This window comes from Vigna unguiculata, chromosome 8 (genome assembly GCF_037176805.1).
Source record: "Vigna unguiculata cultivar grain cowpea cultivar isolate G323 ecotype 2 chromosome 8, ASM3717680v1, whole genome shotgun sequence".
Lineage (NCBI taxonomy): Eukaryota > Viridiplantae > Streptophyta > Magnoliopsida > Fabales > Fabaceae > Vigna > Vigna unguiculata.
Genome location: NC_140799.1, coordinates 36,927,062 through 37,071,240, shown reverse-complemented (window position 1 = coordinate 37,071,240; position 144,179 = coordinate 36,927,062). Strand labels below are relative to the sequence as shown.

Sequence of the window (144,179 nt, the reverse complement as noted above, 5' to 3'; positions counted from 1 at the left end):
GGCCCAGTGTTTATTATTGAAGGCTTTCTTAAAAGCCCCATGGCAACCATGGCAAGAAGCCCGTTACAATTATGATTGTATTTCCGCAAAGCCCAAAATTGTGGCATTATCAATTGAACCCAAGAACCATATAGGTAAACAAAAGTCGAAACATGACAAAGAAAAAAAAGTACAAAAAGGACGTGCATTAACGGGATAAACTTGAAACACGAAGATAATGAAAAATAAATGAAAGAGGATGATGAAAACGATGTCGTGATAAAAAAAAAATCTGCATAGATAGATAAGAAAGTGATTTCAATGACGAATTAACATTTTTAAAAAAACAACTTTGAACTTCGTTTCACTTTATGCAAAAGATGTGCAATATTATAAAATATTTTTCTATTTTAAAAATATGAACAACCAAACAAAATATTGATTAATTAAGGTATAAATCTTGTAGAATCTTTTTACAGAAAGAAAAACTGAATTATTTTTGTGAAATGATATAGCACAATAAAATTCATACCAAATAAATTAGATCTTATATAATAAACCTTGTTATAAATTTACTTACAATGTTGCATAAATATTATTTTCATAAATATACACAAAATTGATTTTTTCATTCGGTTAAAAACTGAACTTTAAACTTGATTCAATCACACAAAATCAGAGTATAAAGTGATTTGTGTACTTGTTTCGGTACATCCAATAAGTTTCACATCGCTTAGGAGTCAAGGTCAAATAAAATTTAAATATTTTTATCTCCCTCTATCCTCTGAGATACCTTTTAAGGACAAAATCGTAATGGAGCTCAAACGTTCAGAAACGAACAATAACTCAAGTTATACATACGTAGCTAAGACGATTGACTTTGATTGAAATTTTGGCATGTTTGGAGATAGAAGAAAACAAAGTGAATATAACTTTGTGGTTTAAAATGTGATTGAAAAAGAAGTCTATGTTGAAAGAAGTTGGTGAAGGGTAGGGTGGGCGGTGTGCGGCTGTTTAATTGACTGAAGGGGTTGAGGTATGACCCATAAGAATGAATGGAAAATGGTGTGTGAAATGATGTTGACCTATGGTTGCAGATACGTTTGGGGTTTAAATTTTGGGTTGCAGAATTGAAAACTGCATATAAAAAGTAGTGAAAATGGATATGATTATTGAAGTTGCATGCATGCACCCAGTGGGTTCATTGTACAAGCAGTTAGCCTAGTCTATGAGATACCTCCAAAAACTTAATGGCTTCTCTATATAGCAACAGTATTTTGTGCTGACTAGTACTCTGGAAGAATATTGTAGTGTATGTCGGCATGCGCATGGGTGTTAGCTACTACGCATGTGGCGCTTCTAGAGTTTTGGTAAGTCTGGTGTGTTTCTTCATTACCATTTAATGCTATTTCACAATTATAGAATTTGATGTTAGCTTAGTTATCTTTGTTGGGTTTCTTTTCAACCAGGACTTCAACCTTTCAAAAAGCCCATTGTCCCTAAACAAATTCATCTAAATGGACCCATTTTAAAGCTAATTCCTTAACTACCACCTTTTAAAGTGTAAGGTAGGAATTTGATTTTTTTTTTTTTCGAAATTTATCGATAGATTTTGAGAATTTGATTTTTCTAGTTTTCGTAAAAGATTAATTAACACGTGATATGTCGTTTGTTACTTTTAATGTTGTCTAAAAATACAGACTAAAAATAATGATTTTGAAAGTACAGGAACTAAACAGTGACCAAATTTTGATGAAAGACTGTTTCTAAATTGTGGTCAAATTTGGGAACAAAAATATATTTTTCCCAAAAATATATTATATTTAATCGTATTATATATAAAAATTTGTTGGGACTAACAATAGTAATACTAGTTAGAAAGGTCAATGGAAAAGAAATCATGGCATATAGAAAGAGTTGTTCTCAGTAGTCATCCATCATGTGGGATATTCTTTATAAATAGTTAACTAACCGAAATGTCAAATATATTAATTAGAGAATTAAAAATATTAATTTGTGAGATTTCACATTGATATTTTTCTATTTTGAATTTCTTAATCACGGACATGTCATCTTTTATCTTTTAAAATTAAAAAATAACTAAATGAAATAAGTTATTTTGTCCCAGCAGCACATAAATATTTAAATTTAAATTATGATAATTTACGTTATATATTCTGTTCTACCATGACACTTTAAAATTGATAATTTCCTACAATTTAAATTAAAAGGTAGAAATACCAAACCTTAGGGTGCTACTACGCATGTGGAGGTTCTAGAATTTTGGGAAGTGAGGTGTGTTTGTTCATTACAATTTAATGGTATATCACAATTATAGAAATTGATGTTAGCTTTTATCTTTTGTTGGGTATCTTTTGAACCAAGAATTCCAACTTTGAAAAAAGTCATTGTCGCAAAACAAAATAATATAAATGGACCCATTTGAACAATAATTCCTTAACAAGCACTTTTTAATGTCTAAGGTAGAAATTTGATTTTTAATACATTAAAAAAAATTTGTATTTATTGATGAATTTTCACTAAAAAAACAAATTTATTAGTAAATTCAATAATTTATTGATTTTAGAATTTAAATTATGGACAATATTTTTGTCGGTAATAAATTTGTATCATCACATACATAATTTTTTTCAATAATTTATCTGATTTTGAATATTTTTGTTAATAAATTTGATGGTACAACGAGCGATAAAAATTTTGTTGATGAGATTTTTTATATACTAAAAAGAGACGGACGAGAAAAATAAAAGAAAAGAAAAAGAAAACAAATGTCCTTACCTCCCCTACACCTTTATACAAACTGTGATGTTTACTCTTACATTATTTCTTCTTCATATATACTATGCTAGATTGAGATAGTGTTTAGTCAAATTACGCTTATAAATTGTGAGAACAATTCATGTAACCCACAAAAAAATTATATTTAATCGTACTATATATAAAAATTTGTTGGACTAACAATAATAATATTAGTTAGAAAGGTCAATGGAAAAGAAATTATGGCATAAAAAAAGAGTTGTTCTCGGTACCCATCCATCGTGTTAGGATATTTTTTATAAATAGTTAATTAACCGAAATGTCAAAGATATCAATTAAAGAATTAAAAACATTAATTTATGGGATTTCACATTGAAATCCCAAACAATACTTTCAATATTAAAATACTTCTATTTTGAATTTCTTAATAACGGACATGCCATCTTTTATTTTGTAAAATTAAAAATAACTAAATGGAATAAGTTATTTTGTCCCAGGAGCACATAAATATTTAAATTTAAATTATGATAATCTACGCTATATATCTTCTTTTCTTTCGTGACACTTTAAAAAAATGATATTTTCCTTCGATTTAAATTAAAAGGTAGAAATACAATTACACCCAAAGGTTTTTTGTTTGATTTCTCCACTATCATATCATAGTTGGGACATTTGTTGCTGTTTCCGTTTATTTTGATCAGAATCAAAAAAACTCTGCAGTTATGTAACTGTCTTCATGCTGTTGTCCAAGGACAAGCCCATAGACAAAATACCCCTCTTGCTTCCTGATTTGACAAAATCACAATAATTATGTCACAGGATTAGCTTAAACTTATTTTAAGCTGAATTCATTTTCTCCAACTAACAACTTTGTTGTTATCCCAACTCCATACTATCCCATATTTTTTTCCAAGTTTGATGTCACTGCTTATTTAGCTGTATGTGTTGTGCTGAATCATTAAAAAGATAATATTTTTAATGAATTAATATAGAAAAAAAGAATTGAGTATTTTTGACAGTGTCGGGGGTATTGTCTCTCACTGTGTCTTATGTTGGGGGTGTGTGTTTTGGCCTTTTGCTGGTTAACTTAACTTCCCCGAAACGAGAGAGAGGCAAAGGTGACAGCAATACAAGTTTCATTTATGAGGGAAAGTGGAGCAAGTTGTTGTGTGTGTGTGTCCGAAAACTTTGTACATCTGAATTTGGTTGATATAAATCGTGTATGTAAGTGTGATATTGACATTGAGTGCATGTGAAGTGGCAAGGAGGATAGAATCCCAATAAAAGCGCTACACTCACCTGTCCCTAAAAATACTCACTTCAACAGTCAAGTCTCTCTAAAACGTACTCCTTTTATTCAACTCATATTATCCAGTACGGCAGTACTTTATCCCCTTTTTCTTTCAATCAAAAACCCTAAAATTTATATTAGTCTTCAACATTCACACTGTTAATTAATACCACTTTACCTCTTAACGTGCTTCATATGCTGCTACATAGAGAGAATCAAATGAATTGTGATGCTTTTTAAAACATTAAGATCCCAACTTAATTGGTGAAAATTATTTTATATTAAATTATGGTACTTTATTACAACTGTCTCTGAAAACTCTATAATGCTCGAAGAGAAAAGGGAAACCATTTTTTTGATAAGCTGAAAAACATGGACGACATCATACTCAATTAAAAACAGATAAAAAAAACGCTAAAAAAAATAACATTTTATGTCACAATGATACAGCCCCCAATCCCGAATTAAATCATCACCGCTCTCCAACCAGTCCTCCTCCCAACACGAGCATGACGTGACCATGCGAGCAAGTAGTTACGCCGGATGCACCACCTCTCGACACGTGTCACAACTGACACGTTGCATATTTCGTGAATTCTGGATCAGATTCCAGCGCCTCCATGGTTTCGGGCGCTAAAACCACTTCCAAATCGACGGTCCCGGTTCCGTCTCTTCCGGGAAACGCCGAGATCTTACCGTCGAATTTGTTCGCTCTTCCACTTCTCACCGCCAGGGGTCTCCCCCACCCGAAATTGTTATCGTACATTGGAAACCTCGGAGAACTACCCATAGTGATGGATGCACCGTCGGGGTTCCCGAGAGGGAAGCACCGGGGTTTCTGCTCCCAATCGTCTATGAAGCGCCGCACCATAGCGTCGTCGTGCGCCTTCACGTTTGCGTTCAGCTGCTCCGCGCACCACCGTAGATCCCTCGATAACACGTCGCCAGCAGAAGCATACGTTGGCACGCTCTGAATCGCGTTCCCGAAGTAGTACGGTTCCAATTTTGGTTCTATTCGATGACGACAGTTAACTGCCATTCTGAACGTCGTCGTTTTCGACGCAGGCAATTTCCTCGCGCGCGTAACCGCGCGCCACAGCAACGCGCACACCGATTGAAACGACGAAATCTCCACCGTTTCGGTAACCGTCTGCGGTTTCGAATTCGAGTTCACCTTGAACCAGTTCTCCAGAATTGTACCGGCCTTGCCGTTGCTCTCCTTCGCGTGATGAAACTGATCGTTGCTTTGCTTCCGCATCAACTCCACGGCGGTCCCGTTGTTCTCCGGCCATCGGCGGTTGTTCGTCATTGCCTTCAGCTTCTGAATCGCCTCGCGGCTGAAGCTGAAGATTCTCTCGCGCAGCGGCGCGTGAGAATCGAACGTGACCTGGGGGCCGCCCTCCGGTAGGCGGAGGACGGCGTCAGAGATCAGAGCGGATTCGCGGCTGAAGTCCGGTATATTGCGGAAGCTTTTATTAGATGCTCTGCAGAGGTGGGCGAAGGTGTTGAAGAAGTTCCAGAAGGAGGTGCCGTCGGTGACGGCGTGATTGACGGCGCAGCCGATGAAGAGGCCGTCAGCGAGTTCGGTGACCTGAACGGCGAGAATCGGGGAGTAATGGCCGGTGTAGCTGACTTTCCTGTCGAAGGTGAAGAACTCCTTGAAGCATTCGGGGACGTCGAGAGGGGACAGGAGGTCGCAGACGCGGAAGGCGGCGGCATTGGCGTGTATGAAATCGACGCCGGCGTCGTTGCAAGCGATGTAAACGTAACCGTTGGAATCGGTGGTTAAACGGCCAGCTAGAGGTGGAAAGAGAGAGAGTGTGCGAGAGAGTGCGGATTTAAGAAGAGGAATTAGAGTGTGGGATGGGATATTGGGTTGGGTAAAGAGACATCCCTTTTGGATGTAGTGGCAGGACAACATGGGAAGGTCCGAAACGGAGAGTTTGAGATTTGCCATAGTTGAGGTTTGGTCCGGGAAGACAGTGCATTTGGAGAGCAAGGTAGGTGCAGAAAGAGAAGCAGAAGAAGGCATTTTGTTATGCAAATTGCAATTGGATAAAAGAGATTTTTGTCTTTTCTCTCTTCTTCTTTTTTTCTCTCTATGGTGTGCGTAATTGGGGGTTAAGTGAGGAGTGGGGTGGGGATGGGAGAAGATGTTACAAGTGTCCCTATATATAGGCACCAACAAAGTGTCTTGATGCATGCATTTTATTTTCTCGAAGCTGGACCCTCGGTCCTGTTTGCGTTCCTTATTTTATTTATTCTTTATTATTTATTCATAATCACGATTCTGGTTGTTGTTAATCACTTATCCTTCGTCGCCTAGCCAAGCTTATTTTAACCTTTTCAACCTTTCAACCTACCTTTTCCTACTCATTGCTTAATCGCCGCGACCTCTATTCAAAACTCTCGACGCTACAATCTTATTTTGCCTAACTCAATTTCTTCAAACAAATCAATATTTTTTCCCTTTTCAATCTTAATTAGATACCGAAAGTGAGAACAGTTAAGTTAGATTTCTGACTTAATCATTCGTAACGGTTTTTCATATATGAACCGTGGATTTTGCTGACTTGCTTCCTCGCAGAAATTATCTTCCCTTGCACAGTCCAGTACTGGAAATTAGTAGCTACTAGAAGTTTGGAAAAATCAATGATAACTGGGCACTGTCGATGATCATGTTTGAAAAATCAATCATCAATTGAAACAACATTAATTATTGCAAGGGGATGATACTATTAGACACTAATAATACAATCTATTCAGTGATGAATTTGTTTTATACAAGATTCAGAACTTGTTTTTCATTCTGGAGAAACATATATAATTCAAAATGAATGATTGAGATACCATGGACAAAATTAAAATAAAGATCTTTTTTTTTTCTGAAACTCTTTCTCCATCTCTCATTCACCCTCCCCTTATCTTTCTCTCTCTGACTCTGAAACACAGAAAAGCACTTTCTTACTCCTTTTTTCCCATCTGTAAAACGTTTTATTATCTCTCCTGGATAGTAAATTTGACAGTTGGAGGGTAGTGGCAGAGACACGTGGGAGTGTGTGTGGTGGTGGATATTATATTATGGGAAGGTTGATTACGTTATTAGATTAGAGAAAAGAGAAAAAAGTTTTGGTGGATATGTTAAGTGAAAAGCAAAACAAGTATCCAAAATCCAAGAAATAAAAGATGTGATGGAAATTTGGAGATTACTATGGATCTCCCAGATTTTTCTTAAAATCCAGGAGTATCGCACACCCTATGGTGGCTGGTCTGCCCTCAAGGACACAACGCAAATATATGCCGTGCAGTACCTGATCTCATTTGTCTTCTTCTTCTTCTTCTTTCTTTCTTTCTCTTTCATCATTTCATTGTATCATCTCAAAACAATTTTTTTCTTTTTAATAAATGCACTTTCATCTTTTGTTATTAAGAAAACTAATTGACCCACGAAAAGATAATAAAAATGACAATTGTTAATTAATGAACTTGATTTGAGTCAACATAATCTGAATTTCATGTTTAGTAGTCGGAACCTTTATATAACATATATTTGGGCTTTCACTAATTTTTGGATCCAATACATACAATAATGAAATGAATTTGATAATTTAGATAGAAAGTTGGTTTCCAACTCGAATAATGGTCTTTTTATCGCTATAAGAAGGAAATTAATATAAAGTACCAAATAATGCTCATGTGCATAAAATAAAATAAAAAATCATTAAATTTCATGGTCGAAGCAACGTTATAAAATAAATTTTGTCATTATATTAAGGATGCAATACATTGAAAATTTTGAAGGTACAAGTTGCAAAATTATCTTTCAAAATAGTTAGAAATATCAAAATATTATTTAAGATTTTATATTAGGAGATTCCATTTAATTGGACAAGTAGTTGTTGTTTCCTTCACGTTTCTAGCATTTGTTAAAATTAATTTTATACGTCACAAGATATTCTTAGTAAAAGAGATTAGTGTAGGGAGAAAAAATCGTATAACAACAAATGTTTTTTTTTTTTTTAATTATGGTCCCAGTTAAGGCATTCTTTCAATAAAGTCCCTTGTTTACCATTGATTATTCCTTAAATAGAGTTAAGTTTCTTTAATCAGGGTGAATGATATTTTATTTCCCTTTAATACCATTGGTTATTACGTTAATTTAACTATGCTTAAAAGTAATAACTCAAACTTAATATTAAATTAAGATTTACTAGTATTTTTTTAACTTTTTTTAAAAGTAAAGACATAAATGAAAATGAACTTGATATTCTAGCAATATATTTTCTACTCTATTCTATTTTTATAATTTGTAAAGTAGAAAAATGGTAATTTTCTTTTTCAAAAAAAGGAGGGTCCCTTTTAATTATGCGATACAATCTGTATTCAAATATGATATACATCCTAAATAGATATGCTCTGGGTGTTTAAACCGTCCATATTGGTATTTCTCTCATTGTCCAAAATTTCTACTTTTCTTATTACAACTAATTTATTTATTATAGTTTATACTTATCTATACCTATATAAATAAATAGGGATATTTTTTATTGTTCACATTTAATATTTAATTTTATCCTTTATATTATTTGTTTTAAATTAAAATAATTATTTTAACAATTTTATAGATAATTTTTTAAAAATTTAATTTCTTTTCAATTTAACCATTTTTTTAACTTAAATACTTTTTTAATTACAAAATTGCCTACCAAATAAATAAAGGCTATTTATAATAAAATTATAAAGTTGTTTATATTTAATTTTTTAAATATCTATAACTATATATAAAAAAATACAATTTCTTTTTGGTATACACACTTTTTATTTTTAATGTTATCCTTGACGGTTACTGTTTTAATTTTATTTTTATATTTTAAATTTAAAAAATATCTAATATTAAAAGTGGAACCTAATTTAATATTTGAAACTTTCTTCATTCAAATTTTGGGAACTCATTCTTAACATTCTCGCATCACTATAATTGGTTTTAGAGAAAATCAACAAAGTTATATTCACATTTTTTCTTGATTGTCGTTCATCTTTATCTTCATCTTCATCCGCATCAAGTAATGAATTTATGCTTGTATCTATACATATATCTATTTTCTTACTATTTCAATATCAATTAATTAATTATAATAAAATAATAATAAATTATGGTAAAGGAAACATAATATTATTAAATATTTAATATTAAAATAACTTTTATTTCTTCAATATTAAATATTTAGAAAAAAACTACCTTATAATTATATATATTTCAAATTAGAATACCAAATAAAATCTTACGAGAACCAAAACATTAATTGAATTTGCAAACATCGATAAAACCTAAGTGATAAATTAAAAAATATTTTTAAAAAAATATCAAAAGAAAATAAATATTCAAATTAAGAAATATTTTAAATATTTAATTACTTAAACTTTTTAAATTCTAATGATTTTTTTTAAAATAATAGAAGAATTTTCTATCAAAACGGGCTTTTTTGTAGTTTAGGGTCTATTGAAATTCGAATTTGTATAAATGAATTCGTTACTCTTTTTTTTTTTTGTCAAAATAGGTCAAGTCGTCAGGGATGATAATAACATTAGAGGTAAAGTCGTTATCTCCCTAACCGGTTTCTTTTTTTTTTTTTTTAAATGTGATGTTGTCATGCGGATGAACGGTTTCTTTGAATGGAAAAAGTGAAGTAGTCCTCACACATGACTTCACTTTTTCAATTTTTTAACTTTTCAGTTTTTCAATTTTAATTATTTGTTATTTATTATGTAATTTTATATTATCTAATCTATTTTATTAAGTTAATTTATTTTAGGAATAAAAATAATTACAAATACAATCAATATAATTTTTATATCTAACAAAATTTGAAAAAAAATAATTATAAATTCAAAAAATATTGATAATTGATAAGTTAAAAAAAAGACAAATAACTAAAACTGAAAAATTATAAAAAAAAATTAATCAAAACTGAAAAATAAAAAAAATAAGCAAAACCATTAAATTAAAAAAAAAATCTGAAATATTTAAAAAATAAAATAATGAAAAAATACAAATAAAAAAAGAACAAATAATTAAAACTGAAAAGTTAAAAAAAATGAAAAGTGAAGTCGTCATGTTACAGGACGACTTCACTCTTCTATTTAATAGAAATCGTTCTCAGATGCAACGACATTACTTTTAAGAACAAAAAACGGAATTGGCCTGGAGGACTTGTCCTTCCCAATAACGATTTCATCTACTTTAAAAAAAAAAACCAACAAATGCTATTTTACAATTTTATGGTCAAAAGATCCTAAAATACAAAAAAACCATCAAAACATGAACGAATTTAGACAATATCCATAAGACAAATTTATTTATCATCTCTAATTACAAATACTCCTTCTATGACAATAGTTAAAATTGTCACCTGATGTTACAATACTTTTTATTTTAAGAATGGAATAAGAAAGAAACAATTCGTTAGAAAAAATATTAAAATACCATATTTTGAAATAAGCTTTTTAAAATTATTCTTTTATAAGAAACTGATTTTAAAACTAAATATCATATTTTGATTCCATTTAAGTATGTGGTCAAAACTTATATGTGATATATAACTGCGTATGACATAATAATTCCACACTATACTTCGTTATACATTTCTTATCACTTTTAATAATAGTAAATATATTTAATGTAAATTTAACTAGTTTTTAGTTCTTATAAATTTTACAAACTAGAGTCAAATTCAATAAGTAGGAAAGCACTAAAAAAATTATCTATCAGCATAGATTTAGCTTTTTGAAGTGTTTTCTTAAGTTTATCAAATTTACAATTGAAGTATATTTTTTAAATATTATATTAAATTATTTTACTTCTTTTTATTTTTTAATATTTTACATTTTTATAAAAATTAAATTTTGTTCTTATTTGATGTGATCATATAACATTAAATAAAAAACATAAATGAGAACATATAAGACATGATAAAACTGAAGTTGACCTCCAGTTGATGTTGTTATACTGATAAAAAGAAAAGATTAGAATCGTATTTGATACGTTTGGGAAATAATTAGTATAAGAGTAAAATGGAATCTAAAATGTTAATAATAGTATTGAAGCTGAGGAGGAGCGCCGACTATTTGCGTTGTGTAAGTGTGGTCTGATTCCTCAAATCCCAAAAGGTCGGCTCCTTAGAATCTCAACTGTTTAGCTAATCTTGAACTGTTAATCTCTGCAACCGCCATTTCTGATTTGTCGGTTTCCGCAATATCATACTATTAATCATTACGATTGTCATTACCATATTTTTTATATTTAAAACAAAAACATTTTGGACTGTGCTATTCTTAATTCTTTCACTGCAGATAGTGTCGGAATATATAAATAATTGTATGACTCTGGCGATGAAGAGGATTTCTGCCACTGTGTCCAAGTTCAACATTTTTTCATTACAATGTATTATGTATCTATGGATCCGCCACGTGGCTCACAGTTCAGGGCCAACCATGTAGCTTCTCTGGGTTCTATGTGTGACACTGAACTTGACAGTTGCCAGGTCTGTGACAGTGCAAACCACTCTTTCTGTCTTCTACTCACTCCGATCCTTCTCAATCTTTTCCCTTTTAACACTTTACCTTTATTTATTCTCCATATTTAAATCATCTGTCATCAAAATATCAATAAAAAAAGTTGTTTTTTTAATATATATATATATATATATATTACTTAGTTAAATATTAGTTAAATATAAAAGTAGAATATTATATAAAAATAAAAATCCATAAATTTATTGATTTAAGTTTTGGAATGAAAGTGATATCAATGTCTTATGTGATTGAGTTTAGGTTGGTGTCAGTTATTTTCTCTTATGTAAATCTAACTTGTGGTATCAGAATCAATGGTTAAAACTGACTCAGACAAGTCATCGAAAATCTTCCTAAAAAGAGTTTCAAGTAAGCGTATCTCGTTAAATCTGTAAACCTAACAATACCATCATAATTTGAAAAGAATAAATTCTCTTTTATACTTTATACTAAAGTAAAGTAATCAAACACAAATAATACAATCTTACGATATATTAAACTATAAAACTTAATATATATATATATATATATATATATATATATATATATATTTGCACTTCTGTGTATCGAAAATAAATTAAAATAGGTTGTAAATTGAAATTTACATTGATATATGTTTTCTACGTATATCTTTCATTCTACATTATAAATGTTTATCTCTCTAGTGTATTTTCTACATCTACCTTTCATTCTACCTTATAGATAAATTGTTTATCTCTCCAATATAGCTTGATATTTTATCAACTTTGAAGACCAACAATTAAAATTAATTTTGATTTTGCACCACTTATATTTAAAAAAAAAAGTATCAATGGTTATTGCTTCTAATTAATATTTATTATTGTTCTTCTGTACATAAAAAGTATACTATTAATATCAATGCATAAATTTCGTAAATAGACTCCTTGCGTATTTTAAAATCTTATTAGCTTAAACTATAAATTTATTTTACCTTAACTTTAACTAGTTTTATTTCCGATATTTATGACATAAGATATATGTGGAGTGAAAATTTGAGTGCTTGATGAAATATAATAGTGTTTTTTTATAATTGAAATCATTGAAAGATTTTTTAAAATAAGAAATATTAAAAATAGAAGGTAGCATTAAAAAAAAGGTTGTGAATTGATAACGTGGTTAAATAGAAATGGCCAGTTGGCGAATGACATGGAGTGTGGAATCTGTGACATAAAACAAAGCGTTGGCCGGTAAATAATTCACGCACCTTCTGCCTATGTCATCTTGACGACCATCAAATTGCTCTATTAATATTATTCATAATAATATTCTTATGAGTTAATAAACAAACCAACGACTCTTGCTGACGCCATACGTCAAAAAAAAAAAAAAATGGCCACCACAACCAACCACAATAATTTACCAATTACTATTAGCTTAACAATAATTTTCGGTTCATTCATGTAGGTGCTAACCATGTTTGAGTGCTCAGTTTCACCATTCATGTTTTTTTTTTTTTTTATCTAAACTAAGTCCTTTCTTTAATGCAGATAATCTTATTCTAATTTTATTATAGGCGACAAGTTCTACTCTTACACTAGATACAGAAAAAATGTATTACCTAATCCAAACTGTTGAAAAAATACGCATTAAGAAAAAATATTTTCAAGGGGAAGCTCAAATACAAATAATAGCAGAAAAATAAAATATAAATAAAAACAAATATAAAATTTAACGAGATTCGACATCTCGATATTTTTATTCAATAAAAAAGTATTATCATTCAAGATGCAATTCTTTGTGGACCAAAATTACAAACACTTTAAAATACAATTTTTTATGGACCAAAATTGCAAACACTTCATAGTGCAATTTTTTATGGACCAATATTACAAACTCTTTATAGTACAATTTTTCTGGCAAAAATTACAAAACTTCTAATGACACACAATTCTCAAAACCCCCAAAACACCCAAGAGACATATTGAATTGGAATGACAATTTCATAAACAACTCTTTATTTTCATAATACTTGTTTGGTGCTTTCTTTTTCATATTACCCGATTAGTGAGACTTTGGTGAATACTCACTTGAGAACCGACACAAACCTGGTGGAATGAATGAAAAAAAATTATGTATATTAAAATTTAAGTTTTAGATTAAATGGAAATGAGAGTGCCGAAAGAAAATAATTCATAATTCATTATTTTAAAATTTTGACTTAGAAATAATATAATTTTTTTCTATGAATTGGTCTTTTGTTATTAGTATTGTGTTTTTATTGAATTTCTTGGAAAATTCTTTCAAGTTGTTTTTTACATTTTTAACGTTGAACCATGATTTTGAACATACCATGCATAAAGTTGTTGTCACTTATTTTTTGCAATAGATAAACCCAATATTATAATTCATGTAAAAGGGTGCAACTCATTTCGAAACATTAAGGTAGCATTTGCACTTGTATTTAACGAAGCACAAACTCATGAGGCTAGTTGCCCGATGAAATTATTCACATTAGCATGTATATGATCATTTATAAACAAATAAGAAGGGATGACAAATAAATCTGTTTTTATGAATATTATTTGAATTTATTTCTATTTTAATAGAGAATCTTCATATTAATTGAGTACGAGTAATATTCAATTTTTAAAATTAGATACGAGAACGAAGATGTGAATGTACATATACCTATCCTGTTCTCCTTCCAATGTCTCGTTTGGTACTCATCTCGTTCTGTTAAAATTACTAAAGTCTCACAATTTGTTTGCTATTTTAGAATTTTTTGGTCACATATATTATGTAAATGTGTTAGAGTTATTGTCTGGTTAGTTAAAATTATAAACCGATACATTAATATTAAGTAGATACCCTAAAGTAATATTATGATATGATGAGAAGTCGAATTGAAATTATTAAAATATGGAATGTGACTTACCACCGGTATAAAATGAGTTATGTGTTGGGATTTTTAGGGCTTTTGGAAATATGAGAGATATGAGAGATATATGTGATATGTTATACGGAGGAACATGTTTTTGTATTTTATTGATATACTCTATATATAGACAAATATCAAATATAAAATATTTAGAATATCTCACTCCTAATCTAAAATAATAACAAATTTCTAAAACTGACACATATCTCTAAAACTGAAATATTTTCTAAAAACTAATTTAAATAAAAAAGATATTAAGTAATATTCTCAACATTATGATCCCCATTTGTAGGGTAAATAACATTACGTACTCTGTTATGGTTTTTGTTTTCTCTTCATCTCCATTAGGAGAGATAACAAAAGTTGTGTCTAAGACCCTCTACAGTTGGATTGTAATATCTCATACTCACGTCAAACTCAAGTACACTTCCACATTTTTTTATCACGAATTAGATTATGGATTCATTAAAGATTAATATATGATTAAGCTGTACAAATTTGTCCTCACATTAACACATAAATAGTGTACACTCCAAAACAAAAACGTATTTAGTCTTTAGTTTTATAACCATTCTTTTTATTTGCTACATATTTTTTCCTCTCTCTTCTATTTTTTTGACTTGTTTTATATCTATGAAATTCACCAAAATCTCAAAAGTATTTTTTCTCTTATTATAACTATTATGTTCATATGGTATATTATCAATTACAGTGAATCAAATAGTTTTTATGTCTTACATTTGAATAATTTTACTCCTTTTTAATACCTTTATCTATTGTCTTTTTTTCACAACAAAATTGTTGACTCTCAATTTCAAGTGTCCAATAGCATAAACTTATTCTTTTTATGCTCTTTGATCCTTAAGTGTTGTTTCATTTGAAAAAAAATTATTTTTGCTAAATAATTTTCATTGACCTTCAATAGTACGACAAATTTGATATTTGAAAAGTTTTTCTTAGATTTTCAAGGTACTTTCACTTATCATGTCCTCAATTATACATTAAATTTCCTTTGTGTGATCTCATTGAATGATGTATCAAATTGTTTCTATGACACATTTGATTATTTTTACTTCTTTTTAATTCTTTTTAATATTTTTATTTGTTGTTTATTTTCATCACGTAAAATATTGTTTTGATGTTTTTTATATAATTATTTTTATTTTCTAACTCATTATTATAAGTGTAATTTCATCACCACACTTGAATAAAGACATTTAATTTACTGTAATAAAATAAATAATGTTATTATTATGAATCTTATTTATCACCATCCAACATATATTAAAGTTCAAAAGATCAAATATTTATGTTACATTTTAATTATTATTAATTTAATACTTGTACTTTGTGCAATTTCATTCAATGGTGTACTATAAATTTTATTGGTGTATAAAAGAATAGGTTTCATTAGAATTTAGAGAAAGAAAGCAAACAAACATTTAAAATATTTTTAACCTTGGATTCTAGTTTTTTCTATAACTTTTTTCAAAATATAACTTAATTTTATTAATTTTGGTTAAACTTAATAAATACTTTGGATTTTGTTATGATATAAATAGTTAAATCTATTGAGAGGGAAAGAGGTATTTAAAGTACTTTTGACCTCGACTTTTAAACTAAGTGAAACCATTGACATTTATTCGAAAATCTTTCAAAATTATTGATTCAATTAGTAATAAATCTTAAAGAGAAATTGATATAAAAAATACAACACTAATATAACATAGTTCGATCTCACATAAAATATCTTTTGTATTGATCTATACTTTGGTTGAAACACTTAAGTCAAAGAATTCATTTTGCTTGCAACATACGTCATTGCCACATTCTTATTAGTATCTTGTTGATTTTAATGCCTAAGCCACAATATATTCTTTTTCCAAGCACGCAGTGCTCCATTTTATCCATAATATTTCATTAGTGTCCTCCTTTCCACCCATGAACCAACCACTATAATATGCCTTAAAACTATACAAGGGAAGAAGAATATGTGAATGCAATTACAAAAGTGGAGATGACACAAGGAATTAGTTTCAACAATAAAAAAATATGTATTTCCAATTATTATATGTATCCTCTATATTCAACAACTCTAGTTCCCAATTTTTCTTTCTCATATTCACAAGTGCACATTGGCCCTCCCAATAATTCAACTATTGTAAAATAATGAAGTGATGACACCATTAGCCGAAATCGTCACAAAGGAACAAACAAACACAATAAGTATTAAATAAATATTGCAATAATCGACAAAATCAAATTTTACTCTTTTATTAAAATTGGTTACTAAAAGTTTAGTGATGTCAATGTAATAAAGTAGCCTATGTATTCACACTGTTATCTAATTACCAATAACATAAATTTATTGTATTTTTATTATAATTATTTACAAAAGCATGCTAAACATAATATTTTAATAATTGATTAACAGTGCAAAACATCTCACGAAAAAGAATAAAGTAAGTATATGTCTTGCATGTCAATTCGCCTGCCTTTCTTTTAAATTTAAATAATATAAAAGATTAAATAGTTTTGTAAAGTCAACATTTAATGAGTTATTCGATTATTTTTAAGTTGAAAAAAATTACCCAGTTACTTTCTTAGTAAAGACATTCTACAAATATATTAGTTATTGAAATTTACATAGCTGCAGGTTAAACAAACACACATACACACACACACACACATATATATATATATATATATATATATATATATATATATATATATATATATATATATATATTATTACTTTTCAAATATATTTATTTTATTTGTTTTTTTAATATCTTTAATGATTATCCATAATTTGGCAATGGATTTCTTCTCATTCCAAAATTCTCTTCGTATCCAAACTCTATATGCAGTCAGTCTCAACATAGTGTGAAATCTTTTTTGTTGTAAAATTCTTACACGACTCAGAAGTATTACAGTTTAAATAACAATTTGAAATTCTGTTTCCAAGAGCAGCAAGAACTCAAGAACTACAAGTTATTAGGGTAAAATGGTTTCTTTTTCGTTTTTACTACCTTCTATATATACTGTTTCATAGCTTCGCCTGTTTTATTTACAAGAAGAACCGCAAGCAGTGACGTTTTGTTAGAAAGAAAAGCGTGTAGGCTTATCTGAGTGTGGTGGTTACGATAAACATCAGAAAGAACATCACCAATATATCAGAAGAAAAGAAAAGGTTGTTGGCTTCCTCTCCTTTTTTGTGGTAGTAGTTGTGAAGATCATGGTGTTGTTGAGTTCTTTTCTGCAGTCAACTGCAGTACATACATACATATATATATATAGAATAATATTCCTGCATGCGTCTATGTTTGGCGAGGATTCCCACCTACAATATGCTATGGCCATTTTCTATGGTTCGTAGTGATGATGAATACGTTAGTTGAACTTGGTCATTTAGTGTCACAATTGCAGCAACTGCAGGGAAGAGTTCAAAACCAAAGTCTCAAAAATGGCTGCATTTTTCTAAAACTATTATTTTTTGGTGCACATGATGTCTTCTCAGGAAGAAACATATTTGGTCGTATAATGACAAGAAGATAAAAAGATAAGATGAAGCACGCATGCACACCCTCCAAATGCATGCATTTATGTGATAAATTTGTTGCATGATGCAATTGTCTTGTATTAACAACAGTGAGCACAAAAGAGGTGTTAGTGAGTGTTGTTACGTATCAGCAGCATTTTTTTGTTTTTCTACGGGGAGATGAACGTAGCCTCTTATGTATATCATTAAATAATGGAATCATGGTCTCTGCACAAAATACTATAACAAAATTTTGTTCTTCTTGTTAACAGCTTAACGATTGTGACTTTAATTTTTAGTCTATTTTCGATTTGACACAAGCTAATAACTTCTCGACACAGCTCAACCAACATTTAATAGTGCTATATTTTTTCAACTCTCCTAAAAGATATGTTAAGCTCAATAATTTTGTCCCTTCAACATTTTAATCTGTCTTTTTATATAACGACAATAAATTATTACTGCAAATGTTTCTTTTTTAAATTGAATAATACTTTATAAACATATAACATAATTATATGTCTCGCACCTAAATTTAAAATTACTTAATATATATATACTTAAACAATTTTAAAAGGTGAAGTTAAGCATATATAGATAAAGACAATAAAGTGGTGTTTGGTGTTAATTTATTCATATACGTACTATTTCTTTTTTGAAAAATGATATCTCTATCTTTAGACTTTCATTCTTTATTTTCCAACATAATTTAGTGTGAGCTATTGATTCGTTAAAAAAAAATATGGTAGTACATTAATTAATGACCTACATTAAGTCATGTCAGAGAGTAAAAAAATTAAGAGTCATAATAACATTTTCCTTCTTTTTTGAAGACACTTAGCATCATTTAAATTGGTGTGTTTTGTATTAAAAAAAATGGATTTTATAAGTCGAAGTCAACCTCACAAAACTGGTTTATAAAATGATGATTGTACTCAATTATATCTTTTAAATTGACTTCATTTTTAGTCGATATATGAATTAAAAAAAAAAAAGGTATCCATAATCTAAATTGGTACTTGAGCAAATTATAATCATAATTATTATTTGGGTTGTTATACTTAACTCCTAAGTGAAAGTAATTATAATCGTGCAAATTTGATAACTATACTAATTTTGTGTGAGAAAAGAAGTCCCACATTGATGAGAACTTACTTTGGGGCTTACTTTTAATGTTATAAAAGGAGCTCAGTGTTTCCTTAGGAAATCATCCCAAAGTCTCTCTCATCTTATTCATTTTGTTTTATTTGGCTTGAGACTTAGGAAATCATCCCAAAGTCTCTACCATCTTATTCCTTTTGTTTTATTTGGCTTGAGAGAAGAATTAAAAGAGAATAGTATTGTGATAGTATTTTGCTGCTATTGTCATTAGAATAGTGTTGTGATAGTGGATAAAGTGTGGTAGTGTGAAAGTGCATGTTTAGGAAAGTTCTGGCTAAGAAAGACTTGGTACTTAAGCGTGTCCATTAGTGACCCACCTCTCTTTCCTGGGAATTACCTGGTGCATTGGTTCACGATCTGCCTCCATTGTTCCAATAGACAGTACTAGCATTGCGGAGAAGACTACATCGAAGGATATTTGGGATACTCTCACACGCCTGTACGAGCGGCAGATTTCAACATAATTGAAAATGAACGTGAAGAAGAATCCAGGCGAAAGAACAAAGAGGATATGGTGAAAAGTGTAAGGCAAATAGAAGCTTTGGTGATGACAAGAGGTAGATCAACAGAACGTGGATCTAGTGGGAGTCAGTCTCATGATAGATGTCAAAGTAAGAAGCATCTCAAATGCTACCATTGTGGCAAAATAGGGCATGTGAAGAAAGATTGTTGGCATTTGAAGAATGGAGGAAAGAACTTTGAGGCATCAACCTCACAAGGTTGTATGGCAAATACCTCGGAGGACGAAGATATTCTGTGAAGAAGAGGAGAGATCTGGTAAGTCATGAAAGCGCAAAAGATCATGGCAGATGTGTATGTGCTTTTGGGAGATACGTTGCAGGGAGCTAATGCAATGGTTCCATCGACAAGTCAAGAAGAAGCAATGTTGATGTGACATCGTAAACTTGGGTATAAGTCAGAGCGAAGTTTGCAAATCCATGAATGTAATCTCTTACTCGGACTCAAGAAGATTGTTTTATCTCTACGCGAGCACTGTGTGGTAAGCCAACAAACATAGTCATAGATCGCAGATTGCTAGCTTGACTACCAGGAAAAAGGAAAACACAAGAAGACTTTATTTATTCTGATGTAAAGGAATCACCAGAGTTACCACTAGGAGAATCAAAGTTTACTCCAGGATATTGTGGGTGTACTACATCAAGAGAAAGTCAAATGTGTTATTACCAGTTCAAGGAATCCAAAGCACGAGTAGAGCTTGAAACTGGGAAAAATTAAGTGCTTTGGCTATGCTAACAATGTGAAGGGGTACCACCTGTGGGTCCCACTACCCACAAGGTTATTGTTAAGCAGAAATGAAATGATACTCCAACCAGAAGGCGTTAAAGAACAAGTAAACTTGGTTTACATGGTTGAACAAATCTTAGTACGGTTTAAAGAGAGCTCAGGTGTTCGTACCAGAGATTTGATTCCTTCATAAGTATCGGTTACAACAGAATGGGTGTTTAGACCATTGATGGGAACTTACTTTTAATGTTATAAAAGGAGCCCAGTGTTTCCTTAGGAAATCATCCCAAAGTCTCTCTCATCTTCTTCCTTTTGTTTTATTTGGCTTGAGAGAAGAATTAAGAGAGAATAGTAGTTTCTCCCCTAAAAGAGAAGGTTAGTTTCTCCTTTAAGGTTCTTCTTGTATTAGTTTTTCCTAATTCCAAGAGAGAAGTTGTCATTATTTTCTCCTTGAGATTAGATAGAATGGTATGTAATTTTCTTTTTCTTAAGTAAATTATATTCATTGCCTATTATCTATTTTTGTTCCTTTATTTTCATCTTTTATTTTAGTTGTGAGTAGTTATACTATTACTCTCATACCCAACATTTTGTTGGGTCAAGAATCAGATGAAACTTGACCCTGTTTTAATTGATATTGACGTGAGACAATGTATCATGAATTAAAATTATAACGGGGAATTAGTAATAACAAGTAGGGGTGTATTTAAGGATGAAAATGGGACACATGGGTCAAGCGGGGATGGTTGGTAGTGAGAAAAAAAAATGTAAGTAATGGATATTTAATTTCGTCGTCACCTTGCACAAGTTGGTCTATAATCTTAATTAATTATTTTAATTTTTGCATAAATAAGACAATCCATATTATGAATAATAATTATATCTCATTTCATTTATGTTTTAGAATATGTTTGAAAGACCATTTTTGAAAGTTTCGATTAGTGAGTGGTTTTAATTATTTTTTGTCGTGATTTCTTAAATCAATGAGTAATTCCCGTAAGTTTTATAGAGAAAAATATTGCTGATGTTTATATTTTTGTAAGTATATATTGTTCAAAAAATTTCATATTTTTTATGATGAAAATCATTGTTATATAAATTGTTAAATTTCACTTTTATACATAGAAAAGAGTCTAAATGATTTAGTATTTTATCTTTATTTATTTATTTAGATTTGATTTCTTTTTCATAATAGGTATAGTTGTTTATATTTTGTTTATATTTGTGAAGTGTAATTTTTATCAAGAATTTAATTCAATCTTTCATAACTTGTATTCATTTATTTATTTTTATTAATGAAGACTTATTTAAAAAATATACACCCACTTAAAATAAACATACATTTTAAGTGTCGACTGGTCCCTCATTTTAACAAGGTGAGAGACGTTTTATAAGTGGAATATCTTTTTACATCTAACATGATGCCATTTAAACTAAAGCATATATTTTACATAAGTTTTCTCCGGACAAAATTACAATTATGAAACCATGTACTTCTATATAATTCTTTATCAGTTAAATATTACTTTAAAGTTGTGTTTTTTTCTTAAAATAAACTAATTACCTATTTCATTCTTGCACATAAAAGTCATACAAAATATTTTTGTCATCAAATATTATATTATAGTTTATTGTGAAACTCCATTTATTACATAAAAAGTAATATTACTTTCCTCCCATATCATCATAATTATAATCTAAATTTTCAATGGTTGAATTCATTTCAAATTTAAACTTTGTGGGGATAAGTGTGGGGCACAAGAAATTAAAGTTTCCCTCTTGTAAAAGAAATAGAGATTAATCAAATGATGACACCTAAACTCATGAAAGCTGCCAAAGATTGAATGTATGAGTTGTTGGTGTTGTGGAATTATAGTACTGCTCTATAGTCACATTTGATGAATGTTATTTTGACGCATTGAAAACGTGGAAGTAGAATTAGGCAAAATGTGAGAACATAAAAAGTCTTCCCAACATTGATTGGTGCAGAAGAAGAAAAGATAATTCTGGAAATGGAGAATTAATCTCTCTGTCTCATTCTCAACTCCAAGTGCCCAGTTATCTTCATCTCCACTCATGTCGGCATCGCATTAATGCAAGAAAGTGATGGATGATAAATATTTATTTTTATTTTTATTATTATCATTATTTAGTAATTTTCTATGTTGATGGAGCATTATTTATGACAATCAAAAACATGGAAAAAGGTTGAGTAAAAAACACGAGGACATATGGAACGTTAGAAGACCAGGGGGAGAGAATTCCACGTTGTTGATTTTATGATCTCAACATGGTTGTAACATCATTCACTTCACTTCGACACTGTTGTAGTAATTGCTGCATGCACCTTCCTAGCTTTCCAAATTCAACTCCCTTTCTCCCTAATTTCTCACCACCTTTTTCATTAGAACACATCGTTGTCTACTCCATATTAATTAATACATGCTAAAACTCATTTAACAATTACAGTTTTTTTTTTTCTAATACAAAAGTTTCATAATTAATAGATGCTAAAACTCATTTCACAATTACACTTTCAGCACTTTCATATTTGTGAAAATTTTATACGTTGGGTCTTTTATTTTAGGGTTAATTATATTTTTGGTCCCTTAATTTTTAATGAATTTTATAATTAATCCATTTTGAAACTTTGGATAATTTAGTCCTCCATATTTCGAAATACGTGGATTAGTCATTTTAATCAAATTTTATTAGGTTTATTTCATGTTTCGTATGCATTTGAGGATTGTATTTGAATTATTTATATTGTTTGACACATTTTTGCTTTAATGTTAAGTTAAATACTATTATGAAATGTCAAATAAACTTAACAAAATTTGATTAAAATGACTAAATCAACCTATTTCGAAATATGAAAGACTAAATTGGTCCAAAGTTTCAAAATGGACTAATTCCAAAATTTACTTAAAGTTAAGAGACCAAAAACATATTTAACCTTTATTTTATTTTATTTTAATTAATAGTGTAAAGTGTGGATTAAGTCATCACAAAATTTTTCTTTTTATATAAAATTTAAATAACAAGTGACATATTGTTTATTACCTAGAAAAAACTTTAATATTGTTGAAAAAATAGGAATCAAAATCATTGTTTTTAAAAAGTACAAATATCGATAAAAAAAACTATTTCTAATTTCAAATGCAATATTTCACGGACAAAAACATATTTTTTTCCTATATCTCTTGCATCTGTTACATCAATATAACACAATGTGAGGCATCATAACTAATGTTTTCATTTTTTTAACGTCTATTTTGAATATAACATGTTGAATAGTATATCAAGTGCAAGATCATAAACTTACGTTAGTGTGATTAAAAGTATTTTAGTCATGTTGTTCGCTTATATATTAATTAGTTGATTTATTATATTTATTTTAAGTTGAAATGTAGTAAATAAATATGAGGCTAGACTATGTACAATTGTTACCCAAACCGAAGTTGATAGTGGTTGGAATAAAGTAATACATTTTAATTGACTGATCGATACATCTAAACATTAATTGTTTCCAGTTTATAAACTTGTATTAACTTATGTAAATTGTTCTAGGGCTTTAATGGGTCACAACCATTAGACTCATAAACATTGAACTGTGTCTAAATCACATGGTTAAAATATCATGCAAATACTTATAAAACTTTAGTTATGCACTTTCTATAGTACTTAATGCTTACAAAATTTTCAACCGTGCTTAATTTTTTAATTATACTTTGTAACAATTTATATATTCATTTAAGCTAATTATGAACCTTAATTAAGTCATTACCTAAATTATATATCAATTCAAAATGGCATCAAATAATTTGTTTATAATTTTTTTGTGGTGTGGCTTGAAGTACAATAAATATGCAATAAACTGTGTTTGAAATTATTTGTTTGATATTTTGTTGAACACACCATAAAATGAAACTAACATTAAAATAAATTATACATACAACAATAATTCTCATCTCAAGATAGTCACCATATGTGACTTTCAATGGCATGTTGTAAAAATAACCCTTAAATGTAAGAAAAAAAGTTACAAAGTATACAATAATTGCAAATAAAGTTATTATTATGTATTACACATATGACGATGGTTATAATTTGGCTTGTCAACGTATATAGTGATACAACAACAATTATAAATTGTCATGGAAACCTCAATTTTGTTTAAGATGCCTATATTAGCAACAGTTCTGGAATTGTTGTTGAAAAAGTATTTTAATTGTTGTTAAAAGTTCGATATATAACGGTGTATCTCATTTATGATTTTTTTTTTTTTAAATTCATGTTAGGCATCCTAAAGACTCTGACATCTCGATTAACTTTTTGTATATTAAATTTAATGAAAACTTTAACTGGTATTCCTAAAAAGGTTCTAAAGGATAAACCAATGATTTTTTTCTCATAATATCATCCATGCAAGTTAATCAAGTTATTTTCGTATTAACTATTTATTAGTTTATTTTATACTTTAATAAGACGACACTACTCAGTAATCTATAAATAAAAACCTTTCTAACTACTAACTGCAAACATTTAAGAAAGTAAATACCCGCATACAAATATTTAAAGAAAATTAATCTTACACCACTTATTCTAGAATAGTTGGTGAAGGGAGCAAATTTCTAGTATATATATATATTAAAAAAGAGAAGAAAAAAAAACTTTAGTGAATAATGGAATATTATAAAGTAACGTGTATGGATAGAAATTGTATTTTGGGTATCCATGAACACAACTTTTTTTTGTCATCTAATGGAAATTGTGCTCTTGGTTTGCCACCTTTGTTTATATAATAATTAGGTCAAAAGCACAAAACAAAGATACTTACAGTCTTTGAAGGCTGGCTAACGAATGCAATGCACTGAAAGGATATGTTGGATTGTTAATTCATTTCAACACTCGATAATCTCATAACCCAACTTTATGTGTTTTTATGTGTTAGATTTGGTCTGCAACATGCACTTAGCTACTCAACAAAACATCCAACCATACCCTCAAATTCATAATGCAATTTGATTACGACAGAAAGATAAGACACTATATATGCGTTTATTACCAGAATTATTCATATATAATATACAAAACATACATGATATCGACAACAACTTTTGTTTTAGTTGTGTTGAATGAAGTAAGAGAAAGAGATTACTGAAAATTGAAGTGAATCTAAGGTTCTCTTTGTGTGAATAAGAAAGTTAAGTATTTTATAGAGATAAAAATTTATAAATTTATTATCTTAAGTTTTTTTTAGAGTGAAATATGTCTTTGGTTTCTTAATTTTGAAATTAGTTTTTCTTTGAAATTTTGATACAATTTAGTCTTTCAACTTTAGAAATATATGAATTTAGTATCTTTAACCAAATTTTATTAAATTTAATTGACATTTTAAACACGTTTCATGATATCATTTAAATTGTTTATACCGTTTTACATATTTCAGTTTTAATGTTAGTTGAAAAACGTATTTAATGTCAAACCTCAAGTTAAACCTCTTCTAAAAAACTTATAAAAGTGCAATCGATCACCTGTTAAATTAACCATGATAAAAGATAATCTTAAATTTTAAATATGTTGTGTTTGGAAAGGAAAATATTTATAAATTTTGAATCCTTGATTTGTTTTGTGACATGAAAAGCATGGTGAATAAGAAAAAGATGAGAAGGGTGACATATGCGTGATTGTGAGTGGGGTGGAAAAAAAATGGGTTGTGAGTGGGCAACCCAAAAAACATTGATGAAACCAGAATTGGTAGGGGAACAGAAGAGACAGAAGAAAAGATGAGGTAAGAATTTGGAAGATATGCGGTTTTGTTGGAACACAGGTTTTTCCCATTTTAAGCAGGTACATTGTAATCACTCAAATTTAGTCTTATGAATAAAGCTGCGATGTTAAGAAAAAGGATAAGGAGTTGTTGTGGTCCCTCTGTCGTGGTTGTGGAATATATACATAAAGACAAAATGATCTCAAAACTCGACGACTCAATAATAATAATAATATTATGCAATAATCAACATCATTTAAGTCTAATTTAACTTTAGAAAATTAATTTCAAAAATAAAGTTTTATTCACTTATATAATATGAATTTGACTTATTTTTAATTTATGTGTGACTTCCAAAAAAAACTTAAAATATTAAAATTTATAACAATTTCATTCAAACATATCTATTTAATATGAAATAGTATTAAAGCTAATTGTACATTAATGTTGTGTTTAGATCCGCATGAGTACTGTTCATGCGGATGGAGAGTAACTTGAAAATATGTTTGGATCTGCTTGTTTGCACTGATTTGAGAGTGCGGATTTGCAGGTGAATTACAAAATTTGACATTCTCTAAAATGAAGAGATGTACAGGAAAAGTCAGATCATCGTATTAAAATTACTTTATTATCCCTCTTTTTTAATAATTTAATTTACTTATATTTAATTATATAGATATTAATAACATTGTATATTATTATATATAATTTTAATTTTAATTATTATAATAATTAGTATTATATAATAATAATAATAATAATATTCAAATAAATATCTTTTGTAAATAAATTAATTCTATAAATTAAAATATATTTAAATAAATATGGAGTTAAAATTAAACCATATATATTATAAATCATTTCTTCTATTTACATTGAAGGATGAAATGGTAATCATATAATTTATTTTATTAAAGATTATAATTTATTACGTCAAACACAAACTTTCATAAACTTTTTACTCATATCCACTTAAATTATATCATCTTTTCTTTAATCCAAACAACTTCATCTTTACCTGCAAATCAGCGCAAATCCACTCCTCCAAATCCACACTCAATCTAAACATAGCATAAGTAAATTTTTAAAACATAAAAAATATTTTTATCACTTGTATTTTTACATTGAAGTGTAAATAAAAAATTATTGAAATGTATATTTTAGTAAACCTTTTTTTATAATAATATTTATAGGAAACTTTTAAACCTAATAAAGTGTAATAAAATTTAAAAAAGAAAAGAAAGAAATAAGATGTCACCATATATATTTTGTTGGAGCATAATGTGTTATGATTGAATAATTTTTTTTTCCATTTCCCTAAATCAGAACTGTTAAATAAGTCCTAATAACTGAAGATAAGAAATGTAAATAAGGATGATACGGACATTTAATTATTTATTTAGTTAATAATTATTAGTTAATTTTATTTGAGATCTTTTGAAATTTAAGTAATCAGAATAAAATTATTAATGAAAAAGGATATCAATCATAAAATAGTAGTTTAAAATTTGATTTTAAAATTTTTATTTTTATTTAGACTATAAAATTGAAATTATTATATTACTTTTTTTTATAATTTATATTTTGACATAATTTATTTAAATTTACATTTTAAAATGTCAAATTTATTCACATTAATATTATATTAAGTAATTTTATTTCAATTGTACTTAAGAATTAATTTTTTTATCTAAACTTATGTTTTAAAAATTTATGTTAGAATAATTTTATTTAATATAAAAATCTTTATGGATATGTATGAGTACATACGAATATAAAAATATAATAGGTATTTCTTCGTAGACACCTAAATAGTAATGGAACGGTAACAAAACTTATTTTTTCTGGAAGAGACAAATTACGGATAAACATTACTCATACTAATCTAATCTGACGCGTTATCATTTATAAATACGAATAGAATGATTAATCAAATATATTAATTTAAGCAGATAAGAAGAAAAGAAAAATTAATGAATCTCGTTGGATTTTATTATTTTTATTTCTCTGTACATATTTTGTCGTTTTTTTTTTTCAATTAAACAACTTATTTTTATTTTATTTATGGTATTTATTTTCATCTGCTATATTTCTCTATTCTATATCAAACAAATGGTCAAAATTAATGTTAGAAATATTTGATAAGAAATAAATAAAAGTATTTTGAAAAATTAATTAAAAATATTACTTAAATTGGTACACCTTTAATTCTTTCTCTTAAGTCAAACTAACCTAATTAAATTCATTCTTCCTATTTTAACTTCACCTCTTACGAACTATAAATAATAATATTTTAATTCATTTTTTTATCTACTTTTAATTTATTGTTTCAATTATCATTAAATCATCATATCACATCAATAATAAAAATTAAAATAAATTATCTAATAGTAATTTAATTCAAAAAATAAATTAAAAGTAAATTAAGAAAAATAAATTAAAATATCATTATCCAATACTATAATAATATTTTTCCTTCTGGTTTTAGAAAATGGAAGAGTTATCTTAACTTTCTATTTGTTTTTTTTTTTAAATTGTGATAATAGAATTTGAATTCATAACTTTATATAAATTATTTAATTCACCATTAGTCCAAAAAAGACTTTAGAACTTGCATGTAAAAAATTAATATAGTTTAAATATTTTAAAATATTCATTATTGATAGACTCTCGAGTAAAATTAGTGATTAGTTTATACATAAGTTTTCTTTCTTTTTTTTTACTTTTTCAAGCATTGTACAAAAGTATATATATATATATATATATATATATATATATATATATATATATATATATATATATATATATATATAAATTATGTATCCGACACCCTCATAAATAATTGAGATCATGGAGATCTAAGATAGACACCAATCACATCAATTCATTTGTAAAAATTCGTAGCATAAAATGATGGTATTACACAGGAAGTTTCTGAAGATACACTTGAGAGCAGCTTTAGAATTTTTATGAAAGATGCCACAAAATTAAAATTTATTGCATTTAAATTTTAATAGGATAAGAAATGTAACTTCCATCCAACATACACATACTTTTCAATTGAAGATACTATAACTAATATAACTTCACTTATAATACATTACCAAACATTTTGTTTGAGTCAATTCTGGACTTCCTATATATGGTGAAAAAACAATTTTTCATTATACTCAAATTTAGTTAAGAATTTTACCGCTTTTTTAAGTTTTTCCACTACCAAAGCAATAATCAAATGTGGTTTTCTAAGGTAAGAGTCCTAAGATAGATAAACCTGAAATAATACAAGCCATCCCATGATTTATGTTTCTTCTCCAGTTTTGATGAGTTTTTAGAGAGAGATAATTCATATAAGAAGAAAATGATATCATTTTTAATTCAAAATTTTACAATGTTTTATGGTTCTTTTATTTTATATATTGTTTAATATTTTTTTTATTAAATTTGAAATTTAGATTCACATTTAAATTTAAAAAAAAAAAATCTTTAAATTTTCACGAGCACAATTTTACAATACATTCATATTATGAATTTTATATTGCAAGTGGTTTAACACTTATACCATTAAGATAAGGATTGAAGGTAGATTCTCCGTTTGAGAGTTAAAACTAGAATAAAAATATAATTTTACTCTCAAATCTCGGTGTGAAACTTGTAAAATAAAACTACAATGGAACACACAAGAAGATAGTGCACCTACATAAGAAACTAGAAATTCAACAAAAATACATTACTAAATTGAAGAAAATATACATTTGTATTGCATCACTGTGTTAATTGATGGAATTGCAGTATAACCTAATCCACTCAAAGATTTTCATCTTATAAACGCAACCTTTGTGCTTGTGCTTGTCAATATCAACCTTGTTTATATAATGTTTATATATATATTAATGAGGAAAGAAGAAGGAATGTCCGTAGCTGTGGCCATTAATGGTGAAAATTGTGCGCAACAACACTTGTTGTATGTTTTTGTTCTCCACGAACTTTGGGCTACAACTCTGAACAAGCAAGATTATGGTATATTTTTGGTTTTGAAAAATACTACCAATTAAATATAAGAATTTATGATTTTAAAGTAATTTTAAACTAAATATAGCCAATTATATAACAATTTATGGTGATAATGTATGATTAGAAGTTTTTCACGTTGTGAATATATTTTAACAAAATTTGAACATATGTTTCTTACAGTGTTTTTAAATTTTGGTTTTCAAAATTTTGTATGATTTAAATTTTGATTATTCGTGGAGAGAGATTTTTATTTTACTACAATTTTTTAAAACATTGGTTAACCATCATTAAATCAATATTATGAATGCAAGCTCCTTCAAGGTGTAGGTTATATTTTAGGAAATAAAATTAAAGACATTATATATATATATATATATATATATATATATATATATATGTGTGTGTGTGTGTGTTTTTATGATTAAAATAATAATAAAATAATAATTATATAATTTTATTGTAGATAATTTTTAATTATTTTTGTACTATAAATTAAATTAAAAAAGTTTAATAAAAACAAGTTAAATAATTATTTTAATTAAAAAAAAATGTATAAAAAAATCTTCTTCATATAATAGTATTATATAATATTATATATGTATATATTAATAAATGGTTGACATGGGAAAATCTTGTTTAAAATTTTACTTAATTTTACATGTATTAATTATTATTATTATTATTATTATTATTATTATTATTACATTGTGAAAACAAAAATGATGAAAATAAGCAAAAAATATCACATTATAATTTTGTATTCCATTTCTAAATTAAAAAAATTAATAAATTATAAGTAGCTAGTATAAATATTATATTTAATTAAATAATTTGAAAATTCTTCAAAAATAATAATATGTAACTATTATTTGTAGTTACTTTTTCTATAAATAGTAAATTTAATTACATGAATTTTTTTTACCTTTTTCTCACTCATTAATATGGTAACAAGTAGTAAGTTTTGTAGAATTTATTTCAAGAGTACTCTAGGAATTAATTACAAGAGTAATTAATTAATACATTAATTGGATACTACTTTGAATACTAATTAATTGGATACATACCTCCATATTTCATATTTTTACACTTGAGGTACCTATCTCGCAAATTCATGTCTCCACGAGCTCACAAATGACTAAAACAAACAACCAATGTACTTATTCTTCCATCTGCCAAAATAGTAAATGAATGAAAACAAACACAGTGGTAATGATTCATTGTCATTTTATTCATAACTTTGTTTAAAATGAATTATCATTTATTCTTATTAAAAACCGAATAATGAATATTAAATGTTGATATATTTATAAAGCTTAATTATAGTATTTTCTTCAGTAATTATATTCACAAGTTAGGAATCATAATTATTTATTTCCCAAGTATTATAATCAAATATAATTAAATATTATAAAGATTATAAGAAAATCCAAACAACTTAATTTAAGTATTGATAAACAAAATATTACTTATAAAAACAACCAAATATAGGTTTAGAAAATAGGTTTACTTAATATTATATACATTTTTATTCAATTACAACATATTATATATATAATAAATTATCATAAAAAGAAAAAAAAATTAGGTTAAATCATTCTATTGGTTCCCATTTTCGTAGAAAAATCCTAAGTGAGTTCCTTTTTTTAATCTCAATTATGTTCTTATTTTGGAAAATATCCATTTTTGTTAGTAGTGCATTAACTACGTTAAATATGTACCACATGTTAACACATGCTTTTTTATATAATAATTTAAAGAAAATAAAATTGTCATGTGTCAAGCTGACATTGTGTCACGTGACAAAGGCAGTGTGATGTGACCATGACAGTGCCATGTATCACTATTGAATGTGAAAATTCTTAATTCAGTGTCTGTATTTATTTTTTTGTCTATATTCGGTCATAATTTTGTTAGAACTGAAGCAATTTCATCCCTATTTAAATTGAGATCGAATTTAAATTTTATATAAACGTCACAATGATATTTTTAACAAGATTAATTTTATATTTTACATTGAACTTTATTTAAATATTGTTTCAAATATTTATACACAAATAATTTATAGACAAATATTAGAGTTGATTTAAAAATAACAACTTTATAAATAGAATTGTAAAATTTAAAATAAATATGTTTATTTTAAATTGTTATGAAGTTGTTTTAAAAATTTATAATTGAATTTATAAATTTTTAATTTTTCAAAGCAACTCCAACATTTATTTATAAATTATAGATATATAAATATTTAAAATAAAATTTAAGTAAAGCTCAATGCAAAATATAAATTTAAATAAACTTAATTTTGTTAAAAATATCAATTATAATAAAAATGTTGTAAAATTTATATAAAAATTAAATTTGATATAGGAATGAAATTGATTCAGTTTTAAAAAAATTGGGACAAAATTAAGACAAAATAACAAATACAGAGACTATATTGATAGTTTTCATATCCAATAGTGACACGTGACACTGTCACATCACACCGTCTGTTATGTGACAAATTATCAGTTTGACACCTGACAATTCTTTTTATTATAAAAAAATTAAAAATTAAAAAAATAAAAAGAAAAATCATGTGCTAACACATGACACATAATTGAATGTGTTAACATAAATTTTCCAAAATAAAAAATTAATAAAAAAAAAAACTACTTAAAATTTCCCTACAAAAATAGAATCAATTAAATGACTTAACCTAACTTGTAAGTAGATAAAGTGCAGTTTTTTACACCACATCTGATAAATTAAAGCATACTCCTCTACAAGCCGAATGCGTATAACCCAATTAACTCAACTAGATCCATTTGAAAACTAAAGCCCATCACTAAACAGAGAGACTTCTTTTATATCATCCGTAAGGCCCAATAATGATGCTCTTATAGGCCTGTGAGAATTTTTTGCAACGAGGTTATGATAGTGATTAATATGCTAAATTTCCACCATTTATAAAAGGCAAAAATTGTGCATTTTAAATTAAAATTTATCTTTTGGACCAATCTAACCTTCCTTTGTTCACTGATACCAACAAATAGTAGTAAAAAAATATTCACAACATGATCTTAGGCTTTGACTCATCTAATGTGGATAAATATTGGAAAGAAACCCAAGATTTTTTGAAGGTTAGAACACTTTCCCCTTTTCAACCCATTTTTTACAAAAAAATTATTTTCTACATTTGTGTAAAATTAAGTTTTTATTTTTCTCCAGTTGTGTCAAAATAATTTTTCAATGTATAATGTGCTTCAGTTGTAAGGAATATCTGTATTGATCATTTCAAAATTAAATCAAATTAACCCACTCGACCTATCTAATACATAATTGATGTTAGAATAATATTTGTTAACTCGAGAAAGTAAACTTTTTCAAAAGATCTCAAAAAACTTAAAGTTGCTAAAAGTCAGAAAAAAATGAAAAATAATTATTCTTTCCCAAATCATAACCCAAAATATTTAAGATAATAAAAAAACATAGATAAATATTGTAATAAGCATAAATATTTAGCCGTTTTTTTATATTTGAAAATCACATATCTGTAAGAAAAATATATAAAAAGTTCTATCAGTTAAAATTATTTTTTGTACGAATTAATCTATAAATTTGTCTTAACGCTACTAATAAACGGTAAAGAACTATTTTTACCAATTTAGTTTTAAAATTTTGGTTTTCAGTATTTTTTTTTAATAAAAAAAAAAATTGGGTGCAGTGCACAGTACGCACAGCACAGTGTGTAACCGTAACGTAACCTAGTCAGTGAGGAGTGAATATTCAAGGGCTGAAAGGGAAGGTGGAGTTGTTGATAGTTTGGGTCAATTGAAGTCTAAGAGAAGAGAGAGCGAAGAAAGAGATCAGAAATGGCGTCCAAAGCTCCAAAGAAGGCCAATCTCTTGGATCACCACTCCATCAAACACATCCTTGACGAGTCTGTCTCTGAGGTCTGTAAAACCCTAATCCCCTTTTCGATCTCTTCCGTTTTCAAACTTTTTTTTTTTCTTTCTCATTTGATATTTTTGTGTTGGCCAATTGGACTTGGACCTTATCGAATTTTGGGTGGGTGTAGGTGGTAACGAGTCGTGGGTATGTGGAAGACGTGAGATTGAGCAATGTGAGGCTTGTCATTGGGGCCATCATCATCGTCATTGCTCTCTTCGCCCAGTTTTACAAGAAGAAATTCCCTGAAAATAGGGATTTTCTTATAGCCTGCATCGCCCTATATCCTTTCGCTACCATTTTATTTTATTGTTTTTCTTTGATTAAATTTGGTTTGCATGACGTAATTGGATGTGGAGACGTCTAAAATTGAGGTTATTTGGAACTGCTTTTTTTTGGGGGGGGGGGGGATGGGGGTTATGATCAGGGTAATGGAAAACTAACCATGTGGACAGATGCAGACGCAATTTTTGTTGCAGAGAGTTGAAAAAATGTTGATGTTGCCGATGAATCACTGTCTTGAATCATTTTTTATAACCTCGCGCCTGGGATTTTATATCTTATGATGTGGATTGGGACGCTAGAATTTTTTAATTGAGAGTTATTGAGTTCCTCGTTGAATGACTTTTTGGTGCCTTACGTGAAAGGGGAAATGTGATTGTTGATGTTTATAGTTTTACTCATTCTGCTTTTCATCCTTAACTCCTTTGTACATATGTGATCTTCAATGGACTATTGCAGCTGATCATATACACTAAGGAGAAAAATGCCATTCTGTTCACTTATCCACCCGCTGTAAGTTTCTGTTAGCTTAGCCGAGGCTCTTGACTTTGACGCTAGATCTGTTTATTTACGTATGGAGAATTGATGTGTTTCACTTGCATATATTCATTGTTTTGGTCCTTGCAGATGATTGATGATTGAAATTTCATCTTCCACCCTCCTTGGGTTGGTAAATAACTAAGTATCAGTCCCATGGTGATGGATTTGGAGATTGTATAATATTGAAACATTTGTGTATAATCTATATTGCTCACTAATGTCAGGTTGATTTCGATTAACAAATATTACACACACACACACACACAGTTATTGGATATACATAATTTGTTCTTCATCTTTTAATTGTATATTCAAATTGAAAAAGAAGAAACAATTTCTAGACGTCTATGACTCCTTGTTCTGTGTAATTAATTTTTTTTTCATCCAACCATTTCAAGTCACTTTCGGATATAGAGAAATAACATTTAAGATTTATATGATTCGATTTCTAGTTTGTGTGCGTGCGCAGGAGAGGGGAAGAGGGGGGAGGGGGAGATCTACCTTTTTATCATTGTTTAATTTGACAATCGTTTGGTCTATCCTAAGAGAGCAAAGGCACTGGGATTTTATTTGTTAGAATTGTGCCAATATGCACTTAAGATCCATCAATAATTTGAGCATGACTGTTTTGGCTTAATAATCATCAGACACCGAGCGATCTCGTGTGTTGAACGTGTCATACATCAACTCATCATGATCAATTATCAACAGTGCTGTAGAGCAGCCATGAACCACTACTAAGCTTGAATAGCTGTGTGTTTTTAATAGCTTGCAGTTGCAATTGCGGCCAAAATGGTGCTGTTGTAGTAGATACTAGCTAGAGCGAGGCTTTTCAAGATCCCGATTTTTCCTTAAAAAACGTTGTTATTTTGGGAGGGGAGCAAAGTTGAATCGAGGTTTCTTTCCTCTTTTTAGAATGTAACAAATCCCTAATTTGATGTAGATTCCCATGCTTCCATCTATAACTCTCAACCTTCATTTTTTTCTTTTCTCTAAACACCTATCCTCACTTTTCATTGAATGTGTAAAATGTCTTTTATCTGAAATATTAACATCTTTGAAATTTGTTTGTCTCCTTGAGTTTTATTTCATTTACTTGTTTGTTTTGATTAAACTCTATGAACTTTTACTTTAAATTAGGAATATGTCGTGAATTTCTTAGCACTTATATATACGTAGTATAAATTATTTAATCAGTATATAAAAACTGGTCATCCCACTATGTGCTATACAGCTATAGCATTTTGGGGTTGATTGATACATGCGACCATCCAAGATTGATAGACTAATACACTGAGTTGATGGATTGATGAAATTAGTATCAGTTTTGTTAGCAATTAGTATTTATTGGATACAGTAGTGTTATCTAATGGTTGCAGTGAATGAACTTTTAACTTGTTATGGTATAGTTATACTCCCTAACCTTCAGTTATTGAATTTCAACTGAGCTTGCTTGAAAGTTGCAACAGGATCATTTTTCACACCCATTGTTTAACAAAACTAAATTAATGCATAGTACTGTTATGTAATGGCTGCAGTGAATGAACTTTTAACTTGTACTGGTTTAGTTAAATTCTATTCTCTTTATCCTTCGGTTATTGAATTTCAATTTAAGTTGTAACAGGATAATTTTTCACACCCATTTGGTTAACAAGACTAAGTTAACGCATAAACATGACACATTTATTTCTGCTGGAAGTTTAATCCAGATAGAACTTATATCTTTGTAACTTTGATACATGTCATCTAGAATTTGAATTACCCTATAACTTATTTCCCAAATTTTTTAGACGTGTTAAGTCGTGATATTGATATCATTCTTGTTGGTTGCTTGGTGAATTTTATAGCTTTTTCATAAACTGAGGATGTTGATATTTTGTTTATTAATGGAATATGTTATATTTCATTCATCTATAAACTTTGGCTTGTCATGAACTCTCTCATCAAAACAAATAATGCAATTTCATGTTAGCTTTTCAGCAGAAGCCCAAAAATATTATAATTTTGGTAATCACATTCCAACTGAGATTCGCCTCTTTTCTCCTGCAGGGATCCTTTACTAGTACCGGTTTGGTGGTTTCCTCCAAATTACCTAGATTTTCTGACATGTACACACTCACTATAGCAAGCGCTGATCCAAAATCAATTTCTGCAAATGAACCAGTACAATTTACCAAAAGTGTTACTGAGTGGTATGTTTCTCTCTCTCCATCCCTTAACTTCACACAATAACAATGGACATTTCATCTCTTACGCTGCTTTTTGGAGTTCAAATTGCATCAATCTATTTTTTGTTTGGATTGCAGGTTCACCAAGGACGGACTCTTAGTTGAGGGCCTTTTCTGGAAGGATATAGAAGCTTTGATTGCTCAATACACCAAAGAACCAAAGAAGAGCAAGTAGGATGGAGATATGAACTTTGGTTATGTGGGTAACTTTTTGGATGAGAAACATATATCTGGATATGGTTTATAATTCAATACTTAGACATTTAAAATAGAACTGATGGAATCGAGCTTTCACCAGCTTTAGGGCACAATATATTCCCATATTTCGTCAGTTTATTCGCAGAAAAGGCTCAAAACCGTATTTTCATTAAACCTTCTAAATAACAATTATTGGTTATCGGACACTTTTATTTATCTACGGTCTCTAAGAGAAAGAAAAATAACTTTTCTTAAGGAATTGCGCAGAAAAAAAAAAGGTAAGACACTGCGAGAAGAATGTGTTTTTTTTTTTCTTGCCTTCTTTTGGTATTTTTTCATGAATAATTATATTTAGGATGTTATGTTACTTTATTTTTTGTAAAAATTTATAAAAAAATATTAATATAAATAAAATTGTTTACAATTCATTTCACGACTTAATTTTTCATAATATTTTCTTTATGTTTCAAAATATTTTTCAAATGGCAAAAAGTGCTGCCATTGGATTACTGGTGATACTGCCAACCAACATGTTTCAGGATTCTACAATGCATAAAATATAGAATTATAACAAATGTTTTTAAATATTTTCTCTCACGATAGTAAGTGCACAAATAAATAAATGATTCAGTTTTTTTCTAAATTATTTTACAATCAAATCTAAAATTTGTCAACCACACGATGACAGATTTACGTTGGCATCTCTCCTTTTATGAAAATGAAACTCATCTACCAAACTGGAAATGAAAGTAACTCAACTCTCGTGCACGTGTGTTGTTACATTTCAATAATTGAGTTAACACGTATTAGCACGTTTTTACGAATATTCTACAATAACCTAAATTCATGTATAAGAAATATAAATTATTCTTTTATTATATTTGTAACAATATGTAATTCAAAAATAAAATCGGACTAGTGATCATTAAGTAAATTATTGGAGTGAGATCTAAGCCTTTACTGTGAAAACAAACTTGTACATACCACCATGCCATAAACAACGCAAGAGAAAATTAACAGTTTTACAAAAGACGATGCTCCTCTAGAGCATGAAATTACTAAAAAGAAGAACACTTAGGGCCATAGGCTGCTCCTGAGAGTCACACAAACAGATCCCCTAAGCTGCACCACTGCTACCACCAAGCCTACTCCCAGAATTTCCTCCATCTGCTCCCACCAAGGGTGATCATCGCAAAAGAGGAAACATAACATGAACATAACAGAAATTCAAGGGTAAGCTAGTGCAATATAACTTTTTATCAGGGTATAGCAGTCAAGTATTTAAACAGTTCAATCATGCAACACAGTAGGCATAGAGAATCAAATTACAGCAAACACACAAAACACTATAACTCAATTATCCGGATAAATATACTAAGATCGGATTCACTAGACGCTTGCACTTGTGGTGACCTCTACTGTTCTGCAGAGCCATTGCCAATTGGTTTCACCCTACCACGCACGAGGTTAACCTTCAAGCATCTAAGGCCCTTATCCTGCCAAAGACTAAGGCCTCCCGCCACTCTCACCGCTTGGGTCAGTTTGCTCTACCTAAGACACACTGACCCTTTAGAGTTTCGGGATGCGATCCTTACTTGAATCCATATCCTAATATATACACTACACGCCACCATGAAGTCTCCCCACGAGACTCGTGGAATTACGCCTATCACATACAATTTTCATGTCTCTCATGCCACAACCACCACTTATCATTTCAACATTTAATTCTCATGCATATTCTCAACCAACCAACAGAATTCCTTATATTACTCATGCTAACATACAACTTTCAGTGTATACAACTCATACAACTCATGCAAACACACCGTAATCATGCACGTTCGAGATAAATAGCCACACTCAAGGTAAATAGGGATATAACATATAAATCTGCACTATTCTCGCCCAGGCTAGAAGTCCTCGCCTAAGCTACAGTAATTGTCTCGCTTAGGCTAGGCATTCTCGCCTAGGCGAGGCCTGTAACAGTGACACTCTGTGAGCTGTTGCCTGGGCGAGACTCCCTCGCCTGAGCGAGATCACTCTTCGCCCAAACTCAAAATCCCTCGTCTGAACGAGAACGCGAGCAGAGGACACCAAGTTTTCTTCAAGAACTCGCTTGGGCGAGTCACTCTCGCTTGAGCGAGACAACGTGTCACTCAAAACAAGAGCCCTCCGCCTGGGCGAGCTGCTCGAACAGAACCTGGGCGAGTCTCAGCTATTCTCGCCTAGGCGAGACGAGCTCGCTTGGACGAGAATAACAGTACTCGCCACGCCACTGTTACGCGCATGCAACAGGGATACAACTCAAAAGCAACATACCAGAACGCAAACAAGCCAGTTAATACCATCCAAAACATCAATCAAGCATAAATTCATGGTACATACCAAAGGCATGCAAAAATAGTTCTTAAGGACTCAAAACATAGCTTCCCTCACCTCTGTTTTGAGCACCAAAAGCAAACAGATATTAACTAAGGGGTACTACAGCTCCAGGAACTCGAGTAGTGAGCTGAAAAGTGAAAACCAGGACAAAACGAGGTAAATACTTGGAACCCTACCCTACCAACATGCTCAAACAGCGAAATGAGGAGGGAATAGACCAAAGAACTCTGAAGTTCAACTTACCAGAAGGTACTAGATGGGTTTCGTTAGCTCGAATGTGGATGGAGATCGTGTCCTAGCAGAAGACAAGAGAGGAGAGGAAACTGTTTTCTGAAAAAGGAGACAAGAGCATACTGAGTGAGCTGAAAGGGGTATTGGAGTCCTACAGTTGGGCTGGCCTTGGGCCTACGAAAATGCCAGGCTCAATCCTTTTTGGGACAGAAAAAAGACTTACATTTACACTGTTTGAATAAGAAAAAAAAATGAGAAGAAAAAAAGTATAAAAGAAACAAGGACTTTAATAACTATTTATTTATCTTTGTAAGATGCGACTTGTGTTTATGTTATATTTCTTTTTTCCATTTTAGTTTTCGATAAAAGCAAACTTACGCGTGTATTTTTTTTTTATTATAATTCTCAACGAATTTGTACATTTTGTTTTTGTCCTTAATATTTTTTTCTTGATATTCATAAAATTTTACTTTCTTTTTCTTTATTATTTATATGAATTGTTTGAGTGATGAGTTGTTCGTTAAATACCCATATTAATGAATAGGATAAACATGTATATTGGTATAAAAATATTTTTATTTAATAAAATATTTAATTAATGTGACGAAAATGGTTACATTTCATCTTAACTAAAATTTACATTATTATCTTCTTTGACTATTTTTTCTCCCTCATTAAAACACAAGAATGATGATAGAAAAATAAGTTTTTCGCTCTTAGTATCTTTTTTTATCTTCTTTATGTTTTATATTCAAATAGAAAATGTTGAACAGGAGAAGGCATGTAAAATCTAATTGAATAACGCATATCTTTTGTATCTCAAATTTTCTTTTTCTTTTATACTTTCAAAAAAATATACATACTTTAATTTTACTTATTAGTTTTACCTAGCCCTAACATGGTATTCTTTTTTATCAACCACTAAGATGGAAATTTAACAAATTATTAATCGCTTAAAATGTGTACATAACCAATACAGACAAAACAAACTAAAACTTTCATGTATGGCGAATAAAACGGATAGACATGAAAAAAACAATTGACAATGGCTATATTACATACAACTACTTGACAACATCATTATAATAGTAAAATAATAATATAAAATATTATTATATCATTATATTATTATAATATTATATCATTATAATATTATAATTAGTTAGGAAGTAATTGTATATAAAATAAAGATTGTCAAAATATTTTTATTTGAAAATAATATGGATTAGTTCTACTTAGTTATTAATGCATCACGCTAATCTATCACTTAATAAATGTCCATAGGTAGGAGAAATCAAAATAAAACTAAAGTTTATATCGAAATCTAAACTGAGAAAAGTTACAATAAAGGTTAATAAATAAAATGGAGAATGTGATTGAAAAGATAAAAATAATAAAAATATTTGAATTTAGAGTCCGTTTAATTTGCAAAAATGATTATACTACACCGGATGATTATAATATAATATGATACAATATGTTTAATTTCACATACATAACTATAGTCTATACTCAATTGAGATTTTTTTCTCATACCACTTACCCTTACAAGCGCATATGGTTTTGATTTCATTTTTCTCATTTCTAAAATAATATGTATTAAAATTTTCTGTTAAAAAAAAAATCCATTTCAATGGTCCACGATGCAGCATTTGGTGTTCCTGTTATAATTAATTGTTTTGAAATCAATAAAAAAAAAAAGAGATTTTTTTATAGGGTTTTCATTATTCATTTCACACACTGCACAAGGAAAATATAATACCTGTCACCACGATATTTACGATACTTGTTGATACTTGTTTTGTGTCTACGTGGATGGTATTCTTCACGCCACAAAAATAATTGTCAATCTGTGATTTCTAGAAACTAAAGGAACAATGAGGGTTACAGATTTTATATTTGAGAAAAAATTGGACTAAATTTTAATTTTCTTTTGTAATTTAAAGTTTATTTTAATGAAATTTATTATTTATTAAATCTAATGTCTAATCTTACTTAAATATGGATCGAGATGTATAATATTTTTTTTAATTAGAATTCTAAGATGCCCAATATCTTTTTTCGAGTGTCTCTTTTAAGTTTAGATTTGAACTCACTCATAAAAAAACTATCTACTCTTTTATTAGAAGCTAAAAATACGGAATTTATTTAATTTATTTTCAGCCCAAAAATAAGTAATGAATAATTTTATAATGAGAATATTAAAATTTAATTATTTTTATTCTAAATATGCAATTATTTTAATTATATATGCATAAATATTTTTTTATCTAAATAACGTAGTTTCGTATTTTTATTTTATTATATCTTTTCATCACATGTTTGGCTTCTAATCCACATAGAACATTGATGCTTATGCAATGCAAATTGGCAAGGGACCCACATTATTTTATATAGAACATTATTTTATACGCATGATATTCGTCAATATTTATAAATTGTTTACAAAATTTAAATTTATAATATTCAATTATAAATAATTCCTCATTTTTATTGGAGTTTTACTCATCAATATTAACGAAGTACGATTTTTTTTTTCATTGCTAATCATGGTTTTGTTTTTATGAGAAAAAAAAAAACTCAAGTGATAAAAATTTAAATAAACAAAACACTAAACCAACGTAATATTCTCCACCAACAGCCGTCCACAGAAAAAATAAGCAGACAATAAAGATGAGTCCGTTCACGTCCAACCATTTTTTCTTCAACTTGATGTGCATGCTTACGTCCTTTTCCTCAGAAAAATCAACTACTTTTTAATATTTTTAGAGCATGTGTGATGTGATTATTATCACTAATTAATTGTTATATAACTTTTTGAACTGTGCGATCTGTTTTCCCTTATTTGCACGCAGTGCTGGGAATTAGATTGCAAATTTAAATAATTTCTATTTTAAATTTGTTTTTAAAGTAATCATATAAGAACTGTTTTAACCTAGAGTTTGGGATTTTAAACCAGAGAACACAGGAGATAATCTGATTCAATGATATTTGTATTTTAAAGTGAGAAAATTCAAGTGCCTCGGCCTTGAATGTGTTTTTCTATTTATAAATACTTTAGTTATAAATCATACACCTAAAAGATACAAAAATAGTACATTATAAACCTTTTCATCAATATCTAGGTTGTTCTTTGGTCCAATAATCATCTTTCAAAATTACTCATTGATCTAATAATTATCTTCGAGATTGCTCTTTGAATCTATGGTCAATTCCACCATAATTTTTAACTAGGATTTTGGAATTAGACTTAAGATTTATCAATAGTTCTATGAACCTATTCATTTGATCGATATCTAACATAATTTTGAATGAAGAATCAAAATAAGATAAATTTTTTTCTTCTTTAATAATATAATATTCTTTTCAATAATTTAATAATATAGAGTTACTGTGATCATGGATGATATGACAACCTCGCTTATAAAATTTTTAAATTTATTTTCTACAAACTATGATAAAAAAACACTTACTATCATTTGCTAAAATATAGCCTAAAATCCATAATTTTTTTTAACAATATCAACTAAAAATTTTGGATTGCATAAATGTCAAATATATTGAATATCTATGTAAAATCCAATAATCAGTCATTAAGGTCAAATTTTGGTCCAATAACCAGGTTGCTCTTTGTTTCAATAATCATCTTTCAAAATCGCTCATAGGTCGAGTAATCATCTTCAAGACCGCTCTTTATATCTATAGTGGGGTTGAACTAAAATTTTGGAATTGGACTTATCAATAGTTCCATCAACCTATTTATTTGATCGATATTTTGAATGAAGAATCAAAACAAGATAATTTTGTTCTTCTTTAATAATGTAATAATATCATATGATAATATGCCTTATAAAATTTTTAAATTTATTTTCTACAAACTATGATAAAAAAGCACACAACTAATTATTTATTATTTTATTATGTTTAATCGTATAAAATAGCAAATTATTATGCAATTAAAGTATTATTATTTGGAATATTTTATAATGATAAATTAATCATAAAATCAAATTTAACTAATTGATAAATTTTCCACCATTTTGTATATTTTAGTTTTCATGTCTAGTATTTTTTATTAGTTTCTCTCTTAACTTTATCCGTAATTTTTTTTAATGAGCTTATGCCTTATGTACTTAACCTATTAACCTTTTGTGCACTAAGAAAATCAGAAAAGAAAAATTTTCATTACATGAATTGTGGTTCGTCAGGGTGGAAGCGCATGTGGAACCAAACAAAGTTCAAAAGCATATTAATACAACAAATTAATTAATAAATAGGATATAAAGTTAATAAGTTTGAGGTGTAATATTCTAAAATTGAAATTAAACCTTACAATCATTTAAACTTGAAAAATAAAATCACTACAGAAAAACTTTGAAACTGTAATGATATATAATCAAGGAAAATAAAGTATCATTAAAAAAACAAATAAAGAAAAAACCTCCGTTAACGTACTGGCCCTGGCCATCATTATTCCGTCCGCATCCGACGCTGTCGTTTTCAAAACCTAATCAGAGAGAGTCGGCGAAAGCTCCGATGTGGCACCGCCTCATGTTCATAAGTGGAACCCACAGAGAGGTTACATGGCGGAAGACCCCACCAACCAGTGTCACGGACCTGAAACCTGTGCTAAAAACCCATTCCATAAACAATTTTATGTCCGCCACGTCACCCTTCCGTGTCTACTATTTATAGAACAACTTGGCAATTACAGGCTCTCTATTTCGAGTGTTGCCACCACCTGTTGCAGATATTATTTCTCTCTCTAAAACCGTTCTCTCTCTCTCAGAAACCGTTCGCCTCTCTATCTCTCTATCTTTCTAAAATCTTCAAATCTGTTTTGCCTGATTGCTCGATTGGGATTCGAGGCATTTGATTGTAACTGAACCAAGGGTTTTGGATTTCTCCGCCTATAATCTAATTCGGTTTGAAAACGATTTTGCGATGGCAAACCGCAGAGAGGAAGATTTGTTTAGCGGTGGCGGCGTTGATCCGTCGAACGGCGATGATTTCGACGATTCGTCGTCTGTGGACAGTGCTACTTCTGCCGGAGAGGACGGCCGCGCAAGGACGCAGGTTGGACTTACGGAGCGGTTGACGGATATTTTCGTCGACGAACGCGACGGCGATCTGTTGATTCAGCAGACAAATAGAGAAGACCGGTTCTTGCAGTGGCTTCAGGCTCTTGATTTGCAAGTTATGGGAGCCTGTCGTGCAGACGAGAGATTGAAACCCTTGCTGAAGATGAGCACTTCTTGCGGCGTCGCGGAAGATCCTCTTCTGGCTCAATTGACTCAGGTGAGAATCGTTCTTGATTGTTCCGTTGACTATCTCTATTTTCTGTTATCATGCCGCCTTGTTTCTTTCACTCGCCGTATTATTATTATTCTATTTCTTATTTGCTGATTATTCTATTTCGATGTACAGCATTTCGAGCCATCGGAGGTTGGAATGTTAGCGAGATGCTTCTGTGTGCCGCTTGTTTCGATCCGTGTTGGGAAGATCAATAAGGAGGGGATTCGCTTCTGCCCTACTTCGAATAGGTAATTTCATTTTAGTTTTTGAATCTGTGCCGAAATTGATTTCCCCCCCACACCGGCAGATGCGATAAATCTTTGCAATTCTTTTAAGTTCCTCTATTACACTACTTATGTGTCTTGAGAGTTCTATTGGTTCCTTTTTGTTTGTTTTGTGTTCTTTTCCTCCACACCGTGGGTTCTTCGACCTCTAACTTTGATGACAACCTGTTATTGTGTCTGTTAAAGCGATTAATTGTGTGTCATGGCAGTCGCTTTATAGACTGCATAACTACTATTTCACTCTGCCATGACTCTCTAGTGGCAATTCATTGTGTGCTTTGAATTAGTTTTCGAATCTCATGTGGTCATAATCTGTTGATTTAAAATATTTCTCGGTGTTACTAAATTTCTGATGATTTTCAGTGTCAAAGATGCTAATATACGTGGAAGTTATTGTTTATGGGTGTTAGATTGTGTGTTTGTGAATTAAGATATGGACAGATTGTTACTACCCAATTCTGTATCCTTTCTGTGCTTCTGCATTCTTTCTAGACAATGGAAGTGTGGGATTATTCTTACAGTTTTTACTTTTAAAAAATTGAAGTTAAATGTGATCAAGTAAGGTCACTTTTATTATGTTGCCACCTTTTTCTTTAATGAGGTTGCATGCTCCCTTTTGTCGTTTTTAGATCTTGTGTGTACTGAGGAATGGAGATTTTAATTTATTCAAAGTTCCAACTTCCAATAGTTTTGCCACCAATTATCTAATTACATAAGCGTCCCCGTAATATGCCTCCACACTTGTGAGGGGAAGCATTTCTTGAATGGAAGCTTTCTGTTGTGTAACTTGATAAATGGGCCAAACCTGGTCCAATTCCTTTCAGGCTTGCCCACTCCAGCTTTGTGGGGTACTGTGGGTGCAGCTCATCATCACTGCATAAATGTGAAGCTAAGGTGTGATGCACTGCTTAAGGAAGAATAAGGAGTTTACAGCCACAGCTGCCTGGGGAAGGCTGAAGGGTCTAGGTTCAATTTTTTATCATCCTTCTTTCTGGTTGTGGAAGGAAAAAAGTGGGTCAGAATTAGGCCTTATTTTTGTTGGGTACGTAAATGGAATCGTCCAATTGTTTTGGCTAACAAATTTGACCTGTGAAGGGGAAGGCCGCACTTGATATGTCTGTTTTGTTTGTTTTTATTTTCCACTAATGGTTGGGTTCTTTGTTCATTTTATACTGGATAATTGTGGATTAGGAGCTGTTAATTAATTGCTTACCTTGACCTATAGCCAGATCTTGACCAAATACTTATTGGTTCCTTTTAAGTTTTTTGAAGTTTGGAGTTAAGGATTTTGAGTTTTCCTGTATTTTATGTGCAATTGTATTTGTAGTTGTTATTTTCCCTATTCATAACTCTGATTTATAGTGGCTATAGTCAATTGCTTATGCATTATGTTATGGTACATGCTGTTTTAAATATTGATGTATCTGTTGTGTATGAACTAACATCTATTATTTCAATTTTTCTTTCCATCACGTCTATTTATATGTATGAAGCATGTGAAAATTATTGGATGATCGTTAGTAATTACTGGAGTCTGTAGTTTAGTTTATTGATGGTAATATGTTCGTTCTTCCAAGTAAAAATGTCTTTTGACTTGTAGGTAACTGGACGTATTCTATTATGATCTCTGAATTAAGAGGAAGTAAAGGTAGTTTCATGATCCTATATTATATATATCATTGCTGCTCAGATTTTCAAATCACTATAGGTTTGAAGCATTTGTTTCGGGGGTGGGGGAGACAGCACATTGACTAGGTTTACACAATCTAGAAATATAGCATTTATTTATTTTCATATATGTATGCTGTGCTTTGATATGTATTTAACATTGCAAATTATATGTGTGTTTGCATTAATATGCTGGAGCATGTTATTCTTGTGACTACTACCAAAAAGAACAAGAAATGTATCACTATGATCACGTATTCAAAGGATGTATGTTCTAGTAGTCTGAAATTAATGACAAATTTATATTGTATTGTATTTGATTCTTTTTTTTGGTAAAGCATGAAACAACACCAACATGATGGGATAGCGGTTAGCTATAACGAATATTGTTTTTTTCTTAAAGTGGAGTATCTATCTTTATTTGTACTTATGTAAAGGGTTAATATTGTTTAGATGATTTAGATTACCTTTTTTCTATTGTATGGCTGTTATTGTGTGTTCAATATACCTCTTGGGTTAGCACATTGATTATTTTGTCTGTGGAAGCCAATGGCGTCATTCCCAGAAAACTAATACATATTATATTTCAATTTATTTACACTTTCCCTGTAAGACTAATGATTTTCAACTTTTAGGAATTGGGAAATACTGTTGACTAGAATAGCTTGATGGATTCATTGGATGCATTTTTCCTGATTTATGTTTATGTTTCTAGTAAGGAAATTATAGCTTGTAGTGTCTGTTTATGAGGACTGATTATTGGTGTGAATTTTCTTTTAATAATTATGACCAAAATATAAATTTAGTTGGAAGAGGTCTCTCGTGTTGTTGGGCTAAGGTTTTGAAGCTTATGGGTTATAACTTCATAAATTTTTTGATGGATTGTTTGTACTTTTTGCTTGTTTCCTTAACTATCACTTTCTAAGGTGTATCATCTCAATTTGTGCAGAGGTAACTTGACACTTGTACTGCTGCCAAGTTCTGATCTTCGTCTATCGTTCATTGGGGATGATGGTAAAACTGAGAGACTATTCACCCTTACTAGCAAATCCCAGTGCTCTGCTGTTGTGGTTGATGAAATTCCAACCGATACGTCCGGCCGATCCTTCTTTATAAGTGCTGCAGATAGCAGAGCTTTTTACTTCTGGTGCTGTGAGAAGTCCAAGCTTTTGGGAATTGAATTACTTGGGAAGGTACTTTTAGCTATTCTTTTTTAACTCATTTGCAGTGTCGTAGCATTAGATGTGCATTTATTTTGCATGTTCGTAGTTTCTCCTCTATTTGTACGGTGTTCTGAATATATTTAATGATTGATATTTTTGGTCATCAAAATAATTTTTGTATGAATCAGATGAAGGATTTGCTCAAGAGGAAACCATCCATTGTTGAGCTGAGTGGTATTAGCAAATCACGACTTGACTGCTTTGCCACTCAGCTTCGGGCTTTTCTTGTGGGGTCAACGGGAGACAGAAGTGGCAGTGATCATTCAGTTTGTACCTCAACATGTGCCAATTCCGACACATGTTGTAATGTGAGTTCCGAAAGTTCAAGCCCATCATCTTCAAAATTTCCCCGATCTCGAAACAATGGAGGTCAGACAGCAAAGGGAGATACAGCACTTTACCAGGGTATTCTTAGTCCAAGATCAAGTTCTTTTAAAGAGGTTCCTCCAAGAAATTTGTCTTCTCACAGGATTGCAGCCAGGGAGAAAATTAAACGACGTGGTGAGAATCATCAGCAAATGGTTGATAACTTGACAAATGATTCAGCAAACATTTCAGATATATCCTCAAGTTCTGATCATGACAAAGCATCTGAAGTTACCAAAACTCTTGCCTTTTCACCTAGTTTTCTGGGATCACTTGGAAAACTCGGTGTTCCATCAAGCCTTGGGCTGGGTGGGGAGGTCCCTCCCGTGGTATCTCCCCTTTTTTCTCCCTACTATTGTTTTTGTCCCCCGGGAATTTCTTCCTGTCCATCCATAGCAGCAGCTACGCAAACCCCCAAATCTTCTATTGAAGCATTGCCTTTCCCCTCAGGTGCCTCTTTCCTACCAAGCCCCCTGTCAACTACCCTGTTGGATCCAGTACAACCTCTTGGTGCTTCCATGGATTTTCCTCCTTTTTTGCCTGATCCATTGGTCAGAATGTCGTTGCCATCATCTCAACAGATTCCCACTTTCACACCATTAATGTGTGATCCGATTGTTCATGTCCCAGTGATTGATGTGTGTTCTTCAGGTCAGGGCTATCTTGTGAGTGCTGGCCCTGCCATGTCAACTAGCATCCCACCGTTGCATCCAAATCTTGTGAAACCACTTATTCCTGAATCTGATGCTGTAGTGAAGGGTGCAAGAGAGACTCTAAGATTGCTGATCAGTGGTTCAAGCCAGAACCAACAAATGATAAGGGACACTCTGCCTGCAATTTTAAATAATCCGGACGAAAAACAAAATAACATTCTTGTGGCTGGTAGCCGAGGTCTTTACACGGGAACCCGAGATATTAATGTTTTTGCGAACAGTATAGCAGCAATGGGATTAGTATCACTATCTGGGGTGTCCAAGGAAGACAGCGGAAGCTATTCCGAGGTATGTGATAACTATGGGATTATGGAAGAAGCAGGAAAAAATTCCAACGATTCAGGTGGAGGCTTTTTGGGTGATGATGGTGGTGCTTCTTTGGATTCAAAGTAGTAGTCATGGAAGCAATTATGTTTTTTTTTTTTCAAGTAGATCTCTTTTGTCCAGGAAATGTAGATATGTGCTTTAGCACTTCTGAATGGTTTTAAGGTTCATATTTCACCATTCAAGCGTTGATTTCATGTAGAATGCTTTTGATAATTCTTTGTTCATTAGAAATGTGGTGTGGCTCTACTATCAGATCCCTCGTTAGCTGTATATCATAAATTCGTCGAGCGAAAGACGTCTTTTGTTTTTCTGTGGATTTAGAGATGGCGTGCAATGAACGAGGTTTGGGTGGGATTATATACCTTCATTGAAATAACTACATAGGGTAAGTTCTCTCAACATGAATTAGCTACATAGTGTATAAGCTCTTAATTAACATAGGGCTGCATTTTTTATTATGTAAAAGCAATCATAGAGGAATGGGGGAAATGATTCTTATAATCTGTGCATGTATACTAGTCTAAAAACAATGAAACTGTTTTTCAGTGAATTTTAATTGATTAAGCGAATAACATAATTGATTATTTCAATGAAGGCCGGAAACATAATATTCTCTATTTTATTTGATTAGGTACTTATATAATCGATTATTTCATATATTCAAGTATGAACAATTTTAATTAATTAGACAACCTACATAATTAGACAATTTTAAACATATTAGAAAGCGAGAGTGGTGAGTTTTAGAGAGATTTTCGCTGAGAATTTCGCTTTCAACCAAAATTTGTCCAAGAATAAGAGTTTCTTGTTTGGAACTAGGTGATGTTGTGATATCAACACAATTAAATGTATTCTTCCCTAGTTATGTCTTTTGTTAATCAATCTTTTTATTCTTTTCATTATGTAAGTTTAGAGTAATTGGGTGGAGCATTTTTTTTTATTGAATTTCTTGAGTTATTTCAAGATTATTTGTATTTAGATATTAAAGGTGCATCTTGTAATCTTTGATTCTTGATTTTAATAATGAAAATGTAGCTAAAATTGTTAAATAATTAGATATAGATTTTTAAATAATTGAACTAGTGTAAAAATTGTTGTCACTTGTTCTTTCTTTTTATTTATATTTGAATCTTGTGATTGAGAAGACATCTTGAGTATTATTCATACATCTTGTTAATTGATTAAAATTATGTTTGAAAATTGTTTTGAATAACTAAAAAGAATCAAATTTTTAAAACAAGGTTGAAAAATATTAGTTGTAGTTAATATTTTGAATTAAATATACTTCTAACTTATTCTGATCTATGTAGTCAATATTTATATACTTGATATATTAGAATGGATCAGGTCTTAATCTCTCCGGTGAATGTCTAATGAAAGGTTTTTGAAAAGCGTAAGTAGATATTCCTTAATGAATTCGACATATGGATCCATGCTCATGTAATTGATGAAATGATAATAGATTGATTTGAATTTTAAGTTTGGAGTTTAGAGTTTGAGTTTTGATTCAATGATGAATTTGAGGGAGTTAAAATAAGTAGATTTGAAAATAAAGGAAGGTGAGAATGAAGTTGTTTGAATATTATAAAAATGATAAAAAGAAAAGAAAAATTTGTGAATGATATAATTTGTAATGTACATACACGTCCAAGCAGCTTGTACACCCATGATTTGAATATCTGACACGCAAAACGCTGTCATTAGTTGAAAATTTGTTTGAGCCTATTTCATAAATAGAATTATGTTTATAAAATTTGAATGATATTTTATTATTTTGTTGATATAACGTATTTTATTAATAAAACCGTTCAACCCATTTTTTATTTATTAAAAGATTTTCACTTTATTATTTCTTACATTATTAATTTTAATGTTAACAACTAAATATTAACAACTCAATAAAAATAAATTTAAATATTATCTTTTAATTTATTAATCAGGTTTTCTTCCATTTTTTAAAAGAAATTATAGTTTTTTTAGCATTTGCATAAAAAAAAACTAAATATTATTTTAATTTTTTAATTATCATTCCGTCTTTCTGCAAATTAATTTTTTAAATAAAGATCATTATAGAATGTATTCAAATAAGATACAAATTACATTTTAAAATATTAATAACAACTAATAAAATATTACAATAGTTTAAAAGGTATAAATTATAAAATTAAACATTTATATGTATAACCAAAACTAAAAAAAAAAACAGAATAGCTTAACTATTCATAACGGTATAACATATTAAGTGTATATTTTTTATTTTATTTATATACAGAGTTCAATATATTTAACATATTTAATTTAGATAATATTTATTAATAATTTTTTAATTTTACTATAATTTAAATTAAATTATAATATATTACATATTTTTTATTATAAAATGAATTATTGTGTCGTATCTTATATTTTTAAGATAAGACGAATCATCATATCGAATACGTGTTGTATTTGATATTCGTATTGTATCCGTCTATCATATGATATAATTGATAGATAAATTTTAAAAAAATATTAAAAAATATATTATAAATTAATTTTAATTAAATAATACATTATACTTTTATTATTATCATTTAAAAATTATAATTTTATTTTTATTACTATTTCTAATTTTATTATTATTATTATCATCAGTATTCATTTATATTATTTTACTTTTTGTGTTTAAAATTATAAATAATGGATTAATTTGTATATATAATCTATTATTTTTCACCTTTTATTTTCCTTGCAAGTCTCTTCCTCTAGGAAGAGAAAGTGTAATACACACAAAGTTCATCTCGTTTTTCGTTTGTTGGACTTTTTTTTTCCCTCCTAAAGTTTTGATCAAAACCCTATTCTTTGTCAAACTTAGTGGCGATCTGGATTTGACCCAACAAAAAGTTGTGGGTCTTTTTTCTTGCACCTCCAAAATTTCTTCTACACCTTCAAACTTTCTTTAAATTTCTAAAAAACCCTTTGACCATGTAAGGAAATCCGCAGATACCACACCTTCAAAATTATGTCGACTTTCGGAAGTCAAAATATATGACTTCCAGAAGTCAAAACATATCATCGAAAGTCAATTTTCGGAAGTCAAAATATATTACCGGAAGTCGACTTCCGAAAGTCAAAATGTATCACCGGAAATCGACTTCCCGAAGTCAAAAATTATTACCGGAAGTCGACTTCCGAAAGTCAAAAAATATTCTCAGAAGTCGACTTCCGGAAGTCAAAAAATATTCCCAGAAGTCGACTTCCGGAAGTCAAAAAAAATTCTTCGGAATGACTTCCGTAAGTAAAAAATCAAATTTTATTTTAAATATTTTTAATTCTTTTTCAAATTTATATTTTTTAACTTTTAATGGTTTTTTTAGTTTATTATTTTATTTACTTTTATGTTTTCAAATTTCTTAATATATACTTTTTAAAAAATATTAATATCTATATATATAATTTTATTTTTATTTAATATACTGAAAAATAAATATAAATATAAATATAACTAAAATTAAAATAATAAATTTATTCTGCTTCATTTAATGTTATTTAATATTTAAATTCATTTTAAAATAATAAAACTTTAAATTAAAAAAAGATAATAAAGAAAATATATATACAAATATATATATATATATATATATATATTCGTTTTTTTTTTAATTTTAAATTTCATTATTTATATATGTTATTTTAAATATGATTTTTTAATTCTTTTTTATTTTTATTAAATTTTTAATAAATTATATAAAAATAAATTTAAATTTAAAAATATAAAAAATACATAATTGAAAAAAATTTAAAAATTTGATTAAAATAAAATATTTAAATTTTAAACAAAATTAAAAAATTCAAATAACAGAAATTAAAAAATAACAGAAACTATAATAATATCAATAAAATGAATAAAATTGAAAAATAATTTAAATTAAAATAGTAACATTAACTTAAAAACAGAATATATATATATATATATATATATATATATATATATATATATATTCAATTTTTTATTTAGTATTTTTTATTACCTATTTTTTTTATTTTTTGAAGTAATTTTTTTAAAATTTATATGTTTTATAATTTTTAATATGTGTTTTAAAATACAAAATAAAATAAGTTTTAAAATATAAAATAAAATATAAATTGGAAAATATAAATTTTAAAAAGAATTAAAAATATTTAAAATTGACAGAATTTTTTTTACTTCCGGAAGTCGTCTTCCGAGAATATATTTTGGCTTCTGGAAGTCGACTTCCGAGAATATTTTTTGACTTCCGGAAGTCGACTTCCGTGATGATTTTTGACTTTTGGAAGTCGACTTCTGATGATATATTTTTACTTCCGGATGTCGACTTCCGGTGATATATTTTGACTTCCGGAAGTCGACGTCCGGAAGTATTTTTGGGAGTGTGATGTCCGTGAGTTTTCTTAAATGATCAAAGGATATTTTGGGAATTTAAAAATATTTTGGAGGTGCAGAAGAAATGCTTAGAGGTGTAGGAAGAAAGACCCAAAGTTGTAATTGAAACTATGGTATTCCATTGGGCCTTACATTTTTTTAAAACCCATTTTGTTTTTTGTTGACATGTAACTGTGACTTTTAAATACTCTTCATTATGATGACGTATTTGTTATGCAGGTGTGTGAGTGGGTCCTTAATCATTTTTTAAGTCAAAATAAATGTATGGGCCAGATCATTGGACAAAACACAAAAGGAAGGAAAATGGTGAAAGGGAAAGGCTATCATTGTCCTTCCAGAAAGAATCATCATGAAATCATTTCTAATAAATTTTTATGATGGACCCAACAAATACTATATATTTTTACTCACTCATCTTCTTCATAAAATTTGGTATCAACTATTCAACCATGATCCTCCCCAAAAAGAAGTTTTTTTTTTTTTTAAGCCAAAATATCCTTAACTAATATGGCATGATTTTAGGTCCATTCTATTATATCTTGTAATCGTTTTCATTTGATCGGTATTCAATTCATGTAACATTAATATATATTTAATAAACAAATTATGATGTTGTCAATAAAATATTTAAATTCTATTAATGAATATATTGAAGACAATAACCACAAAATATTCATATGATATGAGTATAATTCCTTAACATTAGATTAAATAAGAATCATAATGAAATAAATAAATAAATGAATAACACACTGAACGGTTTAATTTAGAGGTCTTTATATTTTCCAGCTAGAATATTGATCTTGTCTAATTCTAAAGAGTTCAAGTAAAATGAAGATGAAAGAGAATTACAAAAAAAACATATAGATTATGAGCAACAAAAAAATGTTTGTTTCTCTACATAGACAAATTTGTATCTTTTTTACTTAAAATATTAAATAACTAATACGCTTAAAAACATAAATGAACAACTCAAAATATAATTTCAACTTAAATAAGTAATAGAGAAGGATAACAAAATAAAAATGGAAGTTTACTAACTTGTTTTTAATCAATAAATTAAGTTTTAAAATGGAAGTTTCTTTTTTAATCAGATTTTTTTTTTTTTGAGTTTGGATCATAAATATATTTGTGAGAGAATACATCATATAAAATGCTTTAAACTTCTCCCTTAAATTAAAATGAATGTATTTATTCAAATGATCTAACTGGAAAATAACAATATGAGAATTTTAGACAGAAATTTGACAAAAAGTATCAAATTTCTTAATTTTAAAAATACCAAAAAAAAATTGAAAATTTTTGAATTACTAAAAGCATGGAACTTACACGTATTTTAAATTTAGCTTAATTGTACTTCGGGTTTCTTGAATTTAGTGTAGTGAAAATTTTGATCGTTATAGTTTTAATGGCACAAGTAACAAATGAACAATTTTACTCTATCAATTTAAAGAATAGTATATTTATCCTTCAACATAATGGTCCTATCACAAAATGTACACTTATGGTATGGTCACAAGTCACAAAGATTGTTTGTTATTTTACTCTGCTTTGATTCTTTACTGAAAAAAATGTTTAAACATATTTTATATATAAAATTAAAATAAATAAATAAATACACAAATACTAAAATGACTAATTTTCAAGTACAGAGATCAAAAGGAAAAACGTGTACATCTGTAAAAAGTAAATGAGTAACGAAAACCAATTTTTTTCGTAACATATTTATATTTTTGCAATTAATCAGATTTACCTTTTATTAACATTAGTGGGACCAAATTTGGATATGATATTGGTTTGGAGAATGCAATTGAAAGCGAGGAATCCATTCGTTTGCATTTCGAGGTCAATCTTGTGTCCATTGCGGAGAACATTGGTTGCATTAAAAAGATAGATTTAAATGTGTTTCTTTTATGTAAACATAATTTGGTATTTTTTTTTCTATTATAAACAGAAAAGAAGAAGATATTATAAATTTATATATATATATATATATATATATATTACGGATACAAAAATATAAAATGTACACATAAATAAAATGTTAATTTTCTGAGTTAAGAAAGTTATAAAAAATTCATAAAACTTCCCGAAAAATCATTATACTTTCTCTTTCTTTGAAATCTATACTATTAAAAAAATTCATATTTCTTGTTAATTTTTTTAAAAATTTTTTTATAAAAAATACTTATAAATTTTGTTATAAAAAAATTGTAAGAAATTGCTTTCAATTTTTTTGAAAAATATTTTGTATAAAACACTTTTCGTAAAAAAATTTGTAAGAAATATTTGCAAATTTTTAATTTTATAAGAAATAATTACCCATGAAAAAATTATCTGTCAATTAAAATTTTTATAAAAAAAAATTATTACAACTTTTTTAATAAATTGACAAGAAAATTTGCATGTAATATAATTTTTTTTAATAATGCTAGTCAGGTATTCATTTAAATCAATTTAATTGATAAAAGAAAATGAAAACTCAGTGGCACTTTCTTTCAAATATTTGTCCGCTACCTCTGTTATAAAATTACGGTAATTTAATGCTCCTTTTCACATATTAAAAATAACAATAACTACATCACTTATTAAATCATTTTTAATAAAATAACCAAATTCTCTGAAAAAGAAAAAAAAAAGAAAGAAAAAAGGTGTGTTCAACTACTATGTGGCCTTTGGTTTAAAGCATGTGGTCCTCCAAATTATAAGTTATCGTAAACATTTTGTCTTTGAACCGGATTCAGACATTTAAACCGGTGTCGTGCTTATCCAAATTTGGTGTAAATAAGTCCTTGTTTGGGTCTACCATTGTTTTGTCCATATATAGGCGCACTTAAACAGCTTCAGGAATCAGGATTAGAGATAAATCAACGTTTATGCGATGCTCTTGCATTTCTATGCCGGGAGCATTATTATTTATGCTGTCTCCTCACATGGCCTTTATTACAAAAACCAAATGTCTTATGTACCTCAATGCTTCATGCCTTTGTCTCCTTAACTTCATTTATGATGTCTTGCTTCTTTTTCCCCCATAACACAAACCACCTCTATAAACAATGTTTTATATTCCACTACTAGTTTCTTTACTAGACCATTTGTTTTATTTATTTATATTTTATAATATATCGAAAATTTCTAACCTAAGTCTCTTGATAAAATTGTTGTCGATCATCATACATTTAAAATATTATCCGTTTTGAAATATGAAACTTTATTACAATTTTGTCATTAGAAATTATCTCAAAAGATAATAAAAGAAAATGATATTTAAAATATGTTTTATCAATATGGACCTGATGGACATAATAGAAACAAATAATTGAGAAAATTATCTATTCTCTAGAGTTTTTTTTATTTAATACATTCACACTCAAGTGAAAAATTGTTCTGATTAGAAAAGATAAATTTCTTAAATAAGATTATCTAACTCAGACAAAGTTAATGAGATGATTTTGATATGGTGCGTTGATGTTGTACTGTGTGGGATTGTTGAGTTTAATTTTGGGTAAATATATGAAAATAAATTAAATGAATTTCTAATATGTTAGGTTGGATAATCTGATACCATATACCTAGGATGATGTGTTTAGTAGTTTGGTGTTTCAAATATAAAAAATAATAACTCGTTACTTATTATTGAAAGGATATGCATTTACTTCTATGGTTGTCTAGATAAGGTAAATTAACATAGGTAATGATATGAAGTTGAAAATTGTTTTTGCGCCACTGTTACATATGCTAGGTTGTACAACTTTCGGAGAAACTCATTATATTTCTTTTCTTTCAATTTTGACGTAAAATTAAAATCAGTTATTATTCAAAAATTTAAAAATAATGGATATAATACATTTAGCTTAATTACGTTATATTTTTTATATGTCAAACATGTTTTTTCAATTGACGTTGAAACGAAAACGTATCAAATAGTGTAAACAATTCAAATATTGACACAAAATTTGTTTGACATATAAACAAATTTTAACATAATTGAGTTAAAAAGACTATATTTACACATTTTTTTAATTTTGGACCAAAATATATTAAAATTCATATATGAATGAATTTCAACTTTAGTAAAAATTCAAAGAAAAAACATATTTATCCCATTTTTTTAATCATTAAACTTATCTCAGTCTCTTGTGTTTAGTATTTTAAAACGTGTTGAAATGGATCAAATATATTTGATTTAGTTTGATTATATTGATTTTACAAAGTTGAGACTTTGTAATAATTACGTTTGGAATGATTCAAGTATAATTAGTTGATGGTATTATTGTTTGTATAGTGATCATATATATAAAAGACATTTATATGATGATTAATGATAAATTATATAATTAGAAGTGTTGGTTGTGTTGGTTTTATATGTTCGTATGTATATTTACAATTGAAATTAATTATACGTTTATTTGCATTTTTTTACTATGATAAATGTTGTAATAATTATTTATTGGCAAATTTATGAGATTTTATATTCGGTGTATTAGAAAAAGCTTCTTAGGTTGATTTTATAAACTTAGTATTGCAAGGCTATCTTGTATAATATAATAATATGTATGAGTATATATAACTATATGCATATAGTTATGCATCCAAGGTGTTATTGGATTGCATTTTCACATTTTAAGAGTTAACATTGCAAAATTCAAAAGCAAGTCATATATTTAATGACTAAAACTTTAAAAGTTGTTGTTTTAACAATGCGTAGACTATGAAAATGTAAACACCAAAAATATTAATTTTCTTTGTATAATAGTATAGATGAACCAGAATACAACTCAATTAAAAAGAAAATTTTTAACTATTTTATAAACTCGAAAATATTATTGTTGGGAAAGACTTCCAGAATCACTTTATTAATAAAAATAAGAAGAGTCAAATATATACTTGAAATGTCTTTGACTCGGTCTAGAAATATCATAATTATATAGTCAATAACACTCATTTTCTTAATTGTCCGAACTGATGTGAGACTTTTCAAAACATATTATTTTCATCATCTAACAATTTTAAGGTAAAAAAACCTTAAACTGATGTGCATTGACAGGGAATGTTCACAACACTGTATTATTAACCTAAAGTTTTGTAACTCTTAGGTGTCCTTTGTCATTTTCTAGCAACGATGACTAAACGGAAAGATTTCCCTTTCCTACTTTTTCTCTCTATTTTTCTTGTTGAAAAAGAGGACAAAAAGTCTCGTATTTGATTTATTGTGTACCTCCGAAAAGAATTTTGACAAGTCCCAAGGATTCTGTGATTTTTAATATATGTGTCTACCATTGATGAGAAATACAATGCTCATGAATGAATGGTGTTGGATGGAGCCAAATTGCGGAAAAGTGAGGTTTGTCTCGTCACACTCTATCATCGTGTTGCAGTGGAATGCGCCAAAACGAGTTATCCTCAAAACCATTCGCGATTCAACAATATTATTGTCTCATGTTGTTCTGTTTTATTATCATCGTATGTACTATTTAACTATTGTTGTTTTTACTATCCATATTTTATGGATTTTATATTTTCGAATAGTTAAATATTTTACTAATATGTTAAAGTAAAACCATGGATCACTTTTGAGTTAAGTGTGTATCTGAGGATGAATTTGATTAAACCGCGATTACTGAGAATACGACAATACGATAAGACTAATTTAATAGTGCAAAATTTTAATTGGAAATCAAATCTAGCAACTATTATTATATGAAGAATCAGTGATGTATATTTCTGGAAGTCAAGATTTGAATAAAATCACTTTTATTTAAATATATATAGTATAAAACAAAATAGGTGATAAAATTTGATAAATTCGCCGCTTCAGGACAGATACAGCGTAGTTTATAAATTTTAGCCCAATTGAGTCACAAGTGGACTTAGGAATGGACCCATGCATGGGCCCACGTAGCCCGTTTTAGATATGCCATGACGTTAAAGCATGTGTAAGGTATTAAATTTTCAGTTTTACTTTTATAATTAAACTCCCACGTCATCCTAATTTTGATTATTTTTATAGGTTAAGCACAATCTCACAATGAACTGGTCAAAAGAATCCTGAATTATTTTTGTTGAAATTTTCTGATATTTAAAATATTTGTTACTTCTTTTGTCTTTTTAGTTAGCACTCCTACTACGAATCAAGAAAAGTCCTTAAAAAATACATGTTTTTTTTTTTTATTTTTTATTCTTGCTTGTTTGCATACGTACGCACACAATATGCGTATGTTTGTATTTTTTGTTGTTGGCTATTTTAATTATAGACTTAACTCTTTAGAAAGAAAATTAATGTTGCTTTAACTTGAGAATATATTCATTTTAACGTCCAAAGAAAAATGTAAATAATATGAACGAAATGAAACAATATTAGTTATTTTATTTAACTATTCTAGGTATGACGAAATAAATGAAATAAAATAAAATATATTTATGTTAATAGTTATGCCACGTGCTTCTTTTATGTTATAATGATTTAAGTATGTAAGAGAAAATCATTAATAAATGTATATTAATAATATTATCAACCTCTAAGATAATTAAATAGAAACTCTATGTAATTACCTATTAATTTTATTTAACTTTTTTCAACCTCCTTTGCTTTATATTTAAATATTGGAAATTAATTTTGAATTTCCTTATCAGACAAATTTATTACTTTGTATATTTATCACTATATATTAAGAAGAATAAATATCAATTAATAAATGAAAGCTTAAAAGTAGTATATTGTAGATGACAAAAGTTGTATTGATACGGTAAATATCTCCTGTTCAAATTTGAAATAAAGTTAAATGATAGTATATATATATATATATATATATATATATATATATATATATATATATATATATATATATATATATATATATATATATATATATATATATATATATATATATTAATGAGACTAATTAAATCTATTGTGTTATTCAACATTAAAGTTCTCTTATGTTCTCATGTTATCAGCATGAGTGTTTGATGTTCTCGTTATTAAGGTTTGATATTATAAGTATAAAAAGTACGTTAGAAATCTTACATTATAAAACTATTAAATCGAATATAATAGTTTTCTTACAATAATAACATACAGAACTTTATCTATTATTTAAACATATTTTTTAATACTGACTACATAATAGTTTTAAATATGTTTTTAGTCTTTTAATTTTTAGTAAATTTTAAAATTAATATATTTTAAAACTTTAGACTATAGTCCTCCATCTTTTGAAATATGTGTATTAAGTTCTTTTAATCAAATTGTGTTAAGTTTATTTAACATTTCAATTGCGTTTCATAATAGTATTTGATTTAACATTAAAGAAAAATGTGTTAAATAGTATAAAAAATTCAAATATAATCCTGAAATGCGTATAAAATATCAAATAAATCTAATAAAATTTGATTAAAATGACTAATCTACATATTTCAAAAAATAAATGACTAAATTAGTCTAAAATTTTAAAATAAACTAATCCAAAAATCTAATAAAATTAAGAGAGAGAAAAACATATTTAACTCAAGATTTAATTATGAAAAACACATCATACTAACCGAAACGCAAACGAATTATAATGAATCAATCTTTTTCATTAAAGGTAAAATAGTGTACTGATGATGATTAATCATCATTAATTTTGTGGTGGAGGATCTTATTGACAAATCCATGGGTTCTGTGGCGGACCCCAAGGATGAACTACCGCAATTAAATGGATATTTTAATTCTTAATCGACCTACTAATTGTGTACATAACGTAGACCTTACTGGTTTGAAAATATATGATTAGAAACTTTGACACAATTGATGTAACATTAAGAATATATTTTTGGCCAAACTCAAAAGTTTTACGTGGTCTAGAAATTGAGTTAAGAATAATTTATAATTTAGACACAATTTAGATCGAGTTTGAAAATAGATACACTCGTATGCAATGATTAATTCTAACCATGTTTTATTTATTAATAAAGCTCATATGAAAACATAATATATGTATTAAATTCGAAAATAATTGTGATGAATCGGTGAATGAGTGGTAAATTTAGAAGCGACAGGGTCAGGGAGCATCGTTTAATAGGATAATGGCGGCGCGTAAGTTGCAATATTGCACCAATGGCGTAAATTTAAATAAAGTTAACTAATTTCATTTTAAAACCTCAATTATTTTAGATAAATTACGTCAGCTAGTAGGTGACATAGATGTAGATATGAAAGACATAACAAAAACCATTATTTTAAATGTTTTAGTTTCGTATTCCAAGACAAAAACATTATGTCTAGTAAGAACCCATGTAGAATTAAGATTTTTTTTTAAGTATTAATTATATTTTAGCTAATCAAAACTAATAAACAAACCCAACAAAACATATGAATTGTATTTAACCATTTCTAACAAGTTTAACCACCACTAAATTGAAAGTTATAATAATAAAGCTGTCTTCGTAAACTTGAGTAGGAACATGAAAAAAAAAAAAAAAAACACATTCGTAATTAATATAAATTGGTTAGTTTTAGTTATATTAAGTTCATGTATCATTTCACATATCAGTTTAATCATATCTTATCTGCCTCACATTTGAACGACATCATCTCATTGGTTTTGATCAAGAAATAAATGCTTGCCATAAGTGGCTGTGTTGTGATATGTTACGTCTCTCCTTGGTTATGAAAGTCCACAAAATACTGTATACAAATAAATAAATATTAAATAATCCAATACTGTATTCATGACAAATTTTATGTTGTATATTTTAACTTTTTAATTACAAACAATAATAAAATTTAATTACATAATAGGAGTTGCACGTCTTTTTAAATAATTTTTAAATTATTTAAATTTGTCAACAGATCGGTCCGTATCTATTAAAAGTATCTGAATATTAAAGTTAATGAAAAATCGATCGGTTAAAAAAATAAAAAAATAAATGTTATAATTAATATAAGATAAATATTTTAACAATTATGTTTTTGATATGTATTTATAGTTTTTTCAATAAATTCATGATGATTATGGTTGACAATAAATTTTTGTATTTATTCAAAAAATATATTTTTTTCTTTTTTATCATATATCAAAATATAATGTTAAATTTTCAATTTATAGACATTTTCTTTATGAAAGTAGTTCATGAGAAATGTAGTCATACATTAGTTACAATGTACCGGAAACATTTAAATTGCATAATGACATAAAAGAAATCGAAAACAAGTTATATTAAATATTTTTATTTTTATTTTTATTCTACGTTCTTATAATTAATAAATTATTGGTTACAACTTTTTGTAATTTAGATTTTTATATTGCTTTTGTAGAATATATATATATATATATAATGTTAAATATATCTGTAATCTTTTAATTTTGATACAAAATTAAAATTTATCAGAAAATTTAAAACAATTTTATTTTCAAAGTTAAGTAATTACTTAACGAGTGTAGTTCTTATGATCAGTAAATGTTAAAGATATATTCACATGACAATGTATTAACATGTTGAAGTAGACACATCAACACATGTATACATACCTGACAACATTTGGACACATGTAACAATGTCATTTGTTACGTCAACATATATTTAACATTGTTTGGCGACAATAATTACATTTATTAATTCTGAAATTATGAAATTAAATCATATCAAAATTCAAGACAAATACAAAATCCAATTACATATCATAGAAACTAAAAACAAATTTTTATATAAATATTTATATTTATTTATTAACGACAATTTTTAACTTTTTACTTTTGAGGTGATGAAAGGTTTAAAATAAGAGTTGACAATAAACAATGTTTTCCTGTTATATTAAAAAAAATACTTTGTTTTGTATAGTACAAAATTAATATTTTTTAATAGATAATTAAGTACACATTTGATTTTGTTTTAACATTTTTCACTTGTGTTTATTGAGAAAAATTAATATTAATATAGAATAATTTTAAAGAAATTATTAATTATTTTATACGTAAACAAAAATTAAAGAATGAAATATTATGTTTCATGTTAATGTTAAATGCATGTCAATATTAATTTTTTTAATAATGTCATATATATATATATATATATATATATATATATATATATATTTAATTATATAAATTAAAGTTTTTGTATTAAGACTACTTTTTTATATATTGTACTAAAATTTGGAATATATTAATACTTGATATATTAAATTAATCGTTCACTTCTTCTTTTTTGTCAAATTTAAAATTTTCACCTTTTTTATTATTTTATTTGGATTAAATAGTTTTTTCATACAATAATATATATAATAATTTCATTTATACTAAGTGTTTTCAATTTGATTTTACCTTTTTTTAAATAAGTGAATGTAATTTCTTTCATCAAAATTACTCCAATATCATGTGATAGAAATTATTTACGCCAAGTATTACTTTTATTAACAAGTTAATTTTTTATAAAATATTATTCATTGTTCATATCACATGTTACCCTTAATTTAACAAATGATACTAGATTTATTTATTTTAGAAATAAAATTTAAAGTAAAAAAATACTCAAAGTAGTAAGATAAAGAAAAATATATTTAATCTTTTATTTTATATGTTGGCACCGAACCCAACATGATATTTCATGAAGTTGAAAAGGGGTGTCTCCAGAAGCATTCTGTGATTGGATGTGCGTGGGTGAGTTTTAATTTTGTTTAGTCACGCATTGATGTTGATGTATCATCTTTGTCATTTTTTACGAGGTATAGAAACATTCAATACTGCTTTCCTATCATCCACTCAATTTCACAGTGGAAGCTTATTTCTTCCATATTTTTTCAAATATAAGTCTCAATTAAATATAAAATATCACAACAAAATTATGATATGTATAAAGTAATTCATTATTAAATTAAAAAATTACATATAAATATGATGTCAAATTTTATAATTAGTTAAATTGTTACATGCTAAAAAGGTTTCACTCTTTAAGGTCTCATGTCACATATTGCTAAGAACATCTCCCAAATTTGTTATTATTTTGTTAGAAAAAAACTAGATTAAAATATTTTTTTTTTGTCAAGTTTGTCGAATAAATTTTAATTTTGTTTTTTATTCAAATAAGTCTGAAATTTCGTCAATTTTATTAACATCGTTTAAATCATTAACGGTAATTAGCAGTGACTGCCATGTGTCATTTTGTGATTTTGTGATTTTGTGATTTTTTTTAATTTTAATTTTTTCAAATGTTCACATGTCAACCCAACCGCGTGCTACGTGTTAAAGTCAATGTTTTATATTCAATTTAGTCTTTATATTTGTTATTTTTGTTCAATTTAGTCTCAATTTTGTTCCTTTCAAAATTGAGACTAAATTTAATTTTTATATAAAAGTTATAATGATGTGAATTTTAATATATTTAATAAAAAAATATGAATTTTAATATAAAAATTATATTTGATCTCAATTTGGAGAAGGACAAAATTGATTATGTTAATAAAAATTGAGACTAAATCGAACAAAAATAACAAATATATGGATCAAATTAAATATAAAATATTGACTCTCACACGTGAGTGCGTTGACACATGTACACTTAAAAAAATAAAAAATAAATAATAAATAATAAATAAAAATTACGAAGTGACTGTTAATGGTTATTAAAGATTTAAACTAAAGTTGTCAAAACGGCTTTAAATTTTGTTGCCTTGTTAATTAATAAGTGAGTCAAGTTGGGTTGGCTCATTAAGTGATCAACCCATGGTGGGTTGAGCCGGTTGGGCCAGATTACCCACTTTGACAGCTATAATTTAAACGGTGTTTGTAAAAAAATACCCAATTGAATAAAATTGATGAAAATTAGGATCCATTTGAAAAAAAAAAATTATGACTGATTTGACAAAACTTAATGAAAATTAGGACAAAAAAGTATTTTAAAAATTAGTTGTAGTTAATATTTTATATATTATTAAAGGGATTTAAATTGAGATACATTTCTTAGCACAATTTATTTATAATGACTGAAGATTTTTAAAATGATATATATGCTAAATCGTTACTATAAATACATAATTTAATAAATCAGAATACTTGGAACTGCTTAAAATTCTTCATATTTATATTTGCAGTTCTGATTGAAAAAAAAAATTAAAATATCGATCTTTAATACATATTTTGGATATACTAAATATATAAAATATATTTAAATTTAAGAAGATATTTAAAATTACATGTTAATTTATATATATAAACAATTTTGGGAGGGTCTAGTCTGTCATTGCTTATGGTAATATAAGTTATTAAGTATGTGCATTTTTGTTAGAAAGATTTGTTTTATTAATAATTTATGTCGTATATATTAATATATTAGTGAAAAGTTTAAGTGATATTCATTGTATCGTGAAAATACATATTAAGGTTTGACAAGTGAATCATAACACATTGAATATGTCTTAAACTGGATTAGTGAAGACTAAGACTATAAAATTGAAAGACTTGTTATAGGTTAGGTGTGAGTCTCTAAAACATACATTTAATACATGTCTTATGTAATATATTAGTGAATATTCTTTGATGAGTTCTTATAGGTTAGGTATGAGTATCTAAACATATATTTAATACTTGTCTTATGAAATATGTAAGTGAATATTCTTTGATGAATATCTGTTTATAATATACATCCATGTGTAGTATATTTAATGTGTTTTTGAAATGAGATAATTATTTATAATATACGTTATGAAATAAAGTATATTTGATTTAATTTACATATATTAATGTAAACACGATTAACTATAAACTCTATACCAAATAAATAGTTATGCAAATTATATATATATATAGTTATTGGATTATTTAGAGTGTTTCATACAGCTTTTAGTTATTAACTAAGTAACATACACTTATTAACTTATTTTACCAAATGACTTCCACTCGAAGTTCTACTTGCAAATTATTACTAATTAAATTTGGAAAGTACATGCGTATTTTAGTTAACCAATATAGTGATAAAAAATAGTTTTAAAACTTTCGTTTCTAGATAATATTAATATATATAATTTTTTCTAAACTTTATCTTGATGAGATGAGATTTCAATATCTACAATTTTCTTCTTTAATTTAAGATAGGGTCATATATAATATAATGTTGGGGTTAATGTATAAAAATTTATTATATTCAACAATGTGCGGATATTTAAATATAATGAAAATTTTAAAATATAGAATATTATTAATTTTAATAAATGTATATAATATTACGTAAAAATACTGTAATACTCCCAAACTTGATATACTTACTCAAAATAATTTACGCTAGTAATAAAATTCATATTTCCTGTAATTTTATTTAATTTTTTTTTTAAAAAAATATTTACTGTAAAAAAAAATATTGCAAGAAATTGCTACCATTTTTTTTTATAAAATATTTTGTATAAAACACTTTTCGCAATAAATTTTGTAAAAAATACTTGTAAATTTTATAATTTTATAAAAAATAATTACTAACAAAAAAATTACTTTCTAAATAAAATTCTTAAAAAAATAATAGAGAAAAAGTCTTTTCTTACAATTTTTTTAATATAATATGAAAATTTTTAGTAGTATTAGTTCTCTCCTAATTTCTCTTTTAATTTTTTCAATAATATCATTTTTTTAACATAGATTCCCTTTTAATAGAATTTTCCAAAATTGAAATAGCATCATATATTTTGTCTTAAAAAATGTGTGCAGTTAATAGTTACCGTCCATTTTTTATTCTAATTTTTGTTGATATTTTATTGAAATAAAAGTACGCACCAGTGGTTGAAATTGATGCATGTGAAGAAATAACTTGATCCAGAATTTTCCGTTAATTCAGGATGGGAATCAATGCCATTTTATTGTGTCAAATCTGAATTCATAAATATATGCATTTATTTTTATTGTCTTCCAGGATCTGCTTTTTCCATACTTTTCTGAAATTCTATTGGGCTCCTCATATTTTAAAAGAATAAGGAATATCATTATATTATATCTAGGGTTTTATCATGATGAAAGTGGCATAACATAACACACTATTTGCATCAATTAACAATTTTTTTTTTGACTCTCATAACTTTTCTTTCTCAATAAAACCTATTGCTTGATCTTGAAGCTAGATCTTATTCAAATCAATTTGATGAGGATTCTAAAGTTTATTATACCAATAAAAAGTTTTGATTTTTTGAAAGAAGAAAATTCATATATTCTTATAATAGTTATAAATTCAAGGGTTAAATATGTTTTTGTCTCTCAAATTTTAGTCAAATTTAAAAATAATCTTTTTTCAAAACTTTCCACCAATTTAATTTTCTATCTTTAAAAATATGTAAATTTAGTCTTTGTAACCAAATGTTATTAAGTTTATATGACGTTTCAAATGCATTTCATTATAATATTTGAATTATTTACACCGTTTAACACAATTTTACTTTAATGTTAACTCAAATATTATCATAAAATGCGTTTAAAATGTCAAATAAATTTAACAAAATTTGATAAGAAGGACTAGATCTATGTATTTTTAAAGGTGAATGATTAAATTAATATAAAATTTTAAAAATAAACTAATTTAAAAATTTACTAAAACTTTAAGAGATAAAACTTAAGAGATAAAAAACATATTTAACATATTTGATATTAGTAAGATCAATGAGTTATGTCAAAAAGATATGCAATATTTAATTTTCATTCAATACTGAAAAAGCTAGCTAGAGTTGGACAGTTATGAATTGAAACAAAAGGTTTCACCTGCATAATAATGGACCTATCATTCAGCTGTCACTAAACATGTCTTAAGGAAATTAATTATTTAATGTAAGGCTTAATTAATATAGTTTTACATAAATTTTAGAAATTAATTTCTAAAAATAAAAAAGAAAAACAAAGTTGCATCTTATTAGATAAGTAGTTATTGTTGACTTTTACTCACTGTTGACTTGTTTATTAGTATCTATTAATCAATAGCCCAACTAATTGTTTAGATCTTTGTATAACCTTAATAAAATACAAAAAGAAACAAATCACAACTGAAACAAATTTTAATATTGTCATTTCAAACCTCAAACGACTCAGTGTTAACGCAAGATAAATACTTCGAAATATTTTGACATGTATTTAAGATATATATTTAGACGGAATTTTTAAGCTCATCTATACTATTATATAATAAAAATAAATTATTATATAAAAAATAATATTTTCTTATTGAGTTGACAAATAACGTTTTACAATATATTATAATTAAACGTTCTGCAATGTCGTTAAGGTTTAGAAGGCTATATTTGCAATGTTTGTTTAATTTTTAATTTAGATTTATCTTTTTAAAGGAATCACACAAAATTAGTTTCTTTTTTATTAATTTGGAACAATTTAACAATAATTTATCGTAATTTTAACTTTAGGTAACGAGTACAGATTTTTTATTGATTATTATAGTGTTGCCTCTTTGTTGGTATTGAGAATAGTCTAAGTATGAATAAAAAGTTTTATATTGGATAGAAAAGACAAAGTTAAACACTATATAAGAATAAATATCCATAACAACATTGTCTCTTAAGGTTTTGGCGTTAAAGTGGTATCAAAGGTCTTATATATGTAAAACTAATGTCATATAACTATATGAAACCACAATCTCTCGATGATTATCATCATATATTAAAAATATATATATATATATATATATATATATATATATATATATATATATATATATATAACCTAACAGTTGAACATTAAAATATATTATATTGATATTTTAAATATCTTTTTAATATACTTTAAATTAGTAGTAGTATATTATAAAAGTAGAGTAAGAAAAGTTATATTTTCTTTCTTTTTTTTATGCCTGTACATTCTGAAATGGTTTTTCATCCATATTTGAAGTTTGAACTTTGGAATTATGATACAAGAGGAGTAGGTAGAGATGCTGCTTCCAACAGTTGCAAATGTAGTAGGGAATAGATGTTTGCTCGGATATGTTGTACATGACAAATTTCTAAGAATTGTTCCTTCATATGATACTGGTTTTCTAATAACGGACAAGAATATGGTACAATTTTTTTTCTTAAATTTTATAAAATGATATCTTTTCTTTATAACATCCACTTTTTTTTTTCATTTTGTTCCTATTCCCGAGGCCCTTTTTCCCATCACAATAACATAACACTCATGCAAATTGTCCGTAAAACCCACATCATAATTTCCCAAATCATGATGTTTTTTCTTTATATTTCGGAAAAAGAAACCTAAAAACAAGATGCTATTTAAAATACAATTCAGAACTTGCACCACCGTTTTCCTTAGAAAAGTAAATTTATAGATTAGTCATAAAAATATTTGTTAGGTATAATTACTATTTGGCACATGAAGCACCAATCAAAACTCCTATGACACAAGTAAATGTCATTGGAAGTGATTTTTTAACATATTTAAATTTGTAACGAAAACGATTTTTTGACTAACTAAACATTTTCTGGAATCTAAACTCATCTTTTCATGACATACCCACTAAATGTAATCATTTTGTTCAAATTCAGTTAGTTTTGAGCGCAGCATCATTCATCAGACCACATAGCCGCTACAACCTTTTTTTTTTATAATATCCCCTACAAGCACTTCTATCCATGACACAAAATCTAAAATAAAAATTAAAAAAAACATAGTTGTAAGAAAAAATATTTATATAATTTTGAAGCAAAAACAAAGTGTAACAATATTATTTCACGAGTCCCTGAAGAACTTGATTTTACATTGTTGGGAAGTGAGAGGGTAAGTTTTGTCGTTTTGCTGGGTTTCTAGCTTCTACCTTGGTCTCTCACCCATCATCCTCACCTCTGCTTCCTCCACTTTAGTTACATAACAATAATAATAAAAACAACTGGTACTAAATTTCTGACCCCTACTTTTTTCTTTTTTTTTTTCTCATATAATAGGGTCCGATCCAATCCCTTCTAACAAACTGTTCCAACTGTCACCGTCCGATACTTCCACATCCACGAAATCTCTACCGTCCCTTCACTCACCCTTCTGCTATGTCTTCCCCTTACCCTCTTTCTTTCATCCCCTCCGATTGGCTGGTTCAGCGGTACGGTTCCGATGCGATTGGCTCGTTCTCAGTGCAAAATTCCTGAATCCTCTTATCTTCATCGTTCATCGCACTCTCGAATCTTCCTCTTCTGTTATTCTTCCTTTCCCACACCTCTTTGGCGGCGCCGCTTTCCGCACGTGTAGCATAATCCCTGGGAACTTCTTTTTCAACCTGAACGGGACCGATCCAACAATTTGAGATCTACTGAACCGGAGACTGCGGCCGTCATGGAGGATCGGGATGCCCGGCGGATGGCGACTGCTACCAAGTTATCCGATGTGGTGCTCGACTGTGTGATGCCGTACATCCATGACCCCAAGGACCGGGATGCGGTGTCGCAGGTGTGTCACCGGTGGTACGAGCTGGACTCTCTCACACGGAAGCACGTGACGATTGCGCTCTGCTACACAACCACGCCTGACCGCCTCCGGAGGCGGTTCCCGCACCTAGAGTCGCTGAAGCTGAAGGGGAAGCCCCGGGCAGCTATGTTCAACCTCATACCAGAGGATTGGGGAGGTTTCGTTACACCGTGGGTTAAAGAGATCTCTCACTACTTCGATTGCTTGAAGTCACTTCACTTTCGCCGCATGATTGTGACGGATTCCGATCTTGAGGTTCTTGCTTGCTCGCGTGGTCACGTGCTTCAGGCGCTCAAGCTCGATAAGTGCTCTGGATTCTCCACGGATGGGCTTTATTATATTGGTCGCTTTTGCAGGTGATTTTTCTTTTCTTCTTTACTGTGTTTTTGCTGCTTGTCACCTAAATATTGGGCAAATCATTCTCTTTGTTTCTGGTTCTTTTTATTGTTTTCATTACCTCGTGTTGTGTTATTGTTACGAGTAGACTGCTTCCGAAAATCAGGATTGTTCATGCTTGTGATTCATGGAGCAGTTTCACGCTTGAGAGTTTGTGTTTTTATTTAATGTTGGCTGATTATGGATGGTGCAGTTCATAAAAGAAAAATAATTATTTGAACTTTAGTAAATACTTTTACTAGACACTACCACTTATAACCTTTAGCTCTGTTTACTCTATTTACCAAGTTTGGTGAATTCACAGAAACTATAAAAATGAATGCATATCGGTAATTTGATGTTTTTTGGGACTACTACTTGAAAGTGTAATTCTATCAGAAGTTTCTATATATAGAATGGTTGTTGATTAAAATCATACCAACCTATTTACAACTTATGTCATTCAAACATAAATTTCTACATATAGTAAATTTATGGATTTTTTTATATATGTAACAGTCATATTAGTGATGATTTTTAATTGGTTGATTCAATTCTAGTTTGTTGTCTGTATTTCAGACTGTAAATAGAAATTAAGAAGTTTATCAATTCGATTTAGCATATTTGAAGAAACCCTATATTCAGCTTATGAACAAAAAACAAGAATGATAACATAATTCATTTGTGCATCAAAATGGACAATGTTTTAATTGGTAACGCAGTCAGGTGTTTTAATAATTGAGATAATATTTCTGTTTTGGTTTTATAAATTCTTAATGCTTTGTAATGGCATTTTGTAATGGCTCGCGTGGTGTCTTCAATTGGTTTTCAAACCCTGAAAATTATTCTGCAGTTCATATATTGTTTGGGAAGAAGATTTGTTTTTCCTATCCTTTTTCCATAAGATGCTATGTGCCATCTTACTGTATTATTTGTTATTGGTGAGGAGATGTGAGAGTTACTCCGTCTTTTATGAACTTGAAATGAATTGGCCCATTTAATGCTGCTGGAGTTTCCAACAAGTTCATATTACCTTATTAATTGATAATTGATGAGTTAGTGTAAAGAAGATGAAATTCCCTTTTTTTTAAAAAAAAAAAAGAAACAATAACAAGAAGAATATAGAATTCCTTTAACCTTTGATTAAAACTAGGCATCGATACCTTATAAACTTTGAAGAAGATAATTGCCGAAGTGCTTTGAATCCTTAACTATAATATTGTGAAATAGATTTAAACTTGTATTCTTCCTTTCTTTTAGTCTGGACATAACACGCATAAGGTTGATGACATATAATTCAACTTCTAATCCTTATCAAATGAAAAGTGTTTTTCACATCTAATTATAATACTACAATTATGCTTTTAACTTGTTTATTCTGATTTTACTACCAAGAACTTGCCTTATTTTCCATGTTGTGTTGAGTATATTCTTTTGCAGTCATTAATTAAATTATCTCGGTTGTTAATTTTTTTTATTGTAATTTGATATAATTGTTTTTGTAACTTGTTTATTCTGATTTTACTACCAGGAAATTGCCTCATATTCCAACATGCGTTCAATTCCAAGTTTATACTCTTTTGCACTCATTAATTACACTATAAGTTACAATATTCTCTTCTCAATACTTATTTCATATCTAGAATAAGATTCTCTTAGATGTAAAGAATATAAAAAATAGAAATGTTTTGTTGAGAAAGAAAGGAAATCGATGATTTCACTAGTTCTAATATAATGAATATTTTCATTACCAGTATAAATTTTTTCACGCTTTTTATCTCTATAAAATTTCTAGAAAGTATTAAATAAATAAAATGCATTCAGCATATAAAAAATGTAGTTCTGATAATCATAAATCTCGAGAGTAATAGTTAAAGAATTATTGAATAGAATTTTTATTGGGAACTAATGTATTAATTACATAGATTTTTAGATTTTTTAATAAAATAATTCACTTTTTAATTCTTTAAGTATTTCTTTTAGAGTAATGACTAACAACCATTCAACACAAAACAAATGCTAATACCTTTTTCATTTAAAGTAATATAAGAAAGAAATGTTATCGGAGGATTTAAAAATCTTCAGTTGTTCATTTTTGACTTCGATTTTATCCAACTTCTTACTCATTCAAACTAAAGGTGTTTGTTTTAGGAGAAAGGGTCACTTGTGGCTAGACATTGATTTTCCAAGTATGGAACGTATGCCTGTTATTATAAATTTGTGTGGCCCTGACAGTGAAATTTCCTTTTGGCAGGAATTTGAGAATCTTGTTTTTAGAGGAAAGCTCACTTGTTGAGAATGATGGTGACTGGCTCCATCAGCTTGCTTTGAATAATACAGTTCTAGAGACCCTAAACTTTTACTTGACTGATATTGCCAATGTCAGAATCCAGGACCTTGAACTTATAGCCAGAAATTGCCCCAACTTAAACTCAGTGAAAATTACTGATTGTGAAATATTAGATTTGGTGAACTTCTTTCGATATGCATCTTCTCTAGAAGAATTTTGTGGAGGTTCCTACAACGAAGAATCAGAGAAGTACGCTGCTATATCATTGCCAGCAAAATTAAGTCGTTTGGGTTTGACATATATTACAAAGAATGAAATGCCCATGGTGTTCCCTTATACAGCCTTACTGAAAAAATTGGATCTTTTGTATGCAATGCTGGATACAGAGGACCATTGTACGTTAATCCAAAGGTGCCCCAACTTGGAAGTACTTGAGGTAAGTTTCCAACATTCTGTCATTATATTTGCTATCATTGTTTTGCTTGTCTTAATTTCTTTTTGATCTAGCCTTCCACATTTAGCCATACTCCACAAGCCCAAACGTTTTACACAGATTAAAGCACACATGACATTGTAAAAATAATAAAATCAATGAAATAGATATATAGACTATAGTTTAAAGTGCACATGAAATTGTAAAATTAATAAAATCAATAGAATGGAAGTGGGTATTACTTAGAGACAATAGTTTATATTGAATTAATCAACGTTTGAAATATTGATAATCAATTAATAACTGTTCCTTATGGGCAGTCAAGGAACGTGATTGGAGACAGAGGATTAGAAGTGCTTGCTCGCTGTTGTAGGAAGCTTAAAAGGCTTCGGATTGAAAGAGGTGATGATGATCAAGGAATGGAGGATGAAGAAGGTGTTGTTTCACAAAGAGGACTAATTGCTTTGTCACATGGCTGTCCAGATCTTGAATATCTGGCCGTTTATGTATCCGACATTTCAAATGCGTCTCTAGAACACATTGGTACTCACCTGAAAAAGCTTTGTGATTTTCGCCTTGTCTTGCTTGACCGTGAAGAGAAAATAACTGATTTGCCACTTGACAACGGAGTGAGGGCTTTACTGAGGGGTTGTGATAAGCTCAGAAGATTTGCTCTGTATCTGAGACCTGGGGGCTTGACCGATGTGGGACTGGGTTACATAGGACAATACAGCCCAAACGTGAGATGGATGCTTCTAGGGTATGTGGGAGAGACTGATGAAGGGCTTCTGGAATTCTCTAAGGGCTGCCCCAGTCTTCAGAAGCTTGAAATGAGAGGATGCTCCTTTTTTAGTGAGTATGCACTAGCTGTGGCTGCAACTCGACTAACTTCTCTGAGATACCTATGGGTTCAAGGGTATGGAGCATCTCCTTCTGGGCGTGATCTTTTGGCAATGGCTCGACCTTATTGGAACATTGAGTTGATTCCTTCTAGACGCGTGGTTGTGAGCAATCAACAGGAAGAACCTATTGTTGTTGAGCATCCTGCTCATATTCTTGCATATTACTCCCTTGCTGGCCCAAGAACAGATTTTCCAGATACTGTTATACCTTTGGATACTGCAACATATGTTGACACTTAAAGTTGTAAATACCATTTTTTTTCCAAGTTTTTATTTTATTTTTTTGGTTTTCTTCCCTTCAAATCTTTGTTTGTACTTTGTAAGTGGGTGACAATGTTTTAGTTTAGAGGGTTTCAATTTTCTCTGTAATTCCTAGACGATAGCCTTGTAATAAGCTCGTGTTCTTGGCTTCCTATAAACTCTTGCAGAAGGTAGTTCCCTTTCCACCGAAGATGCTCAATTTTGTGAATATAAAGCATGGGGTTGTTTCTATTTCTTACTGTCTCTACCTTCTTTTTTCTCCTCTCCTCGTTGTTCCATTTTCTAATCTTGCTAAAATTGAATTAAATTAATGCAAAAATGTGTTTTTTTTTTCTCCATGAAGTTTTTCTTAATAAGCACGGATAAATGAGTTAACTGTACACAGTCTTCTCTGTATTTTTTTGTTTAGCTGCACTGCCCACTATTTCTTTACTCATAGATGGAGTTTGGATGAGTACAAGGAATTGAGTAAAAAGTTGTGTGTCTGTTTTCAAAATTTTAAAAATTGTCTTTTCTTAAAATAACGATATATCTTTTTCAGCCCCCACCTTGCAATCAGGGTGCTGTCACTTTTGTGACCACTACACCATCAATACTGTCCGATCAACGTTGTATGGAAACAGGACCAGTCGTGGATTGAAAAATAAAAGACCTGCGGTTCAAAACGCCGTATTTAATTTACAATTTTAATGGGCTAAATTTTGTAATAAAAAAGTTTGTTTTATGAAAATACAGATGATTTAAACAAGTATCATTGAGACAGTAAAAAGAAATGAAAAAAAAAATGTACATTGTATCTTATTTGTTCCCCTTCTACGTATATAACTTACATTACTTTTTCGAACTTCTACGTATAGTCTGAGCATGCAAAAGAGGTACTACCGTGAAATGTAAAAAGAAAATTGAAATAAAAGGTTGATCACAACAATCATAAAAGCCCATCTACGTCTGATGAAGACCTATCACTTTCATTACAAATGGGCACACTTTAACTTGTCTTGTTTTACATAAAGTTTGAAGGTTGAATGAGCCCATGAATGGGTGCTTGTTCATGTTGTGGACGTTGTATACACTGCCAAAGTATTCTCTGTAATTTTATTACATTACCAAATTATCTTATTCACATTTTCACCCTTCTCTGTTTGCTTGTTTGTTGAAATTATCTGTAATTTGCTAAGCTCTTGTAATTTGAAATTATCTTCTTTCCATTATGCACAACACAACTTAAAATGAAAGACCTTACGATTTTTCAAAAAACATTTTAGAAATGTCAAACTCTTTTTATGTGTATAAAAATTTGAGAGTATCCATTATATAAAATATAGTACAAAAAAATTATTCATATTCTAATTTATAAATGTGGAAATAGCATTCGAAGGCCTTCGATGATTTTTGAATTTGTATTCTACTATTTGCTGAAATTCAATGTGAAAGTAATTGTGTTTGATGCAAGTGTGTATAGTCTTGCTTGAGTATTTTTCTTGTCTTAGAGTTAAGATTTTCTAAATATTTTTTGTAAATTTCGCAAATCTTTGTGGCATAGTGAAAAAGACTCTCTAAATGTGATTTGTTAGAGGAGACTGAATGTAGATTCCAAGGAATCAAACCAAGGTAAACCTCTTGTCAGTTCTATCTTTTCTCTTCTTATTTTTGTCACGGTATAAAAAATCCAACAACTTAAGCATCCAATCATATTGTTACAATTATTTTAACAAGTTATTCTTTTGAAAATTAGTTCGAAAAGATTAAATTGATCAAAACTTGATAAAACCAATTCACCCTCATTCTTGGTTGTGAAAGATTGGACTATTTGTTTTAACAAAGTGGAGGTGCAATATCATGTAAATCTACCAAACAATATGTTGTTTCATGATATACCATGGAAGCAAAGATTATTTTTATAAATACTAGTGTTGCTCAGACAAATACTTATTATCTACATGATTTATTATCTATATGATTTATCATTATTAAATAAACATATACCTCTTATTACATGGTGGGACTATCGTTGTGAGATATGAACACGTTTCTAAGTGACACTCATGAAACAAGATACATGCACAATGTCGTAATGTGAATCTACTAAGTATAACCTAAAATGAACACCGATATTGTATATTTTACTTACTAAAATCCGGTTAGAGAAGATGTAGCTCAAGACAATTAAGTGTGTGCATTTTCTCGGGTGAAAGTTTATAAGCATCAGGTGTAAGACTCACACCCCAAAGATTTTTCACGCTGAAAGACAATATTTTGTTTTAAAAAATGGTATATTTTGTTTTATTTTGTTTTTAAAATTATATGGAGATCGTTAGAAATTTTAGTATAATTTAAAAAATAAATAAGTAAAAATTATTAAAATAAATCTTATTGTTACAAATTGTTTTAATCAAAATTAATTTTGGAGGTAAATGGTGTTTATGATAAACAATTTTATTTTTTCATTTTTTATTGATTAGTTACTATTTTATTTAATCATATTAATTGCAAATGATTCTTTGGTTTCTCTTCTATCCATAAATACGTCTAAGTGCATTGGGGACAAGACACAACAAACACATCAACTCACAAAAAATGTTATAAATATTTTATTTTTATAAATATCTTAGGTTGAAACACACATGATATTTATAGGTAAGAGAGATAAGAATAATTTGCAATTAATCTGATTAAATAAAAATAGTAACTTATAATTAATAAAATATATTAAAAAATTAAATTGTTTATAGTAACATTTACCTCAAAAATTAATTTTGATTAAAACAATTTGAAACGACAAATTTTATTTTAATAATTTTTATTTATTTATTTTTTAAACTATACTAATATTTCTAACACTAATACATTTAAATATAACATATTTTAAAACAAAACACATTCGTTAAGACATATAGCGGGGAAAGATTATATTGTTGTCTTTTATGTTTGTTTCTGTATATATTACTTTGTGTATGAGTTAATACACCTCAATCTAAATTAATATATTTGTTTTTCTGATAAAAATAAAAATTTGCTGAGTGAAATATAGTTTGCTATACAAATTTGAATTAAAAATTATGTAATTGCTTTTGAGTTAAAATTATTGTATGAATATCTATTCGTCGAACAAATATGGACCAAATGCATTTGAAAATGATTCTTTGTACCGTATATGAGATTCCTTTAGCAAATCTCATATACTTAGATTGATGACCAATACAGAGCAAGAAATTACATAGAATTCCATAAAATGGAACCACCACCAAAGCCATTAATTATAACTCTTACATGAAGTTTTAAACATCAAGATAATATTTCATTTTTTTCCAATCAAAATTGCATATAAAATATGACTATTCAACACTAAAACCAAGTCAAAAAACAGAAAAAAGGCATCACTGATTACTTTTTAAAATTCAAATTTGTATATTTTATATATTTTCTAACATTTTCATATAATGTGTTTATTATAGCTCTATAATACTCAAACTAATCTTTTAAACCAATCATCATATTCAAAACCGAATATCTCAAAGCATAATCAACCTTTGTAATATTGATTAATGAATCTGATATAAGAGCTTATATTTAACTTAATACCGACACATATGTTCAAAGTCTTAAAAGGTAAACTTAAGAAAATGAAATAAACTTTTTATTGATTATAATTAATTTATATTTAAGTTAAGAAAAAGAAATTATATGAAACATTTTTACTAATTAGTTTGTAGTATCCTATCTTCAACTCAAAATTAAAATTTTCTATTAAGAATTGTACTTTAAGTTTAAGTTAACTTCTAATACACTCTTTTTATATAGAGGTATATATATCTCAAATTTGACACTAGACATTAATAATTGGTCCGATAACGAGTGAAACAACATGTAAATTTTAAGCTTAACTTAATATCTCAAAATCAATTTGTAAGGTGAATGTTACCGCCATTTATATTATATAAAATTGTTTTATCTCTAGTTAATACGAGACTTATAACATTTTCCTGAACTAAATTTTTAAAAGCACACATATAATGACGTCTTTCATGCGTAAAATTGATTAATTTCATATATAATGTTTTGAATGTATGTAATGTTTTGAATAGTTGGACAATAAAAACTCTTCAAAACTAAAGAGTTGGTGAAAGTACAACAAAATAGTCATTATTAGTTCCTTTCAACAATATTTCTTAATTATATTGTCATTAAAACACATAATCGAAAACAACAAATGAAAACCGAACCAAATTAAACATCCTCGTGCGTGTTTGGTTTAGTTTATTTTAGGAAGCTGAATGCTTTTTGCCAGCTTTCCAAGGCTAAGACCACTTTTAATTAAAAATAAATACTTTAAAAAAGTTCCTAATTGATTTTTTGCCAAGTTCCTAAGGCTTACTGATTGATTCCTATGATGTTTTGTTTGTTAGAAGCTATTTTTTTGTTGTCTTTATCGTTGATTAATGTTAAATTTGAAATTCCAATTTTTAATAATAAAATACGATATTTTAAGAGAGAAAACATGTCTTAATTTTCTTTCAAAGGAGAAAATTCCAATTAAGCATTATAGTTTAATAAGATTGTATTTATAAAGTTTTGTGGATTATGACACATGCATGATGCGTTTTGGTAGACTTTATAAAATATTTCATTCCACAAAGATTTGCATGCTTAAAATGAATTTAAATTATTTTAGGTCCTTAAACGATTACATTATTATTTAAAAGTTTTGTGGGTGGGACTTATCTTCTTCAAAGTATATTTATTCGATGTTGGATGTCAAACACTTAACTAACTATTATAATCATATAATATACACAACTTGACACATGTTGATACACAGATTTTGATTCTCAAACAGTTATTAGTACAACCGTGTGAATCTTATCCTTATATTTTTATTTTATTGCATATAATTGACAATTAAATTTTATTAGTCTTCAAACTATAGTCATACGTGTCAATATATCTTCCATGAAATTACACACGTCCCTTTGAATCATTATCTACTCACTTTAATTAGTTTATATCATCCTTTCAACTATATAATTATTTTACTATTCTTTTAATTCTTATACACTTTATCAAACTGATTTCTATATTTTTGTTTCAATTTTTATCAAATTCTTATACACTTGTTCTGGTTCTGATCTAAGTTTTTTGTCTGCAGCCATCGTTTGGCACCTTAAAATGAGGTAGGAATATTTAAACTGCACTTACCGCGTTTTTGAGATATTTTCTGTTCATGTTGGAACTTTTGAGCTCTGTCACGATTTTATTCTTAAAAGGTGTCTCAGAAGAGTGGAAGAAGGTATGAATATTTAAATTGCTTTTGACTTCTACTCCTAAACGATGTCAGACTTAGGGTGTACCAGAATAATTTCTTTTTTTATAAATACGATTACATGATATATCAAAATTAAAAAGTTGTGATAAAATATGCTGGAGTAAAAGCTTAAGTAGGAAAATATACAAAAAAAAGAAGAAGAAGTAAATGTTCAATGACAAAATTCTTTGAAAATAAAATAATAAAATTTAAACAATAATAACTAAGTAATAAATTTAAAATAACTCTTTTAATTACTGCACGCTTTTTATTGATATTATGCATCTCATTTTCACTTCATCGCTTTCGGTTTTATTCTTTATGATAAACACAACTTTAGTGTCTCTCATTTAAAAATCAACTGTAACCACTTTTAAATGACCATATAATAAAATCAAGTCGTGGGTATATGGATTAATGTAAATTAGAATTTAATCCTTCTTGTTTAAAAAAGTAATCCTTATTCTTCACACTGTTTTCTTAAGAATATCCTTCTTCAAACTGTTACTAAAGGCATTAAAAAGCTTTCTTAGATTACCTTTTATCTCATAACATTTTCATTTGATGCCATGAATATTACAAGGTATATCTATTAACTCTGTGATTTCTTCATTAATCCTATCAGTTAAAGTCTTTTTAGTTTTCACTTTCGTTAATTTTCTTATGACCATATATATGGAAAGTGGCTTCATAAGAATTAGGTGTATTTGTATTATTCTAAAATGTCATTTGCTTGTAAACTTGATTTCATAGCTACTTTAAAGCTTAATGCACAAGTGACAAAACTATTAATATACATAACACTTTGATCATAGAGTTTATAACACTTTATTGATTCTTTAATACACGAATTATTTGTATTTTATTCATGCCACTTTTCATTTATCTTTGTATTCAATTTTTAGAATTTGCTAACATTTTCTCAAAAGAATGTTGTCGCAATTTTATTTATACAATCTTCTTATATGATTAATAGTTTTTTCTTTTAACTTTTTTTTTAAATTTGAGGTCAATGATAATTTAAATATATTTTTCTTTTCCACCTATTCAAAACACCTTTTACAAAAAATTGTGACAGAAATGTCAAATTTGAAAACGGATAATTCCTCTTATTATTAACCTTAAATATTATCTTAATTTCAAACTTTAAAATGGACAATTTCTCTTATTATTATCCCTGACTTGAGATACTAACATATAAATATAAGTTAATGTGATTGGTAAAAATATATGAAAATTAATTTAGTAAAACATTCATGATTTTTCGCTTGTAGATATTAAATATATAATTTAGTTTTATTTGTGCAAAAGTGGAAAAAAATATCATAACACGTTGATTTTTATTACCGTGATAATTGATTTATAACGTAAAATATTTATAGATTACAGCTACATAAAAATAAATACTTAAATAATATGTGCTATTTCTTTGTTCACGAGTAATATTACAAGTTATTTTCTACAAATCTTATTTAAAAAAAGGAGGAAAAATATGCAAATGAAATAGATGTAAAGTGGGTATGTACAAAAGTATACCAAGTATAGTAAGTTCAATGAATTTAACTATTATACGAGTAATAATTCTATTAATTTACTAAACATTGTATATTATATATGAAAAACAAAAAGGAATACTTTTGTTGAAAATAATTAAACTAAATTGCTCTTATTTTGCTAGTTGGTTTATAGCATCTTGCAGTTATTTTTGTTTATATTTCTAAGAATCAATTCCGTAAAAATGACTACCTCAATAATATGGTTTAATTCTTGTTTTATGCATATATGCCATGTTCATTCCTTTTATAGGTAGTGACAGACACTTGGAAGAAATGACGTAGAATCTATTGGTATAACTTTAAGTTATTATTCAAAAAAAGTCAAGAATATTTTGGAATTAAAAACTCCTAGTACCACTAATATTTGAAGAAAATCAAAAAAGAAACATTTCTAATCTAAACTCTGGAATTGAGATATATATGCTTATTCTCGTGAAGACTGATGAATATAGTCCTTCCAGAACTTGAAGAGCCCAATCTGCAATTTAGTCTAAGGTCGGTTGCTTTATTCCTCGTAATAGTTTGGCTTAATATTTTTTTTCATAATAATATTTAATTGGATGCTTAGTCTTCTAATTTCTAAAATTTAGACGATTATGATCCAAAATAACGTTAAAAGTGGAGTTTAAATTTGATTTAACCTTCCAAAACAAATTTTTTATAAAGTAAATATCCGATAACAATATTTAATACCATGGAGTATTAGAGTTTAAGTTTAACTCAATTTCATAAAACTGATTTTTTTAAAAATAAAAATTCTGATATCATGTTAGAAGTGAAGTTTAAATCTAATTTAACCCGATAAAATTTACTTATAATATGAGAAATTACCTCCATGTTTGATTGATCGAGTGAGAATTAAAGAGGAAGAAAAGTAGATTTAAAGGTTAAAGTCTTAGTATGGTAAAAGATGTGTTGATAGTGCATGGGGAGTAGAATATGCTATGGGGTTCTCAAGCAAAACAAAGAATCAAAATAAAGCATGATGGTTGGAGAGACCAGCAAAAGAAAAGAAGGAACAACGCAAACACAAAAGTGATGCCACCAGCGAAAAAGAGATTGGCCAGCACAGAAATATCAGAGAAAAGGGAGAAGATGATTGGCTGAGAATCAAAATAAATAAAAGCTCACTGTGATAGTGTGAACCGCATTGGTGCATGCTTACGTGAATCTGCTTATTTATATTCTCACCCAATCAAGCATGGGATTCTGCCAAAGTGGAATGCAAACTCGGATTCGACTCGTAAAGTGATGCTCAACTTGCCCTTATTGCTCACACAAACCAAATGCTTGATAACAATCTCATTCTAAAACCCACAAAAATTAAAATTTTGAGTTGAAGATAGTATCAATCTGTGTTACGTGAGTTCAGTTCAAATCTCACTAATGTTGAGTGATTTTACCTTCGAAAGGCCTATCAAGCAGATACATAACATTATTACTATATCTGTGGCTTGTTGGATAAGGATGAAAGGTTCTGATATCTGAACCTATGTTAATCAGAGTGTGATAATAGAATTCAATAATTTGTGATGTTTGTCATGTTGCTTTTGAGACATAGCATGCCTGAATGGTACATCATATGATTGGGTCTCCAAAGAAATAGACATGATCACTGTGACTAAAAAGATAAAGAGGAAAACTTCAGAAGAAGAAGGCCATTCCAAATTCATTGTTTAGCACTGGAACATGATTGTTTCTTTTATGATGATCAATAACCATGAACTAAGTAGCTAGCTTCAGGTCATCTACATTAATCCTACAGAACAATGATCTGATCCAGTGGAATTTTGTTGGGGTTGTCTGTGACTACAGTGCGTGAATACCGAAAATAGCTTCATTATTGAAGTCTCTGGGAGCCATGCCGAAACCTGGGGCTTTTACCTTGGCATAAGCCTCATGCAAAGCACAGTCATAGAGATCCTGTCCCTGCATTTTCAGGGCCATGGAAGTGATATCAGACGAAGACGACACAAACAAGTTGTCACTGTTTGGGTTGAAAACCATGAGTGATCCATCATTGCAGTGGCTAGTCCAGTCCAACTGGACTTTTGACAAACTATTCATGGGCGACACGTTAAATAACGGAGACTTGATCTTATCTGATGCAGCAGTTTCTGTAAGATTAACAGTGGTTATGTCATGGATGCTTGGTCTCCTTTTATCTTTTCCTCCAGAAACCTTTTGCCTTATGTAGTACTTCTGTGCATGGCTAGCAACTTGGGTGGGAGTTTTTGTCACCACAAAATTGCGAGAAATGTTTCTCCAATCCCCTTTACCATACTTCAGAAGTCCCATCAGAAAACGTCTGCAATTCAACACCGAAATCATCAAGTACAGGAACCAAAAACTACAGAGATTGAAGTACCTCAAAAAGTGTAAATCGGTGAAAGAAACTCACCTGTGTTCTTCTTCAGTCCAGGGAACCCCTTTCTTTCTCTCTTGATCAGAACCTCTGACAGGTGCAGGCCTTCTTCTGCAACCATCATAGTTGTGGTTGTGAACAAGCTCAAAGGTGAAAGAAGAGGCAAGATAACCAGGAATTGGAACACGCCCTGCTTCAATTTCACTCACATCTTCTTCCAATTCCCTATACTGCTTGATCACATCGAACACGGTCTTCCCAGGGATCATGGCTGCAACCTTGAACCATCTATCTGGGGTGTCCTTGTCATATATAGCAAGGGCACTTTCAAACTTCTTGTTATCTTCCCTGCTCCATTCTGTGCTCTGGCTCTCTTGCACAAACCAATTTGAATCTGGCATAAAACAAGGAGGGTACAGGGTTTCCAATTCCATACCTCGAACCACAACCATACAAAAACTTTAGTTCAATTAAGTCCCTAAAGTGATGGATCGAAAGGGGTGCTCGTAAAACACAGGAGAGAAACACAAACAAGAAGAAATTATAGAGCTTTGAATCACTAGGTGCACACAGATTTCAGAATCTTTTGCGCGTATGATCAAGATAAAGTTGAGAATCTACAAAAGCCATACCTTTTAGATTCGTACAAAATCTTGGAAAAATCATGTTGTACCAGAATTTTGGTGTGTGGGTATGACGAATTCTGAAATTCTGAAACTAAAACAACACAGATGTTGCTGTCTTGTGGATGAAACCAGGAATAAGGTAGAACCTCTCACCCCCACCAAAGAAAATAAGGTTTTTCTAAGGTGATGATCCTACAAAGGTGAGGTCCACGGTAAGAGAGAAAATTTTGAGAAGCTAAGAGGAAGATGATGCATAAAGCTAAGATCCAATAAAGAAAAGAGAGGCTATTTACAATCAACAATGGAAAAGTTGGAAACAGGTTCTCTTTGTCGTTTCTTGGTGACCAAGCAAACTTTAAAAGCTAATGCATGTATCAAACACATACATGTATATGTATATATACATAGATTGGAAACTGAGTGCTACTTATTGAGTAGGAGTAGGAATCAGGGTATCCAACGAGATAAGGAATTAGATTTGGATTTCTTGGTGGTTGTGTAGTGATTTTAAAGCAGAGAGAATGGAAAGAATTTAAGGGTTTTTGTTAAGGTAATAAGATTGGGATTAGAGTGGCACACTTTCTACTTTCTATTTCCATTCTTAATCACATACTCAAAAAATGTTTAAATATAATCAAGGGTAAAAATAATAAAATATACAAACTTTTTTTAGCGGAAAAGTACAATTTCCATTTAGATAAAAATAATATTTTCTATTTTGACATTTAATAGTCTTGTCATCTTGTTTATAAACTATTTTTTACTTATATACTTTGTACGATTTTCAGATATATGTTAAAAACATTCATATGAAGTATAAAATTCAAGAATCAAACCATTTTGTTCGTGTAAGCATGTCAAATTAATTTATAATTTAGTTTATCAAATAGCAAAAAAAAATCTATAGAAGCATAAGACTAATCTTTTCAATCTTTTCAATCTTTGCATGGTTACAGTCAATGGTTAATATTTATTATATTATAAAGTGTACTTTAGTATTTCAAAGATGCGCCTGTAGCTCAGTGGATAGAGCGTCTGTTTCCTAAGCAGAAGGTCGTAGGTTCGACCCCTACCTGGCGCGTTGTTTTTTCTTTTATTGTCTTTTTCTGCCATCCAAGCAAAAGCTGCCAACATAAACTACCGAAATCCCAAAGGTCTTTCTTTTGATGCAAAAGATGGTGCTGAAGTTGAACATATTAAAAAAAACAACATTAAAATTCTAGAAATCCATTTCAACAATTCGAAGTTTTATCAACCACATTCATCACATTTTGTGAACCCCTAAACTGACAATAGAAAAAAAAAAAACAGCTTTGAATTATCTACAGCAAATATTTTATTGATTTCTGCTACAAATCCAACTTCACAAACTGCCATAAACAACTTGATGTGTTCCCCTTGGGTGGTGACATCACCTCTCCAGTGTAATAATGTACACTCTCGTTGTCTCTCAGATTCCAAATTTCGTTCCTTTTTCTTCAGAAACTTTAGCACTTTGGAAGGTCGTTGGGAGGTGGAAACGTGGACTCGTGGGGACCCTTGCCGTTGTCTACTATGAATGCCATCTTCAGTCCCCATGTGGTGTGTACTTCTAAATGGCAATGCAGGAACCAAACACCTTCACAGTTCACACATTATAAACATCAATTTAGGCAACAGGAACTACATGTTGATAACAAAGTTTAATTTTCACGTATGGTAACTGTAATAGATTTTACAAATATCAACAAACTCACTGTATATACAGTTATTTCCGATTCATCGGTACTGTAAAACCTTCTATGCTGATATACTATTTAGTCTCTGTCATAATTATGCATAATAATTGCATGGGAACTTTTTGAAACACAAACAAAAACACAGAAAGTGATCAGAAACTACCTGGGTTATTTGCCCTGAATCTGATTGCTGCCCATCCACCATTGGGTACCCCGATTGTGTTTCTCTCAACTGGGTCAACAAGATTAAAGGCTAATGGATCCTTCTCTGGGTCAAAGTTCCCTAGCCCCTGCCCTACGACAAAGAAATTGTAGCCATGCAAATGAAAGGGGTGATTTTCAGGAGCTATCATTGCAGTGCCCTGGAGAATAATTTGAACTGTTGAACCGAAATTCAATCTGTACAGTCTTGTGCCATTATTGGTCTGAATATTTGCCGGTTGAGTACCAGTATAATTAAAAACAATAGGAGGGTATGCAGGGAAATCATCTGTAAAAACACCCCTGACGTTGTAGTAATGTGCTTCAAGAAGTGATGTTGTCGGCAACAAAAAGGTGATATTGTTAATAGCAGACACAAGCCTGCTCCCAGTGAGACACGTGTCGCATGGGTTAAGGCCAACGGTTATGGCAAAGAAAAGGGAGTGGTCAACGGTTAATGGAACTCTTGCAGGGTATTCTTTGGAGTTAAGGCTTCTTAGGGAATCAATGAAGTGAGTTGTTAAAGGAGTTGCATTCAGTGCAGGAATGGTGGTTAGAGTTGTTGTGGGATAAGGTGGTGTGGTTTTGTAGCGAAGTGTAGCAATGGAAGTAACGTTGTCAAAGCCTATGGGGGCATCCATGAATGGAGTAACTGCTATTAAGTACTTTCCAACACCTTTGTCAGCGGACAATAAAACATTGGTGGTTTGGCCAGGACTCATGAATATTGTGTCTGTCTGAAAAGGTTTAACGTAGGATGCATCTGCTTCAACCACTGTTAGCTTGTGCCCCGCAATTTTGAAGAAGAGTTCATCGTTCAAGGCAGCGTTTATGATGCGCAGAAGATAGGTCTTGCCACTTTCGACATGTAGAGTGTAACCTGCACAGTTTGATTAAGCTCTGTATTTCACCATCTGTCAAAACATCCTGAAACTGTTTCTTTCTCTTTTGTATTTTTACTTTAGCTATAACATGATTGATACTATAGTATAGCTAATTTTTGTTTTACATTCTTAAAACTTACATAAAAAGTAACGAATATCATTGTTGTTAATATTAAATTATTGAAAAAGAAATAGCTAGTGTATAATATCAGTACCCCTAGAATTGCAACCAGGAAGTGGTCCTGTATGACCATTGATGGTATGAGCATCGGATATGTTGGGTGGAAGACCAGAACTTTCAGCCTGATTCAGCACTGCTTCAACGTCTGATTTCCACCATTCACCTGCAAATTATAAAAATCAAAGTTAATACAAAAGAATGATTAAATTTCATATTTTTAAAACAGATATTAAAGCCAATTTTGTCCAAGAGACAAAATACATTTTATCATATCATGAAACTCACCAAGAATGATTATCTTTTCTTTATCTGGTTTGGGAAATGGATAAGAAATGCCTCGTTTAGGTAATATAACAATGGCACCATACATTGTGGCTCTTAACCAAGTGATGTGTGCATGCCAGAGAAGTGTGCCTCTTTGACCTGTGATGGTGAAGTTGTACACAAAGCTCTGCCCTGGCTGAATCGGACATTGTGTGACATATGCTGGCCCATCAGACCATCCACTTCGAAGCTGTTTGATTCCATGCCTGTCATGTTTCAAAGTTTATGATGCAGTAAATTTTTCTGTTGCCAACTTTCTCAGTTTCATGCTATTTATTTAGGTGTAAAAATTCTCACCAGTGGATTGTAATATTGTACTTAACATGGTTAGTGACCCTTACAAGTACAGTATCATCTTCCCTTGCATAGAGAGTTGGCCCTGGACATTGTCCATTGACTGTGACCAATGATTTCGTGGAGCAAAGCTTTGTGGTATTCTTCAAGATCACCTGTCACATTGACCAACATTAACTGCTAATCATGATTTATGATATTGTTTTTATCGTAAGAGTAGAACTTTCAGTAATTTTCACTTGTGTTGGACACTGTCACATAGGAAGTACTTACACTAAACTTGTAATGACGCACCAAGGATTGAACAAATGGTGAGAATGAAAGAGCCACCAGAAAAATTGCCAGAAGGCGTGACTCCATTCACTTGAGAAGTTAATGTGTTTGTTTTGTGTGTTTCTTCAATTCTTACTTTTGGCCCTTGTTTGTCTCCTTTCTTTTGAATACTAACACAGGACCAAGCAACCTTATAATGGAACAAACTATGATGCTATGTCGTTTTACAAGAGGTAGGTGACTATAAAATAATGCTAGTCATGTATTTTAAGCGTTACAAAGTTTTCTTGCATGCTACACAATGTCGCTCTTAGTTGTCCACTTCGATGTAAGACATTTATGTTATTTTCAGCCGACAGAAACCCTCTGAATTGAAAAATACTTCTCAGCTAAAAATACTTTCTTTTTCTAATTATCAAAAGCATGTTTTATAAATTTTCTTACCCATCTTTTTCCCATGTTGAAGGTCTAATCCTCTCTTCCAGAAGATACACCATGCACTGTTGAACTGCCGCAGCGGGTGATGATGATTCATTGATTCACATTTAGAGAGAGACTTTAACATGTCATCAACATGAAATTTTTATGGTTGGGCTATGATTTTCAGCTCATCCACTTCACCCTTGATTGGATGTTTCAAAGGGTAAGGAGAGCACAGACAATTACACGCACAATCTTGTGCTGTCAAAACCAACTAAATGATTCAAATGGCGCATCTTTTTCAATGTGGTTTTTATGATTGTTTGTCAAAAGATGCTGCGTTTGTACTTCATTAAAATCACTTCGATGCCAAGATGTTCAAATCTCACATTTTTGGCGTTGTTAAATAATGCTCAATCCTTCCCAACTCTTAAGATTGGAATTGAAGATTTTGATTCATCAACACTGCTAAAAGGGTTATCTTCATACCTCACATATTTGGTAATCAATTCACGGTTAAGGGATTTTAACTGTTTTCTTGTGTAGATTTGAAATGTGAACTAAGAAGTTTGGTTGAAAGAGATGCCATCTCCTTTCTAACAGTTAAAACGAACACATTACACAGCCACTTGCATTGGGATATGTATGCTGCAAGATTAAATGCAGACACAGAAGAAAAGGTACCAACCAACGCATTAAGCATATTACCCAATAGTTCAATTGCCTTCATTCAGTAAGCAAAGTAAAAGGGGACCCAGGAGTTAAAAATAGGGGAATAACAAGGTAAAAGACAAATTATTGTCTGTTCAACATGAAGTTTATCCACAACCACACATGGTTTAGGAGTAAACCATGACATTTTGTAAAAGACAAAATTTTTATACCACACTAATTGCAAGACTATTTAGTTCTTTGCTGGTGATATCATTTGCACTTTGATTTTTTTTATTATTCAGTCTTCGTAAATGTTTATGTAAGTCATAGAACTTCTGAACTAAAAGGACATGAAAGGGCACAATGTTTCATATGTTGAAGTTAAGGAAGTTCTTTCACAGAATAAGGTGAGTAAATTCCTTTACAAGTAAACAGTTGGCCACACCCCAAGTTGAAGCCCTGAGAAAATGACACAGAGCCCTTTCGCATAACTTATATATAAAAAAAAATAGTTGAGACAATCACACTAGAAACATGTTAATGACTGTATTATATGACTTTCAACAGCAAAATTATCCAAACCAGTCCAACAACAAAGTAATTGAACCCCTGCAAGATTGTAATATATTTTGAAAAACTAATTTGTGCAGAAAGTACATGAAGGAGTGTGTAATTGACTCCTTCTACTTCAATTATGACTCGAAATTTTTGTCTTAAGGAGAAAGAAAAGGGTGAAGATTGACCCCACTTTCATGTATACGAACTGAAAAGAAGCTAAACGATGTTCACTATGCAGGTGAAACATTTCTTGAAGCAGATACTATGGCACCCTCGATCTTATTGATGCAAGATTTGTACAGAAATCCAAGATAATCCACTATGCTGTCCTCAGATACATCTTCCAAAGGGTTTATCTGGAAAGACCACTGAATAAGAGTTGATTGATCGCCATAATGAACTAGTTTTAGTGAGTTTATAGATCCATCTAAACCTACATTGCTAGCTTCCATTACGTAAACATAGGTATACGATGATGAGTCCATCGAAATCAACCTCTCCCTGATCCATGACCTTTCTCCGTCTTGTTGAGGAAACATGAAACCTGAAACTAATCTAACATAACCCGGTTCATCTTCATCTCCGGCCAGAGCGGTGCATGTTTCCACCATTGGCATCCATTGAGGTAGTCTTTTAGTTTCAGAGACCAAGCTCCAAACCTTGTCAATGGGTGCACAAACTATGCCACCAACTGAACCATGCCATTTACCATTTCCCACTTCAATAGCCTGCACACATGAATGAAGACTAAAGTAATCTCTAACTACAACAAAAAAATGTGGCAACCTTGTACTGAATCAATATGCACTTAACTTGAAAGAAGGAATTAAATATATAATATTTCAAAAGTGTACGTAAATTGCAAAGGGAAGACGCATACACATACCATGTTTATCTTTATGATCTTATCCTGTTGAATTTATTGGAAAGATCTTTTTAAAATGTAAGTGCATATAGCTTACACATACTAGGCTGAAAGTTGTGTTGAAAACAGCACGAAAGTTAGATTTCTAATGCAAAAAATTCTTATAGTTATAAAATATGAATGCAGCATCTATCCCACCAAGCAATCGAGATATCCAAGACAAATTGTCGTGTTCTTTCGAGAAAGAGAAAAAAAAAAAAAAACAGTGCCGATGATAACATTTTGAACTGATAATCCTAGGTCAGACTTAGATGTTTCCGCCTAAATTATTAAAATTGTCACACTTTTGTGATATTGTAGGCATATCTTACGGAGCATAATATTATTTCCTTTCCTGTATCTTGTATATTTCGTTTTTGCTTTACAGTGGCCTTTTTGTTTTTTTGGGATCGACTTTAACTAAAATGTGTAAAGATGAGTTCATTGATTATTTTTTTTTTAAATGGATCAAGTCATTAGGGTAGAGAACGATATTAAAAATGAAGTCGTCTTTCACTTAACATGTTATTCTTTTTTTTTTTTAAGTGAAACCGTACTCTAAAAGACCGATTTCTATTTATAAAAAGGTGAAGTCGTCTTCTTACATGAAACTTCACTTTTTTCTTTTTACATTGAAGTTTTAAATTTTTATTTTACCTTCCTCTTAAATGCAAAATTTAAATTGTCTTGACTAGCAACGATTTCCTTTAAATGCAAATTAAAGTCATCCTGACATTTTTCAATTTGTACTTAATATACATTAAAACCAGTTGTCAAAGATTTTCATTCAATGTTTATTTAATTCTCTATGAATATCACAAATAAAAAGCTGGATAAGAGAATATCACAAATAAAAAGCTGGATGCCATTAAATATGCATCAATAAAGTAAAATAAAAATTTAAAACTTCAACATTAAAATTAAAAAGAAAATTGAAGAGTAAACTAGTCATGTACGAGGACGACTTCACTTTTCATATGAATAAAAATCGGCCTCCCACAGCACGATTTCACCTTTAAAAAAAAAAAATAACCGGTGGATGAAAGACGACTTCACTTTTAGTGTTATCCTCTACCCTGACGATTTCACCCCATTTTACAAAAAATATTTCAACGAACCTATTTTTACAAATTTTATTTAAAATCAACAAAAAAAAAAGCCCTTTATAGTACTTTACATCCCAGTTTCTAAAATCATGACATAAGTGTTTATAAATTTTCATGAGGAGTTGTTATCAATTGTGTTGGGAATCCTAGATATGGTGTAACGAAGGTATAAGAATGACACAATTGAGCTACTCGTGGTCATGATTGATTTTGACAGAGGAAGAGTGTAATTTAGTAAGGGACTTCGGAGATTATTAAGAATCCAAATACAACTCCAAGACTCATAAAATTACTATATTAAGGATTAAAGTTAGTAGTGGTGTCATTCTTTTACTGGAATTTAACTTAAGTCTTATTTCTATTATATCTTTATAATTTATAATAAATTCCAGAAAACCATCAAATTGTATCTCTATAGAATAAAATAATTTTTATAGATAGAGGTTAAATTGAATTAGATAAATAATTGAACTACAAATATAATAAAACTATTACTGTAATTATTATATAATAAAACTATTATTGTAATTATTATTTTTATCTTGAGATAAAATTGTTATTGTTAAGGGATAATCGAATAAAATGGATAGAGAGTGATGTTATTCATTCTCTTACAAAGATTTAATTTAAGTTTGAATAATGATATTTTTATCCACTTTTTTAATTCACTTTTAACTTATCACTCTAATCATTTTTAAATTATCACATCACACTATTAAAAGAAAAATTTAAAATAAATAATTACAAAATAATTGAAGCGATAGATAAAAAGTGGATCAAAATGTCATTATTTAATTTTAAGTTTTATTAATATTGTATCTTAATGATAAAATTCAGAAAATTCATTGAATTGTATAGAATAATTATTTTCTATTAATAGTGAGGTTAAATTGAATTAAATAAATAATAGAACTAAATATGATAAAACTTTATTGTTAATTAAAGAATAAGATTGAAAAAAAATATATATATATGAAAAAAGAGAATCAATATATAAATATAGATATAGATTATACTTAAAATACTGTATGATGTATTTAATATATTTGTAAAATACTTTAGGTATTTTATAACCACTTAATCACCTTTTGTTTTTGTATATTATATTATATTATTATAATAAATTATCTTAAGAATAATTATCACATTATTATTTATAAACTCCAAGTCATAGTTATTATATTATATTTACATTACAGTTAGTCGCTTTACTTGAAAAGTTTAAAGATTTTATTTAATTAACTACAGTTGAATTCGTTGAATATGTTCGATAAAAAAACAATTATAGATATTTAGTTATAAGTCCAAACTTCTAAACATGAAGACTGGATGGACTACACTCATTCAACCCAAGTTCATTAATATATTCGGTTATCATTACCTTTCTATTATATTTTTATTATTTTTTATTTTATATATATATATATATATATATATATATATATATATATATATATATATATATATATATATATATATATTCACTCGATACTAACTACTTATACTCATACTTTTATGGATTTAAGCATTATAAACTCTTTTGCGGTAACTTTCTTTTTTTTTTACTTCTCTAAAAGCTCGATTTAAGCATTATAGCTGACTGACCTCGAAAATTGTCTAAAAAACAGTAAAATTATACATTTAATTAATGACTCACTCAGTGGATTAACACATAAAATTGTATGTTAGGATAATTATTCGTACTCTTGTTTTAGCGAATAGCCAGGCTATGATGATTTTGGGCCTTATCTGTAAGTCCACTTCAGACCTATAATTTAGCCTTCCAGATTATTTTTTTTCTAATCTTTCAAGATTTCAAAGGTCGCTCAGTATTTCTTTATTTATTAAGACTGATTAGGAATAAATGTATAGAATAATAAAGCTAAGAATTTGCATATGAGTTGTACAAGTATATACTTATTTTATATAATTAAAATTTACAATAAACTCATAGTTTTAAATATAAAATTGTTGTGTAGGTTATGCTAGTATTTTAATTTGTACAATTTCCACGACAAATATTTAACATATAAAACATATACCTTTTAAATATATAATTTATATTGATAAATAAATGATTTCAAAACATGAGATAAATAGTTTATATTAAATTTATTTTTAATTGTTATTTTGTAAAAGCATTGAAGTTAAATTTAAAAACGATAAGTTGAAAATAAAAGGTTAATTAAGTTTTTTTTTTTGCACATCATTAAAGAAAATATTTCTAAAATCATTCTCATCCAAAAGTAATTCTTAGAAACAAGACTATTATTTAAGGATTAAAAACTTACTTAAGGGTAGAAAAACATATTCAAAGTATATTTTAACAGCATTAGTGAATAATTTAATTTGTTAATTGCTGTGTAGTGTTTGTGTGTGTTTTCCTAAGAAGACGAAGAAGAGAGTCTGAGTGTGACTGCGTGAGGGGTTTTCGCGTTTCTTCCTCCAAAGCCTTTCATGGAGTTCGCGGCACTCTCTAGCGCTGCCCAACTTGGGAGCTTCAACCCTCTTAGAACCAAACTTCAAAGTTCAGCACAACACAACCCTCTTCAATTTTCCTATGCTTCTTTCCCTTCTTCCTTTCCCAGAGTTTGCTCCTGCAAAGCCATCCTCAGCACCCACACACCCACCTCCACCCACAAAATGTTTGGACTCCAATCAGATGATTTTGAACTCTCTGCTTTGACGGCGTTGTCCCCATTGGATGGTCGTTATTGGGGCAAAGTCAAGGAACTGTCTCCTTATTTGAGTGAATCTGCCTTAATCTACTTTCGGGTTCTTGTTGAGGTATTCTCTTGTGATTCCCCTCTTTCTTGAGACCCTTTTGATTAAAGAACTCTTTTTTTTTGTTTTTTGTTTTGAACTTTTTATTCAGGGTGTTATTGTTTTCTAACGTTGGATATGTTGATTCAAACTTTTGTTTTATTGTTTCCTGTTAGATAAAATGGTTGCTGCAGCTGTCTGTGATTCCTGAAATTGTTGAGGTTCCCAGTTTCAGTGAGAGTGCCAAGACTTTCCTACAAAGCCTGATTGATGACTTTAGTATTGATGATGCCTTGGAGGTTAAAAACATTGAGAGGGTCACAAATCATGATGTCAAAGCGGTGGAGTACTTCTTGAAACAGAAATGTCAATCCAATGCTGAAGTGGCTAAGGTTGAGGTTCACTTCGTGTGTTTCTTTTGCTAGGCTATGCTCTGCTTTAGTTCTGATGGATTATGTTATTCTAAAACCCTTTTGCAGGTGCTTGAGTTTTTCCACTTTGCTTGCACATCTGAGGATATAAATAATCTTGCCCATGCCTTGATGCTGAAGGAATCAATCAATTCTGTAATGTTTCCTGTCATGGATAAAATAATCAAAGCTTTGTGTGACATGGCTAAAGATAATGCACATGTTCCAATGCTTTCTAGGACTCATGGGCAGGTATGTTCATTTGTGCATTTGGGCTATTTCAAATAATAATGTTAGTTTTTTGTTAGCAGAAGAATTCAACCTACGACCTATTCCTCTCACCCTCCCTTCTATTTTGCAATTCATTAGTGTTTATAGTTCTTTCACTCTATCAGTTATTAGTTCTTCATTGTTAAGCAGTCATGATTGAACTTTGCAATTTTTTTGCCTACTCACCAGCCAGCTTCACCAACTACTTTGGGCAAGGAACTGGCTATCTTTGCTGTAAGATTAAGCAGAGAAAGGAAGGATCTATCTCAGATTGAGATATTGGGGAAATTTGCTGGTGCAGTTGGAAATTACAACGCACATGTTGTTGCATATCCCAATGTTAACTGGCCTCAGGTTGCCGAACAGTTTGTACATTCTCTTGGATTAAGTTTTAATCCTTACGTTGCTCAGGTATGTTTTTAACTTATTTTAAATTTTTTACCTGTTGAAGTTTGCCACATTTATGCAATTTATTTAAAAGTAAATAAAAAACTCTTGTGGCTGTCAGCAGCCATATAAAATTTGTAGACGTCTGTTATCGTTATTGGTATGTCTCCGTTTACATTGTTTTGAAAAAATTTGTGGATTGTTAATGGCTCTCGATTTTGTTTTGCTTAGCTCTATTGTTATAACAATATCGTGAGTACTCATAATCAAAGTTGAGTTGAAGTATTATTTAACGATCATCTGATCCCTTGAAATGATAACTTAATGTATAGTGCTGATAATATTACTCTACTTTGTTAACAGATTGAAACCCATGACTACATGGCAAAGCTTTTTCAGTCGCTCATTCGGTTCAATAATATATTAATTGACTTTGATAGAGATGTATGGGGCTATATATCTTTGAGCTACTTTAAGCAGGTGAGTTTTCTCATGTAGTAGCTATAACTAGGGTAGTGTTATAGTTCAGAGCAAAAATGATGTTTTTTTTTCCATTTTTGAATTTTCTTTATGCAGATTACTAAGGCTGGGGAAATTGGGTCATCAACTATGCCTCACAAAGTTAATCCTATTGATTTTGAGAACAGTGAAGGTAATCTAGGTGTAGCTAATGGAGTTCTGTCTCATCTGAGCATGAAGTTGCCGATTTCACGTTGGCAGGCAAGATCTTCCGTAGTTTTTTTTTTTTTTTTTTTTCTGGAATTGTTATTATTCTAAACTATGATGTCAAGAGGATTTTACTAATATATCTTCTGGAATTTTTTTGTTACAATTTTCTGTACCCATCACACACAGCTGAGATATTGTAATGTATAGTGCAATTTGGCTATCTACTCTAAAAGGAATTTCATCTATACTAAAGGATGATTTAAAATATTCTTTTCTTTTTCTTTTCAGTTTCTTTCGCCAATTTTTAAGAAATATGTTCAAAAGTTATATAAGCTTTAATTGTTAAATGAAAATGAATTGAAGGAGAACTGTTGAACTTATCTTCCCCTACTTTATTAATCAGTCTCATTCAGTGCAAGAATTCTATTCAACTGTTTCATTGCTCTGTTTCCATTATTTCAAAATAGAGGCTTCAGGAACTGACATGACATAATTCTGTTTTATGAGACTTGTTAAGTTGCTTTATCTATTGAACATTACAATTTTGTATATTTCGAAGTTACTTTTCATTGTCTCAAAATCTTACTATTCAGAAACCTTGTTTTAATCTGTTGATCTTTGAGCATAATTTAGTGACAATTACAGTCTAATTGTGATAGCTCTTGGAAATAATTGTTATTTGCTATAGTCATTTTTTTTCTTTTTCTGCAGAGGGACTTGACTGATTCAACTGTCATAAGGAACATCCCTATAGGTATCGGTCATTCTCTTCTTGCCTACAAAAGCACACTTCAAGGAATGGGGAAGCTTCAGGTATTTAGCACAACATAGGATTTACGTTGCTTTTCTCCTACTATTGCATAATTATCATTTTTCTAATGGAAATACAACATTATTAGATGATGTGTTTTAGTTATCTCAACTGTTAGTTTCACCTATAGTATGTTGTTATCTATAAGAAGGATGAACATGTAAAGTTCCTGTCACTGACTCTTTTCATAACTATGTAGCAAGTTTCTCAGATGTTCTATTAAATCTAGAGAAAAGATAGTAGGTTTTGGTATTTTCATTGAGGTTTATTGTAACATTTTAATTCTAGGTTAATGAAGCTCGCTTGAGGGAAGACTTGAACCAGTGCTGGGAGGTGCTTGCTGAACCAATACAGACTGTAAGTATATGCTTCTGGCTTTATATTACTATTTAGTTTAATCTTTTTTATTTTATATTGAATTCTATTCATTATTTACTTGATACAGTTTAAGTAGAACAAAAGAAGTAAATTATTCTTTTAACTTCATTCTCTGAAGATAATACAGTTTTCTAGTTAATGTGCTTTGGGAGAAGAAAGGCGTGCTCAATCTGTATCTAAGAATTAAATGTTGCCTAAACATGTCAAAGAAATATAATCCTTAAAATGTTTGTGCACAAAAAAAATTAAAGATATACTAAATCTTGTAGAAGATCAATGTGCCAGTTTTTGCTTTCAGTCTTAGATTTGCTGTTATCTGTTTGGAACTCTGAATAGAAAACAGAGAAAAGGAAAGAGAGAATGTATTTCTCGATTGATTGGAAAAGAACAGAACAAAAGAGAGAGAACCGTTCTCTGAAGGTTTTTCCTTCAAAAAGAGATGATACTCAATTTGCAGATGATAACAGATCTTAATGAATTCCCTTCCCTTCTGCCTATTTATTTATGGCATGGCACCACTACTCTAAATTTCTAACTATCCTAACTCTTCCCCACAGTCCTAAAAGTGCCATTCCCTAGATTTCAAGTTTGAAGAGGAGAGTAATAAAGGTATGATTTGATTACATCAAATAGGAAAATATCTTAACAAATATTTCTCACTATAAATTATTGATTCTTTTTTATTATTCAATAAATAAATAAAAGTACAATACACAATTACAAGCAATTATTTCCATATCCTCTCACTTGATACTTTGCTTCTACATCCACCTTTCTAGCTGTTGTTTGATATCTTCTATTCCTTCGGCCTTCCCTCATTTTAGAGGTCCACCCTCCACTCGACCCTTTCCTTATTTTTCACCCTATTCTACTGTACAAATATTTGTTGAATTTTCAGTAGTTTGTGCAGTCCGTGCTTCAATTTTGAAATACTGACTAGTAGGAATGATGCTGCAACCCGTGAGACTTGGTTTCTTGTTGATTTCATCTCCAGCCGCTGCAACATTGGTTTAATGAGTTGTTCCTCAATGAATGTTGCTTGTTGTCATTCCCTTAAAAATTTGTACTAATATAATCATTTTGCAAATTTTATTTAGGTTATGCGAAGATATGGTGTTCCCGAGCCTTATGAGAAGCTAAAAGAACTAACCAGAGGGAGAGCCGTTAACAAAGAGAGCATAAGAGACTTCATTGAAGGCTTAGATATTCCAGAAGAAGCAAAGACGAATCTGTTGAAGTTAACACCTGACACTTATGTTGGAGCAGCTGTTGAATTGGCCAGAACAGTAGAAAATGTGGTGAACATTGTGAATGGATCGAATATTTAGTAAACAAGTGATCGAAGCAGTTTTCTGATTTGTCAATTAGTTTATGAGACTCTTGGGAAGACAATTTTGCATCCTCGCCGTCCATTCACACCATGTGGTTATTATTAGTTGATATATGAAGTCTAAAATAAGATGTTCCATTTGAAAAAAGAGAGAAAGGACATGAACTTCCCTTTACAAAACCATTTTGGTATAGAATGATATCAAGGATTTTGTAACAATCGGAACTTGTACTGTAGGAGTTTGAAGTGCCAGACCTGAATAATAACAGGTCTGATGAAATACATAAAGACCTGAATATTAGCTTTTTGCCCCGTTTCCTGTTGTGGGTATATCACTCTATGGAGTCCATAATGGCCATTTTTTAAATCTCTAAAGTATTTTACTTGCATTTATATGTATATATATATAGTGTGTATATGAAAATTGTTAGGTTGACTTTGTAAAATTTAAATAGTCAACATTACTATTACTCATTAATTCAGATTCGTTGTGCTTAATTTGTTTTCTTAAATGATAAATCTTAAAAGCGTGTTATGTTAGAGATAAAGGAGAATATTAGTTGATAATTTTAACTGAGAAAGGTAAGCATTGTCTATCTGTCTTTCAGATTGCCTTCTGATTTGATTGCTCCAAGCTACGACGTCACTATTTTACATTATTTAGTTTATCTATTTATTATTAATTTTACTATTATTCTTGTTATTGTTTAATTATTAAGTGGGCCTTCGGAATCTGGAATCTTGCTAGCCACTACCAACTTTAACCCCACACCATTCTGACTCCTGTGCCAAGTGGGGCTGAGTCCCTCATTTTCAGAGGTGAATGCAACTATTCAACAATATATCGCACGTTCTCACAACCTCGTATAGTAAATTAATCCTCTGAATACTTTGTTTTGTGTTTAAAATTTGGTTAGCGTTTTAATACACTTCTCCTAATGTTAAATATCCCAATATTCTCCTCACTTTCTTTTACTATAGTTGTGTTGTGCTTAAATTGGTGAATACGTTTTCATTACGCTATTCGGTGGATAGAATAGAACAGAATAATGATTTCAGAAGGGTACACCCATGTTCTGGAAAATGACAGAGTATGAAAACAATTTGAAGTAGTGTTACAATTTGATTGGTAATTGACTGTGTTTGGTTATACACCTTAATTGTTTAAACGACCAAAAACAAACAAAGGATAAAGAAAAGAAGACTCATTATATTAGAGTGACTTCACTCCTCCTTAGTCCAAGTTATCTCTCTCCTCAAACATGGAAAGACATGTTTAATAAATGAATAAACTAAACATTACAATGTCCAAATAACCTTCCTGTGGAATTATTGATCTATCTATTGTTTCAGTCAATTGTTTCCTTCCATGATTCACTTTGCGTATCATAATGTCTTTCTTGGGTGCTACTTTCTCTCACTGTCTTCCCGAATCACCAATTTAACAATACACATTCAGATGACGAAATCTGAAAAGATTTGATTTTTGAAGTTAACTGGGATGCAACAAACTGAAACACCGTTCTTTGGGTCAGTTTCTACTCCCTCTTTCATCTTTGTTTTGAGCCGATTAGTGTTATTTGTTGCGTTCTGTGTGATCGGAAGCCAGGTTGGTTAGGAGCTTGTGGATACCCAGATCGTGTGCCCGCTGAATGTTTTATTTTATATTCTTTAATTTGAAAGGGTTGTTTTTATATTCTGTTATAGGATCAGGTGATTCAGTGGTGGGAAATTCTCATGGAAAAAGAAAGGGGAATTGTTGAACAGTTATTTGGGCTCATGAGTGATAGCTTCTTCCCCGTCTCCTCATCCCTTTCTATTAAAATGTTTCATTGTCAAAAAACTTGGGAAGGGATAGAAACAAAGCAAAAAGAAAAGATGTTCCCTGTATTTACTTGTAAGTTTTGGTTATGTCAAAAGTGGAGTGCTTAGCAATCATCTTTGTCACTGTTGTTGGACCTGATATCACTCAAAATTTTCAGGATGCCCCTTTGATTTCTAGTACTTGAAGCAAACAGTTGGTGGGTGCTGCTTTAACTGGATTTTAGAATTGATATTAGCGGCAGCTTGAAGTTATGTCTGCTTATGGCCATCAAATGGAGCAGATGTATTCTGCTCACACTCTCTCTGGTGGTTCTGGTATGTAATAGAAGCTTTGTCACTTCAACTTACTATTTGGATGATTATTTATCCTATTTCTTTCCCTGTTACAGAGTTGAGGAGGAGCAGTTTTGTGCTGGAATCAGGATTCTACATCACATCCATTGTTGCAACTATCCTTGTTTCTGCATTAGCCGCTGCAGGACTTTTATTAATTACTTTGTTGGTTTCACTGGCAATGATGCTGCAATCTTGTCAAAGTAGTCATGCTGGAATTACTGAGCTTCGGAATATAAATGACGAGTATAACTACTGCAAGGTTTATTCTCTGCATGCCAAGCTCAATAACTTGGAAGAACATAACTTTCCTAGCCTCTGCAAGGACCTTGCCATACGGTATATCAAGGGAGGTCAATATGCTAGAGACTTGGATTCAACCAAATCTGTAATGGAGGACTATTTCAACTCTGTTCAACCATCAGATGACGATCTTGATGTGGTGTTGATAGACATAGATGGAATCGTTTCCCCAAATCTTCATTCTTCTACTTTGCTGCAAAGGTAATCTTATCATCCACCTTATCCTCCCTGTGTATGAGGCCATAATTTCTCTGAAAGGAATCTTACATCTATTGGTTCAGTTTTGGGTATTTGTAAGAGAAATTCTTATTTCTTTGAAGAAATACTTTTGCTGGGAAATTCTTGAAGTGACATGTAATCTCAATCTTGATGAACTTTGTCTTTTATTGTGTTACTTAACTCACCTTTATGTTCCTCAATTGTTGATGGTATAAAAATTGAATCATGACCAGCTGGAATTATGGTGTTCAAAATTTTTATGCAAATTTTTTGTCACTCCAACTTGCATCTGTTATGCAACCCTTTCGTTATGTATTTTTAAGTTGTTCATCAGCTCTGCACATATTTTTAGCAGTAACCTGACATGGTTTTCTTTTGATGTGGTTTTCATGATACAACAGCAATGACAATTGTATCATAGAGGCAAAGAATTTAAAACGCATGTTTGTTTTAAGATTATACATGAAGCTTCAAGCTGGTGGATGGTCCATAATTTTGTTATCAAGAGAGCATGGAGAACACCAAAATGTCACCATCAATCATCTTCTCTCTGCTGGCTTTAGAGGCTGGTCTTCCTTGATGATGAGGTATTCTGATTTTATTTATTTTTTCCTTTTAGTTATCATGGATAATGATTAAAGGAGGATCTCAAATTCTGTTTCTTTGGAATCTAAACCTCACTTTGAAAGAATCTACCCTTCTCTTACTTTTATCTCATGTGAATTCCCAGATGGTTTCAGTGCTTAGTTAAGTTAGCACAGACATCTTACCACTCTTATCAACAATATGTGAATGTTCCAGTTTCTAATTTCTCCTTGATTAATTCTATAACCATGTTTAAAATTGTTGGTCTTATACTAGGTTTTATCTTAGAAACAAACAATCTCTTTCCCTCCAAAACAATAGCTGATTCCTCTTTAGCTATACCATACTTAAGAACTTCCATCTTAAGGAACCAATGTATGATCTATGTTTTTGCAGAGATGATGCAGATTCTTCCAAAGGGAATGAGTTTTTTTCTAGACAAAGGAATGTGATAGAAACGAAGGGATTCCGCATAAAAAGTGTCATCAGCACTGAAATGGATGCTTTGATTGTTGGTGATAGAGGAATAAGAGTTTTTTTGCTTCCGGATCCTATATTTGACAAGTTTGAACTGCAAAGAAGAACATAGAAGCTGGATTTTAGTTTCATATCCTACACTATACGACTATTGATTTGTTTTTTTACAAGGTTTAATTCTCTGCATCTCCCATTTGTTCATATTAAGGATATTGTAATCACATGTCATTTTCGGTCAAAGGATGATAGAGAGTGAAAATATAATTTTTCTGGAGATATGTGCTGTCAATTTTTTTTATTATATTACTACTGTTATTATTATTATTATTATTATTATTATTATTATTATTATATATATATATTTAAGAAGTAAGTATATATAAAAAACAAAATAATTCTTTAATTTTTTTGAAGTTCTTTTTCCTTAAAAAAAAAGATAAGAAGGAAAAGGAACCTCCTTTTTCTTTTGTTTGGTACCTCCGTATTTTTAGTTATAATTTTAAAAATGAAATCTAATTCTTCTCCGGAATAAAAACTGACAAGGGAGTTCTTAGATGATTCTCAAATAAAGTTCTCCTAAAAGTATCTATTCATAGGATAAATTCGTTCAAACGTGTTTATACATATTTAAACTTTAAAATAAAATATTAGATCCTATATTTCAATTTTTAATTTATTTTAATTTTAATATCTGATTTTAATTTAATTAAATTTTAATACTTATTGAATATATCATGTGTCAAATTATAAGTTTATCATGTGTGAAAATTGAACTCATATGTTTCCTTAAATTTCTTTTGATTTTAACAATTGTTGACATACGACATTTGCAAACGATTCATCAAACAAAATGTAAAAGAAAAAGTTAAATATAAATAATTAATTATTAATTAAATTTAAATATTAAATATATTTAATTATATTTTTAATCTCTACATTTTGAAATAAATTCTATTTTAATTCTTCGTATTCAGAAAAGTTTATTTTAAATGTATTAAATTAAATATATTGGAAATAGTCAAACAATGCATTGGATTTGTCCTATGTTCTCTTCTGGATATTCACATCTCAATCCTTATCCTTTCATTAAATATTTGTACAAACTTCATCACACTTTAATGTCAATTAGGTTTGCGTTTTTGTCATGCATCAATCTCTCAATATTTTCTACAAATCATTTGATTAGTATATTTTCACTTGAAATTATTTGTTGATTCTTAATTAGTTAACTCATCACTGTTTTCATTTGTAATATCAGATTTGAAAAACTAAATGGTCAGACTTGGGAATCCGTTTCAATAAACATAAATTTAAACTCAGTTTAGGAAGTTGTTAATCAATTTTATTTGAATAGAGTGATCCATTTTTTGTGAAAACACGTATATGGCCCAAAATATTAGACCGTAGCTAGATGGTAATTTTGGAAGATAAATTCTAAATAAAATTGGTATGTATTTTTAATTAATTTAAAAATCAATTAAAGTGTGAAAACTATATAAAAAATAAATAATAAATAATAAAACATATAATTATTTTAAACGTAAAATGAATATTTTTTACAATAAAAAGTTTACACGTAAAATTATATTTAAAACATTAATATTTTAATTATATGTATCGTATTTTTATATATTCTTATATTGTTAAAGGAAATTTATCGGGATATTATTTTTTAAAAGGGTGTAAAAAGTATTATTTTTGTATCACAATACTAAAGAGAAATCAGCGTTCATACAACAATCTCTATGATGACATACAAAAGAAGTAATCAACAAACACAAAACGCAAGAACAAATCTAATTATCCCCACGTCAGTCTCTGCATGAAGAAATTCTACAACAAAAACAGCACAACTGAACCGATAACAAAGTCACGTAATAACGAAAATCAAGAAAACGATGATCACCGCCACGCGAACAGGCGAAGAAGCAAGAGAGGAAGAGGAGAAATCCACGCGGTACTTGGCAGTTCCGTTGGCGTAGAGAACCCCCCAACTCCTCCCTGTTCCTTCGTCCTTATCGAACATCTCGTACACGAAAACCTCGCGCACACCGTCCTTCAGCAACGGCGTTCCCATGCCGGACTTCAGGTGTTTCACGAGGCCCTTCAGATAAATCCCGGCGTAGCCCAGGTTGGCGTCGAACTCGTTGCCGAGGTTGCTAAAGCTAGGCCAGCCGGTTTCCGTCACGACGAGGGGGATGGTCTCGTAGCCGGCGACAGCGAGGGCGGAGACAACGGCGTCGACCATGACGTCGAAGAGGTTGCGGTAGCGGACGCCGGTGGTGAAGTCGTCGCGGAAGTTGAAGGGGTATTCTTGGAAGAGCGCGATGCCGAGGGGGATCTCGGGGTTCAAACGGTAGAGGTTGTAAGGGTAGAGGTTGATCAAGAAGGAGGAATCTGTATCCTGCAAGAATTGGAGGAGAGGACCGAAGAGTGTGACCCCTGGGGGTTCTTGAAACTGTGCGTTTGAGGGCGGGAACGGGGATGACAGGGCGGTGACGAAGGAGAATGACGTGGACACCTTGATCTTGCGGATGCCGAGTACGCGGAGAGACACGTGGACGTTGGAGATTGCCGGGATGAGGTCGTTGAGGGATTCCGGGTGCACGTCGGGGAAGGCGTTGCCTACCGAGATGGTGGTGATTTTGACACGTGGATAGAATGGGACGACGTGGGTGTAGAGCCAGGACTCTGCTACGGAGCGGTTTTGGGCGATTTGCGAGACCATGTAGTTGGGAATGGTGAGGAAGAGCGTCGTGTTCGTGTAGAGGAGGCTCCGGGTGATGGACGGGTCCGCGTTTTCCAGCCGGAGCGATCTCGCCTTCAGCTGCCGGAGGCCACCGGAGATGCGCTCCACCTCCTGGGAGTGGTGGTTGGAGGAGCCGCTTGGGGCGGAGTAGGTGACGCCGATGCAGGGGTGGGGGAGGGCGTGAGGGAGGAGGCAGAGAAACCAGAGAGCCACGGAGAAGAAGAAGCGCAACATGGTTGTTGCGGAGAAACAATGGAACAGAAAATTAGTTAGAGAGGGTTTCAAGTTTTAAAATGTGGCGGGATCTATAGTTTTTCCTCTTTCTTTCTTCTCCTGTTGCTACCTGCATACATTTACACTCACCATAGTTTAATTTGCTTTTCCGGAATTTGATTACATCAAGATTAAATAAATAACCCAGTTCTTCACAATTCATTGAAATTGGTTTTAGTATCTCAATCTTTTTGTACAGATTTTTCTTTCTTTTTTCAGGTGCAGTACCTCAAGTAATATAACACCATATATAATCTTAGAAGCTTCTAGATGTTTTGGTATTTTCTATTTTTGTTAGTCCTCTAAATGACTAAATGTGACTAGTGAGACTTTGTATTTTTGTCAAGCTATTTTTTAAGAGTGTTTCAACGTATTTAAAATTTCTTGAAATAATGAAATTTCCTGTATATCGATATTTCATTTAGCAAATAGTTTATTCTTTTCGTTTAGTAGTTAAAAACAGATTCATTGCAAAAAAAGTGTAGGACTATTTATTTAGTTCACTTTTCCTTGTCTTTTCGTCAACTACTGAAATTACTTGTTCAATCTCTTAAAAATTGCAGGAATCTAGAAGAATGAATTGTTGCATAAGATATTATAACAAACAACTTTGTACAATCTGAGTGCATGTTGAAGTTTCTCTGCAACTAAACTGTCCAAAAAGATATTTATCTTTCACTTTGTCAACTGGGTTGTTTCAATTGATGTAGAAGCTGAAGTTGTTATAAATTAAAGGTCTTAAAATCTACATTACATTTGAAAGTGGTGGGGGTATGTTTGGTGAACATCTAAGAGACGAAAGATATGTCTTTTATTAGCACTTAACGAAAAGACCAAGACTTGTAACAAAAACGGTCGATGTTCAGTTGTGTGGTTGGTTTAGTTTCATGTTTTCGGAACATTTTTCTTCATTCTCAAAATTTTGTTTTCTATTTCAATGATTCCTGCTTTTCTTTGAAGTTGGCAATGGCTGAAACGTATAAAAATTTCAACAAGAAGGGATAAGTATATGGAAAATAAGGTTATTCGATTGCTATTATGACATTACACTTCCAACGATTATGTTGAATATATTTTGGATTAGTTTTCGATTTTAACTTCTAAGTTCTTACTTCTGGCCCCATTATTCATGATGATCTTCATGTTTAAGTTCAACAATTATTCCTCCGTGGAAGATGTTCTTTACGGTAAGCCTCACTATGAACAACTCTTCAATGAGACAGACTCTTTGAAGAAGAACTTCCAGTCTCATATGTTCGTGATTTTTGAATTGGTGCCTCATTAAATGGTGATAATTTCAATTTGAACAGCTATCAAGCAAGCTGACAAAACAACTCTAAACTGGTAACTACCTTGAATTTTCCTTTTTGAAACTTCGTTTGGAATGAGCAATTTATAATATGGGTCTACGGAATTGGGTGTTTCTGCTTACTGTTGATGATACCTGTTGGTTATTCTAGACGAGGGTCCCCCAGTAAAGTTGCTAGCATGTTTTCTGGGACCCAAGAAAGGTGTTCGAGAAGATAGTATTCAGAAATCTCATTAACACCTTAGTTGCATATTGGTTATGAGTGACAAGTGTTCGTTGTTGAGGCCCTAAGCAAATGGATCTGTTTCAATATTTAATATCTTGAAAACTAGTTGTAATGTCGCGTGCTTTGTAAGTGACCAAAATATGTGGCATTCGCGTACGTTTCTAAAAATTGCGGGGTTTAGTAGAAAGCTCTTTGTCTCCTTTGGAGATAACAAGAAATGAACTTCAAAATGAAAATTCAAAATGAAGAAAGCTACACTTGCAAAATCAGGGCTACTAAGAAGGAACAAAAATAAAGTGATGACTGATCTATTCATGTGTATGATGCCGTTGGGTTATGGCCCTTGAAATTATTTTTATAAATAAAGTCAATCCAGATTCTGAATATACTTGTAAAATAAAAAGGATATATGGCTACATTCTAACACATAATGAACAAAAGTTGTATAATTTCCTAGTTTGAAAGACTATAGAATCCCCTCAACCCTCATTAAGAAAAAAACATTACACACTACACATTTTTTTGGGATAGGTAATACAGAACTGTTGCTATGAGAAAAACCACGAACTTTATCATCAATAAACAAATGTAAACAACAAATGAGCAGAGGATCCAATTCTACAACTCTTTCTTCAAAGAGATCGATCAGTCACTTATTGAAACTTTGTACTGTGGGCTATTTCTGCACAGCTGCTAATACGGTAACCGTTTAATGAGGCTTTCCATGTGGGGGTAAAAAAATTGTATATATAGTCTGAAACATCCGGATTCTGGTCACAATCATGCTAACAAATTTGCCTCACGGAATCTCGAGGTTGTCCCCACAGGGATGAAGACAAATATAGGGAATTCATTGCTGACTTCCCAAATCTCATGAATGACAGCATCTGTATCACTTGCTTCGCTTTTTGGCTTCACTATAAAGAACTACTCCAAGGACTGTGAATGAATAACCCATCATTCCAGTGACTGACACTGGGTTTCTAAATATCAGAATTGAAACTACTACTGCTACAGCACCTTTAGCATTCCCAAGTACCTGCAAGAGCCGAATCTCGGATTAGTTCTTAGAGCATGAACATAACATAAGTTTGTGCAAGTATCAAGTCCTGGACTGTTTATCCAGTTATCCTCACTTGAATCAAATTCCTTTGACCTTTCACGAATCCAAAAGAATACGGTGTTACACACCCGTTTACGAAAATGCCAACAAACAAATTTTTAAATCTGCATTTCCACGGAAAAACACCCCTAAACAACAACTCTTATAGTTCTTCATAAACTATATATCTATAATGAACTTAGCCAAGATATCTCTAATGAACTGAATCAATATCATCTGAAATGTCACTGAACAGTTAACTCGGATTAAATTTTACAGAGAAATTCAGTAAATAGTTTGGCATCATAAGAACTAGACCCCCGTGCCCTGAAAGATAGCAGTATTTGAAAATAGTGCCCCGGCACTAGTTTTAAAGATCCAATAGAAAATATTCATCACCAATCCTTGAACTACTTATGAAACGGAAACTGGAAAACTAAGTGCTTGGAAATTTTGAGGAACTCTACACTAGTTAACTAGACAGTCTAGAAACTTAGATGACCCTAGGTAAATGTGTTTCCAAATAATTTATTCTTAAAGAAATGAAAAACAATAATAATAAGGCGCCTAGAGAAATAACAACACGAAAATGAAGGCACTAAAGAACATATGGAAACGAATAAATTAAAACAAAAAAAAAAAACAAGAAATTAGATAAATAATAACATTTTGACGACAAACTTGTGTGTTACAGCAGATGCGTTCATTGAGTAAAATATCAAAGTTTGCAAAGAAAAGGACGTATGCCTTTATAAATAAGTGAGGCATACCTGCAGGGTAAGAGCACTGGTATGTTTGGTGACCAAGAAATTGGTCAGGTTGACAAGATAAGCAAGTGCTGAATTAAATAGCAGATACCAAATGATCTTCACATCATCTCTGGCAAGAGCCAATGTAATGCCAATCACATTTTCTTCCATTATTAGTGTAGCAGGGAGAAGGAAAACAACAGCAATTGGAGCCATGTAAAGAAGAAGGTTCATAGAATTCAGCTTCTCTCTGGTACACGAAAGAAACGTATCAGTATATATTTAATATAATATAATCTGGCCACTGAAGAAAACATAGTAATGAACTAAATAGCATGTTCATTATACATACCCTTCAGAAGAAAGTAAAATTCCTTGCAACACGGATTTTAAGGCTCGTGCAGCTGTAGCTGCAATACATACTATGAATCCAAATAAATGGAAGCTCGGTTCACCCTATAAGCGAAGAAAACAAAGAACAAGTACATCAGAAGCTATAGATTATTTTTGTTTTATACTCATCAATAAAAATACATAAGAGGGAGAAAAAAATATTTGCCAATGCTTAATCTGTCCCTCGCCGACAGTTGATTTTGATTCAACAGCAATTAAAACTTCTAAAGTCATGAAAAAAATTCCCAGTTTGTAAAAAGAATCAATCAGCAAGCTGGGGACAGCAAATAAGAATAATGAAAACCAAGAATGCTACACAACATGAACGAAACAAGTTTTTATTTATAACCGGAAATATCACATGTAAAGCAACGATACCTCTGCTTCTCAAACAAACCTAACCAAACATTTTCTTAAATAAAGTAACTACAGAAGAGATTCTGATGTACAATCCGAGCAATATAACAGTTTCATGAAAAGTACAAAATTCCCCAATGGAGCTGCATAACCCTACATCCTACCGAATTGAAAATAAAATATTTCTAAAAGTCACAATATTTTTCGATAGTGCCGACCAGTGCAACCAATCAAAAACTCTAACTTAACATAATAGAGTGACTAGCATGAATCAAAGAGCGTTAATACTGTAATCTAGTAACAAACTGTGATACATGATAGGTGTACTGACTTTTAGAAAAACTATCTTAAAAACCACAACAACTAACTATAATTTCTAATTAAGTGCCAGAATTGAAGATTACACACTATAAACCAAAAGAAGAATCATGCTCGATAAGACTTTATAATATCACCCACTCAAAAACCATCCTGTATAAGACTTTTGAAGTAATTAATATAAAATTTTAAAAACTTCACACACGGTAAGTTCTGGAATTGGACGAAGGGCATGACTAAACAAGATTTTTGTTCTTTATTTTAATAATGATTCCAATAATAGTACTCTCCTATGTTAAAGTCGTGGAGGTCTTGTCTGCAAGTGTCGGTGCTATAATTGCCTAACATTTATAAATAGATGTTCGTAAAACCGCGTTCAGAAAGAAATAATATTTTTTGTTAATTTCTGACAGACTAAAAGCAAAGCGATAATTAAGATAATTTTTCTATAAAATTAAAAAAAGCGCGAGAGGAGTAGGAAGAAAAATAAAATAAATAAATAAAATAAAATACGAAATAAGTTAGATTGGGAATTGCGACGCGTTACCCCGCTGGCAATGACGACGCCGGCGACAACGGGGACGAGGGTGAGGTAGGTGAGCCAGGCCTCTCTCTTGAAGGTGATGAGATAGGCGAAGACGGCGGTGAAGAAGGGGGTGGTGGCGCCGATGGCCTGGTTGAAGGAGACGGGGAGGTAGCGGAGGGAGACGTTGCCGAAGACGACGGAGACGCAGAAGACGAGGCTGAGAGCGGCGATCTTGAGGAACTGGAGGCGGGATCGTATGGTCTGCATGGGAACGAGCTTTAGCCAGGCGATGGCGATGTAACTGAAGAGGGAGCAAGCGGTCATGTGGCACATGGTGAGGAATATAGGGTACTTGAAGCCATAGTTACTGAGAAGATACTTGTTGAGGAGCAAAACCCCAATGTTGGTGGCGTACCAGGCGGAGACCAGAGCTATGGTGAAGAAACGGCTCCCACCCTTCATTCTGTGACGGAGAGAGCGTGGATCTGAGAACCTTCCGCCTAAAATTCCCTTCCATCAATCTCACAACCCACTCCTTCCTCCATCGCCACCACCGTTTCACTGATTTGATTTGATTTGATTTGATTTGATTGATTGATTCCAATGTTCCAATCGAGAGTGAGGGACTGTTTGTTTGTGCTCAAAACCCAGGAACTGATTTTATGAATGGATGCCAAAGGCAAAGCGCGTAAACAAACAGGTCCTTACTGCGTTCCTCCTTCGCTTCCCTGTGCTTTCTTTTATTCCCTTTTATTTCTTATTCTTTTTATTTTCACTGTCACCAAATGTAATATCAATCAACACGGTGGTTGGTCATTTTGTTTAAAAGAAAATAGCATTAATGTAATTAAATTTTGGCGACAATTATTTCTTATTTATTTTTAGTTACTATTCTGTGTATTATCCTCATTATTCTTAACCGACTTAATTTGTCGTATAATAAAATAATCTTTTACATGTAAGAAAAAGCAAGGATGAGAATTGCAGATTGGACTCTGGAGATGGATATTTTCAACGTTCACATTGATGTGGGTGTACACCGGAAACCTACTCTCCGTACTGGTCGGAAATTAATTTTTAACGGATTCTGATTTTAATAATTAGGTTTGACTATTTTAAGAAATGTTTGGATTATATTTTTTTTATTTTTCTTTCATTTGCTAATCTGGCAGGATTAATATACATCGAATCATATAAAAAAATATATAAATAGGTATAATATTAAATTAATTCTAATTTAATCATCATTAATATAAATGTATTTTATTTAAAAGACAAAGATGTTAAAAATAATTATGTTTTAATATTGTTAAAATTAAATATAATTAAATATAAAAATATTTAAATTAACAGAACAATTAGAAAAAAAATAGTGTTAAACATTTAAAAAAATTATAAAAAAAAAAACAATTATGTAAAATGTTTTAGCAGAGATCTTATAAATTTCAAAGTCATTCTTTTGTACGAGTGTTTTGTTTAAAATTTTAAAAAATCATTTTTATCTTTATAAAATTTGTTATATGCATTTATACTATCTTAATTAATGTATTTAATTATTTTAACTTTCAATATAAAAATAAAGAACTAAGACAGATTAATTATTCTTAATCAGTATCCTAAGTACATTGGTTAGATTTTTTTTTACTTAAAACAATGGTGTGATAACAAAAAAAATACTTAATAGGTAATAGTTTGATAGATGTGAGATTATTATTTTGAAACGAAGTTTTCTAATTTTATTAAATTACAAATAATGTATCGTAGTCTAAAATATTTACCATTTTATTTGTAAATAAAATTTTAGTACAAATAATTTTATTTCTTTGTTTATAAACGTCTATATGTAGTTGAAATTAGGGAAATAGAATGGATGAAAAAGATAAAGCGGTAAAATAATTGAAAAGTAAGGATGAAAAAGATTAAAGTGAAAAAAAAAAGTTGTTTTTGTTTTTATTTTACTTTCTATTTCCATAAAATTACTGAACAAACCTAATTTCATTAATTATTTCCCTCCCTTACTTTCATGATAGATGTGAGAAACAAAATGGTTTATAAAATTCTTGGAACAGTGTATGCTTCTTGGATTGCACATGTCTCGGGATCCGTTTTCTGGAACAGTTTCTAGACTAATTGATTTGATAAAAAATAATTAGTAACATTATTTAAGAGAATAAATAAGAAAATGTAGAGAGTGCAGAGGATTAGAAAAATGGGGGTGGTGGCGCAATTTGTGCAGAGAAAAGGGTGGGTCTGAAAATAGGTAGACCTGAAGACCTGACACCAACCTATCAGTGTAAACGTATGAAAGGAAAAAGAGAGGATAAGAGAATGTGAAAACGACACACTGGATCTCAAATTAAATTAATCATAAATCATAATTAATATACACCACCACTTGATCAAGGGAACTATATCCCACCAATTACTTCAATAATTGCTTTAAGGATATGTTTGGATCATATAGTTGGTATGAGAGAGTAAAAAAATTAAAAATAAAATGTAGAAAAGAAAAAGTGAGAAATGAAATTTTTGGATTAAGAAAAATATTAAAAAAAATGAAATAATAAAAAAATTATGATTGGATTGATATATTAATGTATAATGTATAAAGTAAAATTTTAAAAATAATTTAAAAATTGTAAATTTAAATTAAAACATATTTGAATGGGTATGTCGAAAATGTGATGTTTGATAGATTCCGAATTGTTTAGATTTGGTGTAAGTACGAAATTAAGAGATTAAGGGTCTAATTGTTTTGCGCGGCGAACGACCATTATTAATAATTAGTGTAAACACAGGCGCTATCGCATCTGTATGTACGCATTTTTCAAATTATATTTATAATTGATGATATTGTAATGTTATTAAGTTAATGAACAAAATAAAAGTATATTTATAAAAATTAAAGTAAAATGTATGGAGAAAATATGAAAAAAATAATTGTTGATGAATAGTATGAGAAAAAAGAAAAAGAAGATAAATAAATAGTTTTATAAAAACTAGTAAAAGTAACCGTTAATTTTTAAAAATTTAATAAATAATTAAATTGTAAAGAGTAAAATTGGAATTATGAAATGTGGACACAAAAGAGGGAATCCCCTTTATATATAGTTATAGATTTTCATTTTAAGTTTTTTCATTTTTCATATTTTTTTCTTAATTCAAATAACTTTAATTTCATTATTTTTTTTCTTAAATTCACTCCAATCTACTCTTATAAATTTATCTTATAATCCAAACATATCTTAAATGAGATATTTAAATTTTAATGATACATCAAGTCGAATAAATAAATGTAGTATGTGATGAATAATCAATTAAGGATTCTTACACTTAGTTGAGGATGACATATTCATAATAAAAAAAAAGAGTAAAAATTACTTTACCAATTGAGGTAATTAGAACTATTTATATCATAATAGAATAAAGTATGATAGTTGTATAGATTTGTTGACATATCAAATTGTTGACACATGTTAATCTTTATGTCCAAACTTAATAATAGTCCTCTTAAAGTCATAAGAATTATTCATGTGAGATGAATGTGAATGTAACTTGTGATAAATAATAAAATTCATATATTAACTTTATTACATGTTTATATGCACTTTAGTTTACCATTTTCATTTTAATTAGTTAATATTTTTACTTTATTATGATTATGTTTTATTCAATATGTAATTTAGATTATTTTATTTATTAAAATATATTATCTACACTTCAACTAGTGAATGATATACCTCTGATAGCTAGAATCATCAAAATGATGGTTGTAGTTTTACAACATCAAAGTAGTACTATTGCAGAATAACATATGTAGATATGCATACGAGTATGAGAAATTTTATATTCAATAAAATTTATAAAATTATTTTCTATTACATCATTACATATTTACCTATTAATCTATTAAATACTTTTAAGTTAATAAAGTGATTTGCCCACTTCAAAATATATCACGTGTCAATTAGTATTTTTTTTATTTCTTATTTAAATCATTTTTATTTATTTATTTTTTGTTCATATATCAAGTTTAATGGTATAACACACAATATTACGTTCAACGTGTCATTATTAATGTCACTCTTATTCAATTCGATCTTAATTTTTTAATATAAAATAATATTTTTTCTCTTCAAATTGTGATAAGATTTATTATTTATACTTTTATTTTTATTAAAATTAACTTTTTAACATATTAAATTAGAAAAATTAAAATAATTACATACTAACTTATAAAAATAATAATAATTAAAATTTAATTTGTAGATATTATTTTTTTAAATTATTCTATTTTTTATCGTTTTAATTATATAATAAAAATTGATTTTTTAAATTATTTTTATTTTAAATTTTAATATTTTTAAGTCAGACAAATATTTATTCTATATTTTATTTTAAGTGAGACAATACTTTATTGTTTATAGTATAAATATGGTTATATTTTTTAAATAAATTTAAGTTTCAATATTTAGAACTATTATATTATTAATTTATATTTTTATAAGATTAAAAGTAATTAATTTAAATGAATTTTAATAATATGTCAGAGTACATTTAAAAGTATTCTAGAAATATTTAATACAAAATTTAATTTTAATATATATACATATATATAATATTTATAAAAATAATAAATTTGATTTTAATTTTGAGAGATTCGATTTTATAAAAAAATAGATTAAATTGAATAAATTGAATAAAAAAGACATAAAAAAACTAAATTGAATAAATAGAGTGATATGTAGCACTATCCTGATATGTTGCATTGTGAGTATCATGTGTCACAACATAAGACTTGGTACACAACAATTTATTTTTTTTTAAAAGTAATAATAAAAAATATTACAAAATAATATGTGTTATATCTTTATCGTTTTTGTTAGATACTAACAAAAATTAACTAGTTAAATTAATTTTTGAAAGAGTTGAGATTAAAATAAAAGCATAAGTAAAGACATGTTTACAATTCTTCAACCAAAATAAAAATAAGTCTCGATGTTACTTAACAATAACATAGTATTAAATTCTATTATTCTAATATATTTGAATTTAATGAGATGTGTTATATAGTACCTAAGTTGTATTTCTTTTTAATTATTGTGCATTAAAAAATAGAAAAGAAAAGGATGGGATGATAGTAGAGTAACATATATAGGTGCATGTGAAACTGGCACATACCTTTCATAATCAATGAGTATAGGTGGTAAGATACCCATCTAAACAAACACTACTATTCTCACACCACACCAAACTTCACTTTATTTTTCTTCTAATAGTACATTTTCTTATTTCACTATTATTCTTTTTGTAATTTTTATTGCTTAATATTATCCTTATATATTTTATCATTTTATATCTTAAAATTAATATATTTTTTTTATCCTTATCTATAACAATATATAAAAGGGATTTTCCTTTTTGTGTCTATTTTTTAAAATACCGATTTTACTCTTTAAATATAATAATTTATTAAATTTTTAAAAATTGACCGTTACTTTTACAAACCTTTAATAAAATCAGATGTCTCTGCTTCTTCTCTTCTTTATTATTTATTAATGGTTATTCTTTTATCTATTCTAATATATTTCACTTTATTTTTAATAAATATAATTTTAATATATATATATTAACTTAATAATATTATAATATTATCACCTACTAATATAATATCACACATATTTAAAAAATGTATAGAGACACAATAACGCCTGTGTTACGCTAGTATTTATAATAGTTATTTAATATTTAACTGATGAAATTTAATATCTTTTTATCAGTTATTCATTTTCTTCTACTTACGTGTTTCTTTGTGGGGGGAAACTCCAGAACTCGTGGGTAAAAGCGCGTTGTTTTTGACAATCAAGTTACGTTCTATTGGCTACCATAATTGTTTTGAAGAAGTGACATTTACGTAGTGAAAACAGTGTTAACTTATTGTTGGGCTCAATTTCTTTGAAAAAAAAAACAGCTTTCTGAGAAAAAAAGTTCTTTTTTCATGGAATCAAAATTTGACGATGCACCAATAATGCAAACCCACCTGAAGTGGTGCGTATTACACATCATGACATGGATGCCTGTACTTATTATTCTAATAATAATAAAAAAAAAATTGTAATAAATAAAAAAATCATAAACCATCACTTTAGCCAAAGTCAAGAAGGGTCTTGAATGTAGTAGTGAGTGGAAGAGGGATTAAGTTTTTTTAATATATTAACGTTAGTATATTTGGAAAGTTTAGCAAAAAGGCACTAAAAAAATTCAGCAGAAAAATTAAAGATTGTGCATAAAAACATTCAGTCCAAATAAATATATTAATGCAGTGTTACCTAAGATGTTTGGTGTAAACAAAAACAATAATGGGTTTATAACCTATGCATTAATGGATAGAAGTCAACAAAGGTTTGTATAAATTGTTGTTAATATGCATGCACTGTTTCATTTGATGATGTGGTCCACCAAATTTGTCAACCAAACCCTAATTTCCCAATTTGTGGAGGAGGGTGGAGGAAGGTGAGATGCACAATCACCTAAAATGGGTAGTGAGTTTTCAATTACCTCATTAGACATTTCAACATTGAATTGCATGTTATCTATATTCAATGAGATTGTAATTGATTTGATTAAATTTAATTGTTTAAAGAATTAAGATTGAAATAACTTATTAAGTTTATGATATTAAGATTAACTACTTGCATATCATTATTCTTTGTATATTCTCACCTTCCAAATGTTTCAATCCCTTTAAAATAAAAATATATATTCTATTTAGTTTTAGATGTAATATAACATGTTTAATAGAATATATTAAAATCAATTTAGCGAGTATAATTGAGAATAAAATCAACGAAATCATTTTAATATATTATGTTCCTAAATCACACATCTAAATTAAGTGTCAATCTCATTCTTTTACCTTACAAACTGACTTCTTAAGATTGAATTAGACTTAAATTTATTTATTAAAATGTATCTAAGCTAAAATCATCATAACAAAATTTATTTTTTGTTAGATACTTTTATATTGGACCTCATATTAACTAAAAATAAAACCAATATACATAAATAAGTGAATAAAAAGTGTGATTTTGTAAAGTATATAAGAATAAATACATGAAATAGTTGTTATTATACTAAATAAACCTTTTTATTTATTATAATAATTTGCTTCTAACTTTTTATCTCAAAGTGTAAAAATTATGTCAAATGTAATTAAGAAAAAGTTAAACACACATTTAATGATTTAACACTAAGATTTCAATTTACTACAAAGGATTTATTTTTTTTACTATAAATAATTTTTACTTTTAAGAAAGAAATCCTTTACCCAATTAATGCTTGTGTTATATTTTTTTATTCAACCTATCACATTATTCAAATTATTTACAAACTTCACTTCTAAATCCAACAAGTTCCTTTCTAAATCCTTTAGACAAAACAATATACTTTATTTTCAAATTTATCCAAATTCATTGTTTACACTTATCCCAATCCATCTTTAAATAGAAATACACCTAAAACTTTAAAAATATTTCATGTCTAAAGAATAATAAAAATCCAAATCATTATAACTAAAATAAATATTTAACAGATTTTTTTATCTCAATACTTATGAAATTTATTCAATATGATTTTATGAATTTTTTATTTTTAATTCAGTTCCAATTTTATTTAAAAGAAGTCAATATCAACCTTTCTATTATATTTATGTTATCCTGGTTGAAAAGATTCTATGTGATCATGTAAATCACAACGTAAATAGTAATTTTGTTTTTTGAATATATCCTCTACATGGCACCATCTCATTGTGATCAACATAAAGATGAAATTGACTATAATAACTCTTTTTATAAAGAAAATAAATTTCTCATAAATATTGAGACAAAAAATTATTAAATCTAAAATAAACATAAAACCTTTAGTAATTCACAGTATTATTTTTAATTATTTTCTATAATCACAAAACTGATCCGGAACCAAAAGTAAAATAAATTAAAAAATGGTATTGGCACGACTATACATCAAAACCGTAACTGGAATCCAGAATTGTTTTCAATTTCCATTCTGTAAGGTATTTGGTTGAAATTAAGTGAAAACTTCAATTATTTTAAATGTATATTTTAAACAACTATTTTCTCTTGTTTCAGTAAATTGTTTGGTGTATTATTATTATTATTATTATTATTAGTGTCATAATTTATGATATTATCTGATATTTCTAATTTACTTGAATATTCAGTCCTATAGGATAAGAATATTATTATATGTTTGTACTTTCCTGTATATAGTATGTTGTCGTGTTCAGACTACCAATCTATGGTATCCAGATAACCTACAGGGACCTTAGTGTCGTCTTATAATCATTAATTGAAAACAAAGAAGTAATTTTAAAAAACTTTCTAATTTATTAAAAGTTGTAATACACAAAACAAATTTAACCCAATTTTTAAGGTCAAAATCCCCTCCGGTTCTCATTCACGTATGGCTCCTCTAGAGAATACGCAGATGGTTGTCAGCTTATTTTATTAGTTTTTGAGTCGTTGGAAACGCAATTGCGTTTTAACGATATTGATGGGTCAATCCTGTCGTCCGAACATCGTCGCCGACAACTAATACACCAACAAGATACGAAAATTGACGACTGTTTGCCAGAAGCAATACTCGTAACAAATTCCTACTAGCAATTTTAATTTATAAACCTTACATAAATCACTCTTCTATCAATTATATAACAAATTTAGTGGGGTCTACGTCATTTAAGTTTTGAATTCCAAATTTTGAGAGGATGCGAAACTGACTATGTGAAACAGTTAAGTAAAAAAAATCCATTTATAAAATTGAGACTCGAAATCCTTGACGAAAAAAGAAACATACGATTCATTCGTTATCCTAAACGAGATACTATTCTGCTCATGAGCTACCAAAAAACATAAAAAATTAACTCGCATACAAGCCCCACGTTCAACGAATCCTGAAAATCTGCAAAACCAACGACCAATTCATAGCCAATTAGATAATGTAGGATAGAATAGGGTTATCATGATAATAAATTTGATATTCTTAAGTGCACTACTACGAAGCAGAAGCTGATGCAATCTTCAATTTGCTGCTATCTATTTATAATCAAATGCTACATGTTAACTTTTGGAACTTTATTTACCACAGCCATTTCAATGACATTATTGCTTTACTATCAGATTTCTTTCCTATGATTTTTTAGGATACTGCTCGAGTCATTAACAAACTAAACTATGTAGCCAGAACAGAAGCGTTATCTATCATGCAAATTAATACATAGATTAGTTACTTAAATGCATACGGCAAATATTATCATCAACAAACGAAAAGCAATCCCAATAAAGAAAGAAGACAGGCAAATCCCAAGCAATGTGAAAGGTCCCATATGGACAATGCCTTGGATACCTAATTGCAAAATCATCAAAATCCCACCACAAACATTCCCTCTTCAAGAAAATTGATGAAGCTGTAAGCCAATTACATTGGAGCATATCTCCATGGATAAAAGAAGAAGGCTCAAGCAGAAAGGTTTTTCACTTAATATCCGCACAGATAAAATCCTGGGAATTGATTTTGTTAAACAGGTTCCCAAGAAGAACTGTGTGCGACTTTTAGAAGAAAGTGTTCAAGTCATCCTTGAAATAAAGAAAAAGGACAGATAGAATACAACAATTGAGAGTTTAAAATGAAGGAATTAGCATTGTCTTACCAAATGAAATATGGTAAAAATATAATGACAATGATTTGGGTTACAATCTGAAAGATATACTAACCTTGCCTTCTATAGCTTAATATGCACAAAACAGGAACACCATAACAAATAACAAACCAATTCTTAGAATTTGAATGAAACTGTAAGCCAATTACATTGGAGCATATCTCCATGGATAAAGGAGACTGCTCAAGCAGAAAGGATTTTTACTTGCTATCTGCACATATAAAATCCTGGGAATTGATTTTATAAAATTAGGTTCCCAAGAAGAACTGTGTGCAAACTTGAAATAGGGAAATAGGGCAAAACACAAACACTAAAACAGAGTTTGAATAGAGGGATTATTAGCATTGCATTATATTTCAAAAGGAAGCAATAAACTAACAATCAATTGTTAGACTCAGACAAACTAGAAGAGTAACATTGATTCTATGAAGCTAACATTAAAAAAAGCAGCTCATCAGGCATTATACTTTAACTAGTATTATAACTACAATATTACCTTAAAATATAATATGAAATCTCCACAAACTGAATAAACATACCAATTTTAGAAAACAAAATTGGCTTAATAAGAATATGATAACTATCAATTTTTTATAATATTAATTTGAATAAAAAGATTAAAAAAAAATGCTTCGGCAGTTTGGCAATTGCATTGCTTACAAGCCATTCTTCTATCATAGAAAGTGATTAACCGATGCAAAAATCCTTCACTGTTTCCTTTATTCGGACATTGTATTTTAAACTAGGATTTTTTAGGTCATATAGCTGAGTTTCGGAACAAGTGTGAGATCACAGTTTTCAATGAAACATAGTGGGGTAACAGTTGATAATGCATATCTCAGAAAAAATGTAAAATTACCTCATATATTGCTTGGATACATAAACACTCTAACCCTTGCTCCCTGCAAATGCATAAACAATCAACACTAATAAACCACCAAAAAAATGTCAAAAACAAAAACAAATTATGTGTCAAAAAGTTTACCATCGATCTTGGCGGCAGATTAGACTTGAACTTAGCTCTAACGACACCACTGTTACCATGAGGTCTGGTGACCTTACCCCAAATGCATCGATAGTGGCTTCCGTTCTTCTTTACCTTGGCCTTGTAAATGTAAGCCATGCGCTTCCCAGCGTACCACGCAACTTCTTCCTTGGAGTTTACATTCTCAATCTGGATGAGAGAAGTATTTGGGTACTGATTTGACTTGGACCTGAACAACACAATCAATTTCTTTAGTCCCACTACCTTAATCAACATCTATTGTCAACTATATAGAAATGGCACGGATCAAAATTATTATGACAAAATCATAAACCTAATTCTGTTACTGTTGTACGCGCCTTTGAAGCAAGTTAACACATGATACAAAATTGAAAAACAAAAATGAATCTAACGGTAATCGAATAGAAAAAGAAAAAAAGCATACCTCTTGTATCCAAGAATTGAGCCCCTAACATAAAGTCTTGCAAAGGAGGAAAACCACAATAGCATAAACAAACACTCATGAATGTGCAATACGCTAAAATTTATAAAAATGAAATTAATGATTAGAAGAGGCATAAACTACAGATCACAAACCTGACACGTTCACCTTGGCGTCCTTTAACCATCTTTGTAATGAAGATGCCTCCTCCTTCTTCTCCTCCCTTCTTCTAAGTGCGGCGGAAGCAGGTTCTGCAATATCAGTCTCTGGGTTCTTATGGAGACAGTGTAATGAAGCGGGCCAACTAGGGTTTTCTGCAAGGCCCTTTATGCAAACTGTCATTTTATTGGTTGGAGAGAAAAGCTAGAAAAAAAAACAAGGAAAGATTTTTACAAACCAAAGAATTTTTTTTTTTCAATTTGTTACAATATTTTTTAATAAAACTGTTACATATTAAAAAATTTTAAAAATTAATATTAAAATACTGTTAACAATTATTGAATGGTATGTATTAATAAAAAATATTAATTTTAGTTTCTACGAATTTAAAATATAGAATTGTATATTTTGTTTATTTTTTAATTTATATTATTTCGGTGTTATTTTGAAATGTATAAAAATACTTTTAATGTATAAATCATTCTTTGAATATATTATTAATTTGTTAAAAATTTTAAATTATTATGCGTGTAGTTAAATTTAATTAATTATAATATAATTATAATTATAATTCATTAATTATTATTAATTTTTTGAAAATTTAAAATTACTATGTATCTATATATCATCTATTATATAGATAATAGATGTAGATATAACTTTTTATTCAACTTTTTCTTTGAATAAATATTATCTCTTACATAAATAATAGATATAGAACACAGTTAAATTTTTTATTTAGTTTTTTCTTTGAATGAAATTATTATTGATTGTTGAAAATTTTAAAATTACCAAGTCGTAACTCAACACTTCAAAATCATGTCAAATTTATTCTTATTATTATTTTAATTGTGTTGTTTTCATTGTAAAAATAATATTTTTATTTAGATATTTATATTTTTCAAATTACGTTATTATTATTATTCATTTTTATATATTTTTATACATGTATAATTTTTTAATTTTCAATATAAAAAGCATGGCTACAGTACTAACAAGATTTATTTTATTTTATGTTGTTATTATCATTTTAACTTTTTATTTATATTTTTTTTATATTTATATAAATATAAATATATAGTATGAAAAAATGTTTATATTTATATATAACTAAATATATATACTATTTTGAATATTTAAAAAATAATAAAAGTCACAAAATAGAAGATAAAATAAATGGACTCATGTCAAGAAGAGACATTGTCATATGTCATGTTATTATGTAACCATGTGTCATGTTATAGTATGTTTAAAAATTTCCTTTTTCGGTTAGTTTTTTGAATTGCCTTTTGTGGTGATGTTTAAAAATTTTGCACTTTGTGCTACTTTCAAATGTATTATGTATAGATAGATTAGTAGTTATATGAATTTAATATTTCTTTTAAAAAACCAAAACACTAATTATACACTAATTTGTTTTAAGATTGATAAAGAAACACCAAAAATATAGAATATTTTGTAATTATTTAAATTAAATATTATAACTTAAGATATAATGTTTATAATGTTAGGTTGGAACATTTTAAAATTTGTTAAAGGTTAAGAATTGTACTGAGTAAATAAAAATGGAAATTTCGCAAAAAATACGTATAAAACATGTAAAAGTTTATAAAACTCGATATAGCAATAGTAATTAGGATACAAACTAAAAACATTTGAAACAAAGAGAAACTATCGCCGGGAGTTTCGGTGCAATGACATATAAACTAATCGTTTATCTATAGAAAAGCCTCGTCAAAGGAAAAAAGGAAGAAAACAAAGTCTATGACACAAGTCCAAGTTTCCACCAATGCATGTTTTTTCTCATAACCCTTTTGCATCCTTCACCTTAATCTCTGTGATAATCGGTTATTGTCTTTTTTCCAAGTAGTGAAGAACCATGTTGACAAGGAGGAACATGTTAGAAGGCACAGAAGAACGCTATGGATTGATGTCTTCTGGCATGAGAGGCATGTCCTCTACACGACGTAAAATACGACATTGGCAAAAAGTTTTAAAGCTTAAGCTTGGACGTCATATGTTTTTGGGGTTAATGGTTTTGGTTTTCATGTGTGTCATTGCAAAGTTTGTGTTGTTGAATGTGTTTTCTGAACAATTGGATTTTGACCCTTTTAATCATACAAATGTCGTAAAGCATCTACCCTCACCAAAAAAGTCACCGGTATACAACATTTTTTTCCATCTGAAATAGTCTACCATTATTACTATATATTAGATTGTGATGTTAGTTTTCCTTTGATATCTGTTAGTTAGACTCTCAAAATATGGAAGCATCCCAACAGTAATAACTACCACAAATGCATTGCTCGAGCCGCTAATGATAAACGTGAGCACAAACCTCAAGATTTTAGAAAACAAGTTATTAATATTTTTTCATCTTTCTAACTAGAAAACTTTCTATCGTGTAGGGAAGGGAAATGTGACAAATGGTTACCTTATGGTGCATGCAAATGGAGGGTTAAATCAAATGAGAACTGGTGTATGAAATTTGTCTTTTGTTGATTATTTCCAAATTATATATTGTTTACTTACATCTTATCATATACATATAAAAACATTTTCCACCCAATTGCAGATAAGTGACATGGTTGCTATTGCAAAAATCATGAAAGCCACTTTGGTTTTGCCTACATTAGATCATAATTCCTTCTGGACGGATACTAGGTGTGAAATCTAATTTACCTGAGTTTCATAACAAAAATATGTTCCTCTCTAATTTTGCAGTGCTCCAACTGTGTTGTAACAGTGAATTTAAGCAACTTTTTAACTGGAAGAACTTCATGGAAGTTTTGGAAGATGATATTCATATAGTGGATTCTCTACCACCAGAATTGGCGAAAATTAAGCCATTTATGAAGGCTCCAGTTTCTTGGTCTAAGGCAATAACACATAATCTCCCTAAATAGTTTCTAGTTCTTTTACATTTTGTCCATATATTAAGAAAATGACAAGTAAAAAAATGTTATAGATCACGAGGATTCTACACAACTTCTTCATATATCTCTAAATAAGTGAAACATTAGGACTTACTACAACTTCAATACATAATATTAACATTAAAGCCATCACTTTTTCAAATATTTATGAAGAAGTCGTGTTGAGTCCTTCGTGAACTTCTGACGACTTAATTTGCTCAGTTTTGTAATATCGTGACAAATTTGTTTCAAATATGTAATAGTTATTACGGTTTTCATATAAACCTTTTGTGTACTTTGAAACATGTAGGCCGGTTATTACGCAGGGGAGATGGTGCAATTGTTGAAGAAACACAAAGTGCTAAAATTCACGCATACTGATTCTCGGTTGGTGAACAATGGTTTAGCCAATCCAATCCAAAAAACACGTTGCAGAGCGATGTATGAAGGGCTAAAGTTCACAACTCCAATTGAAGAGCTTGGAATGAAGTTGGTAAACAGACTTAGAAACAATAGTACTCCTTACATTGCTCTTCACCTAAGGTAATTAATCCCTCAAACACATACTTGATTTAGGATACACATGTTTGATTAATTAAGCTTTGTCTCACAAGAAAGTGTCGATATTGCAGATATGAAAAGGACATGCTTGCTTTTACAGGTTGTAGCCACAACTTGACAAGAGAAGAAGCTATGGAACTTAAGAAGATGAGATATCAAGTGAGACATTGGAAGGTGAAGGAGATTGATAGCAAATCAAGGCGCTTACGGGGTAGTTGCCCCATGACTCCAAGAGAGGTTGCTGTGTTCCTTGAAGCACTTGGTTACCCTTTTGACACAAAAATTTATATAGCTGCAGGTGTCATTTATGGAAAAGAGGAAACGAAACCCATCCAAAGGAAATATCGCCACTTGCTCTCACACTCCACTTTGGCCACAGAAGAAGAGCTTCGACCTTTTAAGGGTCATCATAATCAACTTGCTGCTCTTGATTACATCATAGCAGTAGAAAGTGATGTTTTTGTTTATAGTTATGATGGACACATGGCCAAAGCAGTTCGTGGTCATCGAGCATTTCAAGGATTTCGGAAAACTATTAGTCCGGACAAGTACTATTTATGTTTGTCTTCAAATTTATCATCATTTTTATTTTCCTTCTTATTTCAAACTTTGACTCTCTTAGGTTTTCATAATTAAAATATGCATGGACACAATTCTTCTCGTTCAATGATATTAACTTATTTTTGAAATGACAAATTTTGTGAACTGTATTTAATGTGATTTGTGATTTGTTAAAGTGAACATAGTATTTTTAATTGATAAGCACTCATGCACTTTTTAAATATAAAAAATTAATTGAATCATAATCAAAGATAGAAACGAAAATTAATAAATAAAATAAAATAGTTAACGTTGAAATTTAGTATATCATTGTTGTGAATATAATTTGGTTCTTTCTGCTTGTAGACAAAGATTTGTAAGATTGATTGATCAACTGGACAATGGTTTGATTTCTTGGGATGAATTTTCATCGAGGGTGAAAAGTATACATGCGAATAAAATTGGAGGCCCACATCGTAGAAAAGTTCATCGACACCCCAAATGGGAAGAAAGCTTTTTTGCAAACCCTTATCCGGGTTGCATCTGTGAGCACGCATGAGACAATGGCAATGTAAATATTCAAAACAATCTAGTTATTGGAGTAATCAAAGCCAAATGTTCAACTATTGTAAATTGTGTATTAACTTAGGTGGAATAGACTAATGAATAGTTTTAGAGTAGCTCCAGTTTACTCATGTCAATTAATATTTTCTTATTATTTATTAAAAAATATTTTGTATAATATATTTTAAAATAAATAAAAAGTTTAAGTACTTATTTAAATCTCACAAAATCAAACATTATTTTATACACTAACAAATATAATAAGTCCTCGTAATCAAATCCTAATAAAAAATACAACAATCGAGACATGCAAAAAAGGTAAGTATATTTATAAGTACAAATTTTATTAATTACTATGCTTAGATTTCTAGTTGTGGAATCTATTTTTTCTTAATTTTCTTAAATATAAAAATTATAAGTCTAAATCATCTTTTCAAAATTATATATTATATAATAAAATATATTTTAGATGTATTGACATTTATTAATAGATAGAATATTACTTATCATTTATATATATATATATATATTATTTATTTATAATCATTCATTTAAAGTATTTTTTTTCAAAAAATAAAATCTACATCATTTAAGGATTTACAAATTATTTTATGTTTATATATATCATTTGTCCTACTTTAACACACCTTAGTGTTGCATATCCTACTTGTATCATCTTTTATTCTTGTGCAACATATTATCTCAACAAAATATATCATAATCAAATAAGTAAAAAAATGATTTATAAAATATCATATATTCAGATATTGTCACCAATATTTATTCAAAGCTATCATTCACTCGAAATAAAATCAAATTTCCATAATTAATAATTTATAAGGCTCAATTCTATATAATTAACAATTTATAAGGCTCAATTTTATTAGCAACCCAATTAGCTATTCATCTAACTCAATTGGATAACATAAATATTTAATTATACTTCTAGAAGATTGGTATATTAAATAGGGTAAGAAATATTTGTATTTGTCATTCTATCTTATTCACACAAAGTCACATATATCAAAAATTAAGTTATCCACTCATATGATATGGTAAATTTATATAACATATGCAAGATACAATCCTTTTAATATCTCTCTTCCATAAGAACATTCATCGACTCTCACCTCTACGTGAGTTTAATGTTAATAAAGTCACGGTAATCTTGTACACAAAATCATTGTTCAATACACATCTATAACCTTAAAATACATTATTTCCCCTATTAAACAATATATTACAATAAATTATGGCTCATGCTATGAGTTTTACCCTGCCACTCACCATGTAAAAAAAGTAGATTATGCCTAACACCTTTACTCTTCTCAATCATACACACACCCATTTAAATTCAAAGTTTAGAACATATAATTTCATACTTAAAATCTATCATTGCTAAGCTACCACAGTCTCTCACCTAACAAACCACCTTTAGAAGACTCCTCAAGACCAACCACTTTTTTCACTTTTTGAATTTTCATAAAATGATTTTTGTCTAACGAACTAGACCTCTAAGAACTTTTCTCAAAAGCTCGCTCGACGAGTAAGACCACTAACTCTTTGAAATCTCAAAATGATTTTTTTGCCCAATCATTAGCTATATCACCTAATAAGTCTACACAACTTTCAAAACTCTACAAATATATCAAATCATCGCTTTGAGCTGTGTAAACAATTTTATTCCTTTCCCAATTCAAAAATACCATCATTTAATATATATATATATATATATATATATATAACTAAATATAAAGAGATTCTCTCTTTTGTATCCATGTTTTATAATTTCAATTTAGCCTTTACAATATAATTATTTGTTAAAGTTTTAAAAATTAACAGTCACTTTTACATGTTTTTCTATAAAATTATATATATTCTCTCATTTGTTTTCTTGATTAATCAATCGTTATTTTCTCATCTTCCCTCCATTCATTTCACTTTATTTTTAATAAATATAAATTTATTTTGTATATTAACTTAATAACATTACAATATCGTCACTTACTAATATAATATCATACATATTTAAAAAATACGTACACATAAACACAATAATGTATGTGTTTTCGCTAGTATTACATCAAACAAATTAATCAAAATGGTATATCTAACTTAATTCATGTGTCCACACAATCATACAACCCTCAAAATTCCAATTCAACCTCACTACTCAATATTCAACAACCCAATTATACCAGTTAATTTATTGAAACAGAACAAAATAGAAATCATGCTTACTCTATCATTTAAACATTGGATTAAAAACGCTATTATAAATTAACAAGCCTTCCCTATCTAGAATCGTGCTACTTTGACGATTATTGTTCCAAGGACCTTATTCAGTTGAAAATTCTGTTTAACATTACTCTCTACATAAAAAACTTTTAAGATGATCTATGACCTTTAAATAAAATAGTAATGGAATCGTAAATGTAGAAAGAAAGTAAAGAAACAATAGTGAGTAATTTTAACATAAATGGTAATTTTAATAAAATGAAATTTGATTAAATAATTTTTCTATTTACAATTCAAAATGTTATAACAAAAAAAAATTGAGTATAAATTCACTTACAGGTTAAATTAAATTTTAAAAGTTAATATGAAAGTATTACATATAAATGTAAAAATTAATTTTAGTTGTAATTATTAAATAAAAAATATTATATTAAATAATAAATATATTACTTTTTATATAATTAGCTTACATATGACTTATATTATATTTAATATTATATAAAAACATTTATATTTACGTAAGAATAATATATATTAAAAGAATACATAGGAAAAATACAAGTATAATTATAGATTTTTATTGCAATACTTCTTTATAGAAAGAAAAAAATCGAGGAAAAGGATGGGAAAAAGAAAGAAAAAGAGGTAAAAAGATAAATGGAATTTATCCAACTTAAGAAAAATCTGATACACAGTAGATGGAGTTCAGCAAGGTTGGGTTCTTCTCTATAGTGGTGTGCATTTATTGTTTTCTCTGATTTCACCGTTCACCTCCACCTCGCCGCCGCCATTAACACTTTCCTTCGTGCTCCTCTCTCAGGTTACCTTCTCTAGTCCTCCATTTTTGTTTTCATTTTCTTATATTTCTTATTCTGCTGTTCTTCAGTTTTGTGCCCCTGTTCAATCGAAGTTTTAGGCGGTCCTTTAGTTCGTTGTATTTTGAAAATCAAATTTTTAGGTCATATGTACTTTGCGGTGTTGGATTTGTTGGCGGATCTAGGGTTTCGCACTCGTTAAAATTAGTTTGTATGTCTGTTGTCTGATCCGAGTTCCTCTGTCACCGTGAACTCTGATCTGTTTTAAAATCACTTGGTCCTGCCGATTGTCCAATGTTTTTGAAGTGAGTACTGTGGTCTACTATTATTGACATCCAAATAAAAAGAAGGTTAGAATAGAGCCGGAAAAGACACTACCATTGAAGTGTTCGTATTCTATACTTCCAATTGAACTCTCGATTGAGAATGAGAATTACTATAAAATTTAGAATTTTCTAGCCTTCAGCTAAGGTAAAATTGTCAACCTTGTACTATTGCTGTATTCTCCCCATATTTTCAACTAGAGTATTATTTACCAAATCAGATTCACGGATACCATGCTGCATTTTGATTTAATGGTTACGATTACTTTTCCTTGAGCCCTTATTTTGACTTCTATGGTTAGCCGAGTACGAGGCAATCTTAAGATTTCGATTTGGTCATATAACACGCTTACATATTGCTGCTAGCTGTTTCATGCTTAGGGTTAATTGTTCCTTTTTCTCCAAAAATTATCAGTTGCATTAGTGACCATTGACCTTTTTGAGGTATGCAGGGAACTGCTGGTTTTGTAGTAGCCGATGCATAATTTCATACTATGTTTCTGGCTGTTATCTGCCTCAGTCAGTACTTTTGAATGAATTTGATCCTCATTCTTACTTGCCAGTGCATAGTTTTTCTGTGATTTGTAAAGCGTTAAGTAGTCTTTATATGATCATAACTTCCACTTTTCTGTGATTCATTAGTCATGTTTTTGTATTCAGAAAAAAAGCTAGCAATTCCCTACGCTTATTTATTATGAGTTCAATTTTGATGGATGTTATTGTAAAATTTTTACATTATCAACCTACTAAAAATCACCCTAATTATGATTTTTAAAAGTAAGGTTCTAACATTTCTCCTTAATTTAAAGAATATTAGGGATGCAGTATTTGATTAGATGAATTAAAATTAGCCTCCCTTATAGAATTTTTCTAGATTGAGACAGTTCATTTGGAGGGGATTGAGGGTTGTACAACACCAATCTTTTTTATTTGTCGTAGTCATTTGTTATTCTCCACTTCTGTTTATTGGTGAACAACAAAGAAAGACTAGTGCAAATGACTTGGAATTTTTTGTAAGCTGTATTGGTTTTCTTTACTTTGCAGGTAAATGGGTCTGTGGACATTACTTGAGGGGTTCCTTCTTCTTGCAAATGCACTAGCAATTCTGAATGAGGACCGATTTCTTGCACCTAGAGGATGGGGCTTATCAGACTTTTCGGCCGGCCAGACAAAGTCTTTCAAAGGCCAGGTTTTAGGTCTCATTTATGCAACACAGTACCTAAGATTTCCTCTTATACTTCTGAACTCTATCTGCATTATCGTGAAGTTAGTTTCTGGATGACGCCAGCAAGGTGAGATGTCAATACAGATATGTCTGGTTTAAACGTGCATCTAATGTATCATCGTTTTTATTGCTATTAAATACTGTTTAAATTTAATCACAACAAATATCTGTTGTTTGTGTGAGTGCCTTGGACTTTCTTAAATTTCGTGTTCTATATATAAACAAATTATATAAAAGTGAATTATATGTCGACATTACAGACAAGATGTTTTTTTCTAAACGTGACGGATGAAGCATTTTGACGGATATTGCAGTACAACGCATGCATACAGTATATATGTAGTGAATTTAGTTATAGATTGTGAGCTTAGTTTACATTTTCAGTTTACTAATTTTGAGCTTAGTTTAATGTGGCCTTTTTAACTTAAGGAATTTACATCAGACCAAACCAAAACGGATAGTTTTAAACTTACCCTGGTTAATTTTGAAGTCAATAATTTTAAATGCATGTTTGATTCAATTTATACTGGACAAGTGATTTCTTATTTTGTTAGTTTCGGAAGAGTTTTTATAAAACAAATAACCTTTTGTATTTTAAAAAAATAGTTTGTACTAAACATGCAGAGTAAGTGTGGTGAGCAAACCTTTTCCTTAACATCTAGCTAAGAATTCTTGCCTCTTATGTCCTTTCTCTTAAGTGCTCATTGAACAATATGCCCTGGTTGTAATGACATTTAACACGTTTTCTGTTTCTTTATGATGGCAGGTTCAAGAGTTATCATCAGATTATTTCAAAATGTTCTTAGGTAGGAAAATTGGACAATGATTATCTACCCAAAAAAGGTCAAATTCTATTGTAGAAATATACATTAAAAGTGTTCTTTTTAGGATATTTGTTGTCGTAAAATCAAGTTTGCAATAGTGACATACGAATCAGAAAATGAGTTCATTGTGCGGGTGTTGTATTCAATTTTTAAGAATTGGTTACCCTCTGCAAGTTTTCCTTGTATAAATTCAGATTGATTTTAACTGCTTCTTGTTTGATATGTGTCCGAATTTACACTGTCCAAATTAATTTTGCCAAAATATATTATTCTAAATATGTTTGTTAATTCTTTAATCAGAAGTCTGTTTGCTACCACAAGCTAATTAAGTGGAAGTTCAACTTATATTTAGCAAAAGGAAAATTTTAGGTTGCTGGTAAACTTAACAAATTTGATTGAGAAATAAATATATGTAATACTTAATTTACAAGTTATTTAGATATTAATTTTTTTGCAAGTGATTAAAAATATTTAAATAGTATAAACTCCACGTTGTCGAAGAAGGTTTTGTTGAAAAGAAAGCTACGATTTAGGGATTTCCATATCTTCAAAGAAATTGAATCAGTTTAAACCTCAGTTTGGTAAGTAGTTGTGGTTCACATTGGAAGAAAAAAGTCAATAAAATTATCTAATATATTTAACTAGTACTGCTATTTTGTTAGACTATTTACAAGTCAATTTGTTTAAATTTAAAATAAGTAATTTTGAAATGAATACCTTTTTAAAGTAGTTAGTTAAGAAATAAATAGGATTTGCTTATTAAAGACAGATTATAATTTTTAAAAGGAATAGACTAGATAAATACGTAAAAACTAACATACTTTGTTATAGGTAAGTACTAACAAACAAATCGTACATAATATATAGTGATGACAACATAGGAATAAGGGATTATCATGTTGGGTGGAAGCAAGAAAAAAATATTTTTTAGACATTGAATTTGATTTTGAGAATGCTAAAATTTTTTTTCTTACATGACAAAAGAACCCTTTGCATATATCATTGAGACATGATGGCAAGTAGTTATTTTGAACGAAAGCATATTTGAAGCACAACCCACCCACACTATGACCAGAATCAGTGAAACAATATAATGCATCTAATCATATATCTGCAAAAGGATGGTACGTTTTGGAGTCTAAAGCAATAAGCCTAAGTGCTGCAACAGTTGCCGCAGCAGACATGATCGCAAAGAAACAAATATTGATCCAATGCCAGAGCTTCTGGATGGACGTTAGTTTGTTTTTCTGTGCCACCAGGTACATATGATTTGCAAGGATAAACGTAAGGGGAAAGGTGCTGATTGCTCCGGTCAGGCTCATGAAATCTCCAAGAAATGGCAACACAGCTGATACAAACGTATTTATAGCCAGGTACCCACCTCTCACCATGATTCGAAATGACAAGTTCTTAAAAGCCAGAGCACTCCCTTTGATCCCATGTTTCGTATCCAAATACTCGTACATTGGACTAGCAAATATCTACCAAAAACACAAGAGGGGTTATTATTATATTAGGCCAGTGAAACCATTTAAATACAATATTTAGTTGCACATGAAACGCAGTTTAGAAAGTTACTATTACATGCAATGCAATGACTGATTGAAGAAAAGCTGCAATATTGGCCATGGCCTTAGCCCAGACCGGACCATTTACACCAGCCATCAAATAGGTTGGTGTTGAAGATCCGTAAGCCCAGTATCCTCCAAATGTTACCATATATAACGGCAAAACTCCAACGGTAAACTGAAAGTACAAAGCTTTCATCATGTTCTTCACAACTGGCTGCTTGATGGTTGCCTGTGAGGGTTACATTACAACCAAATAAAGGGTTATATATTATTAATCCACACAAAAACTCAACAGGTATAACTTATAAGCTTGCATGTTACCTGTATCTCAGGAAGCATTCCTGTATTATATGCGAACACAAGATTCGCAGATGCTCCAATTGTTGTGAATATTTTACTTGTCGGTGTCCCCGCAATACTATAATCACGAGGTGGTGATTTTATACCTATTGATGCAAAGGGGGGGTTTTAGTTCATCAAACGTAAAAAGAGAATGAAAAGATATTAGAATGAGAGATTAGTACCATCTTTAATCGACAGAACAAATGCTATAACAATGTACACCAGGCTCAAGACTGTTGAAAATCCCAGCCAAGTTCCAAGAGCCGATAAATGGGGAATACAAATGGCAAACATCGCACAGACCAATCCAGCTATGGCGATAAAATAAGGAAGCTTCATCCCATCGTCATTCCTAAATAGAACATAAGCAGCCTGCACATCAGTGAACAAACAAAGATTCAGAAATATTCTAAACAGTACTATTTCAATCACCTAAAAATACTTCAATTTATTATTTCTTTCTGAGAATCAATTCCTCAACTCAGAATTAAACACGTAAAACTGACCCAAAATCAAACAAAGCAGTGTTTTGTGTCTCAACACGGTTAAAGAAACACAAATTTTGCTCCCATTTACCTTCAAAGCGGAACCAGCCAAAATGATGTAGCCAACATTTATCATGAAAAGATTGACATACTGCAGAGTCCATGTGAGAGAATAAGCTTTTCTCCCTGCAAAAAGAAAAGGAGTGAAAGATGATAACAAAAAGCAGGTCGATTGTGTTGATTTATTCAGAAGCAGATATATAGAAAATACCATATATAAATCCAGCAAGATCTCTGTATCGAATATGCCTTGTTCCTCCATATTCATGAAGCCTAGCAATAAGAGAGTTGGCGTAGAGCGAAATCGCAGTGGCGAGAATCAAACCAATCACACCCCACACCCAACCCAAGGGCACCATGATGGTCCCAGAATACCCAAGCACATACGCGCTGTTGATGCCCGTCGTCAGCACAAACCCCACCTGAAACCATGAATCTGCAAAATATTCCCCAATTCATTCATTCTTGTAAATTCCCAATTCAGTAGCAGCGTGTATAGACCGTAGCAAAGAAAGAAGAAACGCACCGGTGCTAATTTGATGCGCGGTGTCGGGGATTTCAACACCCGCAATGTTTTCCTCATCGGAAATCAGCGTGACGCCAAGCTGCTCCGCCGCCGCCGCCGCAGAAACGTTCTTCACCGCCAGCGTGAATCTCTTTTCAATTTATGATAATTAAATGAATCAGAATCTAAAGCTTGGTTATAGTTGCAGTTATAGTAGTTATAACAACTGTAACTAGCGCTGAATTTATATGAAACAAGACAGCTGAAGATTGCGGTGCTGAGCACAGGTAAGGGACCAACAGTTTCCTATGATGTCAAGTGTGTGTGTGTGTTTATGGTTGCGCTGCCACTGGCTCTGATGCTACGGTTGTTGTTCACTAAGGAGAGTTTGGTGGGTCCCGCATTTGTAGTTTCGCCTCGATCGTAGCTTTGAAATTTTAAACAATCACTTTTTCCTCCTGCATCTACGTACACTCTCGTTTTTTTTTTATTTGCTTATATCATACAATAAATATATTTGTATTGTATTGTATCCTTAAACAAGTATTTTTCTTGCAAAATCTAGGTGGGAAAATCTGCAAAATACATTTCCAATTTAATTTTTCCGACAACTTTATTACTGTGTAATAATCTTCAAATTTTCATTTTCTGCATTTAATTTTTTTTTCGGTGGTTTAATTATATTATTTTTAAATGGTCTAAAACCAGTCAATTAAATATTAAATCTTTAGTTACGTCACCCGAAAACCCGCACAACGAAGAGTGGTTCAAAGGAGACGAAAAAGAAAGAACAGAAGGCATGGGATGGGATGGGAAAGGCATTTTGAAATAAAATAAATAAAAATAAAAATCCCATTTTTTATAAGATATTATAAATTTTAAGAAAATTCCACTAATCTTTTAGCCATTTAAAATGATTTGATATTATAAGATTGGTGAGCATGGTGAGAATTGCTCAATAATTGTAGGTAGTTGAGTGAAGAAAATGATAACTGGTTATGTGATACTGTATCAGGTTTTGTGACATGTTTGGTTAGGGCATGGCTTATCCATTGTGCTTTTGCTGTGGGACTTTTACAAAGCTTTGTTGTTTTACTTCAATTCTTGCTGTCTCTGCTATGTCTGCCTTAGACAGAGACTAATGTTGTATGTTTCAAAAAATGTTTTAATAAATACTTTAAATAAACTTTTTTTTATAAGTCTTTACATACTTAAAAATTGTGTTTCTAATAAATGAACTTGGACTTGTGAATAAAATTATTTTATAAGAAAAGAAACATAGTAATTAATCTCAATGTAGCTATTAGAAGATATTATTATTTAAAAGCAGTAACGGTGGCTACATCAGAAGATGCATGGCTATGTTTGATTGGATTAGAAGAAACTAAACCCAAAATATCACACTTTTTTTCAATTGAAAAATGAAAAAATGTGAAGCACAAAGTATTTGGTAAAATGGGATATTATTTAACGAAAGAAATGTGAGGGAATGGACAAACATCCCTCTCCTTTTTATTCTTAACGATTAGCATTTTTGTTTTCTCTTATAAAATAATAGCAGATTTTTCACTAAAGAACAAGCATTGGTGAAAAAGAATATCTGAGGATGCATACTTTAAATTTTTTAAGTGGCTAATGTGATTAAGGTGTGGACCTCTAATCATACTGGCTACCCTTTGTATTTTGATTTAGCTTTTATGGTATTGTCTTTTCCTGTTGTTAACTAATAGTGAGCCATCAATTAATTAAGATAAGAGGCAAACCAAAATTATTAATTAGGGAAATTTTATTATAACCAGGCCTGTTTAAATATTCAGGCGTTATTTACATTTCAATATGTTTGTATGAATAATATAATGACTAATGAATTTGGTAAAGGAACTGACATGATATATATTGTTCCTTGCTATCATATCTTGACCTGTTTTGTCTAATATATAACTAGAGTAAAATATTAAAACTAATTTATATTATATATATTTAAAATATTAAAACTAATTTAGTATACTAAAATAAAAAACTTAATTAAACATGTTTACGCACACAAAGATTTTCAGGTGATTATATTGAAACAAGTATAACTTTTATACACAAATGGTATAATTCAAATGTTTAATTACAAAAATGTACAACTTTAAAAAAAAGTATCGATATAGGAAAGTCGTATTTGTAAGATAGAACTTTATGAAAAAGAAGTCAAATGAATAGATGTCTACTTTTGTTAACAATGACGATTTTAACACATTATTATTTGATTTTGTTTAATCCAAGAATTATTTATTTTTTTATTATTCAAAATTGAAGTTGTACAGGCAATGAACGACTTCGCACATATGTAAGATGAAAGTTATCAAAGGTGTGGATGAATTCAGATTGGAAAGAAGTCATGATTAAGGTAGACAACTTCAGGAGCAACGAGTATGAATGAAAGTCGTGTGGGCAATGCATGACTTCTTCTAATTGGATGAAGTCATGGACAACAATGACGACTACAACACATTATCATCTGATTATTGCTTAATTTGGGGACTAACTATTTTGTTATTATTCAAGAGTGAAATCGTGCGGGCAATGCACGACTTCTGCACAGATATGGGATGAAAGTCGCCATAGGTGTGGATGACTTAGTTCGAAAAGAAGCCATGATTAAGATAGATGACTTCAGGTGCAGTGACTATGAATGAAAGTCATGTGGACAATGCACAACTTCTGCTAATTGAGTGAAGTCGTGGACAACAGTAACAATTTCATTGTATTATCATTAGATTATAGTTTAATTTGGGGACTAATTATTTTTTTATTATTCAAAAGTGAAGTCATGCGACATGTACGATTTCACTTTTGAATAATAATAAAATAATTAGTCCCAGAATAAAGAATAATTGGATAATAATATGCTGAAGTCATCAATTGTTCATATGATTTTTGCTATAAGACTTCCTTATATCAATAACATTTTTTTAAGTTGCTCAATTTCATAATTAAACACACAAATAACACCATTTATATAATAAAGCCCATAAAAGTATAAAAGTATCATTAGCGCATTCTAAGATACCTAATCCATTTAAGTACCTTATTATTAGAAATAAATTTTACCATGATTAAATTTTACTAATTTTCAAATTAATACCTTAAATACTAATTTCATTTCATCAATCAACAAATTTATCTTTTTCACATTAAATTATTTTTATCATATGTTCATTGATCCTTAAAATAAACATTTTCCATTAATAATATAGGGATAAAACTACTAAGAAGACATACCAACTATTTATTCATTTAGTTTATATGTCAATAATTTATTACTTATATTTCTAAAAATCACTTCGTCAAATATTAAAGCATTATGAATTTTATAATTAAAATTGTAAGACTTATGAGAGAAGAAGAAAAATAGAACGGTAATATTCTGAGGTGATTGTATATTCAAGAGAAAAGAGGAGAACCCTATATAAAGGGTTGTAAGTTTTATACAACTAATAACAGAAAACTAAACTAACTATAACAGAACTAACAAAAGCTACTTAACATCCCCCAGAAACTCATGGTGGATAGACAATAACCATTGTGAGTTTCTGACGAAAGTCATGAAAAGCAGATCCAGAAATGGGTTTAGTAAAAGCGTCTGCAATTTGGAACCGCGCTGGGATATGACGAACAAAGACTTGTTTGTGTTTCACTTTATCACGTATGAAATGAAGATCTAATTCAAAGTGCTTTGTTCGTGAGTGCATTATTGGATTGGCTGTGAGGAGAACAGCTCCAAGGTTATCATAGTGTATGATCGGAGTGGGAACAACAACATGAAGTTCATGTAACAGGGATTGTATCCATGAGATATCGGTCATTGCGGATGCAAGGCTTCGATATTCTGCTTCGGTCGAGCTTCGGGAGACCACTTTTTGCTTCTTGGATGACCACGAGACAATGTTGTTGCCAAAATAAACACAGTAACCTGATGTTGACTTACGGTCGTCTGGGTCAGAATCCCAATCTGCGTCAGTGAAAGCCTGTAAGGATTTTGAAGAGGATGGAGAGAAACGAATGCCATGGAACTGAGTGCCTGCTATATATCGAAGAATTCTTTTCACAGCTTGCCAATGATGTAGTTGTGGATTGTGCATAAACTGGAACACCTTATTAATAGAGAAGGTGATGTCAGGTCTGGTGAACGTAAGATATTGAAGAGCTCCGACGATTTGTCTATACAGAGTGGGATCGGAGAAGGATGTTGAAGCATCAGCAAGAAGTTTTAAAGAAGAAATCATTGGCGACGGTTGTGGTTTGGCGTCAAGCATTTTTGCTTTATCTAGAATCTGTTGAGTATATTTTGTTTGAGATAGATGAAGAGCCCCTGTGGGTGACCAATGTGCTTCAATGCCAAGGAAAAAACTGAGCAAACCAAGGTCTTTCAAAGCAAACTGACTGTGAAGAGTTGAAATCAAAGATTTGATATGTGTGACATTGTTTCCTGTGATCAAAATATCATCAACATAGATTAAAATTAGTAATATAGAATCTTTATGAAAGCGTGTAAATAATGAAGCATCACTGATAGAGGATGAAAAACCCATATGAGTAAGTGTTGTGTTGAGCTTATGATACCACGCACGTGGGGCCTGTTTAAGGCCATACAAAGCTTTACGCAGAAGACAGACCTGCGAAGTATTGGATGCAAATCCTGGTGGTTAACTCATGTATACAATTTCTTGCAAATCACCATGCAAAAAAGCATTGTTGATGTCAAGTTGATGAATTGGCCACTTTGCGGAAACTGCCAAAGAAAGAACAATACGAATAGTAGCTGGTTTGACTACAGGACTGAAAGTCTCAGTGAAGTCCAAACCTTCAACCTGATTAAAGCCTTGAGCCACTAGACGTGCCTTGCGTCTTTCCAGAGAGCCATCTTTATTATATTTATTTTTGAAAATCCACTTACAACCAATAACATGTGAACCGGGTGGGGGATCAACAAGAGTCCAAGTATGGTTAGCACATAAAGCATCAAATTCAACTTTCATAGCTTGATACCAATTGGAGTCTGTGAGAGCAGCTTTGACAGAAGTAGGCACATGATTGGTGACAATGGTTTGAAAGCTTTTGGGTTTGAAAATACTAGATTTCGCACGGGTTTTCATTAGATGGATGTTTGAAGGTGGGGGAGGTGAGGGAACATTACTGTCATCTATTTGAGAAGGTGCAGAGGCTGAAGAAGGATTAGAGGTATCAAGGGAGGTGTTTGTGTTGGGCTCAGTAATGGTGTTTGGCTCAGTAATGGTGTTTGGAGAAGAAAAAGGAGTGGAAGATAAACAGGAGTTGTTGGAATGGTCAGGGTGAGGCGGAGGCGTAAGAGATTTTTCTGAGGGAAGAACAATTAGCGAAGGTGGTAGAGAGGTAGCGGGTTGCGAACAATCAGAAGGTTCAAAGGGATTGGGTGTAGTCTTATAAGGAAACATTTGCTCATTAAACAAAACATTACGTGAGATGTAGATTTTTCCTGAGGGATGTAAACATATGTATCCTTTTCTATTAGAGCTATAACCAAGAAATAGGCAACCAGAGGATTTGAAATTGAATTTGTGGTTTTGAAAAGGGCGAAGTAAAGGAAAGCATAAACAACCAAATATGCGAAACATACTGTAATCAGAATTTGTGTGAAACAAAGTATGATGTGGTGTGTTATTATTTAAAATACGTGTTGGAAGATAATTGATAATGTGTGTAACACTGAGAAAAGTATAATTCCAATATTTAAGAGGGAGATCAGCATATGCAAGTAAACTAAGACCGATTTCAACAACATGTCGATGTTTGCGCTCAATAGAGCCATGTGCTCAAAAATTAAATTAAACTTTTTTTTTTATCATTTCGTTTTTTTTTAAACCATAATCCTTGAAAACCGAATTGTAGCAAAAGCACAAAAGTATGAGTGAATGATAATAGTGTTTTTGGTATAGATCAAAGTATTTTCCCATCAAGGAAAATATGTTCAAGCCAAATAGAATTACTAGGGATGTCAAAATTATTTCTCCAAATATTTAATGAAACTATATACTAATAATGACTCAAATTTCAAAATTTGGCAGCATATTTTGGTACCACCTTTGAAACCGAATTTCAGGATTTCCAAGTTTAACTGAGCTCTTTTCAAAGCTTATAGTCTTCCAAAGGTAAGAAAAAAATGATTATAGTAGGTCAATTGTTTGTGAAACTGATTCAAAGATAGATTTGGAGCTAATAAAGGGCAATTTATAAGGTTTTCATCCTTATTTACTTTTTCAAAAGGGTTATTAAATTGAAAAGTTACTTTGCAACATATACTAAAAGAAGCTAATTTTTGTGCAAATAAACTTGCTAAATTTGGTTCAATCATGATGATGTTTTTCTTTCTTGCACACAATGTTCCTTTGATATTACTCTCCCCCAATGCTTTGTTGATGTAATGGAGCTGTTCATCTTAGGAACTAGTATCTTTCATGCTTTGTTTTTTCTTGTTTCTTGCATAAAAAGAAAAAAAACTCAAAAATTCACGTTTAAGCTAGATCATTCTTCTACCAATTTATTCACACACTTAAGTGGAATAAATAATTGACATAACACACTTAATAAAATATTATTTTATTTTTATAATTTAGTCTTTTTCATTTTTGTTCCTGTATGTTTTCAGAAATCATCCTTACGAGTTCCAAATTTTTTATCATGTATAGTCTGAATTTATTAAAACATATGTTAAATAACTAACATTTTTTTTATCATTATATGTTATATTTAACACGTATTCTAGTACTTTGGACTTCTATAATTTTAAAAAGAAAAGTATTTTAGAATTCTTTTACTTTTGATTTTACACGCGATAATAAATGTGATAATGTTGACAGTTTATTGATATAAAATAATTAAAATTTAATAAGAAACAAAAGATTTGATTAAGTGCATAAAAAAGTTTACTCAAATAAAGCATTAAGTAACTTAAAGATTAATTTAAGTGAATTTATATGATAAGAAGATATAAAGAATGATCTTTATTTAAAGTGTGACTTTTTGCTTATTGAAGTAGAAGTCAAGTCAATTTGCTTAAGAAATATTGTTTACTCAAGTGATGAGGTACAAAGACAAGAAATCTCTAAATACTTTTTATATAAATTATTAGCTCTAAGCAGGGGTTTGAATAAAATTTAAAAAATGTTTCGAAGAAAAATGTCATATAGTATGATGACATGCTGTTCGGGGCTATTTAAAAGTTTTTGTAATATATTCATAGATGTTTAATAAAGTTAACACTATGTAATAGAAAATAATAATGGATAATTTGATTTATACTTATGAAATATTACATTCAAGTATACTTTTATCAAAATTTAAATGGTTCACTGATCAATTAGGATTATAGGTATTTTTTTTTTAATAAGGAACAAATATATTATATAACTCTTTTTTAAAGATGACAAATAAATTTGTCTCATGGGTATTATTCGAATATATCTTTGTTTTGACGAAAAATTTCTAGATTGGATATGTGTATGAGTACGAAGAATATCTAACTTTTTCAATTGAGTATAGAATGGAAATGAGGATATACACATTTGTACATCCCATCTGTTTTTATACCTGCCATAATATTCATTCCCGTTTTATCTGTGTCCCATTTAAATTATTAAAATAATTATAATCTATTAAGTAACCACATATATATATATATATATATATATATATATATATATATATATATATATATACACACACTATACACTTTCTATTTTTTATTCAT

At 29.6% G+C, this 144,179-nt stretch overlaps 11 protein-coding genes, 1 non-coding gene and 4 pseudogenes across 18 annotated transcripts; 8 read left to right on the top strand and 8 right to left on the bottom strand.

Annotated features, from left to right (window-relative positions):
• Window positions 1-4,386: 4,386 nt before the first annotated feature.
• On the bottom strand, window positions 4,387-6,207 carry LOC114195488 (HXXXD-type acyl-transferase family protein). Its single transcript, XM_028085975.2, has one exon. The coding sequence runs from the start codon at window positions 6,078-6,080 to the stop codon at window positions 4,614-4,616; it is 1,467 nt and encodes a 488-aa protein (XP_027941776.1). The 5' UTR covers window positions 6,081-6,207; the 3' UTR covers window positions 4,387-4,613.
• A 27,745-nt stretch (window positions 6,208-33,952) lies between these two features.
• LOC114193216 (Microsomal signal peptidase 25 kDa subunit (SPC25)) lies at window positions 33,953-37,558 on the top strand. The gene is made up of 5 exons (XM_085665275.1): window positions 33,953-34,182; window positions 34,308-34,463; window positions 34,895-34,972; window positions 37,049-37,191; window positions 37,306-37,558. The coding sequence occupies exons 1-5, from the start codon at window positions 34,102-34,104 to the stop codon at window positions 37,400-37,402; spliced, it is 555 nt and encodes a 184-aa protein (XP_085521401.1). The 5' UTR covers window positions 33,953-34,101; the 3' UTR covers window positions 37,403-37,558.
• A 7,198-nt stretch (window positions 37,559-44,756) lies between these two features.
• LOC114195542 (flocculation protein) lies at window positions 44,757-50,148 on the top strand. 2 transcript variants are annotated; one of them, XM_028086049.2, is made up of 5 exons: window positions 45,219-45,339; window positions 45,469-45,584; window positions 46,445-46,662; window positions 48,238-48,481; window positions 48,640-50,148. In XM_028086049.2, exons 3-5 carry the CDS (start codon window positions 46,520-46,522, stop codon window positions 49,981-49,983), a joined length of 1,731 nt encoding a protein of 576 aa, XP_027941850.1. In that variant the 5' UTR covers window positions 45,219-45,339; window positions 45,469-45,584; window positions 46,445-46,519; the 3' UTR covers window positions 49,984-50,148. The 2 variants fall into 2 exon arrangements, with proteins under 2 accessions (XP_027941849.1, XP_027941850.1); XM_028086048.2 differs by lacking the exon at window positions 46,445-46,662 and having other exon boundaries at window positions 44,757-45,339.
• A 21,016-nt stretch (window positions 50,149-71,164) lies between these two features.
• Window positions 71,165-76,219, top strand: LOC114194330 (coronatine-insensitive protein 1-like). The gene is made up of 3 exons (XM_028084483.2): window positions 71,165-72,083; window positions 74,357-74,828; window positions 75,146-76,219. The coding sequence occupies exons 1-3, from the start codon at window positions 71,596-71,598 to the stop codon at window positions 75,965-75,967; spliced, it is 1,782 nt and encodes a 593-aa protein (XP_027940284.1). The 5' UTR covers window positions 71,165-71,595; the 3' UTR covers window positions 75,968-76,219.
• An 8,140-nt stretch (window positions 76,220-84,359) lies between these two features.
• LOC114193665 (transcription factor DIVARICATA-like) lies at window positions 84,360-86,378 on the bottom strand. Its single transcript, XM_028083552.2, has 4 exons — window positions 86,131-86,378; window positions 85,844-86,029; window positions 85,248-85,647; window positions 84,360-85,154 (listed from the first exon to the last, which is right to left on the bottom strand). The coding sequence occupies exons 2-4, from the start codon at window positions 85,875-85,877 to the stop codon at window positions 84,656-84,658; spliced, it is 933 nt and encodes a 310-aa protein (XP_027939353.1). The 5' UTR covers window positions 85,878-86,029; window positions 86,131-86,378; the 3' UTR covers window positions 84,360-84,655.
• A 467-nt stretch (window positions 86,379-86,845) lies between these two features.
• TRNAR-CCU (transfer RNA arginine (anticodon CCU)) lies at window positions 86,846-86,918 on the top strand. Its single transcript has one exon. It is a non-coding gene; the product is annotated as a tRNA-Arg (tRNA).
• Window positions 86,919-87,033: 115 nt separating this feature from the next.
• On the bottom strand, window positions 87,034-89,890 carry LOC114193664 (laccase-4-like). The gene is made up of 6 exons (XM_028083549.2): window positions 89,713-89,890; window positions 89,443-89,594; window positions 89,107-89,351; window positions 88,856-88,984; window positions 87,719-88,636; window positions 87,034-87,455 (listed from the first exon to the last, which is right to left on the bottom strand). Exons 1-6 carry the CDS (start codon window positions 89,797-89,799, stop codon window positions 87,325-87,327), a joined length of 1,662 nt encoding a protein of 553 aa, XP_027939350.1. The 5' UTR covers window positions 89,800-89,890; the 3' UTR covers window positions 87,034-87,324.
• A 1,684-nt stretch (window positions 89,891-91,574) lies between these two features.
• Window positions 91,575-92,310, bottom strand: LOC114195131 (lachrymatory-factor synthase-like; annotated as a pseudogene).
• A 3,406-nt stretch (window positions 92,311-95,716) lies between these two features.
• Window positions 95,717-100,739, top strand: LOC114194684 (uncharacterized). The gene is made up of 9 exons (XM_028085048.2): window positions 95,717-96,141; window positions 96,294-96,509; window positions 96,597-96,779; window positions 96,987-97,208; window positions 97,548-97,664; window positions 97,761-97,904; window positions 98,565-98,666; window positions 98,953-99,021; window positions 100,140-100,739. Exons 1-9 carry the CDS (start codon window positions 95,812-95,814, stop codon window positions 100,368-100,370), a joined length of 1,614 nt encoding a protein of 537 aa, XP_027940849.1. The 5' UTR covers window positions 95,717-95,811; the 3' UTR covers window positions 100,371-100,739.
• An 847-nt stretch (window positions 100,740-101,586) lies between these two features.
• On the top strand, window positions 101,587-104,387 carry LOC114193121 (uncharacterized protein At2g39920-like; annotated as a pseudogene). Its single transcript, XR_014984177.1, has 6 exons — window positions 101,587-101,902; window positions 102,080-102,269; window positions 102,355-102,511; window positions 102,586-103,033; window positions 103,453-103,638; window positions 104,033-104,387. The product of XR_014984177.1 is annotated as an uncharacterized protein At2g39920-like (transcript).
• Window positions 104,388-105,797: 1,410 nt separating this feature from the next.
• On the bottom strand, window positions 105,798-107,309 carry LOC114195130 (putative glucan endo-1,3-beta-glucosidase A6). The gene has a single exon (XM_028085521.2). The coding sequence runs from the start codon at window positions 107,094-107,096 to the stop codon at window positions 105,984-105,986; it is 1,113 nt and encodes a 370-aa protein (XP_027941322.1). The 5' UTR covers window positions 107,097-107,309; the 3' UTR covers window positions 105,798-105,983.
• A 1,747-nt stretch (window positions 107,310-109,056) lies between these two features.
• Window positions 109,057-112,888, bottom strand: LOC114195216 (putative sugar phosphate/phosphate translocator At3g11320). The gene is made up of 4 exons (XM_028085609.2): window positions 112,137-112,888; window positions 110,874-110,977; window positions 110,543-110,771; window positions 109,057-109,709 (listed from the first exon to the last, which is right to left on the bottom strand). The coding sequence occupies exons 1-4, from the start codon at window positions 112,575-112,577 to the stop codon at window positions 109,563-109,565; spliced, it is 921 nt and encodes a 306-aa protein (XP_027941410.1). The 5' UTR covers window positions 112,578-112,888; the 3' UTR covers window positions 109,057-109,562.
• Window positions 112,889-120,925: 8,037 nt separating this feature from the next.
• Window positions 120,926-123,615, bottom strand: LOC114195217 (large ribosomal subunit protein eL33w-like). 2 transcript variants are annotated; one of them, XM_028085610.2, is made up of 5 exons: window positions 123,434-123,615; window positions 123,282-123,317; window positions 122,837-123,065; window positions 122,711-122,753; window positions 120,926-121,094 (listed from the first exon to the last, which is right to left on the bottom strand). In XM_028085610.2, the coding sequence occupies exons 1-4, from the start codon at window positions 123,463-123,465 to the stop codon at window positions 122,712-122,714; spliced, it is 339 nt and encodes a 112-aa protein (XP_027941411.1). In that variant the 5' UTR covers window positions 123,466-123,615; the 3' UTR covers window positions 120,926-121,094; window position 122,711. The 2 variants fall into 2 exon arrangements, with proteins under 2 accessions (XP_027941411.1, XP_027941412.1); XM_028085611.2 differs by lacking the exon at window positions 123,282-123,317 and having other exon boundaries at window positions 123,434-123,596.
• Window positions 123,616-125,186: 1,571 nt separating this feature from the next.
• LOC114193050 (O-fucosyltransferase 19-like) lies at window positions 125,187-128,125 on the top strand (annotated as a pseudogene). The gene is made up of 8 exons (XR_014984283.1): window positions 125,187-125,598; window positions 125,691-125,763; window positions 125,846-125,916; window positions 126,013-126,101; window positions 126,184-126,316; window positions 126,663-126,895; window positions 126,985-127,461; window positions 127,820-128,125. The product of XR_014984283.1 is annotated as an O-fucosyltransferase 19-like (transcript).
• Window positions 128,126-130,912: 2,787 nt separating this feature from the next.
• LOC114193544 (uncharacterized) lies at window positions 130,913-133,647 on the top strand (annotated as a pseudogene). Of its 2 annotated transcripts, XR_003606279.2 has the most exons (3): window positions 130,913-131,075; window positions 132,438-132,685; window positions 133,385-133,647. The product of XR_003606279.2 is annotated as an uncharacterized LOC114193544, transcript variant X2 (transcript). The 2 variants fall into 2 exon arrangements; XR_014984056.1 differs by lacking the exon at window positions 130,913-131,075 and having other exon boundaries at window positions 132,439-132,685.
• Window positions 133,648-134,346: 699 nt separating this feature from the next.
• LOC114193282 (proline transporter 1) lies at window positions 134,347-136,822 on the bottom strand. Its single transcript, XM_028083012.2, has 7 exons — window positions 136,427-136,822; window positions 136,112-136,336; window positions 135,932-136,026; window positions 135,538-135,727; window positions 135,335-135,459; window positions 135,027-135,242; window positions 134,347-134,923 (listed from the first exon to the last, which is right to left on the bottom strand). The coding sequence occupies exons 2-7, from the start codon at window positions 136,257-136,259 to the stop codon at window positions 134,546-134,548; spliced, it is 1,152 nt and encodes a 383-aa protein (XP_027938813.1). The 5' UTR covers window positions 136,260-136,336; window positions 136,427-136,822; the 3' UTR covers window positions 134,347-134,545.
• Window positions 136,823-144,179: the final 7,357 nt, after the last annotated feature.

Excerpts from the sequence above, each read along its gene's own strand:
- LOC114195488 (XM_028085975.2), bottom strand. The coding sequence starts at position 6,080 with ATGCCTTCTTCTGCTTCTCTTTCTGCACCTACCTTGCTCTCCAAATGC.
- LOC114193216 (XM_085665275.1), top strand. The coding sequence starts at position 34,102 with ATGGCGTCCAAAGCTCCAAAGAAGGCCAATCTCTTGGATCACCACTCC. Across the intron at positions 34,464-34,894 it reads TAGCCTGCATCGCCCTATAT|GTGATCTTCAATGGACTATT; the intron begins CCTTTCGCTACC and ends CTTTGTACATAT. Across the intron at positions 34,973-37,048 it reads TGTTCACTTATCCACCCGCT|GGATCCTTTACTAGTACCGG; the intron begins GTAAGTTTCTGT and ends TTTCTCCTGCAG.
- LOC114195542 (XM_028086048.2), top strand. The coding sequence starts at position 44,986 with ATGGCAAACCGCAGAGAGGAAGATTTGTTTAGCGGTGGCGGCGTTGAT. Across the intron at positions 45,340-45,468 it reads TTCTGGCTCAATTGACTCAG|CATTTCGAGCCATCGGAGGT; the intron begins GTGAGAATCGTT and ends TTCGATGTACAG. Across the intron at positions 45,585-48,237 it reads TTCTGCCCTACTTCGAATAG|AGGTAACTTGACACTTGTAC; the intron begins GTAATTTCATTT and ends CAATTTGTGCAG.
- LOC114194330 (XM_028084483.2), top strand. The coding sequence starts at position 71,596 with ATGGAGGATCGGGATGCCCGGCGGATGGCGACTGCTACCAAGTTATCC. Across the intron at positions 72,084-74,356 it reads TATATTGGTCGCTTTTGCAG|GAATTTGAGAATCTTGTTTT; the intron begins GTGATTTTTCTT and ends TCCTTTTGGCAG. Across the intron at positions 74,829-75,145 it reads CCAACTTGGAAGTACTTGAG|TCAAGGAACGTGATTGGAGA; the intron begins GTAAGTTTCCAA and ends CCTTATGGGCAG.
- LOC114193665 (XM_028083552.2), bottom strand. The coding sequence starts at position 85,877 with ATGATTTTTCCAAGATTTTGTACGAATCTAAAAG. Across the intron at positions 85,648-85,843 it reads ATTTTGTACGAATCTAAAAG|GTATGGAATTGGAAACCCTG; the intron begins GTATGGCTTTTG and ends TTGTGGTTCGAG. Across the intron at positions 85,155-85,247 it reads TGGACTGAAGAAGAACACAG|ACGTTTTCTGATGGGACTTC; the intron begins GTGAGTTTCTTT and ends GTTGAATTGCAG.
- LOC114193664 (XM_028083549.2), bottom strand. The coding sequence starts at position 89,799 with ATGGAGTCACGCCTTCTGGCAATTTTTCTGGTGGCTCTTTCATTCTCA. Across the intron at positions 89,595-89,712 it reads TGCGTCATTACAAGTTTAGT|GTGATCTTGAAGAATACCAC; the intron begins GTAAGTACTTCC and ends TCAATGTGACAG. Across the intron at positions 89,352-89,442 it reads TACAATATTACAATCCACTG|GCATGGAATCAAACAGCTTC; the intron begins GTGAGAATTTTT and ends GAAACATGACAG.
- LOC114194684 (XM_028085048.2), top strand. The coding sequence starts at position 95,812 with ATGGAGTTCGCGGCACTCTCTAGCGCTGCCCAACTTGGGAGCTTCAAC. Across the intron at positions 96,780-96,986 it reads TTTCTAGGACTCATGGGCAG|CCAGCTTCACCAACTACTTT; the intron begins GTATGTTCATTT and ends CCTACTCACCAG. Across the intron at positions 97,665-97,760 it reads CTTTGAGCTACTTTAAGCAG|ATTACTAAGGCTGGGGAAAT; the intron begins GTGAGTTTTCTC and ends TTCTTTATGCAG.
- LOC114195130 (XM_028085521.2), bottom strand. The coding sequence starts at position 107,096 with ATGTTGCGCTTCTTCTTCTCCGTGGCTCTCTGGTTTCTCTGCCTCCTC.
- LOC114195216 (XM_028085609.2), bottom strand. The coding sequence starts at position 112,577 with ATGAAGGGTGGGAGCCGTTTCTTCACCATAGCTCTGGTCTCCGCCTGG. Across the intron at positions 110,978-112,136 it reads GCGTCGTCATTGCCAGCGGG|GGTGAACCGAGCTTCCATTT; the intron begins GTAACGCGTCGC and ends CTTCGCTTATAG. Across the intron at positions 109,710-110,542 it reads CCAGTGCTCTTACCCTGCAG|GTACTTGGGAATGCTAAAGG; the intron begins GTATGCCTCACT and ends CGGCTCTTGCAG.
- LOC114195217 (XM_028085610.2), bottom strand. The coding sequence starts at position 123,465 with ATGGTTAAAGGACGCCAAGGTGAACGTGTCAG. Across the intron at positions 123,066-123,281 it reads TCAATTCTTGGATACAAGAG|GTCCAAGTCAAATCAGTACC; the intron begins GTATGCTTTTTT and ends TGTGTTGTTCAG. Across the intron at positions 122,754-122,836 it reads ATCTGCCGCCAAGATCGATG|GGAGCAAGGGTTAGAGTGTT; the intron begins GTAAACTTTTTG and ends ATGCATTTGCAG.
- LOC114193282 (XM_028083012.2), bottom strand. The coding sequence starts at position 136,259 with ATGGTGCCCTTGGGTTGGGTGTGGGGTGTGATTGGTTTGATTCTCGCC. Across the intron at positions 136,027-136,111 it reads TCTTGCTGGATTTATATATG|GGAGAAAAGCTTATTCTCTC; the intron begins GTATTTTCTATA and ends TTCTTTTTGCAG. Across the intron at positions 134,924-135,026 it reads AATCAGTCATTGCATTGCAT|ATATTTGCTAGTCCAATGTA; the intron begins GTAATAGTAACT and ends TGTTTTTGGTAG.